Below are 144,179 nucleotides of genomic sequence, written 5' to 3' on the forward strand. Positions count from 1 at the left end.
TCTGTGTACACACACACACACACCCCCCCATAGCGCAGCTCCTCACCCCTCGTCTGTGTACACACACACACCCCCATAGCGCAGCTCCTCACCCCTCGTCTGTACACACCCCCATAGCGCAGCTCCTCACCCCGCATCTGTACACACCCCCATAGCGCAGCTCCTCACCCCTCCTCTGTACACACACACCCCCCATAGCGCAGCTCCTCACCCCTCGTCTGTACACACCCATAGCGCAGCTCCTCACCCCTCTTCTGTACACACACCCCCTCATATAGTGCAGCTCCTCACCCCTCTTCTGTATACACACCCCCCCCATAGCGCAGCTCCTCACCCCTCGTCTGTGTACACACACACACACCCCCATAGCGCAGCTCCTCACCCGTCTGTGTACACACACACACCCCCATAGCGCAGCTCCTCACCCCGCGTCTGTACACACCCCCATAGCGCAGCTCCTCACCCCGCGTCTGTACACACCCCCATAGCGCAGCTCCTCACCCCGCGTCTGTACACACACACCCCCCATAGCGCAGCTCCTCACCCCTCGTCTGTACACACCCATAGCGCAGCTCCTCACCCCTCTTCTGTACACACACCCCCTCATATAGTGCAGCTCCTCACCCCTCTTCTGTACACACACCCCCCCATAGCGCAGCTCCTCACCCCTCGTGTGTACACACACACACCCATAGCGCAGCTCCTCACCCGTCTGTACACACACACACACCCATAGCGCAGCTCCTCACCCCTCGTCTGCACACACACACCCATAGCGCAGCTCCTCACCCCTCGTCTGTACACACACACACCCATAGCGCAGCTCCTCACCCCTCGTCTGTACACACACACCCATAGCGCAGCTCCTCACCCCTCGTCTGTACACACACACACCCATAGCGCAGCTCCTCACCCCTCGTCTGTACACACACACACACCCACCCACCCATAGCGCAGCTCCTCACTTCCCGTCTGCGCACACAACCCCCCATAGTGCAGCTCCTCACCCCTCGTCTGTACACACACCCATAACGCAGCTCCTCACCCCTCGTCTGTACACACACCCCCTCATAGTGCAGCTCCTCACCCCTCGTCTGTATACACACACACACACACACACACACACCCCCCGTCTGTACACACACCCATAGCGCAGCTCCTCACCCCTCGTCTGTACACACACACACACACACATAGCGCAGCTCCTCACCCCTCGACTGTACACACACACATAGCGCTGCTCCTCACCCGTCGTCTATACACACACCCCCCCATGGCGCAGCTCCTCACCCCTCGTCTGTACACACACACACCCCCCATAGCGCAGCTCCTCACCCCTCGTCTGTACACACACGCCCCCCTCATAGCGCAGCTCCTCACCCCTCGTCTGTGTACACACATACACACACCCCCATAGCGCAGCTCCTCACCCCTCGTCTGTGTACACACACACACACCCATAGCGCAGCTCCTCACCCCGCGTCTGTACACACACACCCCCCATAGCGCAGCTCCTCACCCCGCGTCTGTACACACCCATAGCGCAGCTCCTCACCCCTCTTCTGTACACACACCCCCTCATATAGTGCAGCTCCTCACCCCTCTTCTGTACACACACCCCCCCCATAGCGCAGCTCCTCACCCCTCGTCTGTACACACACACACCCATAGCACAGCTACTCACCCGTCTGTACACACACACACCCATAGCGCAGCTCCTCACCCCTCGTCTGTACACACACACACATAGCGCAGCTCCTCACCCCTCGTCTGTACACACACACACCCATAGCGCAGCTCCTCACCCGTCTAAACACATACCCCCATAGCGCAGCTCCTCACCCGTCTGTACACACCCCCCCATAGCGCAGCTCCTCACCCCTCATCTGTACACACACCCCCCCATAGCGCAGCTCCTCACCCCTCATCTGTACACACACCCCCCCATAGCGCAGCTCCTCACCCCTCGTCTGTACACACACACACCCCCCCATAGTGCAGCTCCTCACCCCTCGTCTGTACACACACACACCCCCCCATAGTGCAGCTCCTCACCCCTCGTCTGTACACACACACACACCCCCCCCATAGTGCAGCTCCTCACCCCTTGTCTGTACACACACAACCCCCCCACATAGCGCAGCTCCTCACCCCTCGTCTGTACATACACACCCCCCATAGCGCAGCTCCTCACCCTTCGTCTGTACACACACACACCCATAGCGCAACTCCTCACCCCTAGTCTGTACACACACACACACACACACCCACCCATAGCGCAGCTACTCACTTCCCGTCTGCGCACACAACCCCCCATAGCGCAGCTCCTCACCCCTCGTCTGTACACACACCCATAGCGCAGCTCCTCACCCCTCGTCTGTACACACACCCCCTCATAGTGCAGCTCCTCACCCCTCGTCTGTACACACACACACCCCCCATAGCGCAGCTCCTCACCCCTCGTCTGTATACACACCCATAGCGCAGCTCCTCACCCCTCGTCTGTGTACACACACACACACACCCCCATAGCGCAGCTCCTCACCCCGCGTCTGTACACACCCCCATAGCGCAGCTCCTCACCCCGCGTCTGTACACACACACCCCCCATAGCGCAGCTCCTCACCCCTCGTCTGTACACACCCATAGCGCAGCTCCTCACCCCTCTTCTGTACACACACCCCCTCATATAGTGCAGCTCCTCACCCCTCTTCTGTACACACACCCCCCCATAGCGCAGCTCCTCACCCGTCTGTACACACACACACCCATAGCGCAGCTCCTCACCCCTCGTCTGTACACACACACACACCCATAGAGCAGCTCCTCACCCCTCGTCTGTACACACACACACACCCATAGAGCAGCTCCTCACCCCTCGTCTGTACACACACACACCCATAGCGCAGCTCCTCACCCCTCGTCTGTACACACACACACCCATAGCGCAGCTCCTCACCCCTCGTCTGTACACACACACACCCATAGCGCAGCTCCTCACCCCTCGTCTGTAAACACACACACACACACACACACACACCCATAGCGCAGCTCCTCAACCCTCGTCTGTACACACACCACCATAGTGCAGCTCCTCACCTCTTGTCTGTACACACACCCCCATAGCGCAGCTCCTCACCCGTCTGTACACACCCCCCCATAGCGCAGCTCCTCACCCCTCATCTGTACACACACACACACCCATAGCGCAGCTCCTCAACCCTTGTCTGTACACACACCCCCATAGCGCAGCTCCTCACCCCTCATCTGTACACACACCCCCCCTTAGCGCAGCTCCTCACCCCTCATCTGTACACACACCCCCCCATTGCGCAGCTCCTCATCCCTCGTCTGTACACACACACACCCCCCCATAGTGCAGCTCCTCACCCCTCGTCTGTACACACACACACCCCCCCATAGTGCAGCTCCTCACCCCTTGTCTGTACACACACACACCCCCCCATAGTGCAGATCCTCACCCCTTGTCTGTACACACACAACCCCCCCACATAGCGCAGCTCCTCACCCCTCGTCTGTACACACCCCCATAGATAAGCTCCTCACCCCTCGTCTCTACATACACACCCCCCATAGCGCAGCTCCTCACCCTTCGTCTGTACACACACACACACACACACACACACCCATAGCGCAGCTCCTCACCCGTCTGTACACACCCCCATAGCGCAGCTCCTCACCCCTCGTCTGTACACACACACCCACCCATAGCGCAGCTCCTCACTTCCCGTCTGCGCACACAACCCCCCATAGCGCAGCTCCTCACCCCTCGTCTGTACACACACCCATAGCGCAGCTCATCACCCCTCGTCTGTACACACACCCCCTCATAGTGCAGCTCCTCACCCCTCGTCTGTACACACACACACCCCCCATAGCGCAGCTCCTCACCCCTCGTCTGTATACACACCCATAGCGCAGCTCCTCACCCGTCCGTACACACACACACCCATAGAGCAGCTCCTCACCCCTCGTCTGTACACACACACCCCCATAGCGCAGCTCCTCAACCCTCGTCTGTACACACACCACCATAGCGCAGCTCCTCACCCCTTGTCTGTACACACACCCCCATAGCGCAGCTCCTCACCCGTCTGTACACACCCCCCATAGCGCAGCTCCTCACCCCTCATCTGTACACACACCCCCCCATAGCGCAGCTCCTCACCCCTCATCTGTACACACACCCCCCCATAGCGCAGCTCCTCACCCCTCATCTGTACACACACCCCCCATAGCGCAGCTCCTCACCCCTCGTCTGTACACACACACACCCCCCCCATAGTGCAGCTCCTCACCCCTCGTCTGTACACACACACCCCCCCCCATAGTGCAGCTCCTCACCCCTCGTCTGTACACACACACACACACCCCCATAGTGCAGCTCCTCACCCCTCGTCTGTACACACACAACCCCCCCACATAGCGCAGCTCCTCACCCCTCGTCTGTACACACCCCCATAGATAAGCTCCTCACCCCTCGTCTGTACACACACCCCCTCATTGTGCAGCTCCTCACCCCTCGTCTGTACACACCCCGCCCCATAGCGCAGCTCCTCACTCACCATCTGTAAACACCCCCCCATAGTGCAGCTCCTCACTCCCCTTGTGTACACACACACCCATAGTGCAGCTCCTCACTCCCCGTCTGTAAACACCCCCCCCATACTGCAGCTCCTCACTCCCCGTCTGTATACACACCCCCTCCCATAGTGCAGCTCCTCACTCCCCTTGTGTACACACACACCCCCTCCCATAGTGCAGCTCCTCACTCCCCTTGTGTACACACACACACACCCCCATAGCGCAGCTCCTCACTCCCCGTCTGTAAACACCCCCCCATAGTGCAGCTCCTCACTCCCCGTCTGTATACACACCCCCTCCCATAGTGCATCTCCTCACTCCCCTTGTGTACACACACACCCTCCCATAGTGCAGCTCCTCACTCCCCTTGTGTACATACACCCACACACACACCCCCCGATAGTGCAGCTCCTCACTCCTCGTCTGTACACACACACACCCATAGCGCAGCTCCTCACCCCTCGTCTGTACACACACACACCCATAGCGCAGCTCCTCACCCCTCGTCTGTACACACACACACCCCCATAGTGCAGCTCCTCACCCCTCATCTGTACACCCCCCCCCCCCCATTGTGCAGCTTCTCACTCCTGGTCTATACACCCCCCCCCCCCCATAATGCAGCTTCTCACTCCTCGTCAATACCCGCCCCCATAATGCAGCTTCTTACTCCTCATCTATACACACCCCCATAGTGCAGCTTCTCACTCCTGGTCTATACACACCCCCATAGTGCAGCTTCTCACTCCTCGTCTATACACACCCCCATAGTGCAGCTTCTCACTCCTCGTCTATACACACCCCCATAGTGCAGCTTCTCACTCCTCGTCTACACACACCCCCATAGTGCAGCTTCTCACTCCTCGTCTATACACACCCCCATAGTGCAGCTTCTCACTCCTCGTCTATACACACCCCCATAGTGCAGCTTCTCACTCCTCGTCTATACACACCCCCATAGTGCAGCTTCTCACTCCTCGTCTATACACACCCCCATAGTGCAGCTTCTCACTCCTCGTCTATACACACCCCCATAGTGCAGCTTCTCACTCCTCGTCTATACACACCCCCATAGTGCAGCTTCTCACTCCTCGTCTATACACACCCCCATAGTGCAGCTTCTCACTCCTCGTCTATACACACCCCCATAGTGCAGCTTCTCACTCCTCGTTTATACACACCCCCATAGTGCAGCTTCTCACTCCTCGTCTATACACACCCCCAGAGTGCAGCTTCTCACTCCTCGTCTATACACCCCCCCCCCATAGTGCAGCTTCTCACTCCTCGTCAATACCCGCCCCCATAATGCAGCTTCTTACTCCTCATCTATACACACCCCCATAGTGCAGCTTCTCACTCCTGGTCTATACACACCCCCATAGTGCAGCTTCTTACTCCTCATCTATACACACCCCCATAGTGCAGCTTCTCACTCCTCGTCTATACACACCCCCATAGTGCAGCTTCTCACTCCTGGTCTATACACACCCCCATAGTGCAGCTTCTTACTCCTCATCTATACACACCCCCATAAAGCAGCTTCTCACTCCTGGTCTATACACACCCCCATAATGCAGCTTCTCACTCCTGGTCTATACACACCCCCATAGTGCAGCTTCTTACTCCTCGTCTATACACACCCCCATAGTACAGCTTCTTACTCCTCATCTATACACACCCCCATAGTGCAGCTTCTCACTCCTCGTCAATACCCGCCCCCATAATGCAGCTTCTTACTCCTCATCTATACACACCCCCATAGTGCAGCTTCTCACTCCACGTCTATACACACCCCCATAGTGCAGCTTCTCACTCCTCGTCTATACACACCCCCATAGTGCAGCTTCTCACTCCTCGTCTATACACACCCCCATAGTGCAGCTTCTCACTCCTCGTCTATACACACCCCCATAGTGCAGCTTCTCACTCCTCGTCTATACACACCTCCATAGTGCAGCTTCTCACTCCTCGTCTATACACACCCCCATAGTGCAGCTTCTCACTCCTCGTCTATACACCCCCCCCCCCCCATAGTGCAGCTTCTCACTCCTCGTCAATACCCGCCCCCATAATGCAGCTTCTTACTCCTCATCTATACACACCCCCATAGTGCAGCTTCTCACTCCTGGTCTATACACACCCCCATAGTGCAGCTTCTTACTCCTCATCTATACACACCCCATAGTGCAGCTTCTCACTCCTCGTCTATACACACCCCCATAGTGCAGCTTCTCACTCCTCGTCTATACACACCCCCATAGTGCAGCTTCTCACTCCTCGTCTATACACACCCCCATAGTGCAGCTTCTCACTCCTCGTCTATACACACCCCCATAGTGCAGCTTCTCACTCCTCGTCTATACACCCCCCCCCCCCCATAGTGCAGCTTCTCACTCCTCGTCAATACCCGCCCCCATAATGCAGCTTCTTACTCCTCATCTATACACACCCCCATAGTGCAGCTTCTCACTCCTGGTCTATACACACCCCCATAGTGCAGCTTCTTACTCCTCATCTATACACACCCCATAGTGCAGCTTCTCACTCCTCGTCTATACACACCCCCATAGTGCAGCTTCTCACTCCTGGTCTATACACACCCCCATAGTGCAGCTTCTTACTCCTCATCTATACACACCCCCATAGTGCAGCTTCTCACTCCTCGTCTATACACACCCCCATAGTGCAGCTTCTCACTCCTGGTCTATACACACCGCCATAGTGCAGCTTCTTACTCCTCATCTATACACACCCCCATAATGCAGCTTCTCACTCCTCGTCTATACACACCCCCATAGTGCAGCTTCTCACTCCTGGTCTATACACACCCCCATAGTGCAGCTTCTTACTCCTCATCTATACACACCCCCATAATGCAGCTTCTCACTCCTTGTCTATACACACCCCCATAATGCAGCTTCTCACTCCTGGTCTATACACACCCCCATAGTGCAGCTTCTTACTCCTCATCTATACACACCCCCATAGTGCAGCTTCTCACTCCTCGTCAATACCCGCCCCCATAATGCAGCTTCTCACTCATCTATACACACCCCCATAGTGCAGCTTCTCACTCCTCGTCTATACACACCCCCATAGTGCAGCTTCTCACTCCTCGTCTATACACACCCCCATAGTGCAGCTTCTCACTCCTCGTCTATACACACCCCCATAGTGCAGCTTCTCACTCCTCGTCTATACACAACCCCATAGTGCAGCTTCTCACTCCTCGTCTATACACACCCCCATAGTGCAGCTTCTCACTCCTCGTCTATACACACCCCCATAGTGCAGCTTCTCACTCCTCGTCTATACACACCCCCATAGTGCAGCTTCTCACTCCTCGTCTATACACACCCCCATAGTGCAGCTTCTCACTCCTCGTCTATACACACCCCCATAGTGCAGCTTCTCACTCCTCGTCTATACACACCTCCATAGTGCAGCTTCTCACTCCTCGTCTATACACACCCCCATAGTGCAGCTTCTCACTCCTGGTCTATACACACCCCCATAGTGCAGCTTCTTACTCCTCATCTATACACACCCCCATAATGCAGCTTCTCACTCCTCGTCTATACACACCCCCATAGTGCAGCTTCTTACTCCTCATATATACACACCCCCATAGTGCAGCTTCTCACTCCTCGTCTATACACACCCCCATAATGCAGCTTCTCACTCCTCGTCTATACACACCCCCATAGTGCAGCTTCTTACTCCTCGTCTATACACACCCCCATAGTGCAGCTTCTTACTCCTCATCTATACACACCCCCATAGTGCAGCTTCTCACTCGTCTATACACACCCCCATAATGCAGCTTCTCACTCCTCGTCTATACACACCTTCATAATGCAGCTTCTCACTCCTCGTCTATACACACCCCCATAGTGCAGCTTCTTACTCCTCGTCTATACACACCCCCATAGTGCAGCTTCTCACTCCTGGTCTATACACACCCCCATAGTGCAGCTTCTCACTCCTCATCTATACACACCCCCATAGTGCAGCTTCTCACTCCTCGTCTATACACACCCCCATAGTGCAGCTTCTCACTCCTCGTCTATACACACCCCCATAGTGCAGCTTCTCACTCCTCGTCTATACACACCCCCATAGTGCAGCTTCTCACTCCTCATCTATACACCCCCCCCCCATAGTGCAGCTTCTCACTCCTCGTCAATACCCGCCCCCATAATGCAGCTTCTTACTCCTCATCTATACACACCCCCATAGTGCAGCTTCTCACTCCTGGTCTATACACACCCCCATAGTGCAGCTTCTTACTCCTCATCTATACACACCCCCATAATGCAGCTTCTCACTCCTCGTCTATACACACCCCCATAGTGCAGCTTCTTACTCCTCATATATACACACCCCCATAGTGCAGCTTCTCACTCCTCGTCTATACACACCCCCATAATGCAGCTTCTCACTCCTCGTCTATACACACCTCCATAATGCAGCTTCTCACTCCTCGTCTATACACACCCCCATAGTGCAGCTTCTTACTCCTCATCTATACACACCCCCAAAGTGCAGCTTCTCACTCGTCTATACACACCCCCATAATGCAGCTTCTCACTCCTCGTCTATACACACCTTCATAATGCAGCTTCTCACTCCTCGTCTATACACACCCCCATAGTGCAGCTTCTTACTCCTCATCTATACACACCCCCATAGTGCAGCTTCTCACTCCTGGTCTATACACACCCCCATAGTGCAGCTTCTCACTCCTCGTCTATACACACCCCCATAGTGCAGCTTCTCACTCCTCGTCTATACACACCCCCATAGTGCAGCTTCTCACTCCTGGTCTATACACACCCCCATAGTGCAGCTTCTCACTCCTGGTCTATACACACCCCCATAGTGCAGCTTCTTACTCCTCATCTATACACACCCCCATAGTGCAGATTCTTACTCCTCATCTATATAGCCCCCATCATGCAGTACTTCGCTCCTTACAATCAACAGCACACCGATGCACTCCCGCTTCCGGGTCTGAGCAGTCAGTGCCCTGTGGAGACTCCGCCCTTTCCCATGACGTCATCTCTTTCAGGCGCAGCCCCTTCTAGACAAGAGCAGCTGATAAGTTCGCGGTGTGGATATGTGACCTGTATGTATTGTTATACTATGTAATGACCCCTCTATCTGTACACTGCACATACACTGTGCTTGCATAGTGCAGGAGAGCATGTCCACAGGCTTGTGTGTATGTGATAGTGTGTACATTATGTGTATGGGCAGATTATTATAGTACTGCAGCTGATAGTTGAGATAATGTAGAGGGAGTCCCTGGAATTGCTGGTGCCTGCAGGCGGTCACTGACAGCCATCCTCTGGCGATTAGATCTACCGGAAGGCGCTTCCAGGCTATGTGCCCACGATCAGGAGTAGCAGCGCTTGGATATTACAAGCGCAATGGAGCAGACTTGTAGAAATCCCAGGCCCACTGTGCTGCTACTTGACGCTGTAACCTCACCGGCTTTATGAGCAGCTGCGTCTCCGCAACAGAAATGCCCCCAATAGAATGTATTGGATGCGGTAAATCCACATTGTTCAATGAACACACGCGGATGTAAGGCTGTGTGCCCACGTAGCATTTTTCAAGCGTATATGCTGCGGAATTTCCGCAGCGTAAACGCTTGAAAAACGCATGTATATCCGCACCCCATGGTCCCCAATGGGATTCCGCAACTTCTATGCACATGCTGCGGATTTTTCCGCAACGTTTATGCCGCGTTCAAAAATCTGCAGCATGTCATTTAATTTTGCGTTTCCGCAAGCGGAATTGCCTTAGTCCAATGCATAAAAAACGCAAGGCAATTCCGCATGTGGAAAACGCGTGATAAACGCGCGAAAAATGCGTGATAAACGCGTGCGGAATTCCGCATGCGTTTTTCCGGGAGAGGACTTGCATTTATGCAGCAGAAATTTTCTGCTTCATAAATGCAACGTGGGCACATAGCCTAACTGTGACTAGAACGCAGCGCTTTATACTCATAAAACATCTGCTGTTCCTGCTCATGGGCACATGGCCTTATAGAGGGGCTGAGCGCCTCGTGTCCGCCCCACCTGCTACCACGCCGCAGTCACACAGGGTGAAAGCTGACTTGTGGCAAGCCTAAACAGCCCCTTTAATTTTTTAGATATATGGTAAATTTTTCTCATATTTTGTAAACCATTATAATGAAACGCAAAACACAGTGATGGAATTGCTATATTTTCTTTTATCATTCCACAAAAAAAAACGTTTTTACGTGTTTCTGTACATATTATGACAAATGAAATTATGTCATTAACAAATGCAACTTGTTTTTCAAAAAAGCCAGCTCTGTCACCACATGTGACCTCTGTAAACTATTTATATGGGCATACACCTACATATGGGTCACTCAGCGTACCTACACACACACCTGATGTATCACATGTCACATGATCCCCTTTGATAGATCATGTGATAGTTCATGTGAAATTAATTTGGCACAATATTAATATATTATATTTTTTTTACATTAATTGTATGACTTAATATTGAGCACAATTAAGTATGCTGACATCCCCTACATACAGTATGAGACCCTACACACAATATGAGATGCCACAATCCTATACACAGCCAAAGGCCGCACGTAGCCATCTATACAGAGTGGAAGGCCGCTCGTAGCCATCTATACACAGCCAGAGACCGCACGTAGCCATCTATACAGAGTGGAAGGCCGCTCGTAGCCATCTATACAGAGCGGAAGGCCGCTCGTAGCCATGTATACACAGGGGGAGGCCGCACATAGCCATCTATAGACAGCCGGAGGCCACACATAGCCATTTATACACAGCGGGAGGCCGCACGGTGCCATTTATACACAGCGGGAGGCCGCACGTAGCCATCTATACACAGCGGGAGGCCACACGGCGCCATCTATACACAGCAGGAGGCCGCACGGCGCCATCTATACACAGAAGGAGGCCGCACAGCGCCATCTTTACACAGCGGGAGGCCGCTCGACACCCCCCAGATACAGCGGGAGGAGGCCGCACGCCGCCTCCCAGATACAGAGCCGCTCGCAGTCACACACACAAACATATACAGACATGTACATACACACATAAACACATTTGAAACACAAAAATACATAGTTAGGTCCATATATATTTGGACAGAGACAACATTTTTCTAATTTTGGTTCTAGACATTACCACAATGAATTTTAAACAAAACAATTGAGATGCAGTTGAAGTTCAGACTTTCAGCTTTCATTTGAGGGTATCCACATTAAAATTGGATGAAGGGTTTAGGAGTTTCCGCTCCTTAACATGTGCCACCCTGTTTTTAAAAGGGACCAAAAGTAATTGGACAGATTAAATAATTGTAAATAAAATGTTCATTTCTAGTACTTGGTTGAAAACCCTTTGTTGGCAACGACTGCCTGAAGTCTTGAACTCATGGACATCACCAGACGCTGTGTTTCCTCCTTTTTGATGCTCTGCCAGGCCTTCACTGCGGTGGTTTTCAGTTGCTGTTTGTTTGTGGGCCTTTCTGTCTGAAGTTTAGTCTTTAACCAGTGAAATGCATGTTCAATTGGGTTGAGATCAGGTGACTGACTTGGCCATTCAAGAATATTCCACTTCTTTGCTTTAATAAACTCCTGGGTTGCTTTGGCTTTATGTTTTGGGTCATTGTCCATCTGTAGTATGGAACGACGACGAATCAGTTTGGCTGCATTTGGCTGGATCTGAGCACACAGTATGGCTCTAAATACATCAGAATTCATTCGGCTGCTTCTGTCCTGTGTCACATCATCAATAAACACTAGTGACCCAGTGCCACTGGCAGCCATGCATACCCAAGCCATCACACTGCCTGCGCCGTGTTTTACAGATGATGTGGTATGCTTTGGATCATGAGCTGTACCACGCCTTCGCCATACTTTTCTCTTTCCATCATTCTGGTAGAGGTTGATCTTGGTTTCATCTGTGCAAAGAATGTTCTTCCAGAACTGTGCTGGCTTTTTTAGATGTTTTTTAGCAAAGTCCAGTCTAGCCTTTTTATTCTTGATGCTTATGAGTGGCTTGCACCGTGCAGTGAACCCTCTGTATTTACTTTCATGCAGTCTTCTCTTTATGGTAGATTTGGATATTGATACGCCTACCTCCTGGAGAGTGTTGTTCACTTGGTTGGCTGTTGTGAAGGGGTTTCTTTTCACCATGGAGATTATTCTGCGATCATCCACCACTGTTGTCTTCCGTGGGCGCCCAGGTCTTTTTGCATTGATGAGTTCACCAGTGCTTTCTTTCTTTCTCAGGATGTACCAAACTGTAGATTTTGCCACTCCTAATATTGTAGCAATTTCTCGGATGGGTTTTTTCTGTTTTTGCAGCTTAAGGATGGCTTGTTTCACCTGCATGGAGAGCTCCTTTGACCGCATGTTTACTTCACACCAAAACCTTCCAAATGCAAGTACCACACCTCAAATCAACTCCAGGCCTTTTATCTGCTTAATTTAGAATGACATAACGAAGGGATTGCCCATACCTGTCCATGAAATAGCCTTGGAGTCAATTGTCCAATTACTTTTGGTCCCTTTAAAAACAGGGTGGCTCATGTTAAGGAGCTGAAACTCCTAAACCCTTCATCCAATTTTAATGTGGACACCCTCAAATGAAAGCTGAAAGTCTGAACTTCAACTGCATCTAAATTGTTTTGTTTAAAATTCATTGTGGTAATGTCTAGAACCAAAATTAGAAAAATGTTGTCTCTGTCCAAATATATATGGACCTAACTGTATAAACAGACATCACACAATGATATCTGCACACACAGACACACTGTGACACACACACTCACTCACCATTCCCTGGCTCCAGTCGTCCAGCTCTTCTCCGGTGGTAAGTAGCAGTGCAGAGCGCACTGCGTGACGTCATGGTAGCAGACACTGCCGCACACAGGGAAGTTAACAGGTGCAGTTCTGGCCCGGCTGAATAAGAAGCAGGGGCCCTGCGCAGCTGCTGGGGAAGCGGTCCAGGGGCCTGCCGGTGTGTGCCGCATTGGCGCCGCACATATTATAATGAGGGCAATCTGGCCATGGGCCTCCCCGGAGCCTCGGGCCCCGGGCGGTAGCCCAGATTGCCCTCATTATAATCCGTCTATGATCCCATCCACCTTGCTGTAAGATGCTACTGTAACGGGTCTGGGAGGTGGAACCTCTGAGCTACTATACAAGGGGGCGATCCTTGTAAGGGAGCGGGTGGCGACCAGGGAAGATGGACAGGCAGTCACAGCAGGTGACCGGGGCAGTCTCTGGATGAACGGGCAGGAGGTCACGGCAAGTGACCGGGGCAGTCTCTGGATGAACGGGCAGGAGGTCACGGCAAGTGACCGGGGCAGTCTCTGGATGAACGGGCAGGAGGTCACGGCAAGTGACCGGGGCAGTCTCTGGGTAAAGGGTAGGTACGACCTGTGATGGCAGAGCCTCCAGGTAGGCTAGCAGGCAGATGGTAGATGTGTGCTCCCAGGTTAGCAAGCGAGAGTCTCTTGAATGGCAGGTGGTCACAGCACGTGACGGCGGAGCCTCCAGGTAGGCTAGCAGGCAGGTAACAGGTGTGTGCTCCCAGGTGAGCGGGCAGGAGTCTCTGGAATAGCAGGTGGTCACAGCACGTGACCGCGGAGCCTCCAGGTAGGCTAGCAGGCAGGTAGCAGGTGTGCGCTCCCAGGTGAGCGGGCAGGAGTCTCTGGAATGGCAGGTGGTCACCGCACGTGACGGCGGAGCCTCCAGGTAGGCTAGCAGTGTTAGAACCTTGCTCTTAGGTTTTTTTTCCTTTGCTGGTCACATGACCTTGTTGGCCTATTTAATCCTGCTCCGCCCTTCTGGCTTTGCTGGACTTCATTGTATATCTACTTTCTAGCTAGCCTGTGCTCTGTGTCTTGCTCTGTTAGTTTGCTTGGTCTACTGACCTCTATGTTCTATATATTTTGTTTGTTCGTCTGTCTGCTACTATTTCTGTTAGGAGGTGTCCCATATTCCTCCCAGTCCTTATTACTTGTAGGGATTGATTCCTTCCCCACATCTATAGGTCTCCGTACAGACTAGCTTAGGACTTTAGCAGGTCTGATCGCAGGATCAGGTCCCCTGTTACATCGTAGGGATTAAGCTGAGTTCTATCGTAGGGACAGATCTCCTCTCTTTCCTTAGCTCTGGTAGCAGAACATAACAGTAAGTCCAGCCAGCAAATTCTCTAAGGAAAGATTTTTCTGTTCCATCATGGTGTCGGTTCAGGATTTGGTTCATCGCCTGCAGGGACTCTCTCTGGAGGTGGCCGAGCTCCGTCAGCACGTGAGTAACTGTCCTGGAGCACATTTCTTGGAGCCTAAGGTATGTTTGCCGGATTTATTTTTTGGTGAACACCGAGAATTTTTTTCATTTAAAAATGCTTGCTTATTGTATTTTCGTTTGAGACCTAAGTCCTCTGGGGATGAATCCCAGCGCGTAGGGTTCATAATGTCACTTTTGCGCAAAGAGCCTCAGGAGTGGGCCTTTTCTTTACAACCTAGTGATACATGCTTCAGATCAGTGGATAGTTTTTTTTCTGCTTTGGGACTATTATATGATGATCCTGACCGTGTCGCATCAGCTGAGACTGAGTTGAGACGTTTAAAACAGGGATCAGGTAATGTGGAAAAATATTGTACTCATTTCCGTCGTTGGTCTACTCAAACAGGGTGGAACGATTCTGCTCTGAAAAGTCTATTTCTTGCTGGGCTCAGTGAAAGGGTTAAAGACCTGCTAATTGCTTATCCTACACCTGAAGATTTGCAACAGGCTATGCAATTAGCTATACGGGTGGATAGAAGACTGCGTGCAAGGGTTAATGAGAGCAAATCCTCTGCTATGTCAGTTTCTGGTTATGAGAATGTGTGTACTAACAGTGGTGAACCGATGGAGATTGGATCGGTGGCACCTCGCTCTCAAGAAAAAGACCGTCGATTTTCTGAAGGCTTGTGTTTCTATTGCGGAAAATCTGGTCATTTGATTAAAGGCTGTGAGCTTCGTATGAAGAAAGAAAAAAAATGGTCAGTCACGCCCGTATTGCCTGTTTAAATTCCAAGGGTATATTTTTAGCTGCTTCCACGATTGCTCAGATAAAATTAATGGAATTTCGGGTGTTTGTTGATTGCGGGTCTACTCTGAATGTAATTGATGGGGGATTCGTGGAAAGACTCAATTTAAAACCTGAACCTTTATCATCCCCCATTGCTGTGGTTTCTGTGGATGGTTCCCCTTTGAAGAATATTACTCTCAAGGTCTGTGAATTTCCTCTCACTATTAATGGTGTTCACCATGAGAAATTGGATTTGGTAGTGTTGAATAACTTGCCTTCTCCAGTAATATTGGGATTGCCCTGGTTAAAATTTCACAATCCTGTACTGGATTGGTCTACCAGTGAAATTAAATCCTGGAGCCATAAATGTTATGACAAGTGTTGTAACGGGCGTATTGCAGCTTTGGATAGGGGAGAATTGCCTGTTCCTATTCAGGATTTTTGGAGAGTTTTTTCTGAGAAGGAATCGCAGGTTTTGCCTCCCCATAGAGACTATGATTGTTCTATTGAATTTGTCCCTGGAGCGACTCTTCCTAAAAGTCGTTTATTTAACCTTACTATTCCTGAGAGGAAGGCTTTGGATGAATACATACAGACAAGTTTGGCCGCCGGTCACATTAGGCCCTCTAAGTCTCCTGTGGCGGTTGGATTTTTTTTTTGTACAAAAAAAGGACGGCGGTTTAAGTCCTTGTCTGGATTTTCGTGAGATTAACAAAATTACTGTACGCAATCCTTACCCACTGCCATTGATTCCTGATCTGTTTAACCAGTTAATGGGGGCCAAGTGGTTCTCTAAAATTGACCTTAAGGGGGCATACAATCTGTTGCGCATGAAGGAGGGTGACGAATGGAAGACTGCTTTTAACACTCCTGTGGGTCATTTTGAGAATCTGGTTATGCCTTTTGGTCTTACTAATGCTCCTGCATTTTTTCAGAATCTGATTAATGACATCCTTAGACCTTTGATCGGCAAAAATGTGGTTGTGTATTTGGATGACATTTTGATTTATTCGCCGGATCTGGAGTCTCATGCTAAGCTGGAGAAATGTGAGTTCGCTGTACAGAGAATTAGTTTTTTGGGCTACATTATCTCCAGCAAAGGTTTTGAGATGGATCCGGTTAAGGTTCAGGCTGTGCAGGAATGGCCTAGGCCTATTGGTTTGAAATCGATACAGAGGTTTTTGGGTTTCGCCAATTACTACAGAAAATTCATAAAAAATTTTTCTAGTATTGTCAAACCTCTGACTGATCTCACCAGGAAAGGTGCTGATGCGGTTCAGTGGTCTTCTGAGGCCATTGAAGCATTTGTGTATCTCAAGGAGAGGTTCACCTCTGCTCCCATCCTTATGCAGCCTGATGTTACTAGGCCGTTTTTGGTTGAGGTTGATGCTTCCTCTGTGGGGGTTGGCGCAGTATTGTCTCAGGATAACGGGGATGGATTACATCCCTGTGCCTTTTTTTCAAAAAAATTTTCGGAGACTGAACTGAATTACGATATTGGTAATCGGGAATTATTGGCTATTAAACTCGCATTTGAACACTGGCGCCACTTCTTGGAAGGTGCGGAATTTCCCGTTCAGGTTCTTACGGATCATAAAAATCTGATATATCTTGATGCTGCCAAGCGCCTGAATGCCCGTCAGGCTAGGTGGGCACTGTTTTTCTCGCAGTTTAATTTCTCCGTTACTTACATCCCTGGTACTAAGAATGTTAAGGCGGATGCCTTGTCTCGCAGTTTTTCTCCCATAGTCGGTGCTGAGAAAGAGGAGAACATTTTACAAGAAGGTGTTGTGATAGCTGCTTTGGACTCCGTTTTGGAAAATGAGATTCTTAAAGCACAGGAGAATGCCCCTTCTAACACTCCTCATGGGAGGTTGTTTGTGCCTGGGACCTTTAGGAGAGATTTGTTTGTTGAGTGTCACGAATCTCGGTTGGCAGGTCATCCCGGAATCTCTGAGACCAAGAGACTGGTGGGTCGCAGTTTTTGGTGGCCTGGATGGCAGAAAGAAGTCATTAAGTGGGTGCGTCAATGTACTATATGTGCTAGATCTAAGTCCTCACATACTCCTGCTGCGGGGTTGCTTTGTCCTTTGGAGGTTCCCAGTGCTCCTTGGACACATTTGGCTCTGGACTTTATAACTGACCTTCCCCCCTCTGAGGGTTTTACTGTCATCTGGGTGGTCGTGGACCGTTTTAGCAAGATGTGTCACTTGGTTCCTTTCGTCAAACTGCCCTGCGCTAAAACTCTCGCTAAGGCCTTTGTCAAGGAAATTGTCAGACTTCATGGCGTTCCTACTGACATTGTTTCTGATAGGGGTCCTCAGTTCGTGGCTCGTTTTTGGCGTGCCTTTTGTGATAGGTTGGGAGTTCATTTGTCGTTCTCGTCCGGATATCATCCTGAATCTAATGGCCAGACAGAAAGGAAAAACCAGGATGTTGAGCAGTTCTTGCGTTGTTTTGTGGCAGACAATCATGAGGGGTGGTCTGAGTTTCTGCCACTTGCTGAATTTGCTCTGAACAATCATACATCTTCTGCTGGTTGTTCGCCTTTTTTTTGTTGTTCTGGGAGACATCCGTCGTTTGGGTCGTTCTCCAAGTTGGGATCTGCCGTGCCTGAGGAGGAGAATTTTTCCGGTGATTTGGAGAGAGTTTGGACGGATGTGCGTGGTAATCTTCAGGAGGCCAACAGAAAATCTAAAGACTACTTTGATAGGAAACGACAGGAGGTTTTGTTCGCTGTTGGTGACATGGTTTGGTTGTCCTCTAGGAATCTGCGGTTGAGGATTCCTTCAAAGAAATTGGGTCCCAAGTTTGTAGGGCCCTTTAAGGTGCTTCAGGTTGTCAACCAATCTGCTGTTAGGTTGGAGGTTCCTACCTCCTGGAGAATTAATCCGGTATTTCATGTCTCTCTGTTGAAAAAAGCTGTTGTATCGGATTGTGACGCCTCTGCCTCTGTTCCTCCGGTGGTGGAGGACGGGGAATATGAAATTTCTCGCATCCTTAACTCTAGACGGTATAGAGGTAGTTTGCAGTATCTTGTGGCCTGGAAAGGTTTCGGTCCCGAGGATAACTCTTGGGTGAGGTCGGATGATGTTTCCGCGTCCAGACTTATCAGAGCGTTTCACAGGAGATTTCCTGATAAGCCTGGTCCTAGGGGATCCGGAGGATCCTCTTAGAAGGGGGGGGGGTACTGTTAGAACCTTGCTCTTAGGTTTTTTTTCCTTTGCTGGTCACATGACCTTGTTGGCCTATTTAATCCTGCTCCGCCCTTCTGGCTTTGCTGGACTTCATTGTATATCTACTTTCTAGCTAGCCTGTGCTCTGTGTCTTGCTCTGTTAGTTTGCTTGGTCTACTGACCTCTATGTTCTATATATTTTGTTTGTTCGTCTGTCTGCTACTATTTCTGTTAGGAGGTGTCCCATATTCCTCCCAGTCCTTAGTACTTGTAGGGATTGATTCCTTCCCCACATCTATAGGTCTCCGTACAGACTAGCTTAGGACTTTAGCAGGTCTGATCGCAGGATCAGGTCCCCTGTTACATCGTAGGGATTAAGCTGAGTTCTATCGTAGGGACAGATCTCCTCTCTTTCCTTAGCTCTGGTAGCAGAACATAACAAGCAGGCAGGTAGCAGATGTGCGCTCCCAGGTGAGCGGGCAAGCTGGTCCATAGACAGACTGACAGGAGTTGGAGGGCAGACCGTCGGACCTCAGGCTAGCAGGCAGGTAGCAGAGGAGCGCTCCCAGGTGAGCGGGCAAGCTGGTCCATAGACAGACTGACAGGAGTCGGTAGGCAGACCTTCGGACCTCAGGCTAGCAGGCAAGTAAGCAGAGTATCAGGCAGGAATCAGACAGCAAACTGGCAGGAATCTGGCAGGTAACTGGCAACGGGACCTGAGGGCTGAAGCAGAGTAGTGAACAGTTCAACAAAATTGCTCGGGCACCTCCATTTTGGGGGAGGTGCCTTATATATGGTGAAGTCCTCCGGCCATTGGCCGGGGACTCCTTAGGACTGCGCGCGCGGCCCCTTTAAGAGGGAGGGAGCGCGCGCGCGCGCGCCCTAAGCACAGTGGCCGGGAAGGAGTGCGCGCTGCCAGCAGAGCGGGAGGAGGACTCCGGGCTCGGAGTAGAGGGGTGAGGGGAACAGCGTCCCTGCCTAGCAGAGGGCAGGGACGCCGGCGCTACAGTACCCCCCCGTTTAGGCCCCCCCTTTTTTTAGGCCAGAGAGAAATTTAGCTAGGATGAGAGGGGCATGGATGTTCTCCCGGGGCTCCCACGTTCTCTCCTCAGGACCAAACCCCTTCCAATCTACCAGAAAAAAGGTCTTCCCTCTTACCCTTTTGGTGGCCAGAATGTTCTCTACCTCAAACTCGTTTTCAGCGGAAACCGGAGCAGGAGGCGTACCTGTAGACTTGGAAAAAGAGTTAAGTACCACAGGTTTGAGGAGAGATACATTGAAGGAGTTAGGGATCCGCAAGTTGGCCGGGAGTTTCAATTTATAGGCCACCGGGTTGATCTGACTGATGACCTCCAGAGGACCGATGAACCGAGGCCCTAACTTATAGGAAGGAATCTTGAGCCGGACATACTTGGACGAGAGCCAGACCTTATCCCCTGGACGGAATTGAGGAGGATCCAGACGTTTTTTGTCAGCATGTCTTTTCATACGCTCGGATGACAGAAGGAGTGCGGATCGGGTACTCTCCCATATGGAGGAAAATTTGTTAACAAGAGATTCCGCAGCCGGATTGTCCACCGAGGTGGAGACGGGAAATGGGATCCGAGGATGCTGACCGAAGACAACAAAAAACGGGGATTTGGAGGAAGATTCGCTCTCGTGATTGTTGTAAGAAAATTCGGCCCATGGCAGGAGATCCACCCAGTCTGAATGGTGGGCATTAACGAAGTGCCGGAGGTAACTGGTCAGGTTCTGATTGATCCGCTCCACTTGACCATTAGACTGTGGGTGGTAAGCGGAGGAGAAGTCCAGGGTGACGTCTAGCAGTTTACAAGTGGCTCTCCAGAAGCGTGAGGTGAACTGTACCCCACGATCCGACACGATGTGGAGGGGCAGGCCATGAAGACTGAAGATGTGGCGGATAAAGTCTTTAGCCAGCTCGGGTGCAGATGGGAGGCCTGGCAGGGGAACGAAATGAGCCATCTTGGAAAAGCGGTCAGCGACCACCCAAATGACCGTACAACCGGCAGAGACGGGGAGATCAGTTATAAAGTCCATTGCTATATGCTGCCAGGGGGCAGCAGGTACTGGGAGCGGAAGGAGGCGACCGGCTGGCAGATGTCTCGGAACCTTGTTGCGGGCGCAGGACACACAGGCAGAAACAAAGTCTATTATGTCCTTGTGCAGGGTAGGCCACCAGTAGTGCCGGGTAATAAGCTGGAGGGTCTTTTTCTGACCGGCGTGGCCAGCTAGTTTAGACGAGTGACCCCAGTGTAGGATCTTCTCCCGATCAGGTACTGATACGAACGTCTTACCGGGAGGGAGACGATTTAGACTCACGGGAGCCACCTGCATTACTCTGGCGGGATCGATGATGTGTTTCAGTTCCTCCTCGAGATCAGACACCAGAAAGGATCGGGACAAGGCGTCTGCCTTGATGTTTTTGTCAGCCGGGCGAAAATGAAGAATAAAATCAAAGCGGCGAACAAAAAACAAGGACCACCGAGCTTGGCGCGGGTTAAGTCTCTGGGCATGCTGGAGGTAAGCCAAGTTCTTGTGGTCAGTGTAAATTATTACCGGGTGAAGAGCCCCTTCGAGCAGGTAACGCCACTCCTCCAATGCCAGCTTGATGGCCAATAACTCTCGATCTCCTATGGAATAGTTGCGCTCAGAAGAGGAGAAGAGTTTGGAGAAGAAGCCACAAGTTACCATTCTCCCGGAAGATGATTTTTGGGTAAGTACCGCTCCGGCTCCAGAGGAGGAGGCGTCAACCTCCAGGAAGAACTGCTTTTTGCCATCTGGGCGATGCAGCACCGGGGCGGAAGAGAAGGCCTGTTTTAAGGAAAGAAAGGCCTCCTCTGCTTCGGGCGGCCACTCTCTGGGATTAGTGCCCTTACGGGTGAGCGCGGAAATTGGGGCAGTCCGGGAAGAGAAGTGCGGTATGAAGAGGCGGTAGTAGTTGGCGAAGCCCAGGAACCGCTGAATGGCCTTCAACCCCTCCGGTCGAGGCCATTTCTCGATGGCAGACAGTTTCTCTGGATCCATTCGAAGGCCGGTCTGAGAAATAATGTAGCCCAAAAACGGAAGCGAGGTCTGCTCAAAGAGGCACTTCTCATATTTAGCGAAGAGGTGATTCTGCCTGAGCCTGAGCAGGACCTGACGAACGTCTCTCCGGTGAGTCTGGAGATCCGGAGAGAAGACCAAGATGTCGTCCAGGTACACCACTACGCAGGAGTAGAGAAGGTCCCGGAAGATGTCATTGACCAACTCTTGAAAGACGGCAGGAGCGTTACAGAGACCAAAGGGCATTACCAGATATTCATAGTGGCCGTCCCGGGTGTTGAATGCAGTCTTCCATTCATCCCCTTGACGGATACGGACCAGGTTGTACGCCCCACGGAGGTCCAGTTTGGTGAAGATTCTAGCCCCCCTCAGACGATCAAATAATTCTGGAATGAGCGGAAGGGGGTACTTATTCTTCACCGTGATCTGGTTAAGGCCTCTATAGTCTATACAGGGACGGAGAGAGCCGTCCTTCTTTTTTACGAAAAAGAAGCCTGCTCCCGCCGGGGATTTCCGGATGAATCCCCTGGCCAAATTCTCCTCAATATATTCGGACATCGACCGGGTCTCAGCAGCGGACAATGGGTAAATACGCCCACGGGGAGGTGTAGTACCGGGTAACAGGTCGATAGGACAGTCGTATGGTCTATGAGGGGGTAATGTCTCTGCCTCCTTTTTATTAAAGACATCAGCAAATGACCAATAGGGAATCGGAAGTCCAGGTAGATTAGTTGGGGTAGGAGAAGGACGGACGGGATGAACAGGAACCAAACAAGTCTTATGACAGTCCTGTCCCCAGCGAAGGACCTCTCCGGTCTGCCAGTCAAGCACGGGTGCATGTCTCTGGAGCCAAGGTAGACCTAGTAAGAGGGCGTGAGAGAGTCCAGGCAGAACATGAAAAGAGATGCTCTCAGAATGCAGCATTCCCACCTGCAGAGTTACGGATTCGGTGATGAGTTGGATGGGACGTGGTAAGAGGCCCCCATCCACAGCAGCGACAGATAATGGTATAGCCAGAGGTTTGGTGGGAATGCGGTATTTTTCTACCAGGGCCTGTGAAATAAGATTCCCGGCCGCTCCAGAGTCAAGTTGGGCTAGTTCAAAATAACGATTCTCCCCGCAGATAATTGAGACTGACAGCAGCAGAGATGGAGAGGATTTATTCTTGTCTAGGTCGACCTCTCTGAGCGAACCTAGACACAGGCGTTTCCCGACCTCTCCGGGCAGGTACGGATCCGGTGCTCCTTACTGCCACAGTAGAAGCAGCTCCCCTCGGCACGGCGTAAGTCCTGACGGGTTTTGACCATCTTGGTCTGGTCGACCTGCATAGGCTCAGGAGAGTGTACCTGGAGAGAAACGGAGGGAGTGACGGATTTCTGAAAAGTAGGAGCTAGACGTGGAAACCTCCTCTCACGGGTGACTTCTTTGGCACGCTCCTGGAACCGTAGGTCAATCCGGGTGGCAAGAGTTATTAGGTCATCGAGAGTGGTAGGAATGTCTCGACCGGCGAGTTCATCTTTGATACGGCCGGACAGACCCTCCCAGAAGACAGATACCAGAGCGTCGTTATCCCAGGCCAGCTCCGAGGCAAGGGTACGGAACCGTATGGCATATTGGCCCACGGTGAGACTTCCCTGACGGAGGCGTAGCAGAGATGATGCGGATGAGGTCTTCCGTCCAGGTTCGTCGAAGACTTTCCGGAAAGCCGTGAGAAAGGCAGGCAAGTTGGACACCAGGGGGTCTCCTCTCTCCCATAGAGGATTTAGCCAGGCCAGGGCCTCCCCGGTGAGATGGGACATGATGAAGGCAATTTTGGCCCGGTCGGAGTTAAACTGGTGGGACAGGAGTTCAAAGTGCAGGGTGCACTGATTTATAAAGCCCCGAGCCTGAGCGGAGTCGCCTCCGAAGCGAGGAGGTGCAGAAAGCCGGGGTCCGGGGTAGGATACCATAGTATTGGTGGGCAGCGGAGCTGCCGGATTGCGAGTCATGGCTCTGGCGGTGGTTGCTGGTGGAGCAGTCAGAGTGTCCAGGCGAGTATTGACATTCTGCAGGTGACCCAGGATGGACTCCTGTTGGGACCTCTGACGGGACAGTTCATGACACAGGTCCGAGAGTGAGGGAGCTTGGGTGTCACCGGGTTCCATGGCCCGAGCAAACTGTAACGGGTCTGGGAGGCGGAACCTCTGAGCTACTATACAAGGGGGCGATCCTTGTAAGGGAGCGGGTGGCGACCAGGAAAGATGGGCAGGCAGTCACAGCAGGTGACCGGGACAGTCTCTGAGTGAACGGGCTGGAGGTCACGGCAAGTGACCGGGGCAGTCTCTGGATGAACGGGCAGGAGGTCACGGCAAGTGACCGGGGCAGTCTCTGGATGAACGGGCAGGAGGTCACGGCAAGTGACCGGGGCAGTCTCTGGATGAGCGGGCAGGAGGTCACGGCAAGTGACCGGGGCAGTCTCTGGATGAGCGGGCAGGAGGTCACGGCAAGTGACCGGGACAGTCTCTGGATGAACGGGCAGGAGGTCACGGCAAGTGACCGGGGCAGTCTCTGGGTAAAGGGTAGGTACGACCTGTGATGGCAGAGCCTCCAGGTAGGCTAGCAGGCAGATGGTAGATGTGTGCTCCCAGGTGAGCAAGCGAGAGTCTCTGGAATGGCAGGTGGTCACAGCACGTGACGGCGGAGCCTCCAGGTAGGCTAGCAGGCAGGTAACAGGTGTGCGCTCCCAGGTGAGCGGGCAGGAGTCTCTGGAATGGCAGGTGGTCACAGCACGTGACGGCGGAGCCTCCAGGTAGGCTAGCAGGCAGGTAGCAGGTGTGCGCTCCCAGATGAGCGGGCAGGAGTCTCTGGAATGGCAGGTGGTCACAGCACGTGACGGCGGAGCCTCCAGGTAGGCTAGCAGGCAGGTAGCAGATGTGCGCTCCCAGGTGAGCGGGCAAGCTGGTCCATAGACAGACTGACAGGAGTTGGAGGGCAGACCGTCGGACCTCAGGCTAGCAGGCAGGTAGCAGAGGAGCGCTCCCAGGTGAGCGGGCAAGCTGGTCCTTAGACAGACTGACAGGAGTCGGTAGGCAGACCGTCGGACCTCAGGCTAGCAGGCAAGTAAGCAGAGTATCAGGCAGGAATCAGACAGCAAACTGGCAGGAATCTGGCAGGTAACTGGCAACGGGACCTGAGGGCTGAAGCAGAGTAGTGAACAGTGCAACAACATTGCTCGGGCACCTCCATTTTGGGGGAGGTGCCTTATATATGGTGAAGTCCTCCGGCCATTGGCCGGGGACTCCATAGGACGGCGCACGCGGCCCCTTTAAGAGGGAGGGAGGAGGACGCCGGGCTCGGAGCAGAGGGGTGAGGGGAACAGCGTCCCTGCCTAGGCAGGGACGCCGGCGCTACAGGTACGTTCCCCTGACAAAGCCGTGTGGGTCACGGCGATACGCGTGGGGTTTTCCTGTGTCCTCCTCTGACGCTATTCAGGCCCCCTCCCCTCTTATGCGATCTGGTGTTTTAGGTAACGATCTAGCGTCCTGTCAGGACGCCTGCCGCACACAACCCTTTGGGAGATAGATTATTCTCAGATCTTCCAGCCCAATACTGGGCATTGTGTATTATCTATTGGTGTGGGTTATTTTCCATTTTTGACCGCAACAGGTTTATGGTCTCATATTACCTTTTATCATGAAGGTTATTTGATTGGGGTCGGCATTTATTGTGATGTATGTCTTTGTCCACTCATATTAAGGTTGCCTCTTATCTTTGTGCATGCTGTATTTTACAGTTACTCACCTGTTAATATATTCCATTTTCCACTTGCATAATTGGGGATTTTCAGATGATATATTATCTCATTATCTGAAGGTCATCTTCAATTGATTAATATATTTGAACAAATTTTGGGGTGCCAACAATTGTTTGCTATTTGATACCTGTCATGCAGGGGACAGGGCACATGCCATTCCATGGCCTCTTTTAGATGATTTCATCATGTGTTGTTCAATAAACGTTTTCTCTATTGGAGGTGTGCTCGTCGCTATGTAGTGGCGTTTTCCATACATTACCATGCATCTTTCCTCTACATGACGTAGCACCCCCTTTAATATTAACATAAGTATTGGTAGTGCAACCTCGCCCCTTTTCTTTGCAGATGCTACGTTTTTGACACAGCAAGAGTATGCCTTATCAAAAACTCATTGTGACAACTTGAACTTGTATTTAGATAAAGCCATTGTGCTAAAGAACCGGTAAATACATTTCCCAACAACATATATGGGTATCAAATGGAAGGAATAGATACAGGGAGAAATGAAGTTATATCTTCTCTGCAGGCTTTTGCTTCCAGCCATCTGAGTGGTGCCACGGCTTCTGGATGTGATCACAGATGGCTATTCGGATCTATGACCGTGTATCATGTCTAATTAATGAGAGTCTGTCAGCAGGTTTGTGATATGTAATCCGATAGCAGCACAATGTAGGGGCAGAGGCCCCGATTCTAGTGATGTGTCACTTAAAGAGCTGCTTGCTGTCATTTTTATAAAATCATTTTTTTGTCTGCTGCAGAGCTAGCAGTTCTCTGAATGCTGATCTCTGTATAATTCTGCCCACACCCTTGATTGGCAGCTTTTTGTGTACAGTGTGCATAGGCAGAAAGCTTTCAATCGGTGGTAGGGACACGGTTACACAGAGCAGGAGAACACCAAGTTCTCTAGTGATAATCTACTGCTGATAAAACTCTAATTTTGTTGAAACTACAACAACCAGACCAGTAAGTGACACATCACTGGAATCAGGGTCTCTGTCTCTAGAATGTGCTGCTCTCAGATTACATAACAAAAACCTGGTGATAGATTCCCTCTAAGAGTGGTTCCATCTACCCAGGTGTGTTAATTTGCGAAACAATAGGTACTGGTACACATTTTCAGGAAGAATCAGGGTTCTTTTTTTCATGGCCTATTTTGTATTTAATGACTTCTTTCTCCCTGTGTTATAATATATATGTATGTACAGTACAGACCAAAAGTTTGGACGCACCTTCTCATTTAAAGATTTTTCTGTATTTTCATGACTATGAAAATTGTACATTCACACTGAAGGCATCAAAACTATGAATTACCACATGTGGAATTATATACTTAACAAAAAAGTGTGAAACAACTGAAAATATGTCTTATATTCTAGGTTCTTCAAAGTAGCCACCTTTTGCTTTGATGACTGCTTTGCACACTCTTGGCATTCTCTTGATGAGCTTCAAGAGGTAGTCACCGGAAATGGTCTTCCAACAATCTTGAAGGAGTTCCCAGAGATGCTTAGCACTTGTTGGCCCTTTTGTCTTCACTCTGCGGTCCAGCTCACCCCAAACCATCTCGATTGGGTTCAGGTCTGGTGACTGTGGAGGCCAGGTCATCTGGCGTAGCACCCCATCACTCTCCTTCTTGGTCAAATAGCCCTTACACAGCCTGGAGGTGTGTTTGGGGTCATTGTCCTGTTGAAAAATAAATGATGGTCCAACTAAACACAAACCGGATGGAATAGCATGCCGCTGCAAGATGCTGTGGTAGCCATGCTGGTTCAGTATGCCTTCAATTTTGAATAAATCCCCAACAGTGTCACCAGCAAAGCACCCCCACACCATCACACCTCCTCCTCTATGCTTCACGGTGGGAACAAGGCATGTAGAGTCCATCCGTTCACCTTTTCTGCGTCGCACAAAGACACGGTGGTTGGATCCAAAGATCTCAAATTTGGACTCATCAGACCAAAGCACAGATTTCCACTGGTCTAATGTCCATTCCTTGTGTTCTTTAGCCCAAACAAGTCTCTTTTGCTTGTTGCCTGTCCTTAGCAGTGGTTTCCTAGCAGCTATTTTACCATGAAGGCCGGCTGCACAAAGTCTCCTCTTAACAGTTGTTGAAGAGATGTGTCTGCTGCTAGAACTCTGTGTGGTATTGACCTGGTCTCTAATCTGAGCTGCTGTTAACCTGCGATTTCTGAGGCTGGTGACTTGGATAAACTTATCCTCAGAAGCAGAGGTGACTCTTGGTCTTCCTTTCCTGGGGCGGTCCTTATGTGAGCCAGTTTCTTTGTAGCGCTTGATGGTTTTTGCAACTGCACTTGGGGACACTTTCAAAGTTTTCGCAATTTTTCGGAATGACTGACCTTCATTTCTTAAAGTAATGATGGCCACTCGTTTTTCTTTACTTAGCTGCTTTTTTCTTGCCATAATACAAATTCGAACCGTCTATTCAGTAGGACTATCAGCTGTGTATCCACCAGACTTCTGCACAACACAACTGATGGTCCCAACTCCATTTATAAGGCAAGAAATCCTACTTATTAAACCTGACAGGGCACACCTGTGAAGTGAAAACCATTTCCGGTGACTACCTCTTGAAGCTCATCAAGAGAATGCCAAGAGTGTGCAAAGCAGTCATCAAAGCCAAAGGTGGCTACTTTTAAGAACCTAGAATATAAGACATCTTTTCAGCTGTTTCACACTTTTTTATTAAGTGTATAATTCCACATGTGTTAATTCATAGTTTTGATGCCTTCAGTGTGAATGTACAATTTTCATGGTCATGAAAATACAGAAAAATCTTTAAATGAGGTGTGTCCAAACTTTTGGTCTGTACTGTATATAGATATACTGAAGTATTGCAGTGCATTAGACCAGCAATCAACGTGAAAAGTGTTCAAATCCTATAGTAGGACTGAGGGTTCTTTCACATTGTGTTCAGGCACATGTTCAGGGGCTTATGTCAGAACTCCCTGAAGGAGACACCCTGAAGAAGAAGGATAGCGCCTCTTTCGAAACGCGTTGGTCTGTGTGGCCTTCTCAAGCTTCCGTAGCCTCCCTCCGGTGATGTCATGTCATCCACGACCCCCCCCACATGGTGTCAGCTGACGGTGTAGCTTCTGGCCAGAGCACGCTGTGGGTAGAACGCTGACCGTCACGCGCGGTGAGGAGCATCCTCGGGAGGACGCTCCTGCAGCTGATCTCTGCAGCAAGACCGCCGTATGGACAAGTGAGCCAAGCAGAAAGATTGCCCAACCAGTCAAGGTACTCTATATTTATATTATAACTCACGCATGCAGCATTTGACTACCACCTTTGTTCTCTAGTAGTGATTGAAAGTCATTAAGGGATCTCAGCCTATTCTACTCATTCATACATATGAGCACGCTGTACTCTTATGGGTAGAGGCACACTGTATAGGGGCACTAAGGCTTCTATAGGGGCCCAAGATCCAGCCAATTGATCACTTTGTCCATTGACATAAATAGGTCTATGTGTGTCTGCAGTCCATCTGTATATTCCTTATCACTTTTAACTAGTACAAGCGCGGTTGTATATATTTCTAGTGCTTCTTTGTATTTTTATGACAGGCCAGCACACAGAGCCAGTTTTACAACCAGCAGCTGCACCTACAGTGGGGAAAAAAGTATTTAGTCAGCCACCAATTGTGCAAGTTCTCCCACTTAAAAAGATGAGAGGGGCGTGTAATTGACATCATAGGTCGACCTCAACTATGAGAGACAAAATGAGAAAACGAATCCTGAAAATCACATTGTCTGATTTGGAAAGAAATTTTTTCAAATTTTGGTGGAAAATAAGTATTTGGTCAATAACAAAAGTTCACCTCAATACTTTGTTATATATCCTTTGCTGGCAATGACAGAGGTCAAACATTTTCTGTAAGTCTTCACAAGGTTGGCACACACTGTTGCTGGTATGTTGGCCCATTCCTCCATGCAGATCTCCTCTAGAGCAGTGATGTTTTGGGGCTGTCGCTGGCCAACACGGACTTTCAACTCCCTCCAAAGGTTTTCTATAGGTTTTAGATCTGGAGACTGGCTAGGCCACTCCATGACCTTGAAATACTTTTTACGTTCGTTGCCCTGGCGTTGTGCTTGGGATCATTGTCATGCTGAAAGACCCAGCCACATTTCATCTTTAATGCCCTTGCTGATGGAAGGAGGTTTGCACTAAAAATCTCACAATACATGACCCCATTCATTCTTTCATGTACACGGATCAGTCGTCCTGGTCCCTTGGCAGAGAAACAGCCCCCAAGCATGATGTTGCCACCCACATGCTTCACAGTAGGTGTGGTGTTCTTTGGATGCAACTCGGCATTCTTTCTCCTCCAAACACGACGAGTTGTGTTTCTACCTAACAGGTCTACTTTGGTTTCATCTGACCATATGACATTCTCCCAATACTCGTCTGGATCATCCAAATGCTCTCTAGCAAACTTCAGACGGGCCCAGACATGTAACGGCTTAAGCAGGGGGACACGTCTGGCACTTCAGGATCTGAGTCCCTGGCGGCGTAGTGTGTTACTGATGGTAGCCTGTGTAACGTTGGTCCCAGCTCTCTGCAGGTCATTCACTAGGTTCCCCCATGTGTTTGAAGGATTTTTGCTCACCTTTCTTGAGATCATTTTCAGTCCACGGGGTGAGGTCTTGGGTGGAGCCCCAGATCGAGGGAGATTATCAGTGGTCTTGTATGTCTTCCATTTTCTAATTATTGCTCCCACTGTTGATTTCTTCACACCAAGCTGCTTGCCTATTGCAGATTCAGTCTTCCCAGCCTGGTGCAGGGCTACAATTTTGTTTCTGGTGTCCGCCGAAAGCTCTTTGGTCTTCACCATAGTGGAGTTTGGAGTGTGACTGTTTGAGGTTGTGGACAGGTGTCTTTTATACTGATAACAAGTTCAAACAGGTGCCAGTACTACAGGTAATGAGTGGAGGATAGAGGAGCCAGTATTACAGGTAATGAGTGGAGGACAGAGGAGCCAGTACTACAGGTAATGAGTGGAGGACAGAGGAGCCTCTTAAAGAAGTTGTTACAGGTCTGTGAGAGCCAGAAATCTTGCTTGTTTGTAATTGACCAAATACTTATTTTCCACCAAAATTTGAAAAAAAAATTCTTTCCAAATCAGACAATGTGATTTTCAGGATTTGTTTTCTCATTTTGTCTCTCATAGTTGAGGTCTACCTATGGTGTCAATTACAGGCCTCTCGCATCTTTTTTCAAATTCAAGTTTTTTTTTTATTTTTAGTGTTGAAAAAGTACAAGAAAATACAATCTACATAGTAAAAGGGGTAACGTAACTATAAATCTATGCATAGCTACAGTACATTGGGGGGGGGGGGTACAGGGAGGGTTTTCCATCAATATCCAGATCAAGCATGTATTTTTCCATATGAAAGATAGAGAGAGAGGGAGCGGACCACGGCAGACCACCAATCAATAGAGTGTGATTATGATCATTGTTGTGACGACATCCCGGATAACTTTAGTTGGGGGCTAGATGGTAGGCGTCAGAGTTTTGGAAATCCATCCAATCCCTCCAAATCACACAGTATCTATCAACATCAGCCGGTGAGATGGCGATCAGATGCTCCATCCTATTAAGGAGGGAGATCTCCGCAAACCATTCCTCCACAGTGGGTGGGTCTCTGCTTTTCCAGTGTCGTGGAATGACATTCTTAGCCGCCTGTATTAGGTAGCCTATTGATGACCTTTTATAACTACGTTTACTTATTGGTAACATTGATAAAAGGAGGGCTTCTGGCGTATTAGGGATAGTCAAACCAGTTATTTTCTCAATCATGGGAACCACCTTTGCCCAAAATGCATTTATTATAGGGCACCCCCACCATATGTGTGACATTGTCCCTTCCCCCTCCCCACATCTCCAACATCTATCTGAGACCACTGGATACCATCTATGAAGGACTGCTGGTACCCGGTACCATCTAGAGGTAATTTTGAAGGAGTTTTCCTGAGCTTTGGACCCTATTGAGGTTTTATGTGTTAGGAAGAAACATTTATCCCATTGTGAGTCAGAGAAGGACTTCCCCAGTTCCCTTTCCCATGCACCGCAGAATTCTGGCCTATTGTCAGTTACCTGGGCAACGAAGAGATTATACAGTAAGGAGATGGAGTGTGTGGGGGGTGACAATGATAGGCACAATTTTTCAAAGTTTGTGAGATCTCTATGAAGATGTGTGCGCTTCTTCACAGTTGAATAGAAGTGTTGTAATTGACTATATTCAAAATTAGCCTTCGGGGAAGTGGCTCTTCCCTGTAACAAGACATTGAGGGGGAGCAGCGAAGTATTGGAGATGACATGAGAAAAGAATATCGGATGGGATTTGTTTGAACCGAGAAATCTATTTGCAGATAGTCCTGGTGGGAAATCCGGATTATCTAAAATCGGGAGCAAGGGGCCCTGGGGGTCGATTAAGGATAAGCTTTTTTTATGGGATCTCAAAGCCAGAGTAGTGGCATAAGTACTATATGACATAAGGTCAAGAGACGGGACAGTTAAATGGGCGCACCATGGGAGAGTGGTAAGAGCTTTAGGACAAATGGATTGAGCTATTTTGACCCACAATTTCCCCTCCGAATGATGGAAGAAGTCCAGAATTCTAGCGTGTACTGCTGCCATGTAATACCTTCTACAATCCGGAAGGCTAAGGCCCCCCTTTTGTTTGTGTATGATCAGAATGTCCCCCCGAATGCGTGGACGCCTACTTGCCCAGATAAATATGCAAAAGCTACTGCGTAGTCTTTTCCAAAAATTTGAGGGAATTACCACGGGAATGGTTTGGAAGAGGTATAAGAGTTTAGGTAGGACGTTCATTTTTAGTATATTTATTCTGCCGAACCAGGAAAAATCCTTCACCGTCCAAGAAGTAAGATCTCTATGGAGTTGTTTAATAAAGGGCCCAAAATTAAGATAAAATAGACGGGAGTGGTCTCTATGAATACGAATTCATAAGTATTTGATACCCTGCGAGGGCCAGGCAAAGGGAAAGTTGGACTGGATGGAATCCTATATGGATTTGGGGAGGGAGACATCGAGGGCCTCAGACTTCGCTGCATTGATTTTAAAATTTGACCATGTAACAAAGTGATCTATTTCAGCCATAACAGCAGTGATGGATATATGTGATTGAGTGATATATAGCAGGACATCATCAGCAAATGCAGAGCACTTGTACTCGGTGCCTCCCACCTCAATCCCCCTAATATTGGGGTTATCGCGGATTGATGAGAGCAGGTGCTCCGTCACTAGGATGTATAAGAGAGGGGACAGAGGACATCCCTGCCTTGTCCCATTGGTTATTATGAAAGGTGATGATAATGTTCCATTTATCTTCAGTCTAGCTGACGGATTGCGATACAGGGTCATGATTTTGGCTATAAAAGGGTCCCCTACCCCAAGCTTTTTAAGAGAGTAATATATGGCGTGCCAGGAGACTCTATCGAATGCTTTCTCAGCATCCAAAGAGAGTATCAGTAGAGGGATACCTCTTGATTGGGCATGATGAATAATGTCAATTGTCTTTAAAGTGTTGTCCCGAGCTTCCCGCCCAGGGAGGAATCCCACCTGATCCAAGTGTATGTGTGCGGTTAAGAAAGGTTGCAGCCTATTCGCCAATATTTTCGCGTAAATCTTCAGATCCATGTTCAGCAGAGAGATTGGTCTATAGCTAGAACATAAGTGTGGGTCCCCACCCTTTTTTTGGGAGAACAGTGATATGTGCCTCTGTAGTTTGGGGAGGGAAGGCGTTTGTGCAGGATGCGTGATTAAATCCTCCCAGCAGGAGAGGTGAAAGGAGCGGAAGGAATGTTTTATAGAATTTGACTGTATATCCATCTGGGCCTGGACTTTTTCCACTCGCTAACGACTCTCTCGCATCTTTTTAAGTGGGAGAACTTGCACAATTGGTGGCTGACTAAATACTTTTTTTCCCCACTGTAGGTGTTTTCTGTGTAGTGCGAGTGTGTACCAATACATACTAAAAATACAAAGTGACCAAACTGTACGTTTGTGGATATGAAGAAAGGTGATGTTTATTATTATAGATTTACTGTGGTATCTAGATCCATACTATGTGATTTAATCATTATACACGTTTCCACATTTAGATTGCACTTAGTTGCAGAAATTGCATGGTCTTATATTGAGCTTTATGACTTGTGCTCTTCTCGTTTTTAATATTTTGCTCTAGTTGAAAGTGTTTTTTGCCTGACCTATTGAGGATGAACAAGGACAGCAAAGAGAAAACTGAGAAAATATTAAGCCTCACCCTAGAGATAATCTACCTGCTGACCGGAGAGGTGAGGGGTTCTGGAAATTGTATAAAGCACGGACATGACCGGAGAGGTGATGGGAATGTGTAAAGTGTAAGCCATGTCTCCCTCCATGTACAGGATTATGTAACTGGGAAGAAGATAACTGATGAGGGGGAAGGATTGAGCAGGACCCAGGATCCTATTATGATGTCTACACCTCACTCACTTATTTATGAGAGAAGCAATTATCAAAAAATCCTAGACCTCACCAGCAGGATCACGGAGTTGCTGACTGGAGAGGTGAGCGCTGCTGGGAATACTGGGGGTTTAAACAGTAATCTGTTAAGGTGTAAGGCTAACAGTTAGGAGAAAAGCAATGTCCTGCGCTCTTCTTCAAAGATCAAGAAATCTGAATTCTTTATGTCGTATGACTAAATCCATCCAAGTAGAAAAAATAGCCTTATGATTCTACGAGTTTTGAACCAATATTATTAAATGGTTCTTAGTCATGGTTAAAGATATTTCTAATGTTTAATGGTTGTATATGCCCCCTTCTCCCACGATTTTCCCATGGCCGCATGACTGCGGCTTGGAGAAGTTGAATGGAGCTATTGGTCACACATGAGCCCTGCCTCTCCTTTCATTGTCTATAGCATTGATAGCATAGCCATGCGTTGGCTATCCTCATCACTCATAATGAATAACCAAGCATGTATAATAGCCAATTAGGCTATGTGCCCATGATGCAGAAATGAAGCAGCATTTCTGCATCTCCCTGGCAGAAAAAACGCATGCAGATTGTGCATGCGTTTTTCCTGCAGTATACATGCGGAATACATGCGGATTCACATGCGTTAACGCATGTGTTCCTGCATGTGGACTCACAAGCACTTTCCAGGCGATAGCATCACTTGGAAAATGCTTGACAACTAGGTCACACTATATAAATCCATGCAAACAGCGTGGATTTATACAGTGTGAACCGTAAAAATAAAGAAATAAAAGCTATACTCACCCCCGATGCCGCCGCGTGTGCTGTCGCGCTCCTTCCGGGTTCCTTCCTGGCTTGCCGGCATCTCGCGAGACAGCCTCCGGTCACATGACCGCGATGTCATCTCAGGTCCTGGAAGGTGAAGCGCTACTGGGGCCGCCGGACAGGTGAATATAAACTTTATTTTTTATTTTATTCTTTTTTTCACAGGTACAATGGTACCCAGGTCTGGATGAGAGTCTCCTCTCCTCCAGAACTGGGTACCATCTGCACATTGAAACGCATATTATCCGCTTGTACAAATGTACTGACACGGATTCTATGCGTCTCAATGCAAGTCAATGGCGGCGCTTCCGCTGCGCTTCCGCAAAATTAATGAACATGCTGCGGATTTATGAGCGCTGCAGAAACGCTGGGGAAAAATCCACAGCATGTGCATTGACATTGCGGAATGCCATTGGGGACCATGGGGTGCGGATTACCATGCGTTTTTGATGCGTTTCCGCTGAGGAAATTCTGCAGCATAAACGCATGAAAAACACATCGTGTGCACGCAGCCTTAAGCTTTATGCATTGAGATCCCTGTCTAAAAGCTGTAGTCCATATGACTGTTAGAAATTTTAGTATGTGCTTCCTGCATACTGTACCCCTTCTGTTTATTAATGGAAGAATAACTTGGCTTCAGTTTACCATCTTGACTGTAAGCAGAACGGTCTGCAGTGACTACGTGCTCCAATTTGCCTTTCCCAGTCATAGTAAAGGGGACTGTGGCCAGATTACACATGTCTCTGGCTATGGTTAATAGAGTATGCTTTATGAACTGCAGATGCTGTTTTAAGACACAGGACTACACTTAGGGGAAGCTCATACTCTGGTCTATGCAACAGCGTTCATGTCATAGGCGGTGCGAAAAATAGGGGCCGACAGCAGCCACTGGGTGTTGGGTCCCACTGATTTTATATTGTTATAAGAATATGTTATCAATATAATAATACTGGAAGATCCCTTCAGAAACAACATGTGATCTGTACGAAAGTCCTGGCATCTTATTGTAAGAAACAATTACTGTACATGCACAAAAATAATATTTAAAGGGATTTTCTGACACTTCATTCTTCATTTATCGGCTGTTTTATGTATTCAGATAATTGGAATATTTTTAGGCTCAAATGAACCACATAAGTTTTAGTGTGGGGAATGATGTTGAGATAAAAAAAATAGTGTAACCCCCTTTTCCTGGTAATCGGGCGGGCGTCTTAGCTGTGCCCAGCATGATCACCACCGGAGTATGGCTTATCTGACAGCTGAATTCTTGTAGCATCAGCCAGTGTCAGTCGGTGTCAGCATCGATCCTGGCATAATGACTGCGGCATTTAGATGGTTAAAAAAAAAAATCAAAGTCTTGCATATCCCATAATGGTACGGTTGAAAACTTAAGTTCAACCTGCAAAAACATAAACCCCTTTATGGAAAAAATACGATATTATGTTTTTTAGAGTATAGCAGTAAGAAAAAAAGGCTGTTTTTGTTTCATAACAATACTGACCAAGTCAGGTATACCGTACAGGGAAAACTATAAAGGCAAAATCTAAAAAATCTATTGGATTTGCTAGTACTCACCCAGATAGAATCTGGAAAATTTTATTGATATGCCCTCATAGAGCCATATACTGTACATTGATAAAATTATAACGTTATGGCACAGTGATGTAATGGCCCGCACTAACAGTTTTTTCACCCAAGACCCCACATAATAATTTTCTTGATTCCCCCCCCTAACATGACATATCTAAGGTGCCGATATTTGTCCATGCTCTAAATAATGAGAATACACATTGCCTGGAGATGACCCAAAGTTTAAAATTACAGTACCAAGATCCAAATAAAACTAATATTTTTATTTTCCAATTTTTTTTTTTTTATTATTTTCCACTTTTCTTTTAGCCACATAGGGTATTTTAACCTGAAATTCTTTAATCGCTTGTACTACATACAACAAAACAGCAGTATTGCTGTTTAGTAAAATTGGACGTCACAGGAGAATTAACATGACAGACATGGGTACCTTCAGTAAATACTCATAGTATTCATAGCAACCCATTGCCACTCCATGACCGCATCATGGGGGGCCAGTGCTTGCCCGAACCAATGCACAAGCTGGATTGCTGCAGTTATCAGCAGCCACATGTTGGGCATAACATGTTGGACTCCAAAATGACATGTAGTTACATCTACTGCTCTGTAATTTGTGGGAAACTCTTGTGGGGTCTAAATGCTTACTAGACCTCAGGCACCTGAGAGTTACTTTTTTAATTACTTTTTTAAATGAAGAATTTGGGGTTGTTGTTGTTGTTTTTCTAGCACCTTAAGGGCTCTGCAAATGCAACATGGCGTCCACAAACTATTCCACCAAAATCTGCGCTCTAAAAGTCAAATGGCGCTCCTTACTTTCTGAGCCCTGCCAAGGGGTATTGCAGTACTGTAAAAAAAAAAAATTAAAGGATACTCTTTTCTTACTAGCTTTTGTTAAAATGAAACATTTTAGCTAAATATGCTTACTGTTGTAAGAAAATGAAAAGGAATCTGTCAGTAGGATACAGTATCGGACTGGGATGTCTGGGGCCCACAGGTGGAATTGATCCTCGGGGCCCACCCTACAGCAATATGCAAATACCTGATAGCCGATATCTCCGTTATAGTGGAGCGTCTGTTGTAAATCACAGGCGGCTCCTGCACATCTGCTGTGCACATACTATAACTGGGATGTACAATTACGGTAGTTTGCAGTAAAGGGGTTCTTTGGTTAAAACAAGTTATCACCAATCCATGGGCTCCACAGGATAGGTGATAACTTATTGATCGTTTGGATCCGAACATTGGAAACCGCACTGATCGGAAGAATGGGGAAGTTTTATCCCTGACAGGACACTTATCCCCATTTTAAAATGCAGCGGCAGCTGGGATGTCTGACCACAGCTCCAGTCATTCTCTTTGGGGTTTCCAGAAAAAAAACAAGAACAGCTACTGAGGGAATGAATGGATCAGTGGTCAAGTTGCACATGAGCTCCAGTGTAATGGGAATAAAAGCTCCACATTCTACCAATCGGTGCAGCTCCCAGCAGTCAGACCCCCACTGATCAATAATGTAGCACTTACCCTGTGGAGAGGTGATTACTTGTTTTCCCCGGAGAACCCCTGTAAGTACATCTTATTCCAAGTATTTAATCACTAATGGAAATAAAGAATCTTCTCCTAATTAATATCAGAGAGAACAAATGAACGCCATACACAACACAATCCACTGTACCAACACAAATAGTACCACATACAAGGGAGAAATACTGTCATACCATGACTGGACTACATATTACCACGACATAGTGACCGAATAATACTACATACAAGTGAGAAATACCACCACACCATGACCAGACCACATATTACCACCCCATAGTGACCGAATAATACTACATACTAGGGAGAAATACCACCACACATGACCAGACCACATATTACCACCACATAGTGACCGAATAATACTATATACAAGGGAGAAATACCACCACACCTTCACCAGACCACATATTACCACCCCATAGTGACCGAATAATACTACATACAAGGGAGAAATACCACCACACCTTGACCAGACCAGATATTACCACCCCATAGTGACCGAATAATACCACATACAAGTGAGAAATACCACCACACAATGACCAGACCAGATATTAACAGCATATAGCATCCAAATAATTCCCCATCATTTCTCTCCCCCACCTCCATAATTGCTCCCTCCCATCCCCATCATTACACTCCCCCACCTCCTCCATCATTGCTCTACCCCCACCTTCTAGATCATTGCTCTCCCCTACCTTCTCCAACATTGTCATATCTCCCCCAACCTTCTCCGTCATTGTCATATCTCCCCCACCTCCTCCATCATTGTCATATCTCCTCCATCATTGCCATATCTCCCCCCACCACCTCCATCATCAATGTCATATCTCCCCCCCACTACCCCCACCATTGCCATATCTCCCCCCGCCTGCTTCGTCATCATTGCCATATCTCCCCCCACCTGCTCCGTAATCATTGCCATATCTCTCCCCACCTGCTCCATCATTGCCATATCTCTCCCCACCTGCTCCGTCATCATTGCCATATCTCCCCCCACCTGCTCAGTCATCATTGCCATATCTCCCCCCACCTGCTCCGTCATGATTGCCATATCTCCCCCCCCACCTGCTCCGTCATCATTGCCATATCTCCCCCCCCACCTGCTCCGTCATCATTGCCATATATCTCCCCACCTGCTCCGTCATCATTGCCATATCTCCCCCCACCTGCTCCGTCATCATTGCCATATCTCCCCCCACCTGCTCCGTCATCATTGCCATATCTCTCCCCACCTCCTCTATCACTAATGCCATGTCATATCTCCCCCTACCTCCTCCATGACCATGCCATGCATATCTCCCCTATTGCCATGCAATATAGCCCCCACCATGTCATATCTCCCCCCACCTCCCCATTGCCATGCCATATCTCCCCTCACCATTGCTCTCCCTCAAAAAACAAACAAACCAAAAAATACTTACCTCTCAGCGCGCTCCCCCGCATCACCGTCCTTTGCTTCCTGCCCTGACACAGGCTCGCGCTACATGATTATGTCATCAAGCAGCGCAAGCCTGTGTCAGGGAACAAGCGCCGGGCAGGAAGCAGAGGACTGATCCCTCCACTCCGCTGCCATTTTCCTCCTGTCGGCATCGGAGCTGGAGGGATTGCTCCCTGCCCGCCGCACAGGATGAGGGCAATCTGGCCATGGGCCCCCCAGAGCCTTGGGCTTAGAGAAGCAGGCCAGATTGCCCTCATTAGCCGCACTGCAAGGGCCCTCCTGACCCTCCGGGCCCCTGCAGTGCGGAGCACTGGCGGCCATGTTAACCAGGGGCCCCTGTGCGTCCTGCTCGGGGGGCCCGTTGAGGACCCAGGCCCACCGGAGAATTCTCCGGTGTCCCGGTGCCCAAGTCCGACCCTAGTAGGATAACACCTTCTTACTTAGCCGTTTATATGGGCACTTAGGTCATAGGAATCTGAATATGATAAAAATTATACCTTGATATCTGTGATCTGATGTCTTATTCCAAAGAAATCTGCATTTTTCTTAATATGCAAATTAGCTGTTAAGATGTATAGGCTGGACACTGATCACACTGATATAGATATACATATAACACATATGTATTATATATATATATATGTAAATGTGTATATTTTACATATACAATGTGTGTACACTATAACATTGCCCTTTCCCCCTTACCTGTATTTTTGTTATGTAAAGAAATAAAACCATAATAAAAAACACATGCATACTGACCTCCCCTACAACGCTATCATGGTATTAAACCAATATGGTGAGCACCATAAAAAAATGCCAGAAATGCTTTCATATGTGTATCCATCTCCTAAAGAATAAATAGCTATCAAAAAATCATATGAACCAAAAAGTAGGAATTCAAATTATCAGCTCATTCCATAAAAAAAGCAAGCCCTCATGCAGCTCCGGTGGCCCAAAAATAAAAAAGTTATGGATCTCAGTAAGGTTCTCAATATGGTGCAACTTGTTAGCAAAAAAGGCCCTCACATAGCTATATCAACTGAAAAAAAAATGAAACCACTAGGGCTGTAGGAACTCAGCTAGATACGCGTTAAGCACACTATGGAAGCAATGATGGTGTGAGTTTTCCATGGGTGACCCTTTTTTACCACTGAGTTTTTATCTTTGTTTGTATCAGGTTCCTTTAAGATGTGAGGATGTCACAGTCTGTTTCTCCATGGAGGAGTGGGAGTATTTAGAAGGACACAGGGATCAGTATGAAGATGTTATGATGGAGAATCACCAGACTCTCATCATTTCAGGTAAGAGGAGATCTTCATTTTCCTTATAGGGTTATTCCAGTAACATCAGGTTGTCACTTTTTCACAGAAGTCCCACAGTATGGCTGTCAGTGAGGCTCTCAGGAGTCAGAACACTGATTGCCAGAGTGGTGAACTTCTGTCCCCCATTTGAATGGAGCAGTGGTTTAGCACGTGAATTACATCTCTGTTCATCCATTATTGTTATTATGCATTGCTTATATAGCGCCTGCATATTCCACTTCACTCTACAGACATTGTTATCACTCACTGTCCCTATTGGGGATCACAATCTACATTCCCTATCAGTATGTCTTTGGAGTATGGGAGGAAACCCACCCAAACACAGGGAGAATATACAAACTCCTTGCAGATGTTGTCCTCGGTGGGATTTGAATTCAGAACCCCAGTGCTGCAACGTAACACTGCTAACTATGCCCTTCCACTTAACCACCAAAAACCATTAGTGTAAATCAAAAGTGATGTTAGTCGGGCAACCCTTTCAAGGCTATCCAGGATTGGTGTCTAGCACATTGTTAATATGTTCATCTATTTTCTTTTATTGAGTAGATAGACAAAAGCAACACATTTATAGTACACAAGATTGCACAATTTATTTTTATTTTCACCCTCCAAAGCATTAAATGTGGGCCATTGTATCCAATCACTATGTGTCTTCTACAGATGAATCCAATGAGGAAGAAGTAGTGGAGAGATGTCCCAGTCCTCTATATTCCAAGGGTTGCCCAATGGAAAGTCAGGAAATCCCACAGGATTGTGAGGTTGGTCAAATTAGAAAATACTGTACATGATAATGTTTAATATTCAGCTAATTAATAGATAGTACCATCTCAGAAATATGTCTTTGCAAAGTCCCATCTGATCATGCAACTGCTGGCCACCGCATCCGGGCAAAGATTAAATGAGAGGACATCTGTTATTAAGCCAGGGATGGAACCTGCATCTATCAGACATTTGAGGCATATCCTGTTGAAATACAAATACCATACTTATTTATTTGAACTGTATGCTAATTTTTATTCTTCTGAAAATATTTAAAAGGGTTGTCCACTACTGGAAACCACTTCTTAAAGGGGTTGTCCACTACTCAGACAACTCCTTCTCAATCCGTACGTTTCTCCCTTTAAAAATATTAACACTTATAATGACCTCTGGTGCCGACCCTGTTCCAATGAAAGCTTCTGCTTTCTCTCATTTGTTCTGGATATATGTGATATGCCTGAAGGTGGGGAGCGTGATGTGGCCACTGATTGGCCGCAGGATTCACATGATGTCACACTGTTACACGATCACCGGGAGAGACAGTGCCGACACTATTGGAACAGCGCTGTTACCAGATGTGAGCATAGGTGTTGTTGTTTTAAAAGTGGGAAACATACAGATTGAGGAGGAACTGTCCAAGTAGTGGACAATAATAGCACCAGCCTGCAGAACACAAAGAAGATACTTACCTCCCCGATCAGCATCGTTCCTCCGATGTCTGCACTTTTTATCCCAGCAGTGACCACCAGGAGAAACAGTGCCAACATTGGAAGAGCGGCACCGGTCTGAGAGATAAGTATGAGATTTCTTATCTGGGTGATAACAAATGGAAAACCCATTTAAGTAAATGATCATTAGTAGAGGATGTTCATTATTTTACTGTCTAGTGTGCATATAATTGTGCTGCCATAAAATATTCTTGTTACCTTGAGAGTTGGCCATCACAAATTTTTGCTTTCTTTTCAAACTTCTCAAAATCCTTTCTTAATTGTACATTATTTGTCTTTTTAATGTGGTAAATTAGTTTACATATCTAAGTGATATTAAAGATGAAGATATAACCGAAGAAGAGACTCATGTGGGTGTGACCCAGCTGTGTGAAGAGGGGGATATGTCTACAGATGTCAACACAGGTAAATGATTAGTACTAACTATTTAGAATAAGTCACATGTGCCGTAAAGTGACTCATTCAAGAAATACATCGAATATTGAAATATATTTCATATGTTCAAAAATAATATATGCATATATATAGTGCTTAGCATAAATAAGTACACCCCCTTTGACAAATAATATTTTAATCAATATCTCACCCAACACAAGACTGAGTTTCATAGAACATTTTTAACACGTATCATGAAAGTAAGGTTTATATTATAACTTGAATCACAAAATCTTCAGTTTTAGTCAAAAATGAGTACACCACACATTAAATACTACTACATCTAGTATTTGATATGGCCTCCAAAATTTTTAAAGACAGCACTAAGTTTTCTAGGCATAGAATGCAAAAGTTGGCAACATATTGCAACATCTATCTTTTTCCATTCTTCAAGAATGGAAGAATACGCTTTTAGAGCCTGGATGCTGAATGGAGAGTGATGTTCAACTTACCTCTTCAGAATTCCTTATAGGTGTTCATTTCGGTTCAGATCTGGAGACACTCTTGGCTACTGAGTCACTTTCACCCTGTTGTTCTTCAGAAATGCAACAGTGGCATTAGATGTTTGTTTTGTATCATTATCATGTTGGAAAAGTGTATATCTACAAGGGCATGGAGTGATGGTAGCATCTTCTCTTTCAATATAGGCCAGTACATCTGTGAATTCATGACACCATCTTTGCTTTGCAGATCTCTGATATCAGGGACACCCATGCACCTCACATCAGGACAATGTCACCACTATGTTTCACTGTGGGCACCATTCATTTTTCTTTGTACTTTGTTCCTTTGCAACACCATACTGTTTTGAAGTCATCAGATTGAAAAACATTTATCTTGGTCTCATCACTTCAGAGTATAGAGTCCCAGTAGGCTTCATATTTTTCAGCAAGGTCCCTGGCAAATTTAAGTCAAGCTTTTTTTGTGCATGGGCTTTAGGAGAGGCCTCTTTCATGGACGACGCCTATGCATGCCCTTCCTCTGCAGTGTATTCCTTATTATGTCATGGGAATCACCCACCCCAGTTTGGCTTTTTACTTCTTTAGCTAACTGCAGTGAACTTTCATGTAAGTTTTCTTCAACCCTTAGAAGACGCTTCTGTTTAGGTATTAACTTCCATGGTCGGCCTGGACGTCTCTGTGAGATGATTGCAGTTCCATCTTTGTTACATTTTGCTATCACTTTTGCTACAGTATTCTGACTGATGGTTTAAGCTTTGCTGATCTTCTTCTAGCCTTCACCTTTCTTGGGTAAAGAAATACATTTCACATGATTTGTGACATTTCTCTTCCATGTCGTACCATTGCTGACAGCATGAAATGGGAAGGGGTTTTCTTTGTTAAAGCGAACCTGTCAGCAGGATTTTGCTAAGTAAACTACAGGAATTTGTCATGTTGAGGCTGCTGCACTGATTAATATGATACCTAAGGTGAAGAAATCCATCTTGTGGTTCATGTGTAATCAGTGTTTGCAGTTTTGAGTTAATGATATGCCCGTGCTCCGGGGCGGGGCTGTAGGCAGAGTCTTATCCTGGTGCTCTAGGCCAGATCAGCAAGAAAAGACCTGCCCACAGGCCTGCCCCTATCTGTCTCTATGATGAGGAACATACTTGTTCTTCGGGACGGGCCTCTGGGCGGGGCTTTTCTTGCTGATCTGGCCTAGCGCACCAAGGAAAGATCTTGCCTACTGTCTCGCCCCAGAGCACGGGCATATCATCAACGCAAAACAGCAAACACTGATTAAATAAGAACCACAAGATGAATTTCGTCCCCTCAGGTATCATATTAATCAGTGCAGCAACCCTGACATCACACTGCCTGTAGTTTACTTAGCAAAATCGTACTGACAGGTTTGCTTTAAGTAATACACTTTTATCGTAAACTGTCTGCTGGACACCTTTTTAATGAATAATTATACTTAATTATAAATTGTAGTTTTCCTCCTAAGACTTTTATTGGGGGTGTACTCCTTTTTGCAACATGTTCCTTGTGAATAGTATTGGAGATATAATTCCATGTCAATCATTGTATTCTATTTGGCAGAGGATTATAAAGTCCCTTCAGTGTGGAGTTGTAACAGGACCCCAAGCAGCTGCAGGAGGGGGGGTCAAGAGACTGTGAGTGACAAATATCACACCTCAAGCTGGCACAACACCGAACAAAGGGCCTGTTGCCTGATAGGAATTCCATATTGAGCTATTGAAATACTATACATCCTAGTCCACCCTCGAATAGATTTTTGAAATCCCAAGAACCTGGGGAATGTCCGCCTGGGTCTCGACCCAGTCTAGCACATAGGGATAGGGAGATATACGGCACAGCCATTTGGAAACCCCTAGGGCCACTGTGTTTAGTCTCCACACATAGCAGGGGCCTGGCTGGGTCCGATGACACCAGAACTTGCCGGCTGGAGAGGGAGTAAGTCTAACTCGGTTCCTGCTGTCCCTGCCCCCAAGACCAAGGGGGCACCTACCCATGCTTTCCTCTCCACGCTGGTAGGGGAACCCCAACTGTGTCATCGCTGCAGAAAACCAGGACACTTCAAAGCCATGTGTCCCCAGCGCCAGAAGGGCCCGTTCCTGTCCCAGAAACCATCCACTGTTTTGTGTGTGAGTGGGAGGTCGCTTGACAACTTTCAGACCGTCACCATAGGCCAGGCCAGGGCCATGGGACTGCGAGACACCGACGCTGAGATGACTCTTGTGTGGCCTGAGCTGGTGTCTCACAGGATTTGGTACCTAGGAAAACTCTCGCCGTCTCTGGGATTGGAGGCGTAAAGCCGGTGCTGCCTGTCGCCAAGGTGTATTTTGACTGGGGCGCCGGGAGGGGAGTGCGGGAGGTAGGAGCAAGTGTTTTGCTTGGGAGAGACTTGGGGTGGCTAGTGTCCCACTATTTGGCCACTAAACCCCCAAGGCCTGACCCTCCAGACAATGTACTGTCCACCCCTGTTGATGTCCATGTAATTAACATTCCTACTAATGGGGATGTGGGGGTGGGTGATGTACTGTGTCCCTCTCCTCTCAGGGGGCAGGAGATCAATCAAGCCAGCTGTGATAAGGCCTTTGAGTGTGGCCAGCAGGCATGCTGGAACAGTTTGTCCTGTGAGATTGTCACAGAGGGGACTGATAGGGGGCAGATAGCTGCGAAGGGGGAGCATGCAATTGAGGACGGGGCAGTCCCAGGAGAGGTAGGGCTCCCAGGTAAGGCCACATTGCAGGGTTCTTCCACAACTAGGATGTCAGAGGGCCAGGTTAGTCCGTCTGGACCGGCGACTTGGTCAGCAGCAGAGGAAAGTGGGTGCTACCCTCGGTCGCAATAGCCGTTACCGCTGTCACACGCAGTGGTGGCACTGGGCCTCAGGGGTCCAATAAGCTTTTCCCCTTCCGGCCAAGTGGCAGCCAGGTTAGACGGAGCCAGGATACAGTTCCCGGGGAACTGACAGAAGACGTGGCAGTCTATTCTGGCCATGTGAGCCTAAAAGCTCTTAAGGAGCAGGTGGCAAAGCCTTCCTCGTACTTGAATCTCGAGCTAGTGGTCTGGGACCAAGGGTGGCTGTACCGGGTAACGGTCCAGTGAACTTCACCGGAGGTGTGGCCCAGGGACCGACAGTTAGTGGTACTCTATCTGTTCAGGGCGGAGTTGTTGCGGATGGCGCATGAGATTCCGATGACCAGACATCTAGGGATCACTACGACCAAGGCCAAGCAAGCCCAGCATTTCTACTAGCCGAGGATGGGAGCCAGGGCGACTGCCTACTGCCGTTCGTGCAACACCTGTCAGAGGGTGGGGAAGGAGGGGCGGTGCCCCAAAGCCCCACTGGTAACTTTGCCCATCATTGAAAAGCCTTTCAGGAGAGTGGCTGAGGATTTGGTTGGCCCAATGGCCACTCCAAGGGAAATGGTTCATACTGACGGTAGTAGATTATGCCACACGGTACCCCGTAGCGGTAACCTTGTCATCCATTCGGGAGATTTTTTCCCAAGTGGGGTTTCCCCAGGAAATGCTCACCGACCGGGGGACCCAGTTCATGTCACAGCTGATGGAGTCCCTCTGTAAGCAAATACAGGTGCAACATCTGGTGACCAGCCCGTACCACCCACAGACCAACGGCTTGTGCGAACGGCTCACTGGCACTCTGAAGCAGATGCTTAACATGTTGGTCGACTCCCACGGACGTGACTGGGAGCGATACCTTCCACACCTGCTATTTGTCTACCGGGAGGTTCCACAATCTTCAACAGGGTTCTTCCCCTTTGAGCTCCTGTACAGCCGACGTGCGCGGGGATACCTTGCTCTTGTGAAAGAGGTCTGGGAAGGGGACTTAGCCACCCCTGGAGTGTCGGTCATCGAATATGTCATGCGCTTCCGTGACAAGTTGCAGGCCTTGGCGCAGCTGGTGCACGATAATATGACACGAGCCCAGGCCGACCAGAAGCGATGGTACGACCAGAATGCTTGTGAGAGGACCTAACAGGTGGGTCAAAAAGTGTGGGTACTGGTCCCTGTACCTCAGGACAAGTTTCAGGTGGCCTGGGAAGGGCCGTACCTCGTGCACCAGCAGCTCACCACCGTGACGTACCTGGTCACCCTGGATCACACCCGGGAAAAGCGGAAGGCCTTCCACGTAAACATGATGAAGGAACATCATGAGCGGGAGGCCTGCGCCTTCCCCGTATGCAACCTGTCAGAGGAGGGAGAGGCAGAGACCCTCCCAGACATGCTCGCCCAGGCTAGGGCGGGTGGGGCCATCGAGGACGTGGAGGTTTGCAACCAGCTGTTGTTGGATCAACAGTCCCAGCTGTGTGCAACCCTACACTTCTTCCGAGATTTGTTCAGCAACAAGCCCGGAAGGACAGAGGCGACCGTTCATCACGTGGACACCTGGGATTATCCCCCAGTCCGGCGTTCAGCATATCGGGTCTCCCTGGAAGTTCAGCAGCACATATTCCAGGAGATTGAGATTCTGAAGCTGGGGGGTCATCCAACCATCCAGCAATTCTTGGGCCTCACCTGTACTCCTCGTCCCAAAGAAGGACCGGACAACCCGGTTCTGTGTGGACTAGAGGGGGCTTAACACTATCACGGTCACCAATGCATACCCAATGCTGCGCATCGATGACCTGGTCGATCATTTGGCCAGGGCCAAGTGCCTGACCATCATGGATCTGACGTGGATATTGGCAGATTTCCCTGACCCCAGAGGCACGAGAACGCTCTACCTTTATCACCCCATTTGGACTGTGCAAGTCCACTGTGATGAAGAATGCACTTGCCGTTTTTCAGCTGACGGTCAACACGCTGCTCAAGGGACTCGAAGGGTACGCAGCCGTGTACCTGGATGACATTGCCATCTTCAGTCCCACCTGGGAGGATTACCTGGTGCATCTGGCCCAGGTGGTCGAGTGGATCCATTGTGCTGGTTGACCATTAAGCTGGAAAAGTGCCATCTGGGTATGGGTGAGGTCCACTACCTGGGACACCTGGTACGCGGGGAACTCTAAAGCCTGAGTCCGGGAAGGTGGATGCCCTCCGCAGTCGATTGGACAAACTACTGTGAGACAGCCTTCCGGGTGCTGAACACCGCCCTTTCTAGCTTCCCGGTACTACAGGCAGCCGACTTTACACCGCCGTTTGTAGTGCAAACCGATGCCAGCAACTTTGACCTCAGTGCTGTGCTCAGCCAGGTTTACACTATGGGCCATGAACACCCTGTTTTGTACCTGAGCTGGAAGCTCCTGCTGAGGAGGTGGCCTACTCCAAGATGGAGAAGGAATGTCTGGCAATTGTGTGGGCCCTGCAGTTTCTGCAGCCATACCTGTACAGATGCCAATTCACCGTAGAAACGGACCACAACCCCCTCAGCTGGTTCCACACTGTATCTGGAACAAATGGGAGGTTGCTACGCTGGAGCCTTATGCTCCAGCAGTACCACTTCCCCATTCGCCACAAGAAGGGCCATGACCACGGTAATGCCGACTGTTTATCCCAACAAGGGTGTAACATCCCTGGCGGCGTGCTGGCGTGGCTTACCACCTCCCACCATGCAAGACCGCCATCTTACCTGTCAGGCCAGGCTGCACACTTTGCTCCAGTACCTGCTGTGTTTCTTGTCTGATTGCTTAGGGCGGCGGCGCGGTTACTGCCTGATTCTTATAGTTACTGTGTGCGCACTCCTAATGTCTCCTCAGCCTATTGCTGTGAGTCACTGGATACTTACACCCCCTCCACCCAGTAGGAGGTGCCTGAGCAACAGTTTCCTTCAGTGTGTTCCTTGCAGCTGAGTTGCCAGGTCCTGTCCTATATCTTGTCTGTTTCCGCCACCCTGGGGGCTGTATACCCAGGCCTGTTACCTGTATCTGTGACTTCTAGTCTGCCTCCGCTACCCTGGGGGCTGAGTTCCCAGGCTCGTTCCTGTATCTTGTTCCTGGTTCAGTTCCTGTCTGAACTGTGTCCTAGCCCGTTACCTGTCTGTCTCTATGTCCGCACCTTCCCTTTTCCTGCAGTGTCTGAACCTGCACCTAACTCCAACTCGTTGTCTCTGTACTTCTGTTTGTGAGTTTTGTGTCCACTCGCTACTTCATTGTAAGTACCTTGTGTGTATCTGGTTCTGCTTGTCCCATTTCCCTGCTTCCGTATATACCTCCTGTGTTCTAACTATCTTCCTGTATTTTCCAGTCTGTTCCATGTGAACAGAGCCGTCTTGTCTGCCTGCACCTTCTGCTCTGTTCCGCTCTGCTCTGCTTGCTCACCACACCTGCGGTTTCGCTCTGCTCTGCTTGCTCAAAGGACCTGCAGTTTCGCTCTGCTCTGCTTGCTCAAAGGACCTGCAGTTTCGCTCTGCTCTGCTTGCTCAAAGGACCTGCAGTTTCGCTCTGCTCTGCTTGCTCACCGCACCTGCGGTTTTGCTCTGCTCTGCTTGCTCACCGCACCCGCGGTTCCGCTCTGCCCCGCTTGTCCTCCGCGCCTGCGGTTCTGCTCTGCTAGTCCACCGCACCCGAGGCTCTGTTCCTGTATCCCAGTCTGTACTGGTCCCTATCCAGCCTGCGTTAATAGCTGCCAGTACCCGCCTGTCTGCATACCAGCCGTTCCTGCCAGTATCCGCCTGTCTGCATACCAGCCGTGCCTGCCAGTACCCGCCTGTCTGCACACCAGCTGTGCCTGCCCGTTCCTGCATTCCCCGGTGTGGGTCAACAGCTGTGACCGGGGTCTGACCTGGAGTAGCACCTGGTCCCTCTGCTCGGTTCCTCCCTGGTTCACGGAGTTGACTGAGCCGCCGTGCGACCTTGGTCAGACCGAGCTGATACTTAGTTGCGTCCCTCCAGGCACTCCTCAGTTCATGGTCCAGTGGGATCACTAACCACGCTCACGCCAGTCAGTCCAGACGTGAGCGTAACAAAGGGTAGGTTGCGCGTGGTTGAACACTGGGAAGTGCTGCCCCCTTGCGCCCTCTAAAGGGGGGAGGTGTGAAGAATATTGCAGATGTAATTCCATTTCAATCATTGTATCCTATTTGGCAGGGGATTATAAAGCCTCTTTTGTGTGCAGTTGTAACACAACCCGGAGCAGCTGCAGGAGGAGGGATTAAGAGACTGAGTGACAAATATCACACCTAGAGCCAGTACAATACAGAACAAAGGGCCTGTTGCCTGATAGGTATTCCATATCGGGTTATTGAAATACTATACATCCTAGGCCTCACATGAATAGATTTTTGAAATCCCAAGAACAATGGGAATGTCCACCTGGGTCTCAACCCAGTCTAGCACATAGGGATAGGGAGATACACAACACAGCCGTTCAGAAACCCCTAGGGTCACTGTGTACACTGTGTATAGTCTCCACACTTAGTAGGGACCCAGCTGGATCCGATGATACCAGAACCGTCTCCCTAGGACCGTCCATTCAGGAGTTATGACCCATTTTAGTTTCTGGAGTTTCTAGCTGCTAGAAGCCGAGGTGCACAATTGGGTCCATCCCAGGGGACAAAAGGGGGGTGACCCAGAGGGGTTAAAAGGCTCCTGCAGTTCTAGACCTATTGCTTTTTCTCTGGGAGATTGCAACGACACATGTGAAACAAGTCACACAACACAGAGAACCACAAGCCTTCCATGTGGCAGCCCTCCCCCACGAGTCAGGCCTGGTAACTGTCTCTTAATATCTGCATACATTTGTACCACTACTATTGTGTTTGCATCTCTGACCATTATGTATGTATAATCCTTATGTATATAGTCTATTGTTTAGTGTGCTCTTAAGGCAACTAAATATATAATTTAACCTTGGGCTGATCTTTTATCTTGATCCACAAATCCACACATCCACTGTTCGTTTCAACTCACATGCTACCGGGACTGGTTTCTACTTATGTCTACTAGGAATTGATGGCAGCTCTACTGGGCTGATAAGGTTGTGTTTCACTGGGGTCAGTGAGAAGGGCTTCTCAGCCTGTCAGGGGTGTGAACGAGTGTGGTGACTGAGTGGGCCACCTCTTCTCACTCCCAATACCTTACTGAACCCATGAGGACAGGGGGTGTCTGTGTAGAACTGTACTAATCTGACCCAAGGGAGTGCGGAACGTCACGTTGGTGCAAAGTGAGGATCCATATTATGTGATCCATCTGATGTAATAGCGACGTCAGGCGGGTGGCGCGGTTGGGATCCTTCATATGTGGTGGCAACAGTGGTATTCTGCGTGATCTCTCTGGTGCCATTCTTCACATGTGGTGGCAGCACGGTGGGATCGAGATAATAGTTTGTGTGAATGTGGAACGCATACTCACAGACACTAAATACTGCCAGCAGTAGCTTTTGTTGCTGGGGTGTTTAACATCAGCTCAGCACTAGACAGTCCGAGTGCAAATACTGTAAGATGTGTGGGTGCAACAGAATGCGGCTCTGTGTCAGTGATTATAGAGTGCAAGGATGACCAGTGGTACCAGGGGCAGAACCAAGGATCTGGCCAGTGCTACGGATGGAGGGTGGTGGGGTAGGTGGAAAACGATGTCGCTCTAGGACTATCAAAAAACAATATGAAAAAAAGTGGAGGGGGGTGAGGAATTTAAAAACCTTACACGTTTCGGATAAACATGTCCTTAATTATACAGTAGGTATCATAGGTTTTGGTAATGTTTTTTTGATTATGTGATTTTATGTTACATTAATACATTTACATAAACTTGATGTATTTGTGAATAAAAGTTTAAAAACGTATAAAATAGTAATTGTATTTTGGTAACCATAGAAACATCTGACTACAAGATTTAAAAGCACCTATACTACCAAAAATCTAAATTTGTGTCAGTCTCAAAACTTTTGACCACACTTATATACCTGACAGCACTGAACTGTTTCATCAGTCGCTGTATGTCTTCCTTATCAGGAGACAGTGTATATAAGAAAAGCGGTCTATGGAGCGCTAAAGTGATCACTGAAGAAAACAGATTTGGGGCTTAAAACATTTATTAAGCCCTTTCCACAATGCGTTTTGATAGTAAACTATCTTCATCAGGTGGTACCTTATCAGGAGGGCTCAGATCACTCCCACTAAGCAGATCTTTGGAATGTTGCATAAGTATTAGAACAGAAAAAAATGATTTGTTTGTTCCACTTTAGCAAGTAGATTGAAGTATTCGGAGAGATGCATATCTCCCCAATGATGTGAATTGCAAAGCTGATTATACCTTGTTAAAAGCAAAACATATATGGGCTAAACTACTTGTACAGACATGTTATTAGCAGGGGTATAATGATTGCAGTTGTAGGTGACCAACCAGTCTTGCAAGGAGTACATGAAGACAAGCAGCATGATCATGTCACATCATCACGTTGCTGCAGGAAGAAAGAGGATTTTGCCACCCATTGTAGAAGCATCGTGACAGGCGAGTATATTTTTTTTTATTGAAAATTTGTGCATTGGCGGGCACAAAGGAGGACTTCTTTAGTATGATTTACTAGTCTGTGAAGGCAGAAACGGGAAATTACTTTTGTATAGGTGCAAGGAGTGGATTATTATTATTATTGTATGATGGCAAAGGGAACCTTATTATTTTATGGAGGCAAATGCAACATTATTATTATTGTAAGGAAGCCGAATGTGACATTATTATTGTATGGGGCACAAAGGTGACATTATTATTTTAGAAGTGAACAAATGGGGCATTACTTTTGTATTGAGGCACAAAGAGAGCATTATTATTGTATGTGGGTGCAAAGAGGGTATTATTGTTATATGGTTGTGTAAAAAGGTTATTATTATTGTATGGGGGCACAAAGGGGTACATAATTAGTTTATAGGGACACAAAATGGGATATAATTATAGTATGGGACACAAAGTGGGACTTTGCAAAGGAGATATGACTTCTGTATGGGAGACAAAGGGGGTTAAATTACTATGTGTAGGCATAGAGGGGACACTATAACTGTGTGAAGGTGGATGATGTGGGGTGTTAGTGGTGAGGGGAGCAAAAATTGTTGCATGGCTATAGGAGATGGAATTACATAGTTACATAGGTTGGATAAAGGCCTAGGTCTATCAAGTTCAACCTTCCTCCACCAATTGTACATTTTGTCACTAATTTAACTATAACCCACAATGTTCTGTGTACTGATTAAATCATCCAGCCTTGTATAAAAGCTGTTATAGTGTCTGCCATTACTACCTCTTGTGGTCGGGCATTCCACAGTCTGACTGCTCTGACTGTAAAGAACCCTTTACTATTTAGCTGCCAGAATCGCCTTTCTTCCACCCACAATGAGTGCCCCCTGGTCCTTGGTATGGTCTTTGGAAGGAATAAATCATTGCCAGTGCTTTATACTGACCACACATATATTTGTAAATGTAAATGAGATCTCCTCTGAGCCGTCTTTTTCTAAGCTAAACAGGCCCAACTTTTTTAATCTCTCATCATATGAGAGGCCTTCCATCCCTTGTAATAATCTAGTTGGCCGCCTTTGAACTGACACTAACTTTTGAATATCCTTTTTAAAATGTGGAGTCCAAAACTGGATCCCATATTCTAGATGTGACTTTACCAGTGAATTATAAAGGGGTAACAGTACATTGGGATTGCAAGATTTTATTTCCTTTTATACATCCTAAAATCTTGTTTGCTTTTGCTTCTGCTGCTTGACATTGAGCACTGTTGCTCTGGGTACTTGTAACAAGAATACCCAAGTCGTTCTCCTGTACTGTAGTCCCGAGTACATTCGCATTTAATGTATATGCTGCAATAGGATTGCTCCGTCCCAAGTGCATTACCCTACATTTATCTACATTAACCTCATTTGCCAAGTGTATACCTATTCATCTTATCCATTTTTGCAATATTATAATGTCAAAATCAGATTTTAATACCCTACATAGTTTGATATTGTAAGAAAAAACTTACACTTTACTCTCAATCCCATTCAAAAGGTCATTAATAAAGAGGTTAAAGAGAATCGGTCCTAGCACAGATCTCTGCTGCACCCCACTGCTGACTATATCCCATTTAGAGAACGTACCAATAATGACAACGCTTTGTTTCCTGTCATTTAGCCATTTCATTACCCATCTGCATATAGTTCCCCAAGTCCTTGCTTCTGTAGCTTCAGTATAAGGCTCTTATGTGATACAGTATCTAATGCCTTTGCAAAGTCCAGATAAATAACATTAGCCTTATTGCCAACATTTTTGATATTGTAAGATTTGCACTTACCTCCTTCTAGAAACCCAACATGTTGGTTAGACACGACCTATCTTTCATGAATCCATGATGGTTATCACTTATTATATAACTCTCTGCAATATAACTGTGCAGGTCATCTCTTATGATGCCCTCAAAAACTTTGCACACTACTGATGTCAGACTTACCGGACGGTAGTTACCTGGGATCCACCTTCTTACATTTCTTAAATATGGGTACCACATCAGTCATCCTCCAATCCTGTGACACTACCCCTGTTACAAGAGAATCTAGGAATATGAGATACAGCGGTCTGTCAGTTACTGAGCTCAGTTTCCTCATTATCCGAGGATGAATGCCATCTGGGCCGGGGAATTTGTCAATGTTTAATTTACTCAGATGCAGGCATACTTCTTTTTGTGTTAAACTAGTTATATGAGGTGGTGAACTTTGATTTTTACCTTGTTGAAAGATCCATGGAGCAGACGGTTCATTGGCAAACATGGATGAAAAGTGCCTGTTTAATATCTCAGCCTTTTCTTTGTCCTCTATAATTATCTTGTTATTACCGTTTTTTTAAGGAGCCGATACCATCTTTTTTTTCTTTTTGGCATTGATGTATTTATAAAATTTTGAGGGTTTTAATGTAATGTCGCTGGTGATTTGTTTCTCTGTAGCTAACTTTACTAGCTTGATTTATTTTTTACATTTCTTATTTAGATCTCTATACTCCTGAAATTCTATTTCTGTATTTTTGGCCTTCAAGATTTTGAATGCCCTTTGTTTTTGTCTTATTAAACTTTTTAATGTCTTATTTATCCATAATTGTTTATTTTTTATTGCTGGACATTTTATTACCAGAGGGTATACATTTTCTACAGGATTCTAGTAGTATTTTCTTAAACATGCCCCTTTTATGTTCAGTAACCCCAGTTACCCTGACATGGTTCCAGTGTACCCAATTAAGCTCTTCCCTTAATTTGTTGAAATCTGCTTTCCTAAAGTTCCAAGTTTTTGCATTTCCCCTTTTGAATGTTTGATTTAAAATTACATTCAAATTTGCCATATTATGGTCACTGCATCCCAAATGCACCCTGACCTGTATATCTGAAATTGTATCTGGCCTACACTCCCTGACAGAAGTTATGTCGCTTATCCATGTTATGTAAATAAAAGCTTATAACCTGAAGTTAAATTCATCCATTGGTTTTATAAATTACTCTTTTGAAATCAGTTCTCATACTTTGCACTGACGAGGGCCAACAGCCTGAAACATCATGTCTGCAAATTGAGATTCTGATTTGGCTTTTATTCTAAGTCATATTGCACGACTCGTTAAAGGGTTGATTGTGACTTGTAGGATTGCTGCTTCCAATAGGTGGCGCTATAGAGTACAAGTCCTCTTTTTCTCTGAAGAGGCAATTTGCATCTTTTGAAAGCTGAAACCCTCCCAAATTTGGTATAGGTTAAGAAAATAAATTGGCATCAATGCTGAAATATTGATCATTTAATGAACACAGAATGGTCAGATTTTGGCAAGACAAAAGTTTTGTCGCCTGGTCATATAATGCACCCAATCCTAGTTTACATCCCCACCAGTGCTCAGTAAATGATCGGTTAATTAGTGGGTGTGTATAAAAAGAAACCCAGCACCCCAGACCTTCACTTGAACTGCAACTTGAGCTCTGACAACATGCTGGCACCTTTAACGTGTCTCAGTGTCAAGTACAAAGAATTAAAAAAAAGATTTGAAGAGACTGGAGATGTTTGATAAGCCCAGGTCCGGCAGACCCCGCAACACAACTGCTCAGGAGGAACGTTTGTTGGTTAGAAAATCCAAAGCAAGCCCCTCTTCCACTGCAGCAGAGCTCCTGGTCACCTAAAGTCCCTGTGTCAACTAGAGCAGTTTGTAGGATTCTGTCTCAAAATGGCCTCCATGGTCGAATCAGTGCCCAGAAGCCAGCACTAAACAAAAGGCAAATAAAAATCTGTGTGGCATTTGCTAAGTCCCACAGCCTGCTAAACAGATGGACGCTGGAAAAGTGGCAGAAGGTGGATTTCTCTGATGAATCTTCAGTAGAATTACACTACAGCCGAAGCACATACTGCAGGAGACCTACTGGAGCCCGTATGGATCCAAAATACACCAAGAAAACAGATAAATTTGGTGGTGGAAAAATCATGGTCTGGGGTTACATTCAGTATGGGGGTGTGCGAAACATTTGCAAGGTGGAAGCCAATATCAATAGCCTAAAATATCAAGAAGTATTAGCTACCTCTTACATTCCAAATCATAAAAGGGGTCAAATTCTGCAGCAGGATGGTGCTCCATCTCATACATCCATCTCTACAACAAAGTTCCTCCAGGAAAAAAAGATCAAAGTACTCAAGGACTGGCCTGCCCAGTCACCAGACATGACCATCATTCAGCATGTTTGGGGTAGGATGAAAGAGGAAGCTTGGAAGACAAAACCAAAGAATCTAGATGAACTCTGGGAGGCATGTATGACGGCATTCTCTGCTATTCCTGATGACTTCATTAATAAATTGTATGAATCATTGTTGAACCGCATGGATGCAGTCCTTCACGCTCATGGAAGTCACACAAAATATTAAATATGACTCTAATAGCGCCACAACTTCATTCACAAATGTTATGCAACATGTATTTGTATTTTAAGATAATTATTTGTTTGAATATCACATTACTTTCTGTGGGCGACAAAACTTTTGTCATGCCAAAATCTGACCATTCTGTGTTCATTAAATGATCAATATTTCAGCATTGATGCCAATTTATTTTCTTAACAGAAACCAAATTTGGGAGGGTTTCAGCTTTCAAAAGAGTAATTTATAAAACCAATGGATGAATTTAACGTCAGGTTATAAGCTTTCATTTACATAACATGGATAAGCGACATGACTTCTGTCAGGGAGTGTATTTGACAGGATCAGATCCAGCAGAATACCTCATCTATTTGGTTCATCTGCAAGTTGAAAGAGGTAATTGTCTTGAATTGCGGATAAGCACTTGGTGCTTTTAGCACAACCAGAAGATTCCATGTCCCATTCAATGTCTGGATCGTTAAAATCCCCCATAATAAGGACCCTATTACTATTTGCTGCCTTTTTAATTGTTGCAGCATTTCATCCTATACCTGTTCAGCTATATTAGGCGGCTTGTAACAAACACCAATTAGCAGCTCTCTATTATTGCCATCCCCATGTACATTTACCCATTTAGTCCTGCGTGTGGCTGTGGAAATTTAACTCCGCTTCCCAAAGATGTGATTAACTACAGTTAGTTTATGTTTTAAATAGGGAGGCAATCACTTTTTTTCACACAGGGCCCTGTAGGTTTGGATTTCTTTTTCCCCTTAATAACAAAGACCTTCATTTAAAAACTGCATTTTGTGTGTACTTGTGTTATCTTTGTCTAAAATTTAAATTTGTTTTGTGATCTGAAACATTTAAGTGTGACAAACATGAAAAAGAATAAGAAATCAGGAAGTGGGCAAACACTTTTTCACACTATTGTATGGTATGCAGATCACCTGTGTACACCTGGTATCTTCCACTATATGGTCACTGTAGGGTTATAATATTGGTCTTAGTACAGTTGTTTTTCTTAATGGTCATAGTGGTGGTATGATTTGTTCATTATTTAGTGATATTGTTGGTAGTATCGGTCAATATGGTGTTTTTTTAAGTAATAATATGGTGATATATTTACTTATATAGTGGTATAATTTGCTAATTGTAAGGCTTTGGAAGGGAGTGTTTTTAATTTGGGGGAGGGTGAAAATTGATCTTTATAGTCCTTAGCAGGGCCACAGGGTCCCACACATCAAAGCAACAACCTGGTCATTGTGGGGGGATCCATGTCCAAGGTTCTTGGAGATGTTCATTGATGAGGTAACTGGAGCCAGATACCTGCATAGATTTCTCAACCCATTAGGCTATATTCCCACCATGAGCTTTTGGTGAGTGTTTAATGTTGCAGATTTTCTGCACCCATTAAGTAAAATAGGTTACTTGCATTTTTTCAAAAATATGCAGCATAGAAAAACTCACCAAATACTTCTTGTGGGAATGTAGTCTAACTGTTCTTTACTTGTGGTAGATGGACAAATTCTTTGACCGCTTTTCTCGAATGCTACTAGATTGTTCAATAAATTTCCACTGCTGAACTTTCAAAATTCTACAGGTTCTTAATCCAGGTTCAAATTAAATATGTCTGCCTGTAAAGAATGTTTGAATTGTTTGTTGTACTCTTTAAGGCTGAGTTCACACGATGCGTATTTAATGCGTTTCCGCGGCGTGTTTTGCAGTTGCGTAAACGCCGCAGAAACGCATTAAAAACGCATGGTAGAAGGGCAGCAATGATCCCCAATTGTGCTGTGCCCATGATGCGGATTTTTCCGCAGCGTAAACGCTGCGCTCAAAAATCCGCAGCATGTCAATTAATTTTGCGTAAACGCAGTGTTTTCGCCGCCATTGACTTGCATTAGAACGCGCCAATTCCGCAAGACTGCATCTGTGCTTGCGTAATTGGCGCGCTCTAATGTGCGGATGGTACCCGGGTGTAGAGGAGAGGAGACTCTCATCCACACCCAGGTACCATTAAAAGCTGTAAAACAAGAATAAAATAAAAAATATATATATATGCTTACCATCTGTCGGCCCATGCACTGCTCCTGCTTGGTTCCCGGCACTTGCAGTGAGTTGTAGGACCTGCGCTGACGTCAGAGTCATGTGACGGGTCACGTGACGCTGATGTCGGCAGGTCTTTCAATTCAAAGTTGCCGGCGAGGGAGAATGGATTGAGCAGGACAGCGCGGGCCATCGGAGGTAAGTATATACACTCTCTTGGGTCACACTATATAAATCCATGCTGTTTGCATGGATTTATATAGTGTGACCAAGTTGTCAAGCAGTTTTCCAAGTAATGCTAAAATCGCCTGAAAAGCACTTGACAACCCGCATGTGGAAATGCATGTGAAGAACGCTTCACATCCGCATGTCCCTGGCAGGAAAAACGCATGTACAATCCGCATGTACAATCCGCATGCGTTTTTTCTGCCAGGGAGATGCAGAAATGATGCAGAAATTTTCTGCTTCATTTCTGCATCGTGTGCACATACCCTAATTCAGGGTTCCCCAACTCCAGTCCTCAAGGCCCACCAACAGGTCATATTTTCAGGATTTCCTTAGTGTTGCTCAGGTGATGGAATTATTGCCTGTGCAGGTGATGTAATTATCACCTGTGTAATACTAAGGAAATCCTGAAAACATGACCTGTTGGTGGGCCTTGAGGACTGGAGTTGGGGAACCCTGCCCTAATTGACATCCTTTTCTGGTTATAGTATGTGTAAGGCCACGTTCACATATACAGTATTTGGTGAGTATTTTACCTCAGTATTTGTAAACTGAAACCAGGAGAGGAACAATCAGAGGAAGTATAATAGAAACCCGTCACCACTTCTGTATTTATCACCCACTCCTGGTTTTGGCTTACAAATACTGATGTAAAATAACAACAAGACAAACACTGGAGAAACACAGTTCTCTACCCCACAACCTTAAGAAGCAATAAACATGAGTTATTTATACATCCTGGCTCTGCAAATCCAGTATAAAATTTCAACTTTAATATGTTTAAGGCTATGTGCCCACGATGCAGAAATGCTCAGGATTTTTTTCTGAGCGTTTCTGCATCTCTCTGGCAGAAAAAATTGCATGCGGATTGTACATGCGGATTGTACATGCGTTTTCCTGCCAGGGACTTGCTGATGTGAAGCGTTCTTCACTTGCATTTCCGCATGCGGGTTGTCAAGCGCTTTCCAAGCGATTTTAGCATCACTTGGTAAGTGCTTGACAACTTGGTCACACTATATAAATCCATGCAAACGGCATATATAGTGTGACCCGAGAGAATGTAAAAAAAAAATTAAAAAATATATACTTACCCTCCGATGGCCCGCGCGGTCTTGCTTCGCTCGGTCCCGGCTACCGGCAGCGGTACACTTAAGGACCTGCCGACGGCAGCGTCGCGTGACCCGTCACATGACTCTGATGTCAGCGCAGGTCCTTCATTCCATCGTGAAGTGCCGGGAAGCAAGGAGGAGCGCAGCGCGGGCCCCCAGAAGGTAAGTATACATTTATTTTTTATTTTATTCTTTTTTTACAGCTTTTAATGGTACCTGGGTGTGGATGAGACTCTCCTCTCCTCTATACCCAGGTACCATCCGCACATTAGAACGCGCCAATTACGCATGTACAGATGCAGTCTTGCGGAATTGGCGCGTTCTAATGCAAGTCAATGGCGGCAAAAACGCAGCGCTTTCGCAAAATAATTGGTAGTGCTGCGTTTTTTTCCGAAATGATAATCCGCAGTGGAAAGTTCCGCAGCATGTGCACATCACATGCGGATTATCATTGGGGGACATGGCAGTTCTTCTACCATGCGTTTTTTAAGAGTTTTTGCCGCTGCGGAAACGCTTAAAAAACGCATCGTGGGCACACAGCCTGACAGAAGTTAAAATAAAATCTGTTTATATTTCCAGCAGCTGACTGCTCAAAAAAAACCTGTTGAAAATCTCCTTTCTTTTCCAGACGACAAAGTAAACTGCAATAATATCAGAAAGGACAATCAAGAAAATTCAAGAACACTTCTTATAACAACTATACCATCATTCTTTCCTAGCGATGATCTGTCTACTGATTTCACTAATTGCAATGAACCTTTACCTGGTCAATTACAGATTGATAAGCAAAGCACAGAAGATACAGAGGGTAAAATATTTCCATATTCCGAATGTGACAAACTTTTTAAAAGGAAAACAATTCTATCAATGCAGGAAAAAATTCACAGCGATGAGAAGCCATTTTCATGTTCTGAATGTGGAAAAAATTTTAGGAAGAAATTTAACCTTACTAAACATGAATTAATTCACAAAGATGAAAGGCCATTTCCTTGTTCAGAATGTGAGAAAAGTTTTCGCCAGAAATCAGATCTCATTATTCATCAAAAAATGCACACGGGAGAGAAGCCGTATTTATGTTCTGAATGTGGTAAATGTTTTGCAAGGAAATCATGTCTTGTTGAACATCTGAGGACTCACACAGGGGAAAAACCATTTTCATGTCCAGAATGTGGTAAATGCTTTCGCCAGAGGTCTGCTGCTGTTCACCATCGTGTAATCCATACAGGAGAGAAACCCTTTTCATGTTTGGAATGTGACAAATGGTTTAGCAAAAAAGCTGATAGTATTAAACATATGAGAACTCACACTGGGGAGAAGCCATTCTCATGTTCAGTATGTGGGAAAAGCTTCACAAGAAAAACAAGTCTTGTTCAGCATCAGAGAACTCACACTGGAGAGAAGCCATATTCTTGTTCAGAGTGTGGGAAATGTTTTAGTCAGAAGTCAGATCTTCTTAACCATCAGGTAATCCATACAGGAGAGAAGCCATTTTCATGTAATGAATGTGGAAAATGGTTTAGCAAGAAGTCTTATAAGGTTAAACATCTGAGAACTCACACTGGGGAGAAGCCATTCTTATGCTCAGAATGTGGGAAAAACTTCACAAGAAAATCAAGTCTTGTTCAGCATCAGAGAACACACACAGGAGAGAAGCCATATTCTTGTTCAGAATGTGAGAAATGTTTTAGTCAGAAGTCAGATCTTCTTAAACATCGGGTGATCCACACAGGGGAGAAGCCATTTTCTTGTTCTGAATGTGGAAAATGGTTTAGCAAGAAAGCTGATCGTATTAAACATCTGAGAACTCACACTGGGGAGAAGCCATTCTCATGTTCAGAATGTGGGAAAAGCTTCACAAGAAAAACAAGTTTTGTTCAGCATCAGAGAACTCACACTGGAGAGAAGCCGTTTTTTTGTTCAGAATGTGAAAAATGTTTTAGGCATAATTCTGATCTCATTAAGCATCATAGAACTCACACAGGGGAGAAGCCATATTTATGTTCAGAATGTGGAAAATGTTTTAGGCTTAATGAAGATCTTGTTAAGCATAGGGTAATCCATACAGGGCGGAGGCCATTTTTATGTTCAGATTGTGGGAAATGTTATAATCATAGATCATCGCTTGCTCAACATAAGAAGCGTTTTCATTTTAATAGTCAGACTGTAGTAAATTTTCCTTAGATCTAATGTTTCCGAAAAATAAAATGTATTATGTTAATATTTTGTATCATGATTTTCTTAAACTCAGAATTGCTCATATTCATATTTTTTTCAGTGTCAGTAGTATAACCCTCAACAAAATGAATGACAAAGAGCTGAGCCTTCAGATAGAACCTAGGCCTCTGTGCAACTCCATACACCATGCCACATTTCACCATGTCTGTAAGATATTCCAGGTTCTAACCTTCTCTCTAGCCAGAGTTGATGCACAGGTTCACAAGATGCCTTCTTTGCGAGTTCATCCTGGCAGTCATAAAAGCAGTGGTAGCCCAGTCTTTGCACTGGATTACTGTGGAGCACAGCTGCAGACTTACCATCTCAACCTTTTGCTTTAGTCACAGCTAATTTCCTATTGCCCTGCATTTGGGACCTTCAAGACTACTTCTGCTTAGAGTTTTTCCCGATCTAACCCCATAGAATTCTGTCGGTAACAATTTTCATCTATCATAGTAATGTAATAATCTGTCATCATTTAATACAAATTTTACCTGTAAACTGAGAATTAATGATCAGTCCTGGTGGGGATGAAGCAAATTTCTCTGATAAGATATATCATAAGTTGCTTATTTTCATGTGTACTACTGATTTATGAAATTATCAATCGGATAAGTGATAATTGTTAGACTGGTGACCTCTTTTTCAAGTGGTTTACTCTGGATACCCAATGTTGCTTATTCTCAAATGTATAGGCTTTTAACTAATTTCAATTGCATTACCTAAGTCTGGTTGTTAAATAAAAAAAACAAAAACATTTCAAATTTTACTTGAAATCTCAAAAAAATAATTATACAGTGTTTAGATTGCCATTACATACAGTTGTATGAAAAAGCTTGGGCACCCCTATTAATCTTAAGCTTAATGTTTTATAAAAATTGGTGTTTTTGCAACAGCTGTTTCAGTTTGACATATGTAATAACTGTTGGACACAGTAATGTTTCTGCCTTGAAAGGAGGTTTATTGTACTAACAGAAAATGTGCAATCTGCATTCAAACAAAATTTGGCAGGTGCATAAGTATGGGCACCCTTATCATTTTCTTGTTTTAAATACTCCTACCTACTTTTTACTGACTTACTAAAGCACTTTTTTTGGTTTGGTAACCTCATTGAGCTTTGAACTTCATAGCCAGGTGTATGCAATCATGAGAAAAGCTACTTAAAGTGGCCACTTGCAAGTTGTTCTCCTGTTTGAATCTCCTCTGAAGAGTGGCATCATGGGCTCCTCAAAACAACTGTTGAATGATCTGAAAACAAAGATTATTCAACGTAGTTGTTCAGGGGAAGGATACAAAAAGCTGTCTCAGAGATTTAACCTGTCAGTTTCCACTGTGAGGAACATAGTAAGGAAATGGAAGAACACAGGGACAGTTCTTGTTAAGGCCAGAAGTGGCAGGCCAAGAAAAACCATCAGAAAGGCAGAGAAGAAGAATGGTGAGATCTGTCAAGGACAATCCTCAGACCACCTCCAGAGAGCTGCAGCATCAACTTGCTGCAGATGGTGTCACTGTGCATCGGTCAACTATACAAGGCACTTTGCACAAGGAGAAGCTGTATGGGAGAGTGATGCGAAAGAAGCCGTTTCTGCAAGCACGCCACAAACAGAGTCGGCTGAGGTATGCAAAAGCACATTTGGAGAAGACAATTTCTTTTTGCAAGAAGGTCCTGTGGACTGATGACACCAAGATTTAGTTGTTTGGTCATACAAAAAGGCGTTATGCATGGCGGCAAAAAAACACAGCATTCCAAGAAAAACACTTGCTACCCACAGTAAAATTTGGTGGAGGTTCCATCATGCTTTGGGGCTGTGTGGCCAATGCCGGCACCGGGAATCTTGTTAAAGTTGAGGGATGCATGGATTCCACTCAGTATCAGCAGATTCTTGACAATAATGTTCAAGAATCAGTGACAAAGTTGAAGTTACGCAGGGGATGGATCTTTCAGCAAGACAATGATCCAAAACACCGCTCCAAATCTACTCAGGCATTCATGCAGAGGAACAATTACAATGTTCTGGAATGGCCATCCCAGTCCCCAGACCTGAATATCATTGAACATCTGTGGGATCATTTGAAGAGGGCTGTCCATGCTAGGCGACCATCAAACTTAACTGAACTGGAATTGTTTTGTAAAGAGGAATGGTCAAAAATACCTTCATCCAGGATCCAGGAACTCATTAAAAGCTACAGGAAGCGACTAGAGGCTGTTATTTTTGCAAAAGGAGGATCTACTAAATATTAATGTCACTTTTCTGGTGAGGTGCCCATACTTATGCACCTGTCAAATTTTGTTTGAATGCAGATTGCACATTTTCTGTTAGTACAATAAACCTCATTTCAAGGCAGAAACATTACTGTGTCCAACAGTTATTACATATATCAAACTGAAATAGCTGTTGCAAAAACACCAATTTTTATAAAACAATAAGCTTAAGATTAATAGGGGTGCCCAAACTTTTTCATATAACTGTACTTTGTTATAGTGCCCTATGCGGTTCTTTTGACTTCCTCAGAATGTTCATCTAATGACTTTTCATGATCACACTTTTGTGGCATAATTGATGTATCCGAACTGTAAAAACAATGTATTGAAAAGGATACGTTTGAATTTACTTAGAACGCAATTGGAAAACGTATGTGAAATGGCTATTAGTTTAACATACGTTTGAACAGATCCATTTTAATCCGTTTTTTCTGCATTATGTAAAAAATTAGATTTAACTGAGAGCTACCAAGTGCATAGTTTCACTTTGGCAAAAAAAGAAGTGATATTGCAATAAGTCAAATTATTTTTATTAGTATTTATCATATAAAAACAAATTAAAAACAGAAAAGGTGTAGGATTAAGTGAGGGACATGAACTCTGGTAACATACAGTACAGACCAAAAGTTTGGACACACCTTCTCATTTAAAGATTTTTCTGTATTTTCTTGACTATGAAAATTGTACATTCACACTGAAGGCATCAAAACGATGAATTAACACGTGGAATTATATACTTAACAAAAAAGTGTGAAACAACTGAAAATATGTCTTATATTCTTGGTTCTTCAAAGTAGCCACCTTTTGCTTTGATGACTGCTTTGCACACTCTTGGCATTCTCTTGATGAGCTTCAAGAGGTAGTCACTGGAAATGGTCTTCCAACAATCTTGAAGGAGTTCCCAGAGATGCTTAGCACTTGTTGGCCCTTTTGCCTTCACTCTGCGGTCCAGCTCACCCCAAACTATCTCAATTGGGTTCAGGTCTGGTGACTGTGGAGGCCAGGTCATCTGGCGTAGCACCCCATCACTCTCCTTCTTGGTAAAATAGCCCTTACACAGCCTGGAGGTGTGTTTGGGGTCATTGTCCTGTTGAAAAATAAATGATGGTCCAACTAAATGCAAACCTGATGGAATAGCATGCCGCTGCAAGATGCTGTGGTAGCCATGCTGGTTCAGCATGCCTTCAATTTTGAATAAATCCCCAACAGTGTCACCAGCAAAGCACCCCCACACCATCACACCTCCTCCTCCATGCTTCACGGTGGGAACCAGGCATGTAGAGTCCATCCGTTCACCTTTTCTGCATCGTACAAAGACACGGTGGTTGGAACCAAAGATCTCAAATTTGGACTCATCAGACCAAAGCACAGATTTCCACTGGTCTAATGTCCATTCCTTGTGTTCTTTAGCCCAAACAAGTCTCTTCTGCTTGTTGCCTGTCCTTTTAAGTGGTTTCCTAGCAGCTATTTTACCATGAAGGCCTGCTGCACAAAGTCTCCTCTTAACAGTGGTTGAAGAGATGTCTGCTGCTAGAACTCTGTGTGGCATTGACCTGGTCTCTAATCTGAGCTGCTGTTAACCTGCGATTTCTGAGGCTGGTGACTCGGATAAACTTATCCTCAGTAGCAGAGGTGACTCTTGGTCTTCCTTTCCTAGGGCGATGCTCATGTGAGCCAGTTTCTTTGTAGCGCTTGATGGTTTTTGCAATTGCACTTGGGGACACTTTCAAAGTTTTCCCTATTTTTCGGACTCACTGACCTTCATTTCTTAAAGTAATGATGGCCACTCGTTTTTCTTTACTTAGCTGCTTTTTTGTTGCCATAATACAAATTCTAACAGTCTATTCAGTAGGACTATCAGCTGTGTATCCACCAGACTTCTGCACAACACAACTGATGGTCCCAACCCCATTTATAAGGCAAGAAATCCCACTTATTAAACCTGACAGGGCACACCTGTGAAGTGAAACCATTTCCGGTGACTACCTCTTGAAGCTCATCAAGAGAATGCCAAAAGTGTGCAAAGCAGTCATAAAAGCAAAAGGTGGCTACTTTGAAGAACCTAGAATATAAGACATATTTTCAGTTGTTTCACACTTTTTTGTTAAGTATATAATTCCACATGTGTTAATTCATAGTTTTGATGCCTTCAGTGTACAATTTTCATAGTCATGAAAATACAGAAAAATCTTTAACCCCTTAAGCCCCGGAGCATTTTCCGTTTTTGCATTTTCGTTTTTGCTCCCCTTGTTCCCAGAGCCATAGCGTTTTTATTTTTTGGTCAATATGGCCATGTGAGGGCTTATTTTTTGCGGGACGAGTTGTAGTTTTCAACGCCATTACTAGTTTTACCATATCGTGTACGGGAAAACGGGAAAAAAATTCCAAGTGCGGTAAAATTGCAAAAAAAGTGCAATACCACAGTTGTTTTTATTTATTTATTTTTTTACCACGTTCACTGAATGCTAAAACTGACCTGCCATTCTTATTCTACAGGTCATTACGAGTTCATAGACACCAAACATGTATAGGTTCTTTTATATTTAAGTGGTGAAAAAAAAATCCAAAATTTGGTAAAAAAAAAAAAATAGCGCCATTTTCTAAAACCCGTAGCGTCTCCATTTTTCGTGATCTAGGGCTGAGTGAGGACTTATTTTTTGCGCGCCGGGCTGACGTTTTTATTGATAACATTTTGGGGTAGATCTGATGTTTTGATCGCCCGTTATTGCATTTTATTGCAATTTTGCGGCGGCCAAAAAACGTAATTCTGGCGTTTAGAATTTTTTTCTCGTTACGCCGTTTACCGATCGGATTAATTCTTTTTTTATATTGATAGATCGGGCGATTCTGAACGCGACGATACCAAATATGTGTATGTAGGTTTTTTTTTTTTATATATATATTTTATTTTGAATGGGGCGAAAGGGGGGTGATTTAAACTTTTATATTTCTTTATTTTTTTTATATTTTTAAAAACTTTTTTTTTTTAATTTTTGCATGCTTCAATAGTCTCCATAGGAGACTAGAAGCAGCAACTATCCGATCATTTCTGCTACATACAGGGGACGAGCAGGTCCCCTGTATGCAGCAGAAATGGTCCTGTGCTATGAGCGCCGACCAGTAGGTGGCGCTCATAGCGACAAGATCATGACAACCACAGGCGTCTGCTGCAGACCCTGGGTTGTCATGCCCACCCATCGGCGACCCGCGACTGGGTGGGCGGGGCTTATGTCGGAGATTGACAGCGGCATTTAACATCGCGATTCCACCCGCGGCTGTTGCGGGCACATGTCAGCTGTAAGAATCAGCTGACATGTGCTCCGTTCAGTGAGGGCTCAGCGCAGCAGCCCTCACTGAACGGGCAGTACTACCCCCTGGTAGTTAAGGGGTTAAATGAGAAGGTGTGTCCAAACTTTTGGTCTGCAGTGTACAAGCGAACAGGTAAAGACAGATTCAGTCTTCATGTCTTCATGCTAATGTAGACTTAAATCTTAATGTAGAATTATTATAAATCATTAATTAAATGTGAAAATACGGAACCAATATAGCAAGTTCTCGTGTCTGGCAGCATACAAAAGTGACCCAGTGTATGGAATATTAAAGTGCTGAGTGCCCCAATGTTTTCTCCCAAATAGACCACTATCTTGCTGTAAGATTTTTCACCAGTCTTTAGGGATCTACACGCCACCTCTACCGCCCAAGGGTGAAGTGGATTGTGGGACGATTAACGTGACCGCGATCCCAAGTCACCTTTATATACGAGTCTTGTTCAGTCTACGCATGCGCCGTTTCACCCGCGGGCAAATTCACATCATTTAAACAGTTCATTTTCATTGGTCTATCAAGGTATTTAAACTGACGCCCCCTGCCCTGACAACTTTCCCACCCCCCGAAGAAGCAGGGCAAATGCACGTCGGGGCAGATGGACGTGATTCACAACACTCATATCAAAGTGATCTAACGGTCAGGTAAAGATTCTATTAACTTACTTAATCATTTGGTTGCATTGAGAACTTCATATTCACCAGCTATGCTACAGGTTCTAAACCGTGGTAAATATAACAAAACCCAACGAACAGTGGTATGCATGGTTTGGCACCTGCTGGTGGGGAATCTAATCACCCACTTACTGCAACATGCACTTTACATTACATCTCATTGCAACAAATTGATTGTCTTAAAATTAATTATTTAGGATTAACTATTTAAGCACTTTTGCACTTTAACATTGTATATTACTGCATTATATGCTGCTTGTTAAAATAAATCATTTGTTCTTACAATTATGCCTGTGACCAGTGTCATTTTGCAAACCTGAAGAGAAAAATCAGCTAGCATTATGCAGTAATGCATTATCTGGCACTTGCTTGCGGTAGACAGAATTTTTTCTAAATCAAAAGTATATTTTGAAAAATGTGGCTGATTTTCTAAGTCAGCAATGATCTTAATTGATTATTGGTGCAAACAAAAAACAAGTTTGAAACCAGAATAATTGGTGAAAAATATTGCCGCAAGATAGTCGTCTATTTGGGACAAAACATTGGGGTACTCAGCATTTTAATATTCCATACACTGGGCCACTTTTGTATGCTTGATGGAAAAAATAGAAAAATCAGCACTCACCATATAATTAAAAATAGTGTCCTTTATTTCATGTGGCGGGACAATCTTTTTTAGAAAAACGGGGAGAGGGATCAGGACAACAGCCGTTTCGCGCCTATCCAAGCGCTTCTGGGGGACCAAGTATATATTGTAAACAAAAAAAGATCTCTTGTAAAACTGATTTTCATGTGCATACAGTGCCATGAAATAGGTTTCACACCTGGAGAACTTTTTTCACATAACACCCACAATCTTAAATGTTTTTTATTTGGATTTTATGTGATATACCAACACAAAGTAGTAAGTATTTGTGAAGAATAAAGGAAGTGATACATGGTTTTCTAAATAATTTAAAAATATGAATCTGAAAATTGTTACGTGCATTTGTATTCAGCCCCCGTGAGTCAGTACTTTGTAGGACCACCTTTCACTTCAATTACTACTGCAAGTCTTTTGTCTCTACCAGCTTTGCACATCTAGAGTCTGACATTTTTGCCCATTCCTATTTGCAAACTAGTTCTATTTTCATATCTATATAGTAGTCTTATTGCTTTCACTGCTTCTTTGTAGTGTGACCAAGTTAGTAAAAAAAAAAAGAATAAGAATGGTAAAAAAAAAACAAAAAAACAACCATATACTCACCTTCCGATGGACCCCGGTCTCCTTCTCCGATGCGTCCGGTCTCCCCGGTGTCTTGTGGTGGTGTAAAAGGACCTTCCATGACGTCAGCTCTTCTCCATCTACGCCTTCGGCCTGGGACAGCTCCTACAGTCTCAAGGCTTTCAGTATCACCTCTATGTTGATGACACACAGATCTACATCTCTGGACCTGATATCACCTCCTTACTAACCAGAATCCCACAATGTGAGTCCGCTATTTCAGCTTTCTTCTCTGCTAGATTGATAAAACTTTACATGGATAAACCAAATTCATCATCTTTCCACCATCTCATTCACCCCCCCCCAACTGACCTATCCATGAAAGTCAATGTCTGCCCACTCTGATCTGTCCTTGAAAAGTCAGATCCAAGCCCTTTCCACTTGCTGCCGACTACAACTCCAAAATATCTCCGGTATCCACACATTCCTCAACCATGAATCTACAAAAACACCAGTGCATGTCCTCATCCTCTCCCGCCTCGATTACTGCAAGCTCCTACTCTGTGGCCTCCCTTCTACCACTCTCTCACCCCTCCAATCTATCCTAAACTGTGCTGGCCGGCTAATCCACATGTTATCCCACTATTCCCCGGCTTCTCCCCTTTCTCTGTCAATCCGTGCGCTGGCTCCCCGTTGCCCAGAGACTCCAGTTGAAAAGCCTAAGTTTGGCATACCAAGCCATCGAAAACCTGTCTCCTCCATACATGTGTGACCTAGTCTCCCTGCACGCAACCTCCCATCCTTCCAAGATCTTCTCTACTTCCCTCTTATCTCTTCTTGCCACAATCGCATACAAGATTTGTCCCGTGCATCTCCCCTACTGTGTAACTCTGTACCCCAACACATCAGACTCTCGCCTACCCTGGAAACCTTGAAAAGGAAGCTGAAGACCCACTTCTTCTGACAAGCATACAATCTATGGTAACCCTTGCTCCAGCATACCGCTACACGACTAGCTGTACCCTAACATACTGTATCCTCACCCATCCCTTGTAGATTATTTGAGCACCCTCGCGGGCAGGGTCCTCTCTCTTCTTGTACCAGTCAGTGATTCCTTTTCACATGTAAAGCGCCACGGAATAAATGTCGCTGTAATAATAATAATTATAGTACTTGTACTCTGGATCAATTGATGGCACTTTCCTGGTGTCTACCCCTAATTTGATGTGTTTTGGCAGCTTTTGGACCAGTTTGAAGGTGTTGTGTATGCGTTTGTTTTAGCCCCCATTGAATCCTGTGACGTTCGTCAATGTTCGGCAAATTTTGCAAATTCGACAATTGTAATCTGACCCGAACATTGAAATATTCGCTCATCTCTGCTCACTAACATATCCCGAACAGGAACCCATACATTCTGATCAGAGGCGCAAGTAAAGTCTGATGGGCCTGGTGCAAGATTTGGACCACCTCCCACATCACCCCCCCCAGGAAAAAAAAATGATAGGATCAGGCTGTCGGATCCTGATCCTTCTGTCTCAGTACTGTATCGGAGGTTGCTACTGGCAACGTCACCTCCTTTTCTTCTAAAAGAGGATCCAAACTCGGAATAAAGGCACACAGCCTTGCATTTTCTTTATTTGCCCTTTCAGCAAAATCTACAGGAGCAACTTTTTTGTGGCTCTTACGCCGTCGAGAGGGGGACTTTCTCACCTCGTCTAGCTCCTCCTGACTGAACTCTCTCTCTACTTTTGTAGTGTCACCGTCAGCTATGGGGTCTGTGTCACTCTCCATGGTGTTGTGGACTAACAAGTCACCTCCCACCTTGAAGTCAACCCCTTCTACTGGAGCTACCCCGTTATCAACGGTCAAATTGTCATTTTTAGGCCGTACCAACCCACAACCAGTAACCAATTTTGGTTTTCTATACTCCACGCTCTTTTGAAAGTCCGCCCCCTTTTGAGACTCCGCCCCCTTTTGGACACCCACACCTGTAGGGGGACTTTTACAAAAAAAATCAGCAATAGTCTTAGGACCCTATTCATCCTGATGAGGGGCACGCTTCACTGGGTCAATTAAAGCACACATGCAACGTCTTTCCGGTATTTCACAATCCAGCAGTTTATTACTTATCATAAACCGCTCATAACCGAGTCCATCTCAGTGGCTCGCCGACATATTACACATATAATGTCCAAGAGCCTTTCCAGTGACAGATATGTCCACTTGGCTCCAGATGCAGCCTTCAGCAAGGTAACAATATAAATGTCCACATCATGCAGCGTTTTTTTTACCTTTGCCGGGTTTTGGCTGCCTCTCTCAGCTCGGTTCTGCCACCGCTGTGGCTTCACGGCTTCCCAGATGGGGCCTCCAGGCCACGTACCTTCAAAGGCTACTGGTATCTCAAAACACAGGGGAGATCCAGCCTCTGACTTCCAGGCTCTTGTCTTCCAAGCCTCTTGCCCTCTGTTCTGTCCCCAGTTAAGGCGATTGAAGGTGCGCAGTAAATTGTAATATGAGAGGTGTTACCTTCTTATCCTTGAAGCGAGGCAGAAAGGACCAAAAGGTACGGCTCCAGGTGGATGGAGTCAAACGTGGACGCAGAGAGATGAATCAGCGGTGGTTTATTTGAACCATGCCCGAAGACAGTGAGGTAATACAGTGCAGATGATACAAGTAGCCAGTACTGTAATAGTCTTGTGGGTGTTCACCCTTGGAGCCGCTACTGAGCTGCAGAAGCTGCTGCTGCTGGTCAAAAGACTTTGCCTTCTGCAACCCGAAAAGGAGTGTGCCTCTCACGGAGGTGGCTGGGGTACAAAAATGGATGCCAGGAAGTGAGGTTAATACATGGAGCTGCAGGACACTCCCACATTCTAGAAAAAATGTAAAAGGAGGAGTGAGGGAGTGACACAAAGCTTCTGGTCAGCAGGGGGCAGCAGACAAGCATGAACAGGTAACAGAACAGTAGATTAAACTATAAGAAAGAGATATTAAGGGAACAGCACACTCCCCGTCTGAAATTCACTTTGGGGATTTCACTACTAGAGTCTATAACTAAAACAACCTGTAAAGAAAGGGCATTGTTAAAATGCAACGTTAAACATAAGTCAAGTCCGTATTGAAGAAGAAGACTCAAAGGTTCGACTTGTACTTTTCATTCAGTAAGGATGCTCTCAACAGGCAACAACAGAACAAGTTCGTGGATGGGTCTTGTAAAAGTCTTTGGCTCGCCTTTCCTGGTGACCTTCAATTCCACCTTCCGAACTTTGCCATCCTGGCTCGGGAGTGCTTTAGTAATTAGTCCCATAGGCCAATCAGACCTTTCTGTGGGTTGATCTTTCATGACCACTAGATCTCCTTCTTTGAGATTCGGCTTGGGGGGTTGCCACTTCCTTCTCCCTTGCAGAATGACGATGTACTCCTTTCTCCACCTGTTCCAGAAATAGTCCGCCAAGTATTGAACACATTTCCAATGCTTCTGATAAATGTTCGTGTGAGTAAAATCTCCGCTAGGCAATATTGCGTTGTCGGTCTTTTGAGTGATAAGAATTGCGGGAGTCAAAATGGTTGGGGCTTCTGGATCCATGGTTACCGGCACAAGAGGTCTTGAATTAATGATGGCTGACACTTCAGCTAGAAGAGTGACCAGAGTCTCATGTGTGAGTCTTGAAGAGTTAACGTCCATTAACATGGAGTTCAAGATGTTACTTGAAATCCCGATCATTCTCTCCCAAGAGCCTCCCATGTGAGAACTATGGGGAGGATTGAAGATCCAGGTGCAACCCTTCTCTGCCAGCTGATCTTGGATATGTTTGGTGTCAATATTCAGTTCTCTACATGCTCCAACAAAGTTGCTACCACGATCAGACCTCGGCTGTTTTGCGGGACCCCTGATGGCAAAGAATCTTCTCAATGCATTAATCAGACTGGAGGTGTCCATGGACTCTATCACCTCAATGTGAATGGCCCGTACACTCATGCAAGTGAACAATACAGCCCAATGCTTACTGTTTGACTGACCGCCGCGGGTCTTGCGTGAGGTCACCAACCATGGCCCGAAGATGTCGAGACCAACGTAGGTGAAAGGTGGCTCTGTAGATGACCTGTCTGCAGGCAAGTCGGCCATTTGTTGGTATAATTGATTTCCTCTCATCTTTCAACAACGCACGCAGTCATGCAGTAATTTTGCTACACGTTTCTTCATACCAATAATCCAGAAGCCTGCAGACCGTAACCTGCCCTCAGTGATTTGCCTGCCTTGATGTTGGGTCTTTTCATGATGATATCGAATCAGCAAGATTGTGACGTGGTGTTTGCTGGGAATGATGAGAGGATTTTGTTTTGCAACACCAAGGCGAGCCTGCTTCAAGCGACCACCAACTCTCAGTAGGCCAGAACTGTCCATAACTGGGTTTAAATTGGCGAGAGGGCTTCTTATGGGAATTTGCTGTTTGTTGTGCAAGTGCTTCCATTCTGTGGCAAATTCCTCTTGCTGGAGGTAACGTATAATGAGGGACTCATTGTGGGAGATGTCCTCAGTGGAGAGGGGCTTATGGCAGACATGCCAACCGTAACAATCCTTGTCTTCAAGGTTATTACTATAACATCGTACAATATGCACTAACCTTGCGATAGCCCTGACGAGTCTTCTCCAGCTGGAGAAACGTTCAAAACGCTGACAACCAAGGCCGGAAGTTTCCTCCGTGTTGGTGATCATGGGGATGACTTCTGCACGGACTTCTGGGTCATTTTCTGGATCTTGGATGCTGAAGACTTCTTGTACAGTTTCGTCTGTCTGTCTCAGCAGAAACTCGGGACCTGTAAGCCAAGAAGTGTTCGCTAAGGAGCCTGCGGACATAGGTCTAGTGGCATGGTCTGCTGGGTTCAGTTCAGATGGTACATAATGCCATTGTTCGGGTTTAGAGGATCTCCTGATCCTTTCGATGCGGTTACTGACGTATACATAAAATTTCTTTGTTTGGTTGTAGATGTAACCTAAAACGACTTTACTGTTGGTGTAATATTGGACTTCATCTATCTCGACACTCAGTTCTTGTTGTATAAAGTCGGATATTTCCACTGCCAACACAGTCCCACACAATTAGAGTCTGGGAATAGTGTGATCAGGCTTTGGGGTTAGTTTAGCTTTGCCAAAGACAAATCCAAGGAAGCTTTGTCTGTTAGGTTCTGTCACCTTCAGGTAAGCAACCGCTGCTATGGCCTCAGTGGAAGCATCCGAGAAGATGTGGAGTTCCTTCTTTATGCTAGAGGCAAGTGATGTCTCGACATTGCGTCTTGGGATGTGGATGTCGTTCAAGCTGCACAAAGATCTTTTCCAGGCCTCCCATTTTTGTTTCTTGTCAGGAGGGAGTGGGTCATCCCAGCCGTTGGTGGTTTCAGAAAATTGTCTCAGCAGGGATTTGCCATGTACGGTGATGCGCGCTACGAATCCTAGTGGGTCAAAAAGGCTGTTCACTACAGAAAGGACACCGCGTTTTGTAAATGGCTTGTCCGAGCAACTTACTTGAAATCCGAAGGAATCAGCTGCAAGATCCCACCTGATACCCAGGCTCCTCAGCACAGGAGGACTGTCCGGCCCCAAGTCTATGTCCTTGAACCCGGGGGCGTGATCACCTGACTCAAAGGCTCTCATGACGGCCAGGCTGTTCGAAGCAATTTTGAGTAACCTGAGTTTAGCCTCTAATAGCATAGCTTGAGTTCTTTTAACCAAATCGATTGCTGCTTCATCGGTGGGTAGTGATTTGAGCCCATCATCTACTTAAAAGTCTTTCTCTACAAAGTCTCTGGCGTCTGGTCCGTATTCAGACTCTCCCTCTAATGCAGTTCTCCGAAGCCCATAAGTTGCTACTGTGGGTGAAGGACTATTTCCAAATACGTGGACCCTCATACGATATTCCACCATCTCTTTATTGGTATCGTTGTCCTTGTACCAGAGAAATCTGAGAAAGTTCCGGTGGTCTTCTCTGACTAGGAAACAGTGGAACATCTATTCAATATCAGCAGTGATGGCAACAAGCTCGTCTCGGAACCTCATCAATACTCCCACCATGTTGTTTGTTAGGTTGGGACCTCTGAGGAGAACATTGTTAAGGGATACACCTTGATGCTTGGCACTGGAGTCGAAGACAACCCTGATTTGATTGGGTTACCGTGGGTGGTATACTCCGAATGAGGGCAAATACCAGCACTCTTCATTCTTCTTTAAGGATGGGGCGGGTTCGGCGTGGTTGTTGCTGAATATCTTGTCCATAAAGGTGACGATGTGCTCTCTCATTTTGGGCTTGTTGTTCATGTTACGCTGAAGGGAGTTAAACCTAGACAGTACTTGTTCCCGATTGTTTGGGAGTCTTACCCTGGTAGCTCGGAAGGGTAATGGAGAAACCCAGTGGTTTGTTTCGTCTTTAGAGACCTCACAGTCCATTATTTTGATAAATTCTTTGTCCTCTACTGACAGGGCTACCTTGTCGTTGTCCTTAGTTGTGTAGAAGACTGATCTTCCCAAGTTGTTGATACATAGAGGAGCAATGCCAGTTGTCTGTGTGGGGCCTGGAGACTTCTCTTTCACCCCATAGTGATGAGGACATGGCTTGATAAAGGTAGTGCGTCCATCTCCCAGCATGTAAGTCTTGAAGGAATTAATCTCTGAACGATTTGCACATATATTTCCTATGACTACCCATCCTAAGTCCAACCTCTGGGCGTATGGTGCATAGTCAGGTCCATTTCACTGTTGACGCACCTTGTGTACCCTTAGATTGTTGTCCCTACCGAGCAGGAGCAGAACCTCGGCGTTGACATCCATAGGAGGAATAACACTGGCCAGGTGCCTTAGGTGTGGTGGATGAAGTGCAGCTTCGGGAGTAGGTATCTCGTCCTTGTGATTAGGTATTTGGTCACATTCAATAAGAGTTGGTAGGGGTATTTCGGTATCCCCATTGATAGGAGCAATGAATCCTCACGCTCTCCTGCCGCTAGTCTCTATACGGCCTGAACAGGTATTTAAGGTGTAGGGTTCTGATGGACCTTTAATTCCGAAGGCTTCAAAAAACTTTGGTCCTGCCAAGGACCGGTTGCTTGGGTCGTCTATTATGGCATACATCTTCACTGCCTTTTCTGGAAGTCCTTCCGGATAGACCTTGATTAGACATATTCGGGCACAACACTTCTCCCTTTGACCCTCACCACATACCTCAGAACATGAGCATGAGATGGCTGTGGCGGTGTTAGACTGATTCTGGTGCTCCCCGCCATGACTTGGAATGGGAGCGATGTCGGAGACTGCAGTCGGTGAATCTCTGGTGAGCGGGGTTGGGTGCATAGCTGATGTGTTTTTCGCTATTACACTCCTCACACTTGATGACAGCTTCGCAGTCTTTGGCCCTATGCTCCACTGAAGCGCAGCATCTGAAACATACCCCAAGCTCGGTGAGGACTTTCTTGCGCTCCTGAAGGGCCTTGGACCTGAACCCTCTGCACTTGCTCAGTGAGTGAGGTTTCTTGTGAATGGGACACTCCTGATTGAAGGACTTGTCTCCTAATGATGCGGTGTACTGTGTGCCGTTGGGTACTGCATCTGATGGGAGATTAGTCTTTCTAACACTCACAGTGTTCTCAAAGTCTCTACGTTTCTGTATGACACCTTCATGCTTCGATGATCGTGTAGTTGAGGTTTCAGTGTTAAGCTGTATGAAGTCGAGGCTGGGGTCGTTCCTCATCTGAGATTGCTCGTCGACGAACCTGCAGAAATGAATGAATGGGGGGTGACGTCGTGCACTCTCTTGTACTTTGTGACTGACGTTTCCCACTTATCCTGCAAACTGTACGGTAGCTTCATCGCGATCAGGTTCACTCCATGTGCTGTATCCAGGTAACACAGGCTGGACAGACGAGGGTCTCTTTTGGCGAGCTCCAGCTCCATGAGCAAATCACTTAGGTCTTGAAGCTTGTGGACTTCCTTGAGGTCGATCTTTGGGACATTCTGTAGTCTCTTGAATAGGGCCTTTTCTGTTGCTTCTGCACTGCCAAAGGTGCGTTCCAGTCTTTGCCAGGCAGCAGCGAGATCTGCTCCTGCTTGTCCCACGTAGACAGTTCTAAGGTTCTTGATACGGTTTGTAGAATCTGGACCCAACCATTTGATCATGAGGTCAAGCTCCTGTTCTGCGATGAGACTGAGGTTGGCGATTGCAGCCTTGAAGGTTGCCTTCCAGGCCCTGTAGTTCTCTGCACAATTATCAAATTTGGAAAGGCTGGTGTTGATTAGCTCTCTGCTCACCATAAACATGGCAAACTCCGACATATCGGATTTCTCACTACTTGTTGCCACGACAACTTGTGATGTCCTTTGGGAGTATGGGTTGCCTGGCGTGAAAGGTTGAGATGATGTTGCGGCAGGGTTGAGCTGTGGTTTAGGCTCTGTACATTGTGATGACTGCTGCTCGAGCTGTGGAGGTGGATGAAGAAATGCTTGGTATCCAGCTTGCAGTAGTGACTGCATTTGAGAAGGCTCCTCCTGGTGAATGTCATTAACTTGCTCAGGTGCTGTGGAAGGCTTTGGTGCTGCCGGTGGAGCTGACTTGGAGATCTCAGTGTTGTTGGCTTAGACGGTGATTCAGCCTGGGGTTGACTCGGGTAACTGGTTCAGCACATAGTCTCTGGTGCGATCAACCGGATCGTCTATTTCCTGTGGTGGAGAGCAAACTGGATCAGGACCTTGGCTCAACGCTTGCTCGAGTAGCTTCACTTCAGCTAACGCAACTTCCTCTTCCATCCGTGAATGAAGAACCTTTATCCGAGCCTCCGCTTCTGCCCTCTTATTCTCTGCTTCTACTTCTCTTTCTGTGAAGGAACGTCTCACCTTGGATTGTTCTGCTCTTATGCGGGCCTCTAGTATTCTGTCACTCAAGGCTAAGCTTCTTGAGGATGATGCTCTTGATGACCGAGAGGAGAGTCTAGATGAGGTTGTTCTGTGAGATCTAGTTTCTCGCTGGTGAGAAATACGGTATTCTGCTTCATCTTTGACACTTTGTATCTTGGCGTCTCTTTCCCTGTATACCAATTCTGCCTTGCTCAGATCTGAAAGGGCTTCGTCAAGATTGGAGCCGTTTAGAAAGGTAGTGTACCTCGTAAACAGCCTCTGGTATTTTTCTTGAGCTGTGTTCAATCGTTCAATGGCAAGCTTGTAAGTTTGCAGCATTGCCTGAAGAGGATTGACGTTTTGACATGTGGTAAGAAACCCATTCCCATAGTTCTTCAAGGTTGTCACATAGTTCATCTTTTGTATTGCGATAGTTCTCAATAGCCTTTATTGTTGGTTTGACAGAGCATCTTTGTCGAACAACTTGATCTGCTGGGAGCGTGGTTTCTGCTTCCCGCTCTTCATCGTGGACAGTATCGGGTTGTATTTGCTCTGTTTCAGCAGCAGTGGGGAACTGTGCAAGGTCTTTTTCGGCCATTCCGGTTTAAGGTGTGCTGTCTCTTTTAGAAACTAAACTTTTGAATTGGGGGTTGGAAATCGCAGTGCAGCTTCGTTAAGACGCCCTTGTAGCGTCGGCGTCCCTGCCTCCTGCTAGGCAGGGACGCTGTTCTCCTCACCTCTCCGCTCCGTGCCCGGCGTCTTCCTCCCGCTCTGCTGGCAGCGCGCGCTCCTCCCCGGTCACTGTGCTTAGGGTGCGCGCGCGCTCCCCCTCTCTTAAAGGGGCCGCGCACGCCGTCCTAAGGAGTCCCCGGCCAATGGCCGGAGGATCTCTCCATATATAAGACAGCTCCTCCAAAATGGAGGTGCCCGAGCAATGTTGTAGCATAGTTCATCACTCTGCTTCAGCCCTCAGGTCCCGTTTCCAGTTACCTGCCAGCTACCTGCCAGTTTCCTGTCTGATACCTGCATGACTCGTGTCTATCTGCTGTTATTCCTGCGGTCCGACAGTCTGCCTACCAGCCCTGCCAGTCTGTCTATGGATCCGTCTGCCCGCTCACCTGGGAGCGCTCACCTACCTGCCTGCTAGCCTACCTGGAGGCTCTGCCGTCACGTGTTGTGACCACCTGCCCGTCCAGTGTCTCTTGCCCGCTCACCTGGGAGCGCTCACCTGTTACCTGCCTGCTAGCCTACCTGGAGGCTCTGCCGTCATGTGCTGTGACCACCTGCCCGTCCAGAGACTCATACCCGCTCACCAGGGAGCGTCCACCTGTTACCTGCCTGTTAGCCTACCTGGAGGCTCTGCCGTCACGTGCTGTGACCACCTGCCCGTCCAGAGACTCTTACCCGCTCACCTGGGAGCGTCCACCTGTTACCTGCCTGTTAGCCTACCTGGAGGCTCTGCCGTCACTTGCTGTGACCACCCGCTTGTCCAGAGACTCTCGCCCGCTCACCTGGGAGCGTCCACCTGCTACCTGCCTGCTTGCCTACCTGGAGGCTCAGCCATCACTTGCTGTGACCACCCGCTTGTCCAGAGACTCTCGCCCGCTCACCTGGGAGCGTTCACCTGCTACCTGCCTGCTGGCCTACCTGGAGGCTTAGTCATCACTTGCCGTGACCACCCGCCAGTCAAGAGACTGTCCCCGTCACTTGCCGTGACCTCCTGCCCTCTTACCCAGAGACTGTCCCCGTCACTTGCCGTGACCTCCTGCCCTCTTACCCAGAGACTGTCCTCGTCACTTGCCGTGACCTCCTGCCCTCTTACCCAGAGACTGTCCCCGGCACTAGCCGTGACTGCCTGCCTTCCCTGGGTGTCACCCGCTTCCTTACAAGGACTGCCCCTTTGTATAGTTGCTCTGTGGTTCCACCTCCCAGCCCCTTGACAGCCCTGATAAGATTCCTAAGGTGTTTTGTAGAGAAATGTGGGTTTTGCTTGTTTTTCGGTCCCACGATGAACAGCGATGTGGTATAATATGCTGCAAGAGTATATCAGGGTATGGGCGGAGGGAAACCTCGGGCATAGATGTGAGGGCTTCCTCTTAGGCTTACCCAGGCAAGCGCTGTTGCTGGGCAGATTCCAGAGTGAGGTGCTGGATTCTTAGGGGGTCAGTAACCGGTTAATGATCTTAAGGCACTGTTTTTGGCTGGGCTTAAAGCAGTCTTTTGACTGTTCTGTCCCCACTTAAGGCGATTGAAGGTGCGCAGTAAATTGTAATATGAGAGGTCAGGGGCGTACATACAAGTCATGGGGCCCCATAGCAGAAGCTCTAATTGGGCCCCCCTCCCACAAAAAATAAATATTTGTCTGTGTCACAGAAGAGCAGATCTCACAACTTTCCAGCCTTTACACAGAAATTTTCCTCTTTCTGAAGTCGTAGATTCCTCTTTCATTACCCCATATGATACCCCTATGGTGCATTCCACCACATGCACAGTATAATGACCCTATTGTACCGCACTTCAACTCCCACAGCAAAGTAAGGTGACCATAACGCAGTATAATCCCCCAACTGTGAACCCCACAGAGCCCTCCATACACTCTCATGGCCCCCACACAGCCCTCCAAACAGTGTAATGGCCCCCACACAGCCCTCCAAACAATATAATGGACCCAACACAAACCTTCACACTGTATAATTGCTTTCATACAGTATAATGGCCCCCCACATAGCCCTCAAATATTATAATGGCCCAAATTTTGTTTGAATGCAGATTGCACATTTTCTGTTAGTACAATAAACCTCATTTCAAGGCAGAAACATTACTGTGTCCAACAGTTATTACATATATCAAACTAAAATAGCTGTTGCAAAAACACCAATTTTTATAAAACATTAAGCTTAAGATTAATAGGGGTGCCCAAACTTATTCATATAACTGTAGTATAATGAACTTCCCATGGTCCTCCATAGAATATAATGTACTCCCCATAGTCCTCCATATAGTATAATGCTCCCCCCATAATCCTCCATATAGTATAATGAACTTCCCATGGTCCTCCATAGAATATAATGCACTCCCCATACAGTATATTACACACCCCATAGGGTAAAATGCAGCCCCCATATAGTATAATGCACGCCACAGTCCTGCAGTATTATGGGCACCACGTACTCACTGATTTTAAAATACCGTATATTTTAAATAAACTGACCCGAATATAAGCCGAGGCCCCTAAATTTTACCACATAAAAATGGGAAAACCTATTGACTTGAGTGTAAACCTAGGGTGGGAAATGCAGCAGCAGCTAAATTTCCCATCCTGGTATGTGTGGCCCCCTCAATCCCACAATCCCTGGCATCTGTGGCCCCCACAATCCCTGGTATGTGTAGCCTCCTCAATCCCTCAATCCTGGTATGTGTGGCCTCCTCAATCCCCAAATCCTGTTATGTGTGGCCTCCTCAATCCTCTAATCCCTGGTAAGTGTGGCCTCCTTAATCCCCTAATCCTGGTAAGTGTGGCCTCCTCAACCCCTCAATCCTGGTATGTGTGGCCTCCTCAATCCCCCAATCCTGGTAAGTGTGGCCTCCTCAATCCCCCAATCCTGGTAAGTGTGGCCTCCTCAATCCCCCAATCCTGGTAAGTGTGGCCTCCTCAATCCCCCAATCCTGGTAAGTGTGGCCTCCTCAATCCCCCAATCCTGGTAAGTGTGGCCTCCTCAATCCCCCAATCCTGGTAAGTGTGGCCTCCTCAATCCCCAAATCCTGGTAAGTGTGGCCTCCTCAATCCCCAAATCCTGGTAAGTGTGGCCTCCTCAATCCCCAAATCCTGGTAAGTGTGGCCTCTTCAATCCCCAAATCCTGGTAAGTGTGGCCTCTTCAATCCCCAAATCCTGGTAAGTGTGGCCTCTTCAATCCCCAAATCCTGGTAAGTGTGGCCTCTTCAATCCCCAAATCCTGGTAAGTGTGGCCTCTTCAATCCCCAAATCCTGGTAAGTGTGGCCTCTTCAATCCCCAAATCCTGGTAAGTGTGGCCTCTTCAATCCCCAAATCCTGGTAAGTGTGGCCTCTTCAATCCCCAAATCCTGGTAAGTGTGGCCTCTTCAATCCCCAAATCCTGGTAAGTGTGGCCTCCTCAATCCCCAAATCCTGGTAAGTGTGGCCTCCTCAATCCAAGTATTTTGGTATATGTGGCCTCCTCAATCCCCCATTCCTGGTATGTGTGGCCTCCTCAATCCAAGTATTTTGGTATGTGTGGCCTCCTCAATCCCCCATTCCTGGTATGTGTGGCCTCCTCAATCCAAGTATCCTGGCATGTGTGGCCCCCTCATCCCCCAATCACTGCACACAAAACAATAAACACTTATACTCACCTTCCTTCCTCACCTCTGCTCCAGCGCTGTGTCCTGTCTGCAGCAGCTCATGTCGGCATCTGAGCTGCGCGCGCTCTCAGAAGCCGAGGTGAGCTGCTGCTGCTGACACATTCACTCCTCTCCACGACAGGACTATGGGCGTGAAGAAGCGTGAATATGCTTTCTCTTTAGCAGCGGGCACGGACAGGAGCCCCGGCTCAGCGCTCCTCCGTGCCCGCTGCTGAAGAGAATGAATATTACCTCTTCTCCACGCCCATGGGAGTGGAGAAGAGGGAATATTCATGTCCCTTTTGCAGCGGGCACACGTAGTAGCTGCGGCAGGGGCTACTGCGTGTGCCCTGCTCCTCCACTGCCGCAACCAGCTCCTCTGCCGCCGCAACCTCCTACTCACCTATCCTCCTCTTTCCCACGCTGCTTGGGGCCCTCCCGGCTCACGGGCCCCCTCCGGCCACGGCCCCATAGCAGTGGCGTGGTCTGCCGCCATTGGCGGTACACCACTGTGAGAGGTGTTACCTTCTTATCCTTGAAGCGAGGCAGAAAGGACCAAGGTACGGCTCCAGGTGGATGGAGTCCAACGTGGACGCAGAGAGATGAATCAGCGGTGGTTTATTTGAACCATGCCCGAAGACAGTGAGGTAATACAGTGCAGATGATACAAGTAGCCAGTACTGTAATAGTCTTGTGGGTGTTCACCCTTGGAGCCGCTACTGAGCTGCAGAAGCTGCTGCTGCTGGTCAAAAGACTTTGCCTTCTGCAACCCGAAAAGGAGTGTGCCTCTCATGGAGGTGGCTGGGGTACAAAAATGGATGCCAGGAAGTGAGGTTAATACATGGAGCTGCAGGACACTCCCACATTCTAGAAAAAATGTAAAAGGAGGAGTGAGGGAGTGACACAAAGCTTCTGGTCAGCAGGGGGCAGCAGACAAGCATGAACAGGTAACAACAGAACAGTAGATTGAACTATAAGAAAGAAATATTAAGGGAACAGCACACTCTCCAAGGCTACTGGCATCTCTTACACACCAGGATCCAGCCTCTGCCTTTCAGGCTTCACTGGGCCTCACACTCTAACGGTGTCCCACACACGGGGAACAGGCCTCAGGCCTTTCAAACCCTGTTTCAAAAGCACCAGGATTTATATATCCTTCAGTGCAGACAGGACCTGCAATGATGTCACAGTCATGTGATCAGTCCTTCAGTGCACACAGGACCTGCAATGATGTCACAGTCATGTGATCAGTCCTTCTGAGGTAGAGGTACATGGTCAGCCAGAACACCCTGGATCATTACAGTAATGCCGCAAGCCGCTGCATTACAATATATATATGACTTCCATCCTGGTATATATGTCCCTCATTATTAGAGCCCCATACTGGTATATACAGTATATATCCCCCATTCTGGTGCTGTTGTTTACCATATAGAAAAAAAAGTAAAGCATTACACTCCCAAGGGTGAACACAGAAGTCATAGTGCCCCATAGTCCCCCCTACAGTATTATTCTCCTACTTATAGTATAATGCACTGCCCATACTCCTCCATACACTATAACCCCACAGTGCTCCATACAGTATAATGCACAGCCCATAGTCCTCCCTATTGCATAATGTACGCCCCATACTCCTCCATATAGTATAATGCACCCTCAATAATCCACCATACAGTATAATGCACACCCTATAGTCATGCATGTAGTATAATGCACAGCCTATAGTCCTCTATATAGTATAATGAACAGCCCATTCTGAAATATGTGCCCCATCCTGGTATATGGCCCTCATCCTGGTATATATTCCCCATCCTGGTGTATGGCCCTCATTCTGGTATATGGCCCTGTCCTAGAATATGGCCCTCATCCTGGGCCTCATCCTGGTATATGTGCCCCATCCTGGGCCCCCATCCTGATATATGGCCCCGCTGTTGGTCAATACACAGAAAAAAACAAACGCTCCTTCTCACCTTCCTAGCACTCACCATGCTGTGCGGCGTCCACATCTGAAGCTGGCAGCTGATTTTGGTTCATTTTGACAGGAGCGCATAACATCACTGCCATGCGCCCCTGGCCGCCTCTGATTGGCCAGCAGCATGTATTGCAGTGCATGGATATGGCAAGTATTTGCGCTGCAATACACTTCAGCTGAATGTGTGTCCCAGGATGCACATTCAGCTGAAATAAGGGCTGGCACCGGTGAGCCCCTTATCCGCCGGGTACGTTACGCCCCTGATTCTGATGTTCTATTGTATACCTGGCAGGAGCCAATATATTGTGATGCCTTCACTATTATATACCACCAGGAGCCCATACATTCTAGTGTCTTTAACAGTGAAACGGCTAGAATGTATGGGCTGCAGTCAAGAACTGGAAGGTGACCATACATTGTAGGCTACATTCTGCTAGCTTCACTAATGTATAACTGGGAAGAGATCATAGATTCTGCTGGCTCCAATAATATATACCTAGCAGGAGCCCATACATTCTCCTGCCTCCAATAATATATACCTGACAGGAGCCCATACATTCTGCTGCCTCCAATAATATATACCTGACAGGAGCCCATACATTCTGCTGCCTCCAATAATATATACCTGACAGGAGCCCATACATTCTGCTGCCTCCAATAATATATACCTGACAGGAGCCCATACATTCTGCTGCCTCCAATAATATATACCTGACAGGAGCCCATACATTCTGCTGCCTCCAATAATGTATACCTGTCAGGAGCCCATACATTCTGCTGCCTCCAATAATATATACCTGACAGGAGCACATACATTCTCCTGCCTCCAATAATATATACCTGACAGGAGCCCATACATTCTGCTGCCTCCAATAATATATACCTGACAGGAGCCTATACATTCTGCTGCCTCCAATAATATATACCTGACAGGAGCACACACATTCTCCTGCCTCCAATAATATATACCTGACAGGAGCCCATACATTCTGCTGCCTCCAATAATATATACCTGACAGGAGCCTATACATTCTGCTGCCTCCAATAATATATACCTGACAGGAGCCCATAGATTCTGCTGCCTCCAATAATATATACCTGACAGGAGCCCATACATTCTGCTGCCTACAATAATATATACCTGACAGGAGACCATACATTCTGCTGCCTCCAATAATATATACCTGACAGGAGCCCATACATTCTCCTGCCTCCAATAATATATACCTGACAGGAGCCCATACATTCTCCTGCCTCCAATAATATATACCTGACAGGAGCCCATACATTCTCCTGCCTCCAATAATATATACCTGACAGGAGCCCATACATTCTCCTGCCTCCAATAATATATACCTGACAGGAGCCCATACATTCTCCTGCCTCCAATAATATATACATGACAGGAGCCCATACATTCTCCTGCCTCCAATAATATATACCTGACAGGAGCCCATACATTCTCCTGCCTCCAATAATATATACCTGACAGGAGCCCATACATTCTCCTGCCTCCAATAATATATACCTGACCGGAGCCCATACATTCTCCTGCCTCCAATAATATATACCTGACAGGAGCCCATACATTCTCCTGCCTCCAATAATATATACCTGACAGGAGCCCATACATTCTCCTGCCTCCAATAATATATACCTGACAGGAGCCCATACATTCTCCTGCCTCCAATAATATATACCTGACAGGAGCCCATACATTCTGCTGCCTCCAATAATATATACATGACAGGAGCCCATACATTCTCCTGCCTCCAATAATATATACCTGACAGGAGCCCATACATTCTCCTGCCTCCAATAATATATACCTGACCGGAGCCCATACATTCTCCTGCCTCCAATAATATATACCTGACCGGAGCCCATACATTCTCCTGCCTCCAATAATATATACCTGACAGGAGCCCATACATTCTCCTGCCTCCAATAATATATACCTGACAGGAGCCCATACATTCTCCTGCCTCCAATAATATATACCTGACAGGAGCCCATACATTCTCCTGCCTCCAATAATATATACCTGACAGGAGCCCATAGATTCTGCTGCCTCCAATAATATATACCTGGTAGGAGCCCATAGATTCTGCTGCTTCCAATAATATATAACTGACAGGAGCCCATACATTCTGCTGCCTCCAATAATATATACCTGGTAGGAGCCCAAACATTCTCCTGCCTCCAATAATATATACCTGACAGGAGCCCATACATTCTCCTGCCACCAATAATATATACCTGACAGGAGCCCATAGATTCTCCTGCCTCCAATAATATATACCTGACAGGAGCCCATAGATTCTGCTGGCTCCAATAATATATACCTGACAGGAGTCCAAACATTCTGCTGCTTACAATAATATATACCTGACAGGAGCCCATAGATTCTGCTGGCTCCAATAATATATACCTGACAGGAGACCATACATTCTGCTGCCTCCAATAATATATACCTGACAGGAGCCCATAGATTCTGCTGGCTCCAATAATATATACCTGACAGGAGCACATACATTCTCCTGCCTCCAATAATATATACCTGACAGGAGCCCATAGATTCTGCTGCTTACAATAATATATACCTGACAGGAGCCCATAGATTCTGCTGCCCCCAATAATATATACCTGACAGGAGCAGGGTCGGACTGGGGTGCCTAGGGCCCACCAGGGGAACTGACTCTAGGGGCCCACACTACAGCCCACCAGCTCTGAAGCACTGAGCGGCAGGACTTTGTTCGAACAGTCATTCCGTACTGCCAGAGTCCCTTTAATGGTAACTTGTCACCTTGAAAAACGTTATTTATCTGCAGATATAGGGGTAATCTGCAGGTAAATAGGGTTTAAAGCCTGGTTAGACGGCTTAATGGAAAAGCGTAGGCTACACGGAGAAAATTACGTTTTATTCCCCCTGCCGACACTCGCTTCCTGTTATTGGGTCGGTGCAAGGAGGGAGACATTACAGTCACCGCGAACTACAAAGTGAGGGTGCTGCAATAACGTCCGGCACCTGGATTGTGACACTTCCATGGAGCCCAACTTCACGCTGAGCTTCATTGAACGACTAACATGGCAGCAGCACCTGGCAACTAGTGCAGAGCGAGCGTGGTCGGATAAGGTGTGATCCCAGCATGCTCAGGTGTTATCCAGGTATCTTGTAGTGCTCTGCTAATATGCTCGAGTCCCCGGGGTAGCATGTTTTGCGGCGGTAGGCAGACGCAACACATTTAGGAATTGCCTGTTTGTTAGGTAATCACTGCATGTGTTGCTTCTGTCTACCGCCGCAAAACATGTTACCGCAGGGACTTGAGCATATTAGCAGAGCACTACAAGATACCTGGATAACACCCGAGCCTGCTGGGATAACACCTTATCTGACCACGCTCACTCAGCACTACTGGCAACCCACCAGCAACCTGCAACTGCGTCACAGGGGGCTGAAGGGAGCAGGTGACTGCATGCACCGGCCATTGTGCTATCTAAATGCCGCTGTCAGTGATTGACAAGGGCACTTAAATACTCAAAACAGCAGCAATCAAGGCGAGCTCTGATCACTGCTGTTACAGGCAGACGCCGGCTATCTAACACAGCCGACATCTGCCCAGTATGGAGCAGGCTCAGCTCCTGAACCCGCTCCATACAAGTACAACCCTATGGTTATGACAAGGTTAGCAAATTTCACTTGTCTGTTCCTAAATGTGGAAAGACAAATGGAATTCCCTAACACATGTGAGCAAGTCCTAATAGATTTAGTAAAGGTGCGCCAAGCATATGAATGTTATTACACACCACAATGGACTCTTACATACACGCATCTTACAAAATACATATTATTCCAGATACGTAGACACATACAAACACGCAGACACGCACAAACACATCAGTACATGAATACATCATCTGAACCACCATCATTTGTAATGTCAGGTCAGCCCCATATATCTTTGTATCACATAAACCTACAACTCCCAGTATGTAATTAACAATAGAGATACTGGGAGTTGTTATCAGTCATCATCAGACTGCGGACCATACAGGAAGCACAGTTCTGATGAGACACAGGCAGGATGACAAATGAACATTTACATCCAGGTATCTTACCTGAGACGTCTTCTCTGATTAGAGTCGTTCTCTCTCTTTTCGTCTCCCTCTTGTCCAGTCTCCATGATGACTTTTCTCATCCACAGCTCGTCTCTGCAGACTTCCATCTTCTCCGGTCTTCTGCAGCACATCCCGACACGATGCCCTTAAAGATAGCAGTGTCATTATAATGCTCCTGAATAAAAATATCTACACTGAGCCCCTGAATAAACCTAACTCTTACAATGCTCCCTGCACAAAACATGACATACACTCTACCCCTCTTATGGTACCTGCTCTCCACACTGTCCTCTCCTTACCATACTGGGCCCCCTGTTCACATTGTCCTCTCACACTGTGTCCCCCCTATAGTGCCCAGTCTCTATAACGTGCCCCTTCATCACACTCCCCCTCCTCAGCATACTGTTCCCTCCTTGCTGTGCCCTCACACTGTTCCCCCCATACTGCCGCATCACTATACCTTCCCCCACACTACCTAGTCTCTGTGCTGTGTCACCTCACACTTTTCTCCCTCCATACTGTCTCCTCACACTATTTCCCCACTCTCCATACTGTTTCCTCATACATCCCCCTTCCCCATTCTGTTCCCGCACCCATTCCCACCCCTCCCCTAGTTCACCATACTGTTTCTTCACACATCTCCCCATTCTGTCTCCTAAAATTTCTCTCCCATCTCTCTCTAAATATAATAAATCTTCAGAAGAGCACACAGACATGCAGAAGCGCGCTTACACACACGAAAACAAGCGCACACGGACACATACTAAGGGCTCTTTCACACGTCAGTACATGTGGTGACCGTTTCCACACGTACCAGAGACACTGACACACGTAGACCCATTCACATGAATGCGTATGTGCACATGTCAGTGTGTTTCCACTTTCCACAGATCATGTGGTGTCCGTGGGCAAAACACGCTGACATGTCTGTTTTTTACCTGCTGTCCAGACCGCGAAATGTCCCGCACACTGATGACAGTTAGCACGCGGTGCTTGGGAAGAGCGCTGAGAACTGCCCTCATCATAGATCCCTGAAGGCGCTGCAATCAGCACCAGCATGGTCAATGATGAGAGTAATAGTCTATACCCGCTGTGTCCAACTGTAAAAATAAAATAAAAAAATCCTTATACTAACCTCTACTAAGTGTCACCCGCTGTAATCCGTGCAAGCTCTCACGCCGAGGAGAATGTCTCCTGCAGCGAGTGGGCTCCGGAGCTGCGCTCAACAAGCGGTGCCCTGTGATTCAATAAGCGCAGCTCTGGAGCAAGCTCGCTGCAGGAGTCATTCTCCTCGGAGTGAGCGCTCGCACGGATTACAGCAGGTAACACTTAGGAGAGGTGAGTATAAGGATTTTTTTATTTTATTATTATTTTTACAGTTGGACACGGACACGGTGGGAGTAGACTACTACTCTCATCATTGACCCCGCTGCTGCTGATCACAGCACCTGCAGGGATCTATGATGAGGGCAGCGCTCAGCACCCGGCTCTTGGGAACAGCGCTAACTGTATACTGATTCCCAAGCGCCAGTATGAGTCACTAAGGATGACACACAGGTGGACACGGATATCTCCAGTCCCGTAAATATCAGGACATGTGAAAGAGCCCTAATATACACACGCAGATACACATACTCACAGAAATGGGGACAAGTACACACACAGGCAAACACACACAGAAATGCACAGACACACTCAGACAATCACACACACAAAAATGCAGACACGCAGGGAAGCACACACACATGTGAAGACACCTAAACACACAGGCATACACAATGTACACACACAGGCATATAGACACACACAGGCATATACACACACACACATACACACAGGCATATACACACACACACTGTACACACACAGGCATACACACACACACACACACAAACACTGTACACACACAGGCATACACACACACACTGTACACACACACACTGTACACACACAGGCATATATACACACACACAGGCATATACACACTGTACGCACACAGGCATATACACACACTACACACAGGCATATACACACTGTACACACACAGGCATATACACACACAGGCATATACACACACAGGCATATACACACAGGCATATACACACACTGTACACACACAGGCATATACACACACTGTACACACAGGCATATACACACACTGTACACACAGGCATATACACACACTGTACACACAGGCATATACACACACTGTACACACAAGCATACACACACTGTACACACAGGCATACACACACTGTACACACAGGCATATACACACGCATATACACAGGCATATACACACACGCATATACACACACTGTACACACAGGCATATACACACACTGTACACACAGGCATATACACACACAGTACACACAGGCATATACACACAGGCATATACACACACTGTACACGCACAGGCATATACACACACTGTACAGGCACAGGCATATACACACACTGTACACGCACAGGCATATACTGTACACAGGCATATACACACACTGTACACACAGGCATATATACACACTGTACACACAGGCATATACACACACTGTACACGCACAGGCATATACACACACACTGTACACAGGCATATACACACACTGTACACACAGGCATATACACACACTGTACACACAGGCATATACACACACTGTACACACACACAGGAATATACACACACTGTACACACACAGGTATATACACACACTGTACACACAGGCATATACACACACTGTACACACAGGCATATACACACAGGCATATACACACACTGTACACGCACAGGCATATACACACACACTGTACACGCACAGGTATATACACACACTGTACACACAGGCATATACACACACTGTACACACAGGCATATATACACACTGTACACACAGGCATATATACACACTGTACACACAGGAATATACACACACACAGGAATATACACACACTGTACACGCACAGGCATATACACACACTGTACGCACAGGCATATACACACACTGTACGCACAGGCATATACACACACTGTACACACACACACGAATATACACACACTGTACACACACACACGAATATACACACACTGTACACACAGGCATATCCACACACTGTACACACAGGAATATACACACACTGTACACACACACAGGAATATACACACACTGTACACGCACAGGCATATACACACACTGTACACACAGGCATATACACACACTGTACACACAGGCATATACACACACTGTACACACAGGCATATACACACACAGGCATATACACACACTGTACACACACAGGAATATACACACACTGTACACACACAGGAATATACACACTGTACACACAGGCATATACACACTGTACACACAGGAATATACACACAGGCATATACACACACAGGAATATACACACAGGCATATACACACACTGTACACACACACAGGCATATACACACACTGTACACACAGGCATATACACACCGGCATATACACACACTGTACACGCACAGGCATATACACACACACTGTACACGCACAGGCATATACACACACTGTACACACAGGCATATATACCCACTGTACACACAGGAATATACACACACTGTACACACACACAGGAATATACACACACTCTACACGCACAGGCATATACACACACTGTACACATAGGAATATACACACACTGTACACACACACAGGAATATACACACAGGCATATACACACTGTACACACAGGCATATACACACACTGTACACACAGGAATATACACACACTGTACACACACAGGTATATACACACACTGTACACAGGCATATACACACACTGTACACACAGGCATATACACACACTGTACACACAGGCATATATACACACTGTACACACAGGAATATACACACACTGTACACACACACAGGAATATACACACACTGTACACACAGGAATATACACACACTGTACACACACAGGCATATACACACACTGTACACACAGGCATATATACACACTGTACACACAGGCATATACACACACTGTACACACAGGAATATACACACACTGTACACACACACAGGAATATACACACACTGTACACACACACAGGAATATACACACACTGTACACGCACAGGCATATACACACACTGTACACACAGGCATATACACACACTGTACACACAGGCATATACACACACTGTACACACAGGCATATACAAACACTGTACACACAGGCATATACACACACTGTACACACACAGGAATATACACACTGTACACACAGGCATATACACACTGTACACACAGGCATATACACACTGTACACACAGGAATATACACACAGGCATATACACACACTGTACACACACACAGGCATATACACACACTGTACACACAGGCATATACACACCGGCATATACACACACTGTACACACAGGCATATACACACACTGTACACACAGGCATATACACACACAGGCATATACACACACTGTACACACACAGGAATATACACACACTGTACACACACAGGAATATACACACTGTACACACAGGCATATACACACTGTACACACAGGAATATACACACAGGCATATACACACACAGGAATATACACACAGGCATATACACACACTGTACACACACACAGGCATATACACACACTGTACACACAGGCATATACACACCGGCATATACACACACTGTACACGCACAGGCATATACACACACACTGTACACGCACAGGCATATACACACACTGTACACACAGGCATATATACCCACTGTACACACAGGAATATACACACACTGTACACACACACAGGAATATACACACACTCTACACGCACAGGCATATACACACACTGTACACATAGGAATATACACACACTGTACACACACACAGGAATATACACACAGGCATATACACACTGTACACACAGGCATATACACACACTGTACACACAGGAATATACACACACTGTACACACACAGGTATATACACACACTGTACACAGGCATATACACACACTGTACACACAGGCATATACACACACTGTACACACAGGCATATATACACACTGTACACACAGGAATATACACACACTGTACACACACACAGGAATATACACACACTGTACACACAGGAATATACACACACTGTACACACACAGGCATATACACACACTGTACACACACAGGCATATACACACACTGTACACACACAGGCATATACACACACTGTACACACAGGCATATACACACACTGTACACACAGGAATATACACACACTGTACACACACACAGGAATATACACACACTGTACACGCACAGGCATATACACACACTGTACACGCACAGGCATATACACACACTGTACACACAGGCATATACACACACTGTACACACAGGCATATACACACACTGTACACACAGGCATATACAAACACTGTACACACACAGGAATATACACACTGTACACACAGGCATATACACACTGTACACACAGGCATATACACACTGTACACACAGGAATATACACACAGGCATATACACACACTGTACACACACACAGGCATATACACACACTGTACACACAGGCATATACACACACTGTACACACAGGCATATACACACACTGTACACACAGGCATATACACACACAGGCATATACACACACTGTACACACACAGGAATATACACACACTGTACACACACAGGAATATACACACAGGCATATACACACTGTACACACAGGAATATACACACAGGCATATACACACACAGGAATATACACACAGGCATATACACACACTGTACACACACACAGGCATATACACACACTGTACACACAGGCATATACACACCGGCATATACACACACTGTACACGCACAGGCATATACACACACACTGTACACGCACAGGCATATACACACACTGTACACACAGGCATATATACCCACTGTACACACAGGAATATACACACACTGTACACACACACAGGAATATACACACACTCTACACGCACAGGCATATACACACACTGTACACATAGGAATATACACACACTGTACACACACACAGGAATATACACACAGGCATATACACACTGTACACACAGGCATATACACACACTGTACACACAGGAATATACACACACTGTACACAGGCATATACACACACTGTACACACAGGCATATACACACACTGTACACACAGGCATATATACACACTGTACACACAGGAATATACACACACTGTACACACACACAGGAATATACACACACTGTACACACAGGAATATACACACACTGTACACACACAGGCATATACACACACTGTACACACAGGCATATATACACACTGTACACACAGGCATATACACACACTGTACACACAGGAATATACACACACTGTACACACACACAGGAATATACACACACTGTACACACACACAGGAATATACACACACTGTACACGCACAGGCATATACACACACTGTACACACAGGCATATACACACACTGTACACACAGGCATATACAAACACTGTACACACAGGCATATACACACACTGTACACACACAGGAATATACACACTGTACACACAGGCATATACACACTGTACACACAGGCATATACACACTGTACACACAGGAATATACACACAGGCATATACACACACTGTACACACACACAGGCATATACACACACTGTACACACAGGCATATACACACACTGTACACACAGGCATATACACACCGGCATATACACACACTGTACACACAGGCATATACACACACTGTACACACAGGCATATACACACACAGGCATATACACACACTGTACACACACAGGAATATACACACACTGTACACACACAGGAATATACACACTGTACACACAGGCATATACACACTGTACACACAGGAATATACACACAGGCATATACACACACAGGAATATACACACAGGCATATACACACACTGTACACACACACAGGCATATACACACACTGTACACACAGGCATATACACACCGGCATATACACACACTGTACACGCACAGGCATATACACACACACTGTACACGCACAGGCATATACACACACTGTACACACAGGCATATATACCCACTGTACACACAGGAATATACACACACTGTACACACACACAGGAATATACACACACTCTACACGCACAGGCATATACACACACTGTACACATAGGAATATACACACACTGTACACACACACAGGAATATACACACAGGCATATACACACTGTACACACAGGCATATACACACACTGTACACACAGGAATATACACACACTGTACACACACAGGTATATACACACACACTGTACACAGGCATATACACACACTGTACACACAGGCATATACACACACTGTACACACAGGCATATATACACACTGTACACACAGGAATATACACACACTGTACACACACACAGGAATATACACACACTGTACACACAGGAATATACACACACTGTACACACACAGGCATATACACACACTGTACACACACAGGCATATACACACACTGTACACACAGGCATATACACACACTGTACACACAGGAATATACACACACTGTACACACACACAGGAATATACACACACTGTACACGCACAGGCATATACACACACTGTACACGCACAGGCATATACACACACTGTACACACAGGCATATACACACACTGTACACACAGGCATATACACACACTGTACACACAGGCATATACAAACACTGTACACACACAGGAATATACACACTGTACACACAGGCATATACACACTGTACACACAGGCATATACACACTGTACACACAGGAATATACACACACTGTACACACACACAGGCATATACACACACTGTACACACAGGCATATACACACACTGTACACACAGGCATATACACACCGGCATATACACACACTGTACACGCACAGGCATATACACACACACTGTACACGCACAGGCATATACACACACTGTATACACAGGCATATATACCCACTGTACACACAGGAATATACACACACTGTACACACACACAGGAATATACACACACTCTACACGCACAGGCATATACACACACTGTACACATAGGAATATACACACACTGTACACACACACAGGAATATACACACAGGCATATACACACTGTACACACAGGCATATACACACACTGTACACACAGGAATATACACACACTGTACACACACAGGTATATACACACACTGTACACAGGCATATACACACACTGTACACACAGGCATATACACACACTGTACACACAGGCATATATACACACTGTACACACAGGAATATACACACACTGTACACACATACAGGAATATACACACACTGTACACACACAGGAATATACACACACTGTACACACACAGGCATATACACACACTGTACACACAGGCATATATACACACTGTACACACAGGCATATACACACACTGTACACACAGGAATATACACACACTGTACACGCACAGGCATATACACACACTGTACACACAGGCATATACACACACTGTACACACAGGCATATACACACACTGTACACACAGGCATATACACACACTGTACACAGGCAAATACACACTGTACACACAGGAATATACACACACTGTACACACACACAGGAATATACACACAGGCATATACACACAGGAATATACACACACTGTACACACAGGAATATACACACACTGTACACACACAGGCATATACACACACTGTACACACAGGCATATACACACACTGTACACACAGGCATATACACACACTGTACACACACAGGCATATACACACACTGTACACGCACAGGCATATACACACACAGTACACACAGTCATATACACACACTGTACACACAGGAATATACACACACTGTACACACACACAGGAATATACACACTGTACACACAGGCATATACACACACTGTACACACACACACACAGGCATATACACACACTGTACACACACACATGCAGGCAGCATATACATAAAAATCCATACAAACACACAAATATTACAGTACCTTGGCTTGTCTCCAGCCCATACAGTGTACAGACAGGCTCCTAATGTGGGAGACTGCAGTGCAGGGCGCGCTGTGACGTCACTTTTAGCAGAAGTGCGGCCCTGTCTGCTGAGTGTGACGCTGCAGTGCAGCCCCTGCACTCCTGCTCCCAGGCCCCTCCCACTACTGTCCTGGGCATCGCGTCGGTGAAAGAGCGTGCGCGCGCCCTTAAAGGGCCCACGACCACTTTTTTTTTTCAATTCTGTTCTCTCTGCAAGGGGCCCGGGGCCCACCGGGAAATTTCCCGGCGCCCCGCCAGGCCAGACCGAGCCTGGACAGGAGCCCATAGATTCTGCTGTCTCCAATAATATATACCTGACAGGAGCCCATACATTCTCCTGCCTCCAATAATATATACCTGACAGGAGCCCATACATTCTGCTGCCTCCAATGATATATACCTGACAGGAGCCCATACATTCTCCTGCTTCCAATAATATATACCTGACAGGAGCCCATAGATTCTGCTGCCTCCAATAATATATACCTGACAGGAGCACATAGATTCTGCTGCCTCAAATAATATATACCTGACAGGAGCCCATACATTCTGCTGCCTCCAATAATATATACCTGACAGGAGCCCATAGATTCTCCTGCCTCCAATAATATATACCTGACAGGAGTCCATACATTCTCCTGCCTCCAATAATATATACCTGACAGGAGCCCATACATTCTCCTGCCTCCAATAATATATACCTGACAGGAGCCCATAGATTCTGCTGCCTCCAATAATATATACCTGACAGGAGCCCATAGATTCTGCTGGCTCCAAATAATATATACCTGACAGGAGCCCATAGATTCTCCTGCCTCCAATAATATATACCTGACAGGAGCCCATAGATTCTCCTGCCTCCAATAATATATACCTGACAGGTCCACTCGCTACTTCACTGTAAGTACCCTGTGGGTATCTGGTTCTGCCTTTCCCTTCCTGCCTGTTCCGTGTGTACAGAGCCCTGTCCCCCCTGCTCTGCCTTGCTCACCGCTCCAGCGGTTCTAGCCTGCTCTGCCTTGCTCACTGCTCCGGTGGTTCTAGCCAGCTCTGCCTTGCTCACCGCTCCGGCGGTTCTAGCCTGCTCTGCCTTGCTCACCGCTCCGGCGGTTCTAGCCTGCTCTGCCTTGCTCACCGCTCCGGCAGTTCTAGCCTGCTCTGCCTTGCTCACCGCTCCGGCGGTTCTAGCCTGCTCTGATCCTTTGCTCACTGCTCCGGCAGTCGTGCTCCGCTCTGACCCTTTGCTCACTGCTCCGGCAGTCTCGCTCCGCTCTGACCCTTTGCTCACTGCTCAGGCAGTCTCGCTCCGCTCTGACCCTTTGCTCACTGCTCCGGCAGTCTCGCTCCGCTGACCCTTTGCTCACTGCTCCGGCAGTCTCGCTCTGCTCTGACTACTCTTGCTCACCGCTTCAGGCGGCCTCGTCCTGCTCTACTCTTGCTCACCGCTTCAGGCGGCCTCGTCCTGCTCTACTCTTGCTCACCGCTTCAGGCGGCCTCGTCCTGCTCTACTCTTGCTCACCGCTTCAGGCGGCCTCGTCCTGCTCTACTCTTGCTCACCGCTTCAGGCGGCCTCGTCCTGCTCTACTCTTGCTCACCGCTCCAGGCGGCCTCGTCCTGCTCTACTCTTGCTCACCGCTCCAGGCGGCCTCGTCCTGCTCTACTCTTGCTCACCGCTCCAGGCGGCCTCGTCCTGCTCTACTCTTGCTCACCGCTCCAGGCGGCCTCGTCCTGCTCTACTCTTGCTCACCGCTCCAGGCGGCCTCGTCCTGCTCTACTCTCGCTCACCGCTCTAGGCGGTCTCGTCTTGCCCTGCTCTCGCTCACCACTCTGGGCGGCCTTACTCTGCTGTGTTTGTCCGCCACATCTGTGGTTCTGTTCCTGAGTCCCAGTGTGTACTGGGTCCTATCCCGCCTGTGTTCCTACCTGCTAGTGCCTCCCTGTCTGCACTCTAGCCGTGCTTGCCTGTACCCCCCTGCCTGCATACCCGCCTGCCTGCATACCAGTCGTGCCTGCCTATACCCACCAGTCTGTGTGCCAGCCTAACCTGTCTGTTCCTGTATTCCCCTGTGTGGGTCAACAGCCGTGTCCGGGGTCTGTCCTGGAGTAGCACCTGGTCCCTCTGCTTGGTTCCTCCTTTTTGCACTGGCGTCGTATGCCATCGTGCAACCCTGGTCGGATCGGGTTGATACCTAGTTACGCCCCTCCAGGCATTCACTCTCCGGCACGGTCCAGTGGACCACACGCACACTCCGCTCAGCCCGGGCGGGTGCATTAGGGCATGCTCAGGCCATGGTTCCCGTTGAGCCCCACGGCCTTCGCTCTCAGACATTTTCCAGCGAATACGTGCATTAAAAATAAATAAAAAAAATATATAGATTTTTTTTTTCTTTAGCCGAGTTCCAGGCGAATTACGCACCAGTCCAGATGGATCTTTCTGCACTCGTTCCTGCGGATCCGCCACGGTACTATGGGGATCCAAGACAGAGTCGTGCATTTGTGGAGCAATGCATGCTACACTTCAAGTTCTACCCTCTTTGTTTTCCCACCGATCGGGCTAAGGTGGGATTCATGATGTCTTACCTAGCGGGTGATGCCTTGAAATGGATCACCCCCCTATGGGACGCACAGGATCCTATCGTCCTGGACATAATGGCCTTCCTGGTGGCCTTTCTAATGGTCTTCGATGATCCTAACCCGGAGGCTCCTGCTGAAGCTTCACTTTCCAATATCCCGGAGCAGCCCCGATGGGTAATGTGTGTGGGTAGCGCACTAGTCCTCCTGCCCGAAGAGACTACTGCCCATCCAGAATCCACACAGGATGACTACGCTCTTCGGAATACTTCTCCCAACCTCAAGAGGCAGTCCAGACGTGCTAGGCATAGAGGCAAGCCGTCACGCCTGGGTCTGTCCTCCCAAAGATCTCCTGATCCCAACCTTGAAGTCCCTGCTGAAGCTTCATTTCCCTGTATCCCGGAGCAGCCCCTACGGGTAATATGCGTGGGTAGTGCACCTGTTCTCCTGCCCGAAGAGACTTCTGCCCACCTAGAATCCTCCGGGATACCACCTGATGACAAATGGAGAGAGACTTCCCTACACCCGGTACCCGATACTTCGTCCGCTCCGTCCTGTGAGCCTGACAATGGGTACCTCAAAGCGGTAGTTAACCCCGAGTCTCTACACCCCTCCGACCAGGTGGAGGACCTCCAGTTGTCTCCTGAACCCTTCGGGGTGCTACCTGATAGCGAATGGACAGAGACTCTCCTATACTCGGTACCTGATACCTCGCCCGCTTCTTCCAGTGAGTCCGACCTAGTGTACTCCGAAGCAGAGGTTACCCCCGAGTCTCTGCACTCTTCCGACCCGGCGGAGGACCCCCAGTTGTTTCCTGAATCCTCCGGGGTACCACCTGATAACAAAGAGACAGTGACTTTTCTACACCTTGTACCTGATACCTCGCCCATTTCATCCTGTGAGCTTGACAAGATGTACCCCGAAGCAGAGGTTACCCCCGAGTCTCTGCACCCCTCCTACCCGGCGGAGGGCTTCCAGTTGTCTCCTGAACCCTCTGGGGTGCTACCTGATAATAAGTGGAGAGAGACTTCCTTGTGTGCTGTTACTGGTACTCCACCCGTTTCGTCTGTTGCTGAGGATGGGTGGATAGGAGGTAGCATCCTAGCTACCCAGAGGAGACCAGTTTTTCCGGTGGACAGTGGAAGTGATCTCCTTGAAGTGAAGGATTGGCCCTCGAATTCCCTGCGGAACATTCTGGCAGGCCTGAAGAAGAGGGGGCGTAAGGGGGGGGTACTGTAACATACCTGGCGGCGTCCTTGCATAGTGGTCCATCTCCCACTGTGCAAGAGCGCGCACTTGATCTCCAGTCCAGTCTGCTAGCCTGGCTTCCCTCCATGCTGTCTGCTTGCCCCTGTTTCTGCTGCTTAAGGGCGGCGCCCGATCACTTCCTGTTTCTTGTACCTGCTGCAGGCACACCCCTTGTGCGTCCTCAGCCTATTGCTGTCTGTCACCCGATATTTAACCCAGCTGCTCCAATGAATCCCTGCCTGAGCATTGTGTTTCATTCAGTGTGCTCTCTCACTCTGAATGTGCCAGGTCCCCTTCTGTGTTTGCTTGCCTGCCCTTCCTGGAGGCTGTATTTCCAGGCCTGTCTGAACACACTCCTTGCCTGTTCGTTGCGCCTTCTAGGGGCCGCATACCTAGACCCGCTCCTGTATCTTGTCTGTCCTGTCTGTACACGCTCCTAGCCTGTTCCTCCCGCCTTCTAGGGGCTGCATACCTAGACCCGCTCCTGTATCTTGCTACTGTGTCTGTTCTTGTCTGTATACTCTTCTAGCCTGTTTCCTGTGTTTCTCTATGTCCGTACCTTTCCTTTTTCTGCAGAGTCTGAACTCGTACCTAACTCCTGCTCGTTGTCACTGTACTTCCGTTTGTGAGTTAGTGGTCCACTCGCTACTTCACTGTAAGTACCCTGTGGGTATCTGGTTCTGCCTTTCCCTTCCTGCCTGTTCCGTGTGTACAGAGCCCTGTCCCCCCTGCTCTGCCTTGCTCACCGCTCCGGCGGTTCTAGCCTGCTCTGCCTTGCTCACCACTCCGGCGGTTCTAGCCTGCTTTGTCTTTGCTCACCGCTCCGGCGGTCTTGCTCCGCTCTGACCCTTTGCTCACTGCTCCGGCAGTCTCGCTCCGCTCTGACCCTTTGCTCACTGCTCAGGCAGTCTCGCTCCGCTCTGACCATTTGCTCACTGCTCCGGCAGTCTCGCTCCGCTCTGACCCTTTGCTCACTGCTCCGGCAGTCTCGCTCCGTTCTGACCCTTTGCTCACTGCTCCGGCAGTCTCGCTTTGCTCTGACTACTCTTGCTCACCGCTTCAGGCGGCCTCGTCCTGCTCTACTCTTGCTCACCGCTTCAGGCGGCCTCCTCCTGCTCTACTCTTGCTCACCGATCCAGACGGCCTCGTCCTGCTCTACTCTTGCTCACTGCTCCAGGCGGCCTCGTCCTGCTCTACTCTCGCTCACCGCTCTCGTCTTGCTCTGCTCTCGCTCACCACTCTGGGCGGCCTTACTCTGCTGTGTTTGTCCACCACATCTGTGGTTCTGTTCCTGAGTCCCAGTGTGTACTGGGTCCTATCCCGCCTGTGTTCCTACCTGCTAGTGCCTCCCTGTCTGCACTCTAGCCGTGCTTGCATGTACCCCCCTGCCTGCATACCAGTCGTGCCTGCCTATACCCACCAGTCTGTGTGCCAGCCTAACCTGTCTGTTCCTGTATTCCCCTGTGTGGGTCAACAGCCGTGTCCGGGGTCTGTCCTGGAGTAGCACCTGTTCCCTCTGCTCGGTTCCTCCTTGGTGCACTGGCTTCGTATGCCGTCGTGCGACCCTGGTCGGATCGGGTGAATACCTAGTTACGCCCCTCCAGGCATTCACTCTCCGGCACGGTCCAGTGGAATCACACGCACACGCCGCTCAGCACGGGCGTGTGCATTACATCCAGCCTGGCTTTTTTATGTCTCGGGGTAAGAAGTGGGGTCTTCCTGGGTATCCTACCATACAGTCCCTTTACATTCAGACGCCGACGGATAGTACGGGTTGACACTGTTGTACCCTCGGACTGCAAGGCAGCTTGAACTTGTTTGGATGTTAGTCGAGGTTCTTTATCCACCATCCGCACAATCTTGAGTTGAAATCTATCGTCAATTTTTCTTTTCCGTCCACATCTAGGGAGGTTAGCCACAGTGCCATGGGCTTTAAACTTCTTGATGACACCTCGCACGGAAGACACAGGAACATTCATGTCTTTGGAGATGGACTTGTAGCCTTGAGATTGCTCATGCTTCCTCACGATTTGGTTTCTCAAGTACTCAGACAGTTCTTTGGTCGTCTTTCTTTTCTCCATGCTCAATGTGGTACACACAAGGACACAGGACAGAGGTTGAGTCAACTTTAATCCATGTTAACTGGCTGCAAGTGTGATTTAGTTATTGCCAACACCTGTTAGGTGCCACAGGTAAGTTACAGGTGCTGTTAATTACACGAATTAGAGAAGCATTTTTCAAACAGTGCCAATACTTTTGTCCACCCCCTTTTTTAGGTTTGGGGTGGAATTATATCCAATTTGGCTTTAGTACAATTCTTTTTGTGTTTTTTCACTAAAGACAAATTAAATGAAGATAATAATACCAAAGAATTTGTGATTGCAATCATTTTCAGGAAGAAATTGAGTATTATGTGGCAGAATTGCAGGGGTGCCAATACTTTTGGGCACCACTGTATACCTGTCAGGAGCCCATACATTCTCCTGCCTTCAATAATATATACCTGACAGGAGCCCATACATTCTGCTGCCTCCAATAATATATACCTGACAGGAGCCCATACATTCTGCTGCCTCCAATAATATATACCTGACCGGAGTCCATACATTCTGCTGCCTCCAATAATATATACCTGACAGGAGCCCATACATTCTGCTGGCTCCAATAATATATACCTGACAGGAGCCCATACATTCTGCTGCCTCCAATAATATATACCTGACAGGAGCAAATACATTCTGCTGGCTCCAATAATATATACCTGACAGGAGCCCATACATTCTCCTGCCTCCAATAATATATACCTGACAGGAGCCCATACATTCTGCTGCCTCCAATAATATATACCTGACAGGAGCCCATACATTCTGCTGCCTCCAATAATATATACCTGACAGGAGCACATAGATTCTCCTGCCTCCAATAATATATACCTGACAGGAGCCCATACATTCTCCTGCCTCCAATAATATAGACCTGACAGGAGCCCATACATTCTGCTGCCTCCAATAATATATACCTGACAGGAGCCCATACATTCTGCTGCCTCCAATAATATATACCTGACAGGAGCCCATACATTCTCCTGCCTCCAATAATATATACCTGACAGGTGCCCATACATTCTCCTGCCTCCAATAATATATACCTGACAGGAGCCCATACATTCTCCTGCCTCCAATAATATATACCTGACAGGAGCCCATACATTCTCCTGCCTCCAATAATATATACCTGACAGGAGCCCATACATTCTCCTGCCTCCAATAATATATACCTGACAGGAGCCCATACATTCTGCTGCCTCCAATAATATATACCTGACAGGAGCCCATACATTCTGCTGCCTCCAATAATATATACCTGACAGGAGCCCATACATTCTGCTGCCTCCAATAATATATACCTGACAGGAGCCCATACATTCTCCTGCCTCCAATAATATATACCTGACAGGAGCCCATAGAGTCTGCTGCCTCCAATAATATATACCTGACAGGAGCCCATACATTCTCCTGCCTCCAATAATATATACCTGACAGGAGCCCATACATTCTCCTGCCTCCAATAATATATACCTGACAGGAGCCCATACATTCTCCTGCCTCCAATAATATATACCTGACAGGAGCCCATACATTCTCCAGCCTCCAATAATATATACCTGGTAGGAGCCCATACATTCTCCTGCCTCCAATAACATATACCTGACAGGAGCCCATACATTCTCCTGCCTCCAATGATATATACCTGACAGGAGCCCATACATTCTGCTGTCTCCAATGATATATACCTGACAGGAGCCCATACATTCTGCTGCCTCCAATAATATATACCTGACAGGAGCCCATACATTTTGCTGTCTCCAATAATGTATACCTGACAGGAGCCCATACATTCTGCTGCCTCCAATAATATATACCTGACAGGAGCCCATACATTTTGCTGCCTCCAATAATATATACCTGACAGGAGCCCATACATTATGCTGCCTACAATAATATATACCTGACAGGAGCCCATACATTCTCCTGCCTCCAATAATATATACCTGACAGGAGCCCATACATTCTGCTGCCTACAATAATATATACCTGACAGGAGCCCATACATTCTGCTGCCCCCAATAATATATACCTGACAGGAGCCCATACATTCTCCTGCCTCCAATAATATATACCTGACAGGAGCCCATACATTCTGCTGCCTCCAATAATATATACCTGACAGTAGCCCATACATTCTGCTGCCTCCAAGAATATATACCTAACAGGAGCCCATACATTCTCCTGCCTCCAATAATATATACCTGACAAGAGCCCATACATTATGCTGTCTCCAATAATATATACCTGACAGGAGCCCATACATTCTGCTGCCTCCAATAATATATACCTGACAGGAGCCCATACATTCTCCCGCCTCCAATAATATATACCTGACAGGAGCCCATACATTCTCCCGCCTCCAATAATATATACCTGACAGGAGCCCATACATTCTAGCTGGCTCCAATAATATATACATGACATGAGCCCATACATTCTGCTGCCCCCAATAATATATACCTGACAGGAGTCCATACATTCTCCTGCCTCCAATAATATATACCTGACAGGAGCCCATACATTCTGCTGCCTCCAATAATATATACCTGGCAGGAGCCCATACATTCTCCTGCCTCCAATAATATATACCTGACAGGAGCCCATACATTCTCCTGCCTCCAATAATATATACCTGACAGGAGCCATACATTCTGCTGCCTCCAATAATATATACCTGACAAGAGCCCATAGATTCTCCTGCCTCCAATAATATATACCTGACAGGAGCCCATACATTCTGCTGCCTCCAATAATATATACCTGGCAGGAGCCCATACATTCTCCTGCCTCCAATAATATATACCTGACAGGAGCCCATACATTCTCCTGCCTCCAATAATATATACCTGACAGTAGCCCATGCATTCTGCTGCCTCCAATAATATATACCTGACAGGAGCCCATACATTCTCCTGCCTCCAATAATATATACCTGACAGGAGCCCATACATTCTCCTCCCTCCAATAATATATACCTGACAGGAGCCCATACATTCTCCTGCCTCCAATAATATATACCTGACAGGAGCCCATAGATTCTGCTGCCTCCAATAATATATACCTGACAGGAGCCCATACATTCTCCTGCCTCCAATAATATATACCTGACAGGAGCCCATACATTCTGCTGCCTCCAATAATATATACCTGACAGGAGCCCATACATTCTGCTGCCTCCAATAATATATACCTGACAGGAGCCCATACATTCTGCTGCCTCCAATAATATATACCTGACAGGAGCCCATACATTCTGCTGCCTCCAATAATATATACCTGACAGGAGCCCATACATTCTGCTGCCTCCAATAATATATACCTGACAGGCGCCCATACATTCTGCTGCCTCCAATAATATATACCTGACAGGAGCCCATACATTCTGCTGCCTCCAATAATATATACCTGACAGGAGCCCATAGATTCTCCTGCCTCCAATAATATATACCTGACAGTAGCCCATACATTCTCCTGCCTCCAATAATATATACCTGACAGGAGACCATGGATTCTGCTGCCTCCAATAATATATACCTGGCAGGAGCCCATACATTCTCCTGCCTCCAATAATATATACCTGACAGGAGCCCATACATTCTCCTGCGTCCAATAATATATACCTGACATGAGCCCATACATTCTGCTGCCTCCAATAATATATACCTATCAGGAGCCCATAGATTCTGCTGCCCCCAATAATATATACCTGACAGGAGCCCATACATTCTGCTGCCTCCAATAATATATACCTGACATGAGTCCATACACTCTGCTGCCTCCAATAATATATACCTGACTGGAGCCCATACATTCTCCTGACTCCAATAATATATACCTGACAGGAGCCCATACATTCAGCTGCCTCCAATAATATATACCTGACAGGAGCCCATACATTCTGCTGCCCCCAATAATATATACCTGACAGGAGTCCATACATTCTCCTGCCTCCAATAATATATACCTGACAGGAGCCCATACATTCTGCTGCCCCCAATAATATATACCTGACAGGAGCCCATACATTCTGCTGCCCCCAATAATATATACCTGACAGGAGTCCATACATTCTCCTGCCTCCAATAATATATACCTGACAGGAGCCCATACATTCTCCTGCCTCCAATAATATATACCTGACATGAGCCCATACATTCTGCTGCCTCCAATAATATATACCTATCAGGAGCCCATACATTCTGCTGCCTCCAATAAGATATACCTGACAGGAGCCCATACATTTTGCTGCCTCCAATAATGTATACCTGACAGGAGCCCATACATTCTCCTGACTCCAATAATATAAACCTGACAGGAGCCCATAAATTCTACTACCTCCAATAATATATACCTGACAGGAGCACATACATTCAGCTACCTCTAATAATATATACCTGACAGGAGCCCATACATTCTGCTGCCTCCAATAATATATACCTGACAGGAGTCCATACATTCTCCTGCCTCCAATAATATATACCTGACAGGAGCCCATACATTCTGCTGCCTCCAATAACATATACCTGACAGGAGCCCATGGATTCTGCTGCCTCCAATAATATATACCTGGCAGGAGCCCATACATTCTCCTGCCTCCAATAATATATACCTGACAGGAGCCCATACATTCTCCTGCGTCCAATAATATATACCTGACATGAGCCCATACATTCTGCTGCCTCCAATAATATATACCTATCAGGAGCCCATAGATTCTGCTGCCCCCAATAATATATACCTGACAGGAGCCCATACATTCTGCTGCCTCCAATAATATATACCTGACATGAGTCCATACACTCTGCTGCCTCCAATAATATATACCTGACTGGAGCCCATACATTCTCCTGACTCCAATAATATATACCTGACAGGAGCCCATACATTCAGCTGCCTCCAATAATATATACCTGACAGGAGCCCATACATTCTGCTGCCCCCAATAATATATACCTGACAGGAGTCCATACATTCTCCTGCCTCCAATAATATATACCTGACAGGAGCCCATACATTCTGCTGCCCCCAATAATATATACCTGACAGGAGCCCATACATTCTGCTGCCCCCAATAATATATACCTGACAGGAGTCCATACATTCTCCTGCCTCCAATAATATATACCTGACAGGAGCCCATACATTCTCCTGCCTCCAATAATATATACCTGACATGAGCCCATACATTCTGCTGCCTCCAATAATATATACCTATCAGGAGCCCATACATTCTGCTGCCTCCAATAAGATATACCTGACAGGAGCCCATACATTTTGCTGCCTCCAATAATGTATACCTGACAGGAGCCCATACATTCTCCTGACTCCAATAATATATACCTGACAGGAGCCCATAAATTCTACTACCTCCAATAATATATACCTGACAGGAGCACATACATTCAGCTACCTCTAATAATATATACCTGACAGGAGCCCATACATTCTGCTGCCTCCAATAATATATACCTGACAGGAGTCCATACATTTTCCTGCCTCCAATAATATATACCTGACAGGAGCCCATACATTCTGCTGCCTCCAATAACATATACCTGACAGGAGCCCATACATTCTGCTGCCTCCAATAATATATACCTGACAGGAGCCCATAGATTCTGCTACCTCCAATAATATATACCTGACAGGAGCCCATACATTCTCCTGCCTCCAATAATATACACCTGACAGGAGCCCATACATCCTGCTGCCTCCAATAATATATACCTGACAGGAGCCCATACATTCTCCTGCCTCCAATAATATATACCTGACAGGAGCCCATAGATTCTCCTGCCTCCAATAATATATACCTGACAGGAGCCCATAGATTCTCCTGCCTCCAATAATATATACCTGACAGGAGCCCATACATTCTCCTGCCTCCAATAATATATACCTGACAGGAGCCCATACATTCTGCTGCCTCCAATAATATATACCTGACAGGAGCCCATACATTCTGCTGCTTCCAAAAATATATACCTGACAGGAGCCCATACATTCTGCTGTCTCCAATAATATATACCTGACAGGAGCCCATACATCCTCCTGCCTCCAATAATATATACCTGACAGGAGCCCATACATTCTGCTGCCTCCAATAATATATACCTGACAGGAGCCCATACATTCTCCTGCCTCCAATAATATATACCTGACAGGAGCCCATACATTCTCCTGCCTCCAATAATATATACCTGACAGGAGCCCATACATTCTGCTGCCTCCAATAATATATACCTGACAGGAGCCCATACATTCTGCTGCTTCCAATAATATATACCTGACAGGAGCCCATACATTCTGCTGTCTCCAATAATATATACCTGGCAGGAGCCCATACATCCTCCTGCCTCCAATAATATATACCTGACAGGAGCCCATACATTCTGCTGCCTCCAATAATATATACCTGACAGGAGCCCATACATTCTCCTGCCTCCAATAATATATACCTGACAGGAGCCCATACATTCTCCTGCCTCCAATAATATATACCTGACAGGAGCCCATACATTCTCCTGCCTCCAATAATATATACCTGACAGGAGCCCATACATTCTCCTGCCTCCAATAATATATACCTGACAGGAGCCCATACATTCTGCTGCCTCCAATAACATATACCTGACAGGAGCCCATACATTCTGCTGCCTCCAATAATATATACCTGACAGGAGCCCATAGATTCTGCTACCTCCAATAATATATACCTGACAGGAGCCCATACATTCTCCTGCCTCCAATAATATACACCTGACAGGAGCCCATACATCCTGCTGCCTCCAATAATATATACCTAACAGGAGCCCATACATTCTCCTGCCTCCAATAATATATACCTGACAGGAGCCCATAGATTCTCCTGCCTCCAATAATATATACCTGACAGGAGCCCATAGATTCTCCTGCCTCCAATAATATATACCTGACAGGAGCCCATACATTCTCCTGCCTCCAATAATATATACCTGACAGGAGCCCATACATTCTGCTGCCTCCAATAATATATACCTGACAGGAGCCCATACATTCTCCTGACTCCAATAATATATACCTGACAGGAGCCCATAGATTCTGCTGCCTCCAATACTATATACCTGACAGGAGCCCATACATTCTCCTGCCTCCAATAATATATACCTGACAGGAGCCCATACATTCTCCTGACTCCAATAATATATACCTGACAGGAGCCCATACATTCTGCTACCTCCAATAATATATACCTGACAGGAGTCCATACATTCTCCTGCCTCCAATAATATATACCTGACAGGAGCCCATACATTCTGCTACCTCCAATAATATATACCTGAGAGGAGCCCATACATTCTCCTGACTCCAGTAATATATACCTGACAGGAGCCCATACATTCTGCTACCTCCAATAATATATACCTGAGAGGAGCCCATACATTCTCCTGCCTCCAATAATATATACCTGACAGGAGCCCATACATTCTGCTGCCTCCAATAATATATACCTGACAGGAGCCCATACATTCTCCTTCCTCCAATAATATATACCTATCAGGAGCCCATACATTCTGCTGCCTCCAATAATATATACCTGACAGGAGCCCATACATTCTGCTGCCTCCAATAATATATACCTGACAGGAGCCCATACATTCTCCTGCCTCCAATAAAATATACCTGACAGGAGCCCATAGATTCTCCTGCCTCCAATAATATATACCTGACAGGAGCCCATAGATTCTCCTGCCTCCAATAATATATACCTGGTAGGAGCCCATACATTTTGCTGCCTCCAATAATATATACCTGACAGGAGCCCATAGATTCTGCTGCCTCCAATACTATATACCTGACAGGAGCCCATACATTCTGCTACCTCCAATAATATATACCTGAGAGGAGCCCATATATTCTCCTGCCTCCAATAATATATACCTGACAGGAGCCCATACATTCTGCTACCTCCAATAATATATACCTGAGAGGAGCCCATACATTCTCCTGACTCCAATAATATATACCTGACAGGAGCCCATACATTCTGCTACCTCCAATAATATATACCTGAGAGGAGCCCATACATTCTCCTGACTCCAGTAATATATACCTGACAGGAGCCAATACATTCTGCTACCTCCAATAATATATACCTGAGAAGAGCCCATACATTCTCCTGCCTCCAATAATATATACCTGACAGGAGCCCATACATTCTGCTGTCTCCAATAATATATACCTGACAGGAGCCCATACATTCTCCTGCCTCCAATAATATATACCTATCAGGAGCCCATACATTCTGCTGCCTCCAATAATATATACCTGACAGGAGCCCATACATTCTGCTGCCTCCTATAATATATACCTGACAGGAGCCCATACATTCTGCTGCCTCCAATAATATATACCTGACAGGAGCCCATACATTCTGCTGCTTCCAATAATATATACCTGACATGAGTCCATACATTCTCCTGCCTCCAATAATATATACCTATCAGGAGCCCATACATTCTGCTGCCTCCAATAATATATACCTGACATGAGCCCATACATTCTGCTGCCTCCAATAATATATACCTGACATGAGCCCATACATTCTGCTGCCTCCAATAATATATACCTGACAGGAGCCCATACATTCTCCTGACTCCAATAAAATATACCTGACAGGAGCCCATACATTCTGCTGCCTCCAATAATATATACCTGACAGGAGCCCATACATTCTGCTACCTCCAATAATATATACCTGAGAGGAGCCCATACATTCTCCTGACTCCAATAATATATACCTGACAGGAGCCCATACATTCTGCTACCTCCAATAATATATACCTGAGAGGAGCCCATACATTCTCCTGACTCCAGTAATATATACCTGACAGGAGCCCATACATTCTGCTACCTCCAATAATATATACCTGAGAGGAGCCCATACATTCTCCTGCCTCCAATAATGTATACCTGACAGGAGCCCATACATTCTGCTGCCTCCAATAATATATACCTGACAGGAGCCCATACATTCTCCTGCCTCCAATAATATATACCTATCAGGAGCCCATACATTCTGCTGCCTCCAATAATATATACGTGACAGGAGCCCATACATTCTGCTGCCTCCTATAATATATACCTGACAGGAGCCCATACATTCTGCTGCCTACAATAATATATACCTGACAGGAGCCCATACATTCTGCTGCCTCCAATAATATATACCTGACAGGAGCCCATACATTCTGCTGCCTCCAATAATATATACCTGACAGGAGCCCATACATTCTGCTGCCTCCAATAATATATACCTGACAGGAGCCCATACATTCTCCTGACTCCAATAATATATACCTGACAGGAGCCCATACATTCAGCTGCCTCCAATAATATATACCTGACAGGAGCCCATACATTCTGCTGCCCCCAATAATATATACCTGACAGGAGTCCATACATTCTCCTGCCTCCAATAATATATACCTGACAGGAGCCCATACATTCTGCTGCCCCCAATAATATATACCTGACAGGAGCCCATACATTCTGCTGCCCCCAATAATATATACCTGACAGGAGTCCATACATTCTCCTGCCTCCAATAATATATACCTGACAGGAGCCCATACATTCTCCTGCCTCCAATAATATATACCTGACATGAGCCCATACATTCTGCTGCCTCCAATAATATATACCTATCAGGAGCCCATACATTCTGCTGCCTCCAATAAGATATACCTGACAGGAGCCCATACATTTTGCTGCCTCCAATAATGTATACCTGACAGGAGCCCATACATTCTCCTGACTCCAATAATATATACCTGACAGGAGCCCATAAATTCTACTACCTCCAATAATATATACCTGACAGGAGCACATACATTCAGCTACCTCTAATAATATATACCTGACAGGAGCCCATACATTCTGCTGCCTCCAATAATATATACCTGACAGGAGTCCATACATTCTCCTGCCTCCAATAATATATACCTGACAGGAGCCCATACATTCTGCTGCCTCCAATAACATATACCTGACAGGAGCCCATACATTCTGCTGCCTCCAATAATATATACCTGACAGGAGCCCATAAATTCTGCTACCTCCAATAATATATACCTGACAGGAGCCCATACATTCTCCTGCCTCCAATAATATACACCTGACAGGAGCCCATACATTCTCCTGCCTCCAATAATATATACCTGACAGGAGCCCATAGATTCTCCTGCCTCCAATAATATATACCTGACAGGAGCCCATAGATTCTCCTGCCTCCAATAATATATACCTGACAGGAGCCCATACATTCTCCTGCCTCCAATAATATATACCTGACAGGAGCCCATACATTCTGTTGCCTCCAATAATATATACCTGACAGGAGCCCATACATTCTGCTGCTTCCAATAATATATACCTGACAGGAGCCCATACATTCTGCTGTCTCCAATAATATATACCTGACAGGAGCCCATACATCCTCCTGCCTCCAATAATATATACCTGACAGGAGCCCATACATTCTGCTGCCTCCAATAATATATACCTGACAGGAGCCCATACATTCTCCTGCCTCCAATAATATATACCTGACAGGAGCCCATACATTCTCCTGCCTCCAATAATATATACCTGACAGGAGCCCATACATTCTGCTGCCTCCAATAATATATACCTGACAGGAGCCCATACATTCTGCTGCTTCCAATAATATATACCTGACAGGAGCCCATACATTCTGCTGTCTCCAATAATATATACCTGACAGGAGCCCATACATCCTCCTGCCTCCAATAATATATACCTGACAGGAGCCCATACATTCTGCTGTCTCCAATAATATATACCTGACAGGAGCCCATACATTCTCCTGCCTCCAATAATATATACCTGACAGGAGCCCATACATTCTCCTGCCTCCAATAATATATACCTGACAGGAGCCCATACATTCTCCTGCCTCCAATAATATATACCTGACAGGAGCCCATACATTCTCCTGCCTCCAATAATATATACCTGACAGGAGCCCATACATTCTGCTGCCTCCAATAACATATACCTGACAGGAGCCCATACATTCTGCTGCCTCCAATAATATATACCTGACAGGAGCCCATAGATTCTGCTACCTCCAATAATATATACCTGACAGGAGCCCATACATTCTCCTGCCTCCAATAATATACACCTGACAGGAGCCCATACATCCTGCTGCCTCCAATAATATATACCTAACAGGAGCCCATACATTCTCCTGCCTCCAATAATATATACCTGAGAGGAGCCCATAGATTCTCCTGCCTCCAATAATATATACCTGACAGGAGCCCATAGATTCTCCTGCCTCCAATAATATATACCTGACAGGAGCCCATACATTCTCCTGCCTCCAATAATATATACCTGACAGGAGCCCATACATTCTGCTGCCTCCAATAATATATACCTGACAGGAGCCCATACATTCTGCTGCTTCCAATAATATATACCTGACAGGAGCCCATACATTCTGCTGTCTCCAATAATATATACCTGACAGGAGCCCATACATCCTCCTGCCTCCAATAATATATACCTGACAGGAGCCCATACATTCTGCTGCCTCCAATAATATATACCTGACAGGAGCCCATACATTCTCCTGCCTCCAATAATATATACCTGACAGGAGCCCATATATTCTCCTGCCTCCAATAATATATACCTGACAGGAGCCCATACATTCTCCTGACTCCAATAATATATACCTGACAGGAGCCCATAGATTCTGCTGCCTCCAATACTATATACCTGACAGGAGCCCATACATTCTCCTGCCTCCAATAATATATACCTGACAGGAGCCCATACATTCTGCTACCTCCAATAATATATACCTGACAGGAGTCCATACATTCTCCTGCCTCCAATAATATATACCTGACAGGAGCCCATACATTCTGCTACCTCCAATAATATATACCTGAGAGGAGCCCATACATTCTCCTGACTCCAGTAATATATACCTGACAGGAGCCCATACATTCTGCTACCTCCAATAATATATACCTGAGAGGAGCCCATACATTCTCCTGCCTCCAATAATATATACCTGACAGGAGCCCATACATTCTGCTGCCTCCAATAATATATACCTGACAGGAGCCCATACATTCTCCTTCCTCCAATAATATATACCTATCAGGAGCCCATACATTCTGCTGCCTCCAATAATATATACCTGACAGGAGCCCATACATTCTGCTGCCTCCTATAATATATACCTGACAGGAGCCCATACATTCTGCTGCCACCAATAATATATACCTGACAGGAGCCCATACATTCTGCTGCCTCCAATAATATATACCTGACATGAGTCCATACATTCTCCTGCCTCCAATAATATATACCTATCAGGAGCCCATACATTCTGCTGCCTCCAATAATATATACCTATCAGGAGCCCATACATTCTGCTGCCTCCAATAATATATACCTGACATGAGCCCATACGTTCTGCTGCCTCCAATAATATATACCTGACAGGAGCCCATACATTCTGCTGCCTCCAATAATATATACCTGACAGGAGCCCATACATTCTCCTACCTCCAATAATATATAACTGACAGTAGCCCATACATTCTGCTGCCTCCAATAATATATACCTGACAGGAGCCCATACATTCTCCTGCCTCCAATAAAATATACCTGACAGGAGCCCATAGATTCTCCTGCCTCCAATAATATATACCTGACAGGAGCCCATAGATTCTCCTGCCTCCAATAATATATACCTGGTAGGAGCCCATACATTTTGCTGCCTCCAATAATATATACCTGACAGGAGCCCATAGATTCTGCTGCCTCCAATACTATATACCTGACAGGAGCCCATACATTCTGCTACCTCCAATAATATATACCTGAGAGGAGCCCATATATTCTCCTGCCTCCAATAATATATACCTGACAGGAGCCCATACATTCTGCTACCTCCAATAATATATACCTGAGAGGAGCCCATACATTCTCCTGACTCCAATAATATATACCTGACAGGAGCCCATACATTCTGCTACCTCCAATAATATATACCTGAGAGGAGCCCATACATTCTCCTGACTCCAGTAATATATACCTGACAGGAGCCAATACATTCTGCTACCTCCAATAATATATACCTGAGAAGAGCCCATACATTCTCCTGCCTCCAATAATATATACCTGACAGGAGCCCATACATTCTGCTGTCTCCAATAATATATACCTGACAGGAGCCCATACATTCTCCTGCCTCCAATAATATATACCTATCAGGAGCCCATACATTCTGCTGCCTCCAATAATATATACCTGACAGGAGCCCATACATTCTGCTGCCTCCTATAATATATACCTGACAGGAGCCCATACATTCTGCTGCCTCCAATAATATATACCTGACAGGAGCCCATACATTCTGCTGCTTCCAATAATATATACCTGACATGAGTCCATACATTCTCCTGCCTCCAATAATATATACCTATCAGGAGCCCATACATTCTGCTGCCTCCAATAATATATACCTGACATGAGCCCATACATTCTGCTGCCTCCAATAATATATACCTGACAGGAGCCCATACATTCTCCTGACTCCAATAAAATATACCTGACAGGAGCCCATACATTCTGCTGCCTCCAATAATATATACCTGACAGGAGCCCATACATTCTGCTACCTCCAATAATATATACCTGAGAGGAGCCCATACATTCTCCTGACTCCAATAATATATACCTGACAGGAGCCCATACATTCTGCTACCTCCAATAATATATACCTGAGAGGAGCCCATACATTCTCCTGACTCCAGTAATATATACCTGACAGGAGCCCATACATTCTGCTACCTCCAATAATATATACCTGAGAGGAGCCCATACATTCTCCTGCCTCCAATAATGTATACCTGACAGGAGCCCATACATTCTGCTGCCTCCAATAATATATACCTGACAGGAGCCCATACATTCTCCTGCCTCCAATAATATATACCTATCAGGAGCCCATACATTCTGCTGCCTCCAATAATATATACGTGACAGGAGCCCATACATTCTGCTGCCTCCTATAATATATACCTGACAGGAGCCCATACATTCTGCTGCCTCCAATAATATATACCTGACAGGAGCCCATACATTCTGCTGCCTCCAATAATATATACCTGACAGGAGCCCATACATTCTGCTGCCTCCAATAATATATACCTATCAGGAGCCCATACATTCTGCTGCCTCCAATAATATATACCTGACATGAGCCCATACATTCTGCTGCCTCCAATAATATATACCTGACAGGAGCCCATACATTCTGCTGCCTCCAATAATATATACCTGACAGGAGCCCATACATTCTCCTACCTCCAATAATATATAACTGACAGTAGCCCATACATTCTGCTGCCTCCAATAATATATACCTGACAGGAGCCCATACATTCTCCTGCCTCCAATAAAATATACCTGACAGGAGCCCATATATTATTGGAGGCAGGAGAATCTATACCTGACAGGAGCCCATAGATTCTCCTGCCTCCAATAATATATACCTGGTAGGAGCCCATACATTTTGCTGCCTCCAATAATATATACCTGACAGGAGCCCATAGATTCTGCTGCCTCCAATACTATATACCTGACAGGAGCCCATACATTCTGCTACCTCCAATAATATATACCTGAGAGGAGCCCATATATTCTCCTGCCTCCAATAATATATACCTGACAGGAGCCCATACATTCTGCTACCTCCAATAATATATACCTGAGAGGAGCCCATACATTCTCCTGACTCCAATAATATATACCTGACAGGAGCCCATACATTCTGCTACCTCCAATAATATATACCTGAGAGGAGCCCATACATTCTCCTGACTCCAGTAATATATACCTGACAGGAGCCAATACATTCTGCTACCTCCAATAATATATACCTGAGAGGAGCCCATACATTCTCCTACCTCCAATAATATATACCTGACAGGAGCCCATACATTCTGCTGTCTCCAATAATATATACCTGACAGGAGCCCATGCATTCTCCTGCCTCCAATAATATATACCTATCAGGAGCCCATACATTCTGCTGCCTCCAATAATATATACCTGACAGGAGCCCATACATTCTGCTGCCTCCTATAATATATACCTGACAGGAGCCCATACATTCTGCTGCCTCCAATAATATATACCTGACAGGAGCCCATACATTCTGCTGCTTCCAATAATATATACCTGACATGAGTCCATACATTCTCCTGCCTCCAATAATATATACCTATCAGGAGCCCATACATTCTGCTGCCTCCAATAATATATACCTGACATGAGCCCATACATTCTGCTGCCTCCAATAATATATACCTGACAGGAGCTCATACATTCTGCTGCCTCCAATAATATATACCTGACAGGAGTCCATACATTCTCCAGCCAACAATAATATATACCTATCAGGAGCCCATACATTCTGCTGCCTCCAATAATATATACCTATCAGGAGCCCATACATTCTGCTGCCTCCAATAATATATACCTGACATGAGCCCATACATTCTGCTGCCTCCAATAATATATACCTGACAGGAGCCCATACTTTCTGCTGCCTCCAATAATATATACCTGACAGGAGCCCATACATTCTCCTACCTCCAATAATATATAACTGACAGGAGCCCATACATTCTGCTGCCTCCAATAATATATACCTGACAGGAGCCCATACATTCTCCTGCCTCCAATAATATATACCTGACAGGAGACCATACATTCTGCTGCCTCCAATAATATATACCTGGCAGGAGCCCATACATTCTGCTGCCTCCAATAATATATACCTGGTAGTAGCCCATACATTTTGCTGCCTCCAATAATATATACCTGACAGGAGCCCATAGATTCTCCTGCCTCCAATAATATATACCTGACAGGAGCCCATAGATTCTCCTGCCTCCAATAATATATACCTGGTAGGAGCCCATACATTCTCCTGCCTTCAATAATATATAGCTGACAGGAGCCCATAGATTCTGCTGCCTCAAATAATATATACCTGACAAGAGCCCATACATTCTGCTGCCTCCAATAATATATACCTGACAAGAGCCCATACATTCTCCTGCCTCCAATAATATATACCTGACAGGAGCCAATACATTCTGCTACCTCCAATAATATATACCTGAGAGGAGCCCATACATTCTCCTACCTCCAATAATATATACCTGACAGGAGCCCATACATTCTGCTGTCTCCAATAATATATACCTGACAGGAGCCCATACATTCTCCTGCCTCCAATAATATATACCTATCAGGAGCCCATACATTCTCCTGCCTCCAATAATATATACCTGACAGGAGCCCATACATTCTGCTGCGTCCTATAATATATACCTGACAGGAGCCCATACATTCTGCTGCCTCCAATAATATATACCTGACAGGAGCCCATACATTCTGCTGCTTCCAATAATATATACCTGACATGAGTCCATACATTCTCCTGCCTCCAATAATATATACCTATCAGGAGCCCATACATTCTGCTGCCTCCAATAATATATACCTGACATGAGCCCATACATTCTGCTGCCTCCAATAATATATACCTGACAGGAGCTCATACATTCTGCTGCCTCCAATAATATATACCTGACAGGAGTCCATACATTCTCCAGCCAACAATAATATATACCTATCAGGAGCCCATACATTCTGCTGCCTCCAATAATATATACCTATCAGGAGCCCATACATTCTGCTGCCTCCAATAATATATACCTGACATGAGCCCATACATTCTGCTGCCTCCAATAATATATACCTGACAGGAGCCCATACATTCTGCTGCCTCCAATAATATATACCTGACAGGAGCCCATACATTCTCCTACCTCCAATAATATATAACTGACAGGAGCCCATACATTCTGCTGCCTCCAATAATATATACCTGACAGGAGCCCATACATTCTCCTGCCTCCAATAATATATACCTGACAGGAGACCATACATTCTGCTGCCTCCAATAATATATACCTGGCAGGAGCCCATACATTCTGCTGCCTCCAATAATATATACCTGACAGGAGCCCATAGATTCTCCTGCCTCCAATAATATATACCTGACAGGAGCCCATACATCCTCCTGCCTCCAATAATATATACCTGACAGGAGCCCATACATTCTGCTGCCTCCAATAATATATACCTGACAGGAGCCCATACATTCTCCTGCCTCCAATAATATATACCTGACAGGAGCCCATACATTCTCCTGCCTCCAATAATATATACCTGACAGGAGCCCATACATTCTCCTGCCTCCAATAATATATACCTGACAGGAGCCCATACATTCTCCTGCCTCCAATAATATATACCTGACAGGAGCCCATACATTCTGCTGCCTCCAATAACATATACCTGACAGGAGCCCATACATTCTGCTGCCTCCAATAATATATACCTGACAGGAGCCCATAGATTCTGCTACCTCCAATAATATATACCTGACAGGAGCCCATACATTCTCCTGCCTCCAATAATATACACCTGACAGGAGCCCATACATCCTGCTGCCTCCAATAATATATACCTAACAGGAGCCCATACATTCTCCTGCCTCCAATAATATATACCTGACAGGAGCCCATAGATTCTCCTGCCTCCAATAATATATACCTGACAGGAGCCCATAGATTCTCCTGCCTCCAATAATATATACCTGACAGGAGCCCATACATTCTCCTGCCTCCAATAATATATACCTGACAGGAGCCCATACATTCTGCTGCCTCCAATAATATATACCTGACAGGAGCCCATACATTCTGCTGCTTCCAATAATATATACCTGACAGGAGCCCATACATTCTGCTGTCTCCAATAATATATACCTGACAGGAGCCCATACATCCTCCTGCCTCCAATAATATATACCTGACAGGAGCCCATACATTCTGCTGCCTCCAATAATATATACCTGACAGGAGCCCATACATTCTCCTGCCTCCAATAATATATACCTGACAGGAGCCCATACATTCTCCTGCCTCCAATAATATATACCTGACAGGAGCCCATACATTCTCCTGACTCCAATAATATATACCTGACAGGAGCCCATAGATTCTGCTGCCTCCAATACTATATACCTGACAGGAGCCCATACATTCTCCTGCCTCCAATAATATATACCTGACAGGAGCCCATACATTCTCCTGACTCCAATAATATATACCTGACAGGAGCCCATACATTCTGCTACCTCCAATAATATATACCTGACAGGAGTCCATACATTCTCCTGCCTCCAATAATATATACCTGACAGGAGCCCATACATTCTGCTACCTCCAATAATATATACCTGAGAGGAGCCCATACATTCTCCTGACTCCAGTAATATATACCTGACAGGAGCCCATACATTCTGCTACCTCCAATAATATATACCTGAGAGGAGCCCATACATTCTCCTGCCTCCAATAATATATACCTGACAGGAGCCCATACATTCTGCTGCCTCCAATAATATATACCTGACAGGAGCCCATACATTCTCCTTGCTCCAATAATATATACCTATCAGGAGCCCATACATTCTGCTGCCTCCAATAATATATACCTGACAGGAGCCCATACATTCTGCTGCCTCCAATAATATATACCTGACAGGAGCCCATACATTCTCCTGCCTCCAATAAAATATACCTGACAGGAGCCCATAGATTCTCCTGCCTCCAATAATATATACCTGACAGGAGCCCATAGATTCTCCTGCCTCCAATAATATATACCTGGTAGGAGCCCATACATTTTGCTGCCTCCAATAATATATACCTGACAGGAGCCCATAGATTCTGCTGCCTCCAATACTATATACCTGACAGGAGCCCATACATTCTGCTACCTCCAATAATATATACCTGAGAGGAGCCCATATATTCTCCTGCCTCCAATAATATATACCTGACAGGAGCCCATACATTCTGCTACCTCCAATAATATATACCTGAGAGGAGCCCATACATTCTCCTGACTCCAATAATATATACCTGACAGGAGCCCATACATTCTGCTACCTCCAATAATATATACCTGAGAGGAGCCCATACATTCTCCTGACTCCAGTAATATATACCTGACAGGAGCCAATACATTCTGCTACCTCCAATAATATATACCTGAGAAGAGCCCATACATTCTCCTGCCTCCAATAATATATACCTGACAGGAGCCCATACATTCTGCTGTCTCCAATAATATATACCTGACAGGAGCCCATACATTCTCCTGCCTCCAATAATATATACCTATCAGGAGCCCATACATTCTGCTGCCTCCAATAATATATACCTGACAGGAGCCCATACATTCTGCTGCCTCCTATAATATATACCTGACAGGAGCCCATACATTCTGCTGCCTCCCATAATACATACCTGACAGGAGCCCATACATTCTGCTGCTTCCAATAATATATACCTGACATGAGTCCATACATTCTCCTGCCTCCAATAATATATACCTATCAGGAGCCCATACATTCTGCTGCCTCCAATAATATATACCTGACATGAGCCCATACATTCTGCTGCCTCCAATAATATATACCTGACAGGAGCCCATACATTCTCCTGACTCCAATAAAATATACCTGACAGGAGCCCATACATTCTGCTGCCTCCAATAATATATACCTGACAGGAGCCCATACATTCTGCTACCTCCAATAATATATACCTGAGAGGAGCCCATACATTCTCCTGACTCCAGTAATATATACCTGACAGGAGCCCATACATTCTGCTACCTCCAATAATATATACCTGAGAGGAGCCCATACATTCTCCTGCCTCCAATAATGTATACCTGACAGGAGCCCATACATTCTGCTGCCTCCAATAATATATACCTGACAGGAGCCCATACATTCTCCTGCCTCCAATAATATATACCTATCAGGAGCCCATACATTCTGCTGCCTCCAATAATATATACGTGACAGGAGCCCATACATTCTGCTGCCTCCTATAATATATACCTGACAGGAGCCCATACATTCTGCTGCCTCCAATAATATATACCTGACAGGAGCCCATACATTCTGCTGCCTCCAATAATATATACCTGACAGGAGCCCATACATTCTGCTGCCTCCAATAATATATACCTGACAGGAGCCCATACATTCTGCTGCCTCCAATAATACATACCTGACAGGAGCCCATACATTCTGCTGCTTCCAATAATATATACCTGACATGAGTCCATACATTCTCCTGCCTCCAATAATATATACCTATCAGGAGCCCATACATTCTGCTGCCTCCAATAATATATACCTGACATGAGCCCATACATTCTGCTGCCTCCAATAATATATACCTGACAGGAGCCCATACATTCTCCTGACTCCAATAAAATATACCTGACAGGAGCCCATACATTCTGCTGCCTCCAATAATATATACCTGACAGGAGCCCATACATTCTGCTACCTCCAATAATATATACCTGAGAGGAGCCCATACATTCTCCTGACTCCAGTAATATATACCTGACAGGAGCCCATACATTCTGCTACCTCCAATAATATATACCTGAGAGGAGCCCATACATTCTCCTGCCTCCAATAATGTATACCTGACAGGAGCCCATACATTCTGCTGCCTCCAATAATATATACCTGACAGGAGCCCATACATTCTCCTGCCTCCAATAATATATACCTATCAGGAGCCCATACATTCTGCTGCCTCCAATAATATATACGTGACAGGAGCCCATACATTCTGCTGCCTCCTATAATATATACCTGACAGGAGCCCATACATTCTGCTGCCTCCAATAATATATACCTGACAGGAGCCCATACATTCTGCTGCCTCCAATAATATATACCTGACAGGAGCCCATACATTCTGCTGCCTCCAATAATATATACCTGACAGGAGCCCATACATTCTGCTGCCTCCAATAATATATACCTGACAGGAGCCCATACATTCTGCTGCCTCCAATAATATATACCTGACAGGAGCCCATACATTCTGCTGCCTCCAATAATATATACCTGACAGGAGCCCATACATTCTGCTGCCTCCAATAATATATACCTGACAGGAGCCCATAGATTCTCCTGCCTCCAATAATATATACCTGACAGTAGCCCATACATTCTCCTGCCTCCAATAATATATACCTGACAGGAGCCCATGGATTCTGCTGCCTCCAATAATATATACCTGGCAGGAGCCCATACATTCTCCTGCCTCCAATAATATATACCTGACAGGAGCCCATACATTCTCCTGCGTCCAATAATATATACCTGACATGAGCCCATACATTCTGCTGCCTCCAATAATATATACCTATCAGGAGCCCATAGATTCTGCTGCCCCCAATAATATATACCTGACAGGAGCCCATACATTCTGCTGCCTCCAATAATATATACCTGACAGGAGCCCATACATTCTCCTGACTCCAATAATATATACCTGACAGGAGCCCATACATTCAGCTGCCTCCAATAATATATACCTGACAGGAGCCCATACATTCTGCTGCCCCCAATAATATATACCTGACAGGAGTCCATACATTCTCCTGCCTCCAATAATATATACCTGACAGGAGCCCATACATTCTGCTGCCCCCAATAATATATACCTGACAGGAGCCCATACATTCTGCTGCCCCCAATAATATATACCTGACAGGAGTCCATACATTCTCCTGCCTCCAATAATATATACCTGACAGGAGCCCATACATTCTCCTGCCTCCAATAATATATACCTGACATGAGCCCATACATTCTGCTGCCTCCAATAATATATACCTATCAGGAGCCCATACATTCTGCTGCCTCCAATAAGATATACCTGACAGGAGCCCATACATTTTCTGCCTCCAATAATGTATACCTGACAGGAGCCCATAAATTCTACTACCTCCAATAATATATACCTGACAGGAGCACATACATTCAGCTACCTCTAATAATATATACCTGACAGGAGCCCATACATTCTGCTGCCTCCAATAATATATACCTGACAGGAGTCCATACATTCTCCTGCCTCCAATAATATATACCTGACAGGAGCCCATACATTCTGCTGCCTCCAATAACATATACCTGACAGGAGCCCATACATTCTGCTGCCTCCAATAATATATACCTGACAGGAGCCCATAGATTCTGCTACCTCCAATAATATATACCTGACAGGAGCCCATACATTCTCCTGCCTCCAATAATATACACCTGACAGGAGCCCATACATCCTGCTGCCTCCAATAATATATACCTGACAGGAGCCCATACATTCTCCTGCCTCCAATAATATATACCTGACAGGAGCCCATAGATTCTCCTGCCTCCAATAATATATACCTGACAGGAGCCCATAGATTCTCCTGCCTCCAATAATATATACCTGACAGGAGCCCATACATTCTCCTGCCTCCAATAATATATACCTGACAGGAGCCCATACATTCTGTTGCCTCCAATAATATATACCTGACAGGAGCCCATACATTCTGCTGCTTCCAATAATATATACCTGACAGGAGCCCATACATTCTGCTGTCTCCAATAATATATACCTGACAGGAGCCCATACATCCTCCTGCCTCCAATAATATATACCTGACAGGAGCCCATACATTCTGCTGCCTCCAATAATATATACCTGACAGGAGCCCATACATTCTCCTGCCTCCAATAATATATACCTGACAGGAGCCCATACATTCTCCTGCCTCCAATAATATATACCTGACAGGAGCCCATACATTCTGCTGCCTCCAATAATATATACCTGACAGGAGCCCATACATTCTGCTGCTTCCAATAATATATACCTGACAGGAGCCCATACATTCTGCTGTCTCCAATAATATATACCTGACAGGAGCCCATACATCCTCCTGCCTCCAATAATATATACCTGACAGGAGCCCATACATTCTGCTGCCTCCAATAATATATACCTGACAGGAGCCCATACATTCTCCTGCCTCCAATAATATATACCTGACAGGAGCCCATACATTCTCCTGCCTCCAATAATATATACCTGACAGGAGCCCATACATTCTCCTGCCTCCAATAATATATACCTGACAGGAGCCCATACATTCTCCTGCCTCCAATAATATATACCTGACAGGAGCCCATACATTCTGCTGCCTCCAATAACATATACCTGACAGGAGCCCATACATTCTGCTGCCTCCAATAATATATACCTGACAGGAGCCCATAGATTCTGCTACCTCCAATAATATATACCTGACAGGAGCCCATACATTCTCCTGCCTCCAATAATATACACCTGACAGGAGCCCATACATCCTGCTGCCTCCAATAATATATACCTAACAGGAGCCCATACATTCTCCTGCCTCCAATAATATATACCTGACAGGAGCCCATAGATTCTCCTGCCTCCAATAATATATACCTGACAGGAGCCCATAGATTCTCCTGCCTCCAATAATATATACCTGACAGGAGCCCATACATTCTCCTGCCTCCAATAATATATACCTGACAGGAGCCCATACATTCTGCTGCCTCCAATAATATATACCTGACAGGAGCCCATACATTCTGCTGCTTCCAATAATATATACCTGACAGGAGCCCATACAGTCTGCTGTCTCCAATAATATATACCTGACAGGAGCCCATACATCCTCCTGCCTCCAATAATATATACCTGACAGGAGCCCATACATTCTGCTGCCTCCAATAATATATACCTGACAGGAGCCCATACATTCTCCTGCCTCCAATAATATATACCTGATAGGAGCCCATACATTCTCCTGCCTCCAATAATATATACCTGACAGGAGCCCATACATTCTCCTGACTCCAATAATATATACCTGACAGGAGCCCATAGATTCTGCTGCCTCCAATACTATATACCTGACAGGAGCCCATACATTCTCCTGCCTCCAATAATATATACCTGACAGGAGCCCATACATTCTCCTGACTCCAATAATATATACCTGACAGGAGCCCATACATTCTGCTACCTCCAATAATATATACCTGACAGGAGTCCATACATTCTCCTGCCTCCAATAATATATACCTGACAGGAGCCCATACATTCTGCTACCTCCAATAATATATACCTGAGAGGAGCCCATACATTCTCCTGACTCCAGTAATATATACCTGACAGGAGCCCATACATTCTGCTACCTCCAATAATATATACCTGAGAGGAGCCCATACATTCTCCTGCCTCCAATAATATATACCTGACAGGAGCCCATACATTCTGCTGCCTCCAATAATATATACCTGACAGGAGCCCATACATTCTCCTTCCTCCAATAATATATACCTATCAGGAGCCCATACATTCTGCTGCCTCCAATAATATATACCTGACAGGAGCCCATACATTCTGCTGCCTCCTATAATATATACCTGACAGGAGCCCATACATTCTGCTGCCACCAATAATATATACCTGACAGGAGCCCATACATTCTGCTGCCTCCAATAATATATACCTGACATGAGTCCATACATTCTCCTGCCTCCAATAATATATACCTATCAGGAGCCCATACATTCTGCTGCCTCCAATAATATATACCTATCAGGAGCCCATACATTCTGCTGCCTCCAATAATATATACCTGACATGAGCCCATACATTCTGCTGCCTCCAATAATATATACCTGACAGGAGCCCATACATTCTGCTGCCTCCAATAATATATACCTGACAGGAGCCCATACATTCTCCTACCTCCAATAATATATAACTGACAGTAGCCCATACATTCTGCTGCCTCCAATAATATATACCTGACAGGAGCCCATACATTCTCCTGCCTCCAATAAAATATACCTGACAGGAGCCCATAGATTCTCCTGCCTCCAATAATATATACCTGACAGGAGCCCATAGATTCTCCTGCCTCCAATAATATATACCTGGTAGGAGCCCATACATTTTGCTGCCTCCAATAATATATACCTGACAGGAGCCCATAGATTCTGCTGCCTCCAATACTATATACCTGACAGGAGCCCATACATTCTGCTACCTCCAATAATATATACCTGAGAGGAGCCCATATATTCTCCTGCCTCCAATAATATATACCTGACAGGAGCCCATACATTCTGCTACCTCCAATAATATATACCTGAGAGGAGCCCATACATTCTCCTGACTCCAATAATATATACCTGACAGGAGCCCATACATTCTGCTACCTCCAATAATATATACCTGAGAGGAGCCCATACATTCTCCTGACTCCAGTAATATATACCTGACAGGAGCCAATACATTCTGCTACCTCCAATAATATATACCTGAGAAGAGCCCATACATTCTCCTGCCTCCAATAATATATACCTGACAGGAGCCCATACATTCTGCTGTCTCCAATAATATATACCTGACAGGAGCCCATACATTCTCCTGCCTCCAATAATATATACCTATCAGGAGCCCATACATTCTGCTGCCTCCAATAATATATACCTGACAGGAGCCCATACATTCTGCTGCCTCCTATAATATATACCTGACAGGAGCCCATACATTCTGCTGCCTCCAATAATATATACCTGACAGGAGCCCATACATTCTGCTGCTTCCAATAATATATACCTGACATGAGTCCATACATTCTCCTGCCTCCAATAATATATACCTATCAGGAGCCCATACATTCTGCTGCCTCCAATAATATATACCTGACATGAGCCCATACATTCTGCTGCCTCCAATAATATATACCTGACAGGAGCCCATACATTCTCCTGACTCCAATAAAATATACCTGACAGGAGCCCATACATTCTGCTGCCTCCAATAATATATACCTGACAGGAGCCCATACATTCTGCTACCTCCAATAATATATACCTGAGAGGAGGCCATACATTCTCCTGACTCCAATAATATATACCTGACAGGAGCCCATACATTCTGCTACCTCCAATAATATATACCTGAGAGGAGCCCATACATTCTCCTGACTCCAGTAATATATACCTGACAGGAGCCCATACATTCTGCTACCTCCAATAATATATACCTGAGAGGAGCCCATACATTCTCCTGCCTCCAATAATGTATACCTGACAGGAGCCCATACATTCTGCTGCCTCCAATAATATATACCTGACAGGAGCCCATACATTCTCCTGCCTCCAATAATATATACCTATCAGGAGCCCATACATTCTGCTGCCTCCAATAATATATACGTGACAGGAGCCCATACATTCTGCTGCCTCCTATAATATATACCTGACAGGAGCCCATACATTCTGCTGCCTCCAATAATATATACCTGACAGGAGCCCATACATTCTGCTGCCTCCAATAATATATACCTGACAGGAGCCCATACATTCTGCTGCCTCCAATAATATATACCTATCAGGAGCCCATACATTCTGCTGCCTCCAATAATATATACCTGACATGAGCCCATACATTCTGCTGCCTCCAATAATATATACCTGACAGGAGCCCATACATTCTGCTGCCTCCAATAATATATACCTGACAGGAGCCCATAAATTCTCCTACCTCCAATAATATATAACTGACAGTAGCCCATACATTCTGCTGCCTCCAATAATATATACCTGACAGGAGCCCATACATTCTCCTGCCTCCAATAAAATATACCTGACAGGAGCCCATAGATTCTCCTGCCTCCAATAATATATACCTGACAGGAGCCCATAGATTCTCCTGCCTCCAATAATATATACCTGGTAGGAGCCCATACATTTTGCTGCCTCCAATAATATATACCTGACAGGAGCCCATAGATTCTGCTGCCTCCAATACTATATACCTGACAGGAGCCCATACATTCTGCTACCTCCAATAATATATACCTGAGAGGAGCCCATATATTCTCCTGCCTCCAATAATATATACCTGACAGGAGCCCATACATTCTGCTACCTCCAATAATATATACCTGAGAGGAGCCCATACATTCTCCTGACTCCAATAATATATACCTGACAGGAGCCCATACATTCTGCTACCTCCAATAATATATACCTGAGAGGAGCCCATACATTCTCCTGACTCCAGTAATATATACCTGACAGGAGCCAATACATTCTGCTACCTCCAATAATATATACCTGAGAGGAGCCCATACATTCTCCTACCTCCAATAATATATACCTGACAGGAGCCCATACATTCTGCTGTCTCCAATAATATATACCTGACAGGAGCCCATACATTCTCCTGCCTCCAATAATATATACCTATCAGGAGCCCATACATTCTGCTGCCTCCAATAATATATACCTGACAGGAGCCCATACATTCTGCTGCCTCCTATAATATATACCTGACAGGAGCCCATACATTCTGCTGCCTCCAATAATATATACCTGACAGGAGCCCATACATTCTGCTGCTTCCAATAATATATACCTGACATGAGTCCATACATTCTCCTGCCTCCAATAATATATACCTATCAGGAGCCCATACATTCTGCTGCCTCCAATAATATATACCTGACATGAGCCCATACATTCTGCTGCCTCCAATAATATATACCTGACAGGAGCTCATACATTCTGCTGCCTCCAATAATATATACCTGACAGGAGTCCATACATTCTCCAGCCAACAATAATATATACCTATCAGGAGCCCATACATTCTGCTGCCTCCAATAATATATACCTATCAGGAGCCCATACATTCTGCTGCCTCCAATAATATATACCTGACATGAGCCCATACATTCTGCTGCCTCCAATAATATATACCTGACAGGAGCCCATACTTTCTGCTGCCTCCAATAATATATACCTGACAGGAGCCCATACATTCTCCTACCTCCAATAATATATAACTGACAGGAGCCCATACATTCTGCTGCCTCCAATAATATATACCTGACAGGAGCCCATACATTCTCCTGCCTCCAATAATATATACCTGACAGGAGACCATACATTCTGCTGCCTCCAATAATATATACCTGGCAGGAGCCCATACATTCTGCTGCCTCCAATAATATATACCTGGTAGTAGCCCATACATTTTGCTGCCTCCAATAATATATACCTGACAGGAGCCCATAGATTCTCCTGCCTCCAATAATATATACCTGACAGGAGCCCATAGATTCTCCTGCCTCCAATAATATATACCTGGTAGGAGCCCATACATTCTCCTGCCTTCAATAATATATAGCTGACAGGAGCCCATAGATTCTGCTGCCTCAAATAATATATACCTGACAGGAGCCCATACATTCTGCTGCCTCCAATAATATATACCTGACAAGAGCCCATACATTCTCCTGCCTCCAATAATATATACCTGACAGGAGCCAATACATTCTGCTACCTCCAATAATATATACCTGAGAGGAGCCCATACATTCTCCTACCTCCAATAATATATACCTGACAGGAGCCCATACATTCTGCTGTCTCCAATAATATATACCTGACAGGAGCCCATACATTCTCCTGCCTCCAATAATATATACCTATCAGGAGCCCATACATTCTCCTGCCTCCAATAATATATACCTGACAGGAGCCCATACATTCTGCTGCCTCCTATAATATATACCTGACAGGAGCCCATACATTCTGTTGCCTCCAATAATATATACCTGACAGGAGCCCATACATTCTGCTGCTTCCAATAATATATACCTGACATGAGTCCATACATTCTGCTGCCTCCAATAATATATACCTGACAGGAGTCCATACATTCTCCAGCCAACAATAATATATACCTATCAGGAGCCCATACATTCTGCTGCCTCCAATAATATATATCTATCAGGAGCCCATACATTCTGCTGCCTCCAATAATATATACCTGACATGAGCCCATACATTCTGCTGCCTCCAATAATATATACCTGACAGGAGCCCATACATTCTGCTGCCTCCAATAATATATACCTGACAGGAGCCCATACATTCTCCTACCTCCAATAATATATAACTGACAGGAGCCCATACATTCTGCTGCCTCCAATAATATATACCTGACAGGAGCCCATACATTCTCCTGCCTCCAATAATATATACCTGACAGGAGACCATACATTCTGCTGCCTCCAATAATATATACCTGGCAGGAGCCCATACATTCTGCTGCCTCCAATAATATATACCTGGTAGTAGCCCATACATTTTGCTGCCTCCAATAATATATACCTGACAGGAGCCCATAGATTCTCCTGCCTCCAATAATATATACCTGACAGGAGCCCATAGATTCTCCTGCCTCCAATAATATATACCTGGTAGGAGCCCATACATTCTCCTGCCTTCAATAATATATAGCTGACAGGAGCCCATAGATTCTGCTGCCTCAAATAATATATACCTGACAGGAGCCCATACATTCTGCTGCCTCCAATAATATATACCTGACAAGAGCCCATACATTCTCCTGCCTCCAATAATATATACCTGACAGGAGCCCATACATTATGCTGCCTCCAATAATATATACCTGACAGGAGCCCATACATTCTCCTGCCTCCAATAATATATACCTGACAGGAGCCCATACATTCTCCTGCCTCCAATAATATATACCTGACAGGAGACCATACATTCTCCTGCCTCCAATAATATATACCTGACAGGAGGCCATACATTCTCCTGCCTCCAATAATATATACCTGACAGGAGCCCATACATTCTCTTGCCTCCAATAATATATACCTGACAGGAGCCCATACATTCTGCTACCTCCAATAATATATATCTGACAGGAGTCCATACATTCTCCTGCCTCCAATAATATATACCGGACAGGAGCCCATACATTCTGCTACCTCCAATAATACATATCTGACAGGAGTCCATACATTCTCCTGCCTCCAATAATATATACCTGACATGAGACCATACATTCTCCTGCCTCCAATAATATATACCTGACAGGAGCCCATACATTCTCCTGCCTCCAATAATATATACCTGACAGGAGCCCATACATTCTCCTGCCTCCAATAATATATACCTGACAGGAGCCCATAGATTCCCCTGCCTCCAATAATATATACCTGACAGGAGCCCATACATTCTGCTACCTCCAATAATATATACCTGAGAGGAGCCCATACATTCTCCTACCTCCAATAATATATACCTGACAGGAGCCCATACATTCTGCTGTCTCCAATAATATATACCTGACAGGAGCCCATACATTCTCCTGCCTCCAATAATATATACCTATCAGGAGCCCATACATTCTCCTGCCTCCAATAATATATACCTGACAGGAGCCCATACATTCTGCTGCCTCCTATAATATATACCTGACAGGAGCCCATACATTCTGCTGCCTCCAATAATATATACCTGACAGGAGCCCATACATTCTGCTGCTTCCAATAATATATACCTGACATGAGTCCATACATTCTCCTGCCTCCAATAATATATACCTATCAGGAGCCCATACATTCTGCTGCCTCCAATAATATATACCTGACATGAGCCCATACATTCTGCTGCCTCCAATAATATATACCTGACAGGAGCTCATACATTCTGCTGCCTCCAATAATATATACCTGACAGGAGTCCATACATTCTCCAGCCAACAATAATATATACCTATCAGGAGCCCATACATTCTGCTGCCTCCAATAATATATATCTATCAGGAGCCCATACATTCTGCTGCCTCCAATAATATATACCTGACATGAGCCCATACATTCTGCTGCCTCCAATAATATATACCTGACAGGAGCCCATACATTCTGCTGCCTCCAATAATATATACCTGACAGGAGCCCATACATTCTCCTACCTCCAATAATATATAACTGACAGGAGCCCATACATTCTGCTGCCTCCAATAATATATACCTGACAGGAGCCCATACATTCTCCTGCCTCCAATAATATATACCTGACAGGAGACCATACATTCTGCTGCCTCCAATAATATATACCTGGCAGGAGCCCATACATTCTGCTGCCTCCAATAATATATACCTGGTAGTAGCCCATACATTTTGCTGCCTCCAATAATATATACCTGACAGGAGCCCATAGATTCTCCTGCCTCCAATAATATATACCTGACAGGAGCCCATAGATTCTCCTGCCTCCAATAATATATACCTGGTAGGAGCCCATACATTCTCCTGCCTTCAATAATATATAGCTGACAGGAGCCCATAGATTCTGCTGCCTCAAATAATATATACCTGACAGGAGCCCATACATTCTGCTGCCTCCAATAATATATACCTGACAAGAGCCCATACATTCTCCTGCCTCCAATAATATATACCTGACAGGAGCCCATACATTCTGCTGCCTCCAATAATATATACCTGACAGGAGCCCATACATTCTCCTGCCTCCAATAATATATACCTGACAGGAGCCCATACATTCTCCTGCCTCCAATAATATATACCTGACAGGAGACCATACATTCTCCTGCCTCCAATAATATATACCTGACAGGAGGCCATACATTCTCCTGCCTCCAATAATATATACCTGACAGGAGCCCATACATTCTCTTGCCTCCAATAATATATACCTGACAGGAGCCCATACATTCTGCTACCTCCAATAATATATATCTGACAGGAGTCCATACATTCTCCTGCCTCCAATAATATATACCGGACAGGAGCCCATACATTCTGCTACCTCCAATAATACATATCTGACAGGAGTCCATACATTCTCCTGCCTCCAATAATATATACCTGACATGAGACCATACATTCTCCTGCCTCCAATAATATATACCTGACAGGAGCCCATACATTCTCCTGCCTCCAATAATATATACCTGACAGGAGCCCATACATTCTCCTGCCTCCAATAATATATACCTGACAGGAGCCCATAGATTCCCCTGCCTCCAATAATATATACCTGACAGGAGCCCATACATTCTGCTGCCTCCAATAATACATATCGGACAGGAGTCCATACATTCTCCTGCCTCCAATAATATATACCTGACATGAGACCATACATTCTCCTGCCTCCAATAATATATACCTGACAGGAGCCCATACATTCTCCTGCCTCCAATAATATATACCTGACAGGAGCCCATACATTCTCCTGCCTCCAATAATATATACCTGACAGGAGCCCATACATTCTCCTGCCTCCAATAATATATACCTGACAGGAGCCCATAGATTCTCCTGCCTCCAATAATATATACCTGACAGGAGCCCATACATTCTGCTGCCTCCAATAATATATAGCTGACAGGAGCCCATAGATTCTGCTGCCTCCAACAATATATATCTGACAGGAGCCCATACATTCTGCTTCCTCCAATAATATATACCTGACAGGAGCCCAAACATTCTGCTGCCTTCCATAATATATACCTGACAGGAGACCATAGATTCTGCTGCCTCCAATAATATATACCTGACAGGAGCCCATACATTCTGCTGCCTCCAATAACATATACCTGACAGGAACCCATACATTCTCCTCCCTCCAATAATATATACTTGACAGGAGCCCATACATTCTGCTGCTTCCAATAATATATACCTGACAGGAGCCCATAGATTCTGCTGCCTCCCATAATATATACCTGACAGGAGCCCATAGATTCTGCTGCCTCCAATAATATATACCTGACAGGAGCCCATACATTCTGCTGCCTCCAATAACATATACCTGACAGGAGCCCATACATTCTCCTCCCTCCAATAATATATACCTGACATGAGCCCATACATTCTGCTGCTTCCAATAATATATACCTATCAGGAGCCCATACATTCTGCTGCCTCCAATAACATATACCTGACAGGAGCCCATACATTCTCCTCCCTCCAATAACATATACCTGACAGGAGCCCATACATTCTGCTGCCTCCAATAATATATACCTGACAGGAGCCCATACATTCTGCTGCCTCCAATATTATATACCTGACAGGAGCCCATACATTCTGCTGCCTCCAATAATATATACCTGACAGGAGCCCATACATTCTCCTGCCTCCAATAATATATACCTGACAGGAGCACATACATTCTCCTGCCACCAATAATATATACCTGACAGGAGCCCAAACATTCTCCTGCCTCCAATAATATATACCTTACAGGAGCCCATACATTCTCCTGCCTCCAATAATATATATCTGACAAGAGCCCATACATTCTCCTGCCTCCAATAATATATACCTGACAGGAGCCCATACATTCTGCTGCCTCCAAAAATATATACCTGACAGGAGCCCATACAGTCTCCTGCCTCCAATAATATATACCTGACAGGAGCCCATACATTCTCCTGCCTCCAATAATATATACCTGACAGGAGCCCATAGATTCTGCTGCCTCAAATAATATATACCTGACAGGAGCCCATACATTCTGCTGCCTCCAATAATATATACCTGACAAGAGCCCATACATTCTCCTGCCTCCAATAATATATACCTGACAGGAGCCAATACATTCTGCTACCTCCAATAATATATACCTGAGAGGAGCCCATACATTCTCCTACCTCCAATAATATATACCTGACAGGAGCCCATACATTCTGCTGTCTCCAATAATATATACCTGACAGGAGCCCATACATTCTCCTGCCTCCAATAATATATACCTATCAGGAGCCCATACATTCTCCTGCCTCCAATAATATATACCTGACAGGAGCCCATACATTCTGCTGCCTCCTATAATATATACCTGACAGGAGCCCATACATTCTGCTGCCTCCAATAATATATACCTGACAGGAGCCCATACATTCTGCTGCTTCCAATAATATATACCTGACATGAGTCCATACATTCTCCTGCCTCCAATAATATATACCTATCAGGAGCCCATACATTCTGCTGCCTCCAATAATATATACCTGACATGAGCCCATACATTCTGCTGCCTCCAATAATATATACCTGACAGGAGCTCATACATTCTGCTGCCTCCAATAATATATACCTGACAGGAGTCCATACATTCTCCAGCCAACAATAATATATACCTATCAGGAGCCCATACATTCTGCTGCCTCCAATAATATATACCTATCAGGAGCCCATACATTCTGCTGCCTCCAATAATATATACCTGACATGAGCCCATACATTCTGCTGCCTCCAATAATATATACCTGACAGGAGCCCATACATTCTGCTGCCTCCAATAATATATACCTGACAGGAGCCCATACATTCTCCTACCTCCAATAATATATAACTGACAGGAGCCCATACATTCTGCTGCCTCCAATAATATATACCTGACAGGAGCCCATACATTCTCCTGCCTCCAATAATATATACCTGACAGGAGACCATACATTCTGCTGCCTCCAATAATATATACCTGGCAGGAGCCCATACATTCTGCTGCCTCCAATAATATATACCTGGTAGTAGCCCATACATTTTGCTGCCTCCAATAATATATACCTGACAGGAGCCCATAGATTCTCCTGCCTCCAATAATATATACCTGACAGGAGCCCATAGATTCTCTTGCCTCCAATAATATATACCTGGTAGGAGCCCATACATTCTCCTGCCTTCAATAATATATAGCTGACAGGAGCCCATAGATTCTGCTGCCTCAAATAATATATACCTGACAGGAGCCCATACATTCTGCTGCCTCCAATAATATATACCTGACAAGAGCCCATACATTCTCCTGCCTCCAATAATATATACCTGACAGGAGCCCATGCATTCTGCTGCCTCCAATAATATATACCTGACAGGAGCCCATACATTCTCCTGCCTCCAATAATATATACCTGACAGGAGCCCATACATTCTCCTGCCTCCAATAATATATACCTGACAGGAGACCATACATTCTCCTGCCTCCAATAATATATACCTGACAGGAGGCCATACATTCTCCTGCCTCCAATAATATATACCTGACAGGAGCCCATACATTCTCTTGCCTCCAATAATATATACCTGACAGGAGCCCATACATTCTGCTACCTCCAATAATATATATCTGACAGGAGTCCATACATTCTCCTGCCTCCAATAATATATACCGGACAGGAGCCCATACATTCTGCTACCTCCAATAATACATATCTGACAGGAGTCCATACATTCTCCTGCCTCCAATAATATATACCTGACATGAGACCATACATTCTCCTGCCTCCAATAATATATACCTGACAGGAGCCCATACATTCTCCTGCCTCCAATAATATATACCTGACAGGAGCCCATACATTCTCCTGCCTCCAATAATATATACCTGACAGGAGCCCATAGATTCCCCTGCCTCCAATAATATATACCTGATAGGAGCCCATACATTCTGCTGCCTCCAATAATACATATCGGACAGGAGTCCATACATTCTCCTGCCTCCAATAATATATACCTGACATGAGACCATACATTCTCCTGCCTCCAATAATATATACCTGACAGGAGCCCATACATTCTCCTGCCTCCAATAATATATACCTGACAGGAGCCCATACATTCTCCTGCCTCCAATAATATATACCTGACAGGAGCCCATACATTCTCCTGCCTCCAATAATATATACCTGACAGGAGCCCATAGATTCTCCTGCCTCCAATAATATATACCTGACAGGAGCCCATACATTCTGCTGCCTCCAATAATATATACCTGACAGGAGCCCATAGATTCTGCTGCCTCCAATAATATATATCTGACAGGAGCCCATACATTCTGCTTCCTCCAATAATATATACCTGACAGGAGCCCAAACATTCTGCTGCCTTCCATAATATATACCTGACAGGAGACCATAGATTCTGCTGCCTCCAATAATATATACCTGACAGGAGCCCATACATTCTGCTGCCTCCAATAACATATACCTGACAGGAGCCCATACATTCTCCTCCCTCCAATAATATATACTTGACAGGAGCCCATACATTCTGCTGCTTCCAATAATATATACCTGACAGGAGCCCATAGATTCTGCTGCCTCCCATAATATATACCTGACAGGAGCCCATAGATTCTGCTGCCTCCAATAATATATACCTGACAGGAGCCCATACATTCTGCTGCCTCCAATAACATATACCTGACAGGAGCCCATACATTCTCCTCCCTCCAATAATATATACCTGACATGAGCCCATACATTCTGCTGCTTCTAATAATATATACCTATCAGGAGCCCATACATTCTGCTGCCTCCAATAACATATACCTGACAGGAGCCCATACATTCTCCTCCCTCCAATAACATATACCTGACAGGAGCCCATACATTCTGCTGCCTCCAATAATATATACCTGACAGGAGCCCATACATTCTGCTGCCTCCAATATTATATACCTGACAGGAGCCCATACATTCTGCTGCCTCCAATAATATATACCTGACAGGAGCCCATACATTCTCCTCCCTCCAATAATATATACCTGACAGGAGCCCATACATTCTCCTCCCTCCAATAATATGTACCTGACAGGTGCCCTTACATTCTGCTGCCTCCAATAATATATACCTGACAGTAGTCCATACATTCTCCTCCCTCCAATAATATATACCTGACAGGAGCCCATACATTCTGCTGCTTCCAATAATATATACCTGACAGGAGCCCATACATTTTGCTACCTCCAATAATATATACGTGACAGGAGACCATACATTCTCCTCCCTCCAATAATATATACCTGACAGGAGCCCATACATTCTCCTCCCTCCAATAATATATACCTGACAGGAGCCCATACATTCTCCTCCCTCCAATAATATGTACCTGACAGGTGCCCTTACATTCTGCTGCCTCCAATAATATATACCTGACAGTAGTCCATACATTCTCCTCCCTCCAATAATATATACCTGACAGGAGCCCATACATTCTGCTGCTTCCAATAATATATACCTGACAGGAGCCCATACATTTTGCTACCTCCAATAATATATACGTGACAGGAGACCATACATTCTGCTGCCTCCAATAATATATACCTGACAGGAGCCCATACATTCTGCAGCCTCCAATAATATATACCTGACAGGAGCCCATACATTCTCCTGCCTCCAATAATATATACCTGACAGGAGCACATACATTCTCCTGCCACCAATAATATATACCTGACAGGAGCCCAAACATTCTCCTGCCTCCAATAATATATACCTTACAGGAGCCCATACATTCTCCTGCCTCCAATAATATATATCTGACAAGAGCCCATACATTCTCCTGCCTCCAATAATATATACCTGACAGGAGCCCATACATTCTGCTGCCTCCAAAAATATATACCTGACAGGAGCCCATACAGTCTCTTGCCTCCAATAATATATACCTGACAGGAGCCCATACATTCTCCTGCCTCCAATAATATATACCTGACAGGAGACCATACATTCTCCTGCCTCCAATAATATATACCTGACAGGAGGCCATACATTCTCCTGCCTCCAATAATATATACCTGACAGGAGCCCATACATTCTCCTGCCTCCAATAATATATACCTGACAGGAGCCCATACATTCTGCTACCTCCAATAATATATATCTGACAGGAGTCCATACATTCTCCTTCCTCCAATAATATATACCGGACAGGAGCCCATACATTCTGCTACCTCCAATAATATATATCTGACAGGAGTCCATACATTCTCCTGCCTCCAATAATATATACCTGACAGGAGCCCATACATTCTCCTGCCTCCAATAATATATACCTGACAGGAGCCCATACATTCTCCTGCCTCCAATAATATATACCTGACAGGAGCCCATACATTCTCCTGCCTCCAATAATATATACCTGACAGGAGCACATACATTCTCCTGCCACCAATAATATATACCTGACAGGAGCCCATACATTCTCCTGCCTCCAATAATATATACCTGACAGGAGCCCATACATTCTCCTGCCTCCAATAATATATACCTGACAAGAGCCCATACATTCTCCTGCCTCCAATAATATATACCTGACAGGAGCCCATACATTCTGCTGCCTCCAATAATATATACCTGACAGGAGCCCATACATTCTCCTGCCTCCAATAATATATACTTGACAGGAGCCCATACATTCTCCTGCCTCCAATAATATATACCTGACAGGAGACCATACATTCTCCTGCCTCCAATAATATATACCTGACAGGAGGCCATACATTCTCCTGCCTCCAATAATATATACCTGACAGGAGCCCATACATTCTCCTGCCTCCAATAATATATACCTGACAGGAGCCCATACATTCTGCTACCTCCAATAATATATATCTGACAGGAGTCCATACATTCTCCTGCCTCCAATAATATATACCGGACAGGAGCCCATACATTCTGCTACCTCCAATAATACATATCGGACAGGAGTCCATACATTCTCCTGCCTCCAATAATATATACCTGACATGAGACCATACATTCTCCTGCCTCCAATAATATATACCTGACAGGAGCCCATACATTCTCCTGCCTCCAATAATATATACCTGACAGGAGCCCATAGATTCTCCTGCCTCCAATAATATATACCTGACAGGAGCCCATAGATTCTCCTGCCTCCAATAATATATACCTGACAGGAGCCCATACATTCTGCTGCCTCCAATAATATATACCGGACAGGAGCCCATAGATTCTGCTGCCTCCAATAATATATACTTGACAGGAGCCCATACATTCTGCTGCTTCCAATAATATATACCTGACAGGAGCCCATAGATTCTGCTGCCTCCCATAATATATACCTGACAGGAGCCCATAGATTCTGCTGCCTCCAATAATATATACCTGACAGGAGCCCATACATTCTGCTGCCTCCAATAACATATACCTGACAGGAGCCCATACATTCTCCTCCCTCCAATAATATATACCTGACATGAGCCCATACATTCTGCTGCTTCCAATAATATATACCTATCAGGAGCCCATACATTCTGCTGCCTCCAATAACATATACCTGACAGGAGCCCATACATTCTGCTGCCTCCAATAATATATACCTGACAGGAGCCCATACATTCTGCTGCCTCCAATATTATATACCTGACAGGAGCCCATACATTCTGCTGCCTCCAATAATATATACCTGACAGGAGCCCAAACATTCTGCTGCCTCCAATAATATATACCTGACAGGAGCCCATACATTCTCCTCCCTCCAATAATATGTACCTGACAGGTGCCCTTACATTCTGCTGCCTCCAATAATATATACCTGACAGTAGTCCATACATTCTCCTCCCTCCAATAATATATACCTGACAGGAGCCCATACATTCTGCTGCTTCCAATAATATATACCTGACAGGAGCCCATACATTTTGCTACCTCCAATAATATATACGTGACAGGAGACCATACATTCTCCTCCCTCCAATAATATATACCTGACAGGAGCCCATACATTCTCCTCCCTCCAATAATATATACCTGACAGGAGACCATACATTCTGCTGCCTCCAATAATATATACCTGACAGGAGCCCATACATTCTGC

The 144,179-nt window shown here is 46.0% G+C and overlaps 1 protein-coding gene across 4 annotated transcripts; it reads left to right on the forward strand.

Annotated features, from left to right (window-relative positions):
* Window positions 1–9,639: 9,639 nt before the first annotated feature.
* Window positions 9,640–63,524, forward strand: LOC141273802 (uncharacterized). Of its 4 annotated transcripts, none has more exons than XM_073686168.1 (9): window positions 9,640–9,733; window positions 28,678–29,000; window positions 33,971–34,079; window positions 34,173–34,334; window positions 40,824–40,947; window positions 41,629–41,726; window positions 42,752–42,860; window positions 52,645–52,767; window positions 61,170–63,524. In XM_073686168.1, the coding sequence occupies exons 3-9, from the start codon at window positions 34,002–34,004 to the stop codon at window positions 62,720–62,722; spliced, it is 2,247 nt and encodes a 748-aa protein (XP_073542269.1). In that variant the 5' UTR covers window positions 9,640–9,733; window positions 28,678–29,000; window positions 33,971–34,001; the 3' UTR covers window positions 62,723–63,524. The 4 variants fall into 4 exon arrangements, with proteins under 4 accessions (XP_073542269.1, XP_073542271.1, XP_073542272.1 ...); XM_073686170.1 differs by having other exon boundaries at window positions 52,651–52,767; XM_073686171.1 differs by lacking the exon at window positions 52,645–52,767.
* The last annotated feature ends 80,655 nt before the right edge of the window (window positions 63,525–144,179 follow it).

This window comes from Phyllobates terribilis, unplaced genomic scaffold (assembly GCF_046119375.1).
Source record: "Phyllobates terribilis strain yellow unplaced genomic scaffold, ASM4611937v1 Scaffold_5__5_contigs__length_657084704, whole genome shotgun sequence".
NCBI lineage: Eukaryota > Metazoa > Chordata > Amphibia > Anura > Dendrobatidae > Phyllobates > Phyllobates terribilis.

Bases quoted from the DNA above. Each gene is read 5' to 3' on its own strand.
- LOC141273802 (XM_073686168.1), top strand. From the start codon at position 34,002: ATGAACAAGGACAGCAAAGAGAAAACTGAGAAAATATTAAGCCTCACC. The intron at 34,335-40,823 runs GTGAGCGCTGCT...TGTTTGTATCAG, and splicing joins CGGAGTTGCTGACTGGAGAG to GTTCCTTTAAGATGTGAGGA. The intron at 41,727-42,751 runs GTTGGTCAAATT...GTGGTAAATTAG, and splicing joins AAATCCCACAGGATTGTGAG to TTTACATATCTAAGTGATAT.